Source organism: Delphinus delphis, chromosome 13 (assembly GCF_949987515.2).
Source record: "Delphinus delphis chromosome 13, mDelDel1.2, whole genome shotgun sequence".
In the NCBI taxonomy this organism is placed as follows: domain Eukaryota; kingdom Metazoa; phylum Chordata; class Mammalia; order Artiodactyla; family Delphinidae; genus Delphinus; species Delphinus delphis.
This window is the reverse complement of record NC_082695.1, coordinates 29,635,945-29,780,123: the sequence shown is the minus strand read 5'-3', so window position 1 is coordinate 29,780,123 and position 144,179 is coordinate 29,635,945. Positions and strand designations below refer to the sequence as shown.

Sequence of the window (144,179 nt, the reverse complement as noted above, 5' to 3'; positions counted from 1 at the left end):
AATGAAATATACTGAGCTCAGTCTACCAGTTCGTATGCTGACTTCTTAGGTGAAATCTCCTTTTCGTAGGACTAAGAGGTCCTCCGTTTAAAAGGAATTAGTTAGAAACAGTTACAGTCATTGCCTCTGGGGAATGGGGCTTGACTGGAGGGGGACAGGGAAGCATCATGTCAGATCTTCCGGACTTTGCTTTCTACCTTCTGAATTTTGTGTTTTCTGTTTATACCAGTGGTTCTTTACAATAGTCACATAAGTAGTTACTGATGAAGTGACTCTGTATTCGGGACTTGCAGGGTGGGGGGGATGAAATGGGACCAGCCATGTATGGAGAACTATTGGGTGGGTGATGGCTACTCGGGGAGTTCCTTATACTGTTCTCTCTACCTTTGGGTATGTTTGAAATGCCCCGTAATGAAAATTTTAAATAGTAAACATTTCAATTTGTTGAAAAGCACACTAATGTCATAAACTGCAAGATTTTGCATTATTTCACCTTTTCCTTGAAAATTTTGTTATTGTAATAAAAACACACAAAAAATTCCTTGTAATGAATCAGTTAAATTATTCCATGAGGAATTAGAGTGACAAACCAGGGATGAGACTAGAGTCAGAGGCCAGCCCCCACTGTAGATGAAATTTTGCATCCCCCCCAAATATATATGTTGAAATCCTAACCCCCGACTTGATGGTGCTGGAGGGAGTGCTTTGGGAGCTGATTAGGTCATGAGGGTGGGGCCCTCATGAATGGGGTTAGTGCCCTTGTAAAAGAGGCCCCAGAGAGCTCCCCCACCCTGACCACCATGTGGGGGACACAGCGAGAAGACAGCCATCTGTGAGCCAGGAGGCACCAAATCTGCAGTCACCTGGATCTTGGACTTCCAGCCTCCAGAACCATGAGAAATGAGTCTGTCGTTTATAGCCGCCTGCTCCGTATACTTTGTTGCAGCAGCCCCTAATCCCTGCTGAGTGGCAGAGCAGGTTAGACGGTCACTTTGGGACACGAGCTACCCTCCCGCAACCTGGTCTGTGCCAAGGTAGACACTGTGTCAGTCTGAGCATGTCCTCAGACACCAGGACCCCTGTGTTACTGACTGAGCAAAGCACCTTCGTTTGGGGGCACTTTTCCTGTCTCACTGACTCTTCCTTTAGGGAAACGTGGAAGAGGTCAGGCCACTGACCACACAAGGACAGTAAAGAGGGGTCAGACAAGCACCATGAAGGGTGTTCTCCTCTCTGAATTGAGAAAATGGCTTTTATAACCACACACCTGAGCAAAACCTTCTGTTTTCTGATTATCTGACAGTGAGTGAAGGAGTGTACATATAAACAAGGGTTTCTGGCATTGGGGGAACCACTGGAAAACCTGGGCTTCGATACCACTTGGAGCAGTTTTCCACTGCTGTTGTTAAAAATTACACCACAAACTCAGGGCTTAAAACGGCATAAATTTGTTCTTTTCCAGTTCTGAAGGTCAGAAGTTCAAAATCCATGTCAACGGGCCAAGGTCAAAGTACCAGCAGGGGAGGTTCCTTCTGGAGTCTGAGAATCCCTTTTCTTGCCTTTTTCAGTTTCCAGGGTCCGCCTGTGTTCCTGGGGGCTCACAGCCCCTTCCTCACCTTCAATGTGCCTCACTCCAGCCTCACAAGCTCAGATGGCTTATTTGAAAACAGTGGGTTTGACTCTAATATTGGTTTTCTTTTGGAAGACCATGTCCTTCAGGATTTGACACGTTTGAGAAAGAAGGAAATCCACATCCTGGGACTCCTCGTCCTCCTCTTTTCCCTCTCCTCTCCAGAAGCTTCAGCATCCCTTTGCTTCTCCCTGAAGCAGTGATCCTCAACCAGGGGAACGAGAGTTTCTTTCTGGAATGAGATCTGTCAGATTTATTTAGGAGAGAAATTTGTAAAAATGCAGATCAGGCTGTGACAGTATAAATCACAAATGGACACAAGCCTAGGCCAGTGGGGGCCACTCCCTACAGTGCACGATTGCCTGGGTGCATTTATTGTTTGCTGGTTATTTTTAATCTAACATGACTGATACCAATGTGTTGTGGATGACAAGAATCGAGCAGGGATGAGCTGCTTCCGTCCAGGTGGGTGGTCAAGGCTGAGTTTGCCTATCCACACTCAGGTGTTTCTGTGGCCCACACACAGTTGCGTGGTTTGGAATGCCAAGGCTTCCTTTGAATTCAATGAGTCTGAATTCAGTGCTTTGGGAAAATTTTACTCCCTCAAAAGGACTCCACATGTCTCCAGGCAGGACCTGTACTTTTTGTGTGTCAAATAAAAGACACACACGGAACAGTGACTCTGGTTATCATGGTACCAAAATATGGGAGGGTGGGAGGCAAATTGTTATGATCCAACACCACTCTCCAACCAGGGCAATGCTCTTGGGTCAAGCATCCTTTCAAACTGCGTATTTGTGAGGCAAAAAAAGGAAGCTCCATTCAACAGCTGGAAAATTACTGAAAACTTGAACATTGGCACATGGCAAACAAAAAAAAAGAGAGAAAGAAAAACTGTTTGAAGTAAGAGGACAAAACAAATTTTGACCAGCTTCCTTGATTAACAGCATGAGCCACCTCGGAATTTATGAGGTCCCCAAAACTAGGTTTGCATAATGAACAATCAGAGCATCTGTAAAGCAGCAAACACATGGAAATCAAGCAAAACCACATCTGCATAACAAATGCTGGAATATTGCTCTAAACAAAGGCTGGTCCCTGACACTTGATGAAAACCCAAGAATGCAGAACAGTGTGGGTGCTTAAAGCAAATGGGGCCAATGGCAAGATGGTGAACAACCCCAAGTAAGCAAGTCTTCCTTTTTAAATGCTTCTACCCCTAAATACGTTGTGCACATGTTGCATTCTTAGCCCAGGGAACTTGGCCATCCCTATGACAACCTCATGGACCACTGTGAGAAGCGTGAAGCCAGGGCTGTGCGGTTGATATATCTTGTTTGTTTGTTTTTTTTGCGGTACGCGGGCCTCTCACTGTTGTGGCCTCTCCCGTTGCGGAGCACAGGCTCCGGACGCGCAGGCTCAGCGGCCATGGCTCACTGGCCCAGCCGCTCCACGGCATGCGGGATCCTCCCGGACCAGGGGTGAACCCATGTACCCTGCATTGGTAGGCGGACTCCCAACCATTGCGCCACCAGGGAAGCCCCTGATACACCTTTAAAATGGCACATCGTGTCAGGTCTCTTTACTCTTAAATCTCTGCATGTAAGTGGCATATAATCAGACAGTCCTTTTTTTTTTTTTGTGCAACATCTGAACATCTGATACAATTCATGACAATATTAAACTGGCTACATTGTAAATCACTGATTCAGGCTCTTTTTTTTTTTTCTTTTACTAAATTTATTTTATTCACCGAGTGGGTTGTGGGCCCTTGCCACTGACCCTGAGTGGCTGGGCCACCTAGACCGAATTTGCCTAGAGGGTGAGCTGTCGGGTTCCTGCTTCCCCACCACAGTGCTCCAGCCTCCTCAGAGCTTCTCGCACTTTTGAGAAGAAACAGCTCCTATATCAGATGTCTTCAGGGTGAGTAACCTTGTGAAAATGCACCTGTGCCTAAATTGTCTAATAACCTTGTCAGGCTTGTAGAGTCCCACCCTGGAGAGATTATATAATAGGTCACAGCCACTGAGGTACTCAGAGGATCTGATTAGAGTCCCGAATCCTGGGTCAGAGTCCCGGGGTTTTGGGTTTCTGCGTTTGTCTATGTTTGCCTATGTCTGACTGTTTTATTGCTCGGATTGGCCAATAGGGGTTGGCTCTTGGATGACTTTAGCAAAACTTTATTAAACCTGACAGTAATGAGTCCCCTGACTCAGGAGATAAGACCTTGCTCCTGTCTAGAAACATTGCCTTATGGAGGTGTCGGGTTTTCACCTGTGCCTAATATGATTGTCTGGTGGTATTGATACAGGTGTGTATTATTAATGGAACCAGACCTGATTACCTTGTTGGGGTGAGCAGGTAAAGGAGAAATGGGAGCTAGGAGAAATCGTCTATTTCTGAGTGGGTGGTCAGCACGGATTAAAAAGCACAGCTGGGGCTTCCCTGGTGGCGCAGTGGTTGAGAGTCCGCCTGCCGATGCAGGGGACGCGGGTTCGTGCCCCGGTCCGGGAAGATCCCACATGCCGCGGAGCGGCTAGGCCCGTGAGCCATGGCTGCTGAGCCTGCGCATCTGGAGCCTGTGCTCCGCAATGGGAGAGGCCACAACAGTGAGAGGCCCACGTACCGCAAAAAAAAAAAAAAAAAAAAAAAAAAAAAGCACAGCTGTGTGTCTTTAGTGACTTAAGGAAAGGCAGAGATGAAAGAGAAACAAAACAGGTGGGGCAATGTTATTAGACATTTAAGGAAGGTTGAGATTGTAAAGGCAGTAACAAAACAAACAAGGATTTTATATAATTACTTTCAGTTTCAATAAAAAATACAGTAGTCATACTTGGCCTACATTTAGCCAAGTGTAAAACAAACAAGCAAAAAAATCTTCCAAACACAAACAAAACTTGTTAAGAAAAATTTTAGAGGGGTTGTTGAAAATAGCTTCTAAATGGTAAAGAGGTCTAGAGGGTGGCCTGAGAAGGCTGAAGTATCTTGAAGCTGGAGACAATGTTTCTAATGCAGGTAATGTCTAAGAAGCATGTGTGTATGGAACTCTATCAGCAAGTTCAGTGCTTTGCTCTGTTTGTACCTGTCCTTTCTGGTAACAATACGGTTCTTTTTGCTATGTGCTTTTATTCTGTAAATTTTAACATACTATGTTCTTGTTCTGTATGACCTCCTACTGTAGGTGGTATACTGGAGTTTTGAAAAAGAAAATTATTTTCTTTTGTAGTATTGCCTGGCCCCAATATCAGCTGGAGTCGGGGGAAAAAATGGCCCAAGAATGTGTCTTTGAATTATAATACTATTTTACAATTACACTTGTTTTGCAAAAGAGAGGAGAAATCAGGTGAAATCAGCTTTATCCCCATTTCTTACAAGGGACGAGCCTTTATACAATTGGACACATTTTGGGTTTTCCTGACTGAAAATTTTTTTTTTAATTTTATTAAAGTATAGTTGATTTACAATGTTGTTAATTTCTGCTATACCGCAAAATGACAGGTATATTATATATATATTCTTTTTCATGTTCTTTTCCATTATGGTTCATCACAGGACACTGAATATAGTTCCGTGTGCTGTACAGTAGGACCTTGTTTCTTATCTTCACTGACAATTTTAACATTCTTTTGTATGAGCCAAACTCATACAAAATTGAGGGAGTTAAAATTGAACTGCTTAAGTGTGTATATATATGCGTATGTTTAAAAGGAAAGTTTGCTGGGAAGAACAAACATTGGCAATGGTACCAGAGGCCAAGGGCTCAATGGAGACCTTGGGCTGAGTGTATTCTACCTGGAAATTGCCCAGATGTCTAGATTATCTTGTCTGTGATCTCTGCTGGGGAGGTAAACTATTTTGGTCATCTACCAGGAAGATTATACCCGTACATGCTCAGAAAGGAAGTGAGGGCTTGAGTATTTTACCCTGTATCTTCCTGAGTTCCTCCCTCAAGTTCAACTTTGGGTCTAAGAGAACCCCTCACTTTCTTCAGGGTGATACCGTCACCTCTCCCGCCCTCCTCACCGTCCAAGGTGGTGAGTGACGTGGAGCCTGGACTCCCCGAGGCTCCTCTGCAACAGGCAAGCCTGCACTCAGCACACGGGGGAACTATTAGGCTGTGACCATATCGGATGCAGTCCTGGAGCTGCCGGACAGACAGACCTCTAGGCCACAGCTCTGGACACTCTCCTCTAGGGGAAAGCTTTCCACTGTCCCCTCGGTGAGCCTCGTCAGAGCTGCTCATCATTGGGACGACCGTTCCCCAGTCTCTTGTCCCGGGAATTCTCACGGCCAAGCTGTGGATAGATACCACCACAGTTGCCTGCTTCTTTCCAGAAACCAAAGTAGGAGACAGAATTGGTTCCTAAATCCTAAGGTTCTTGTTTCCCCTCTGCTTTTGTGGGGAGTGAGGGAAGGCCATTTTCCAGAGATTTGCAGTCCACAGACTGTTTGAAACCGGGGTATCGATGAAGCCTTAACCTAGGGGCTGCTTGCTTGCTCGCTCTCTCTCTCTCGCTCTCCCTCTCTCTCTCTCTAAATGGCCATCCTTGGAGGGGCTCGCTCAGCCCTCAGAACCAGCGCTGAGGGTAGAGGGGTGGAGGGGCAGGCCCGGGTGTGCCCAGGTGCTCCCCCACAAGGAGCAAAGCGTGCTCTGAGCCGCAGATGGGCAAACCTGGTGCTTCCCTCCGTCTCCCATGAACACAAGGGTTTCCCAGGTGCAGCCAATGCTGCAGCATCACGCAGACCTGGAGTTTCTGATGAGACTCTGGTCAACGTCGGGCGCAATCCACAGAGGCCGGGCAGAGGCGGCAGGTGTTTGTTAAAGACGGTTGTTCCAGGCTCTTCTGTGGTTTTGCTGCCCAGAAGTAAATTGTATCGAGCACCACAGTGGAGGAACCCAGTGGGCCTTCAGAGGATGGACTCCCCGGTGGAGACCACGGGGCTATCCTACCATCGATGGTCAACTCCCCTCGGATCAAGTGTAACAGGTACAAGTCCTGGGCTCCTGACATTTGACCTCAACTGGTTTTTCTAGGTTATTCTGTACATTTTTCATCAGCGGCGGAGGGAAGACCCTCAGAAAAAGCCTGTCTTGCCTGAGCCAGAGCCTAATGACCTCGACTTACTACATCTGGCTCCTCCTCTCGCGCCTCCTGCAGCCCCCACACTGTGAGAAGGGGGATCCCTGCCCGCGGAGTCCAGGCTTCCACCAAAAGTCCTCCGGGGGTCTCAGGTCCTGCCCCAGCCCTGCACCTTCCTTACCAGACAGTCAAGGGGATCGGTCTCCCCTCCCTGAACCCACCAGGGTATTCAATTCGACCCAGGGGTCCTCTGCTTCAGGCAGGGCCATATCCGTGGAGACGAGTTCCTGCAGGTCCAGAGGATCAAGGTCAACAATCTGGACTTCTGCTGCACTTAACAGATGCCTTTTACTACAGACCCCTAAGTCCCGAATTCCTGTAACTATTTGCCTTTGAATGGGACGATACAGACACTAATATAAAAGAACAAAATTGTTGAATGGGCCTCCCACAAGGATGGAAGCAGGCCCCCACCATCTTCAGGGAAGCCTTAGCCCAGGACTTAAGGGATCTCCAATTATATGAGGGAGTCTTATTCTAATATGTGGATGATATACTCATTGCTAGTAAAACTAAGGCAGTTTCAGACCAAATACAATCCTTACTTTAAACTTTCTGGCAGACTGGAGATGGAAAGTCTCCAAGGGACAAGCACAAATGTCTCCACCAACTGTAAAATATCTAGGATTTGAGTTGTCAAGAGGACAAAGAGACTTATTGCCAGACCGAAGGGAAGCATGGGCTAGGGTGGCTGTACCCACCACCAGAAGGCAACCAGGAGGATGCTGGGAATGGCTGGGTTTTGTCATACTTGGATTCCTAACTTTGGACTCATGGCCAAATCCCTATATGAAGCTCTTAAAGGAAATGACAGTGAGTCATTCAGCTGGACTGAGGAAAGCTCTAAGGCATTCCCTACCATACAGATAATTGAAGTGTGTTCTAACAGAGCTGACCTGACTGATCAGATTAGAAAATTCAGATGTGGAAACGGTTACAGATGGAGCAGCTTCATGGACGGGGCTGTGCAATCGTAGCTCATCAGGAAGGCCTAGGAGCAGAACCCCCTCCAGGTACATCTGCCCAGAAGGCCGAGCTCAGAGGCCCCCACAGAGCCCTGCAGCTTGGAGCAAAGAAAAAGGTTTTTATACTGATTCTAAGTTTGCATTCTCTGTCGTGCATGCACATGGGGCCAGATGGAAAGAGAGGTCTACTAACATCAGGAAGGAAAGAAACTAAACACACAGAGGGGATACTGGCCTTACTAGACTCTGTTACAGTGTGGGAAGAATAGCCACAGGACATTGCCGGGGCCACCAAAAGACTGAACAGCCAAATTATTTCCTTTACTATGTAACTATCAGGCCGCAAAACAGGCGGCCAGAACCCAAAACCCAGATCCTCAGGCCCTAGCACTCATCTCAGGTGTGGACCTCTCCCTGTTTAAGGCTTAGCATCCAGAGAGAGCAGACGCAGGGGGGTTTCATGCTGACTCTAACTTCATGAGATTTAGATGGTCATCAGTACCGAACAACCACAGAGGCCCAAGCATTTAAGGGAAAGAATTACTAGGGGTCTGCATCAAGGAACCCAACATGGGAGGAATGCAACCGCTCATGAGCTGTGCAAGTTTATTATTGCTCCACAAATGCAAAGGACCATCCAAAAGGTAACACAAAATTGCCTGATCTGCACCAGAAACAATCTTAAAACCGGGCCACCCCTGATGATAAAAGAGGTGCAAACCTGAGAGACAGAACCAGGAGACGATTGGTAAATAGACTTCACTGTTATACCAGGGGCCGGGGGACATTGTAGATATTTGCTGGTGTTTGTGATACCTTCACAGGATGGGGTGAAGCTTCTCCACGCAGGACAGAGAAACCTTCCTAGGGAACAAAGGCCTTACTCAGAGAAATGACCCCTTGTTTTGGGTTGCCTCTTTCAATTCAAAGTGACAGCAGAGGAGCTTTCAAAGCCAAGGTGACTCAAGGCGTGTCTCGGGCCCTCGGAAATCAGTGGAAGCTCATGCTTCCTGGAGACCTCAGTCTACAGGAAAGACTGCAGCAATGGATCATACCTTGAAAAAGATAGTCACCAAAGTGGACCAAGAAACCAACATAACTTGGGATACGGACTGACCAGCTGCTCTGCTGAGGGTCAGATCAGCCCCTTAAAAGCAAGCTCCGATTGAGCCCTTGTTTGATGTTCTATGGGAAACCCTTCCTTAAGACCAAGTATCACTGCAGTCTTGAAAATGCTCAAGTGGTGACAGAATTAGATTTGATAAAATGTGTACAGTCTCTCGGTGCTACCTAAAACTTAAAAGTTTTTTCCTCAAACTTGGAAAAATCAATGCCTGAGGATCAGCAGGGCACACTGTCGAGGACAGGCTGAACCTCTGTTTCATCTTTTTTTTTTTTTTTTTTCTGGTATGCAGGCCTCTCACTGTTGTGGCCTCTTCCATTGCGGAGCACAGGCTCCGGACGCGCAGGCTCAGCGGCCATGGCTCACGGGCCCAGCCGCTCCGCGGCATGTGGGATCTTCCCGGACCGGGGCACGAACCCGTATCCCCTGCATCGGCAGGTGGACTCTCAACCACTGCGCCACCAGGGAAGCCCCTCTGTTTCATCTTTGTAATTACGCAAGTGAAACATGAATTCATGTTCGTTGTTTAAAAAAAAAAGCAACAATATGGAAACACACGGAGTGAAAAGTTAAAGCCCTTCGCACGCTCTTACCCCCTCCCACTCCCTCCCTTACATCCCGAGTCTCTCAGAGTATTTGTACATTTGACAGACAGGACCCCCCAGTACCCCCTCCACTCCTAGGAAGACTGGTCCTGCCTTCCCCCTCCTCACTCACCAAGATCACAAAACCCAAAAGAATTTGATTCTGGAGCACTTCCCAGAGTGGAGAAGGAGGTGCGATTTTACAAAGGAAAGGGGTCCGGTAGACCCTCAGGAAGAGAAGGGGGACCTCAGCCCTGCCGAGCAGTGGAGGGGCAGTTCAGAGAAGGCAGGCAATGGGGATGCGGTTCTAGTGGAGGGGCCGGAAGATGGAAACTTTGGGGCAGGTGAGGAGCATCTGAGGGGTGTCCCCTTAGACGAAGTTGGGGGCACCTATGGTCCTCCCAGAGAACAGCCCCCTCATTGGGATCAGCCTTTTCAAATTCAGGGGAATTTGTGTCTAACTTCCTCCTCTGATCGTGTCCGTCCTACACCCCCCATGGGTGGTGGGCTGGGGAGATCCCCAGGGGCCCCCCTCACTGGGCCTGCAGGCGGCTCCATGGCAGCCCCAGGGCAGCCTTGGGGGCTCAGGGAGGACCTCACAGAGTGGAGGGCAGCATGGGGCCTGAGCTCCCCTGGATGGAGGGAGGGAGGAAGGCACCCTCCACGAAGTCCTCTGTGGATTTGGTTAAAAACCAAAGTGCATCTGAGTAAATTTGAAAGATCTGTTGGCTTTATTCAACGATTCCTGAATCTAGCAGATACAAAGGAGTTCCGAGGAGCTGTAAAAAATGAGAGACTTTTCGAGGCAGAAGGGAGCAGGACAAGGAGGTTATCCATGGTGCGAAAGTGGGTTGATCACTTTCCCTTAGGTGACAGATGGCAGGGGTCTACAAGGCAGGTCACCCACCTACCTAAGCCATTCCTGATTTTTTTAAAAATAAATTTATTTATTTATTTTTATTTTTATTGGAGTATAGTTGATTAATAATGTTGTGTTAGTTTCAGGTTACAGCAAAGTGAATCAGTTATACATATACATATATCCACTCTTTTTCAGATTCTTTTCCCATATAGGTCATTATTATTATTATTTTTTTAACATCTACATTGGAGCACAGTTGCCCTACAATGGTGTGTTAGTCTCTGCTCCACAACAAAGTGAATCAGCCATACATATACATACGCTCCCATATCTCTTCCCTCTTGCGTCTCCCTCCCTCCCACCCTCCCTATCCCACCCCTCTAGGTGGTCACAAAGCACCGAGCTAATCTCCCTGTGCTATGCGGCTGCTTCCCACTAGCTATCTATTTATTTATTTATTTTTGGCTGTGTTGGGTCTTTGTTGCTGCGCGCGGGCTTTCTCTAGCTGCAGCGAGCAGGGGCTACTCTTCGTTGCAGTGCACTGGCTTCTCATTGTGGTGGCTTCTGGTTGCGGAGCACGGGCTCTCGAGCGCAGGCTAAGTAGTTCTGACGCACGGGCTTAGTTGCTCCATGGCTTGTGGGATCTTCCTGGACCAGGGCTTGAACCTGTGTCCACTGCATTGGCAGGCGGATTCTTAACCACTGCGCCACCAGGGAAGTCCCCTGATTTTTTTTTTTTTTTTTTTTTTTTTTTTTTGCGGTACGTGGGCCTCTCACTGTTGTGGCCTCTCCCGTTGCGGAGCACAGGCTCCGGACGCGCAGGCTCAGCGGCCATGGCTCACGGGCCCAGCCGCTCCGCGGCATGTGGGATCTTCCCGGACCAGGGCATGAACCCGTATCCCCTGCATCGGCAGGCGGACTCTCAACCACTGCGCCACCAGGGAAGCCCCCCTGATTTTTTAAAATCATTTTTATTCACTTTTTCTTTTTGAAAATAGGAGTAAACATGCAATGTATAGTGTCTATTTATATATTAAGATTCCATTCCTGGGAGAGTCAATCCTTTAATTAAGTTATGTCTTGGTTTGGTGACATGGGGCTTAGCATAAGTGACTCCATTTGGGGCCTGTTGTTTTTATCAGCTGACATTTGTGTGTGTGAGATTCCATTTATTTTTTTTAAACCATGCATATACACACACATCTTTTTTAAAAAAAGAATGGACTCATATTGAATTTACTTCTCTGTGGCTTGCTTTTTGCACTGAATACATTACAGTATTCCATGTCAGCATATGTAGAGCTGTCTCACTCTTTTTAACAAACATACTTTTATTTATTTTTATAAATTTATTTTATTTATTTATTTTTGGCTGAGTTGGGTCTTCATTGCTGCGTGCGGGCTTTCTCTAGTTGCAGTGAATGGGGGCTACTCTCGTGTTGCGTGGGATTCTCGTGGTGGCTTCTCTTGTTGCGGAGCATGGGCTCTAGGCGCATGGGCTTCAGTAGTTGTGGCACGCAGGCTCAGTAGTTGTGGCTCATGGGTTCTACAGCGCAGTCTCCATAGTCGTAGCTCACGGGCTTAGTTGCTCCACGGCATGTGGGATCTTCCCGGACCAGGGATCAAACCAATGTCCACTGCATTGGCAGGTGGATTCTCAACCACTGTGCCACCAGGGAAGCCCAACAAACATACTTTTAAAATTAGAAGGTGGCTGTTTGTGCTCTTTCTGTTGCTGCTGCTGCTGCTGATTTAGATGATGGTGATGATCTAAATGGTGATGATTTAGAATTAGGAGGCAGGTGATGAAAATGATCTGCAGAGAGACTGGTGGGGCCTCCTACCTGGACTGGATGTGTGGTGACCTGTCCAGAAGGAGCATTGCTATTAACCAGGCTGTGTCCTGGGGTTGGACGGGGTCCCCTAATATCACTTGGCCTCAGCTTCTACATCTCTGCAAAGGAGGTGGGGAAAGTTATGGAAAATCCCCAAATTCATCCTTTTGAAACTACTTCCGTTTTGTTTTAGGTTTTCCATAGCACAAGCCTGTCAAACCTTTGACGACGTTTTAATGATGTTAAATGGCCTTCCCTTCCCTTTTATTCCTTATTCTCTTTTCTGAAAGAATCAAAGACAGACTTAGAATGTTTAGAATGTCAGTTTTACCCAGTTCAATGCTTTTACAAGTGTTGCCAAGAAAGAAATTCCCAGATGCAAACATGTCAAAATGATCTTTGTGAAAGGGGGAGCAAAAGCATATTTCAAATGTTGGTGATCAGCAATATTCTTGAAATATAATTATAGCCTTTGAAATCACGTGTCTTAAAATTAATTGTCCCAAGATCACAGTTGGGCTTTTCTTTCACAGAACTTTCAAACAACCTCAAATGTAATGCTAACTGGTGGTTTGTTTTTCATAAGAACGGCACAGAATCTCCTTCCTAGTTAGCTGGTGTAAGTTACTAAAATGGACAACACGACAAATGTGGGTGGGGTCAGGCAGGGCCGGAGCGGATGTGCATCTGAGGTCCTGCCTCTGGCTTGGAGCTTCTCCAGGGCAGCTCTGCCCGCTCCCCCTGTCCCCCCATCCCCCCACCCCCGCACCTCAGCTTTCATCGCTCTAACAACTGCTGAGACACCAGGGGAGACCCATGAGCCGGAAATGCGGACTCGAGGTCTGATTCTTCCTCAAGTTAGTGCAGAAGGGATTTCACCAAGTGTAGTTCGATTGACAAAAAATACCGATGTCATTTTTAAATTGTAAAATTGTATTTCCAGATTCTCACCCACGTGGGGGTAACAAAGGACCCACGTGAATGGCTCAGCCCATGGAGTCTGAGATGGAGGAACTGACTGGAGGAAGAGGGAGATCTGAAAATTCTAGAGCACCTCCCACTCCTGGCTGAGTCCTGGATGACGTCACAGCAGCGACTTAACAAACCAGATTCATTGCCGCAGGGCCGCGCTTCCCAACTGAGGGTTGCAGGGATTCAGTCTGTTAGAAGATAGTTGCAGTGAGCGGGGTCTACTCTTAGTTGCGGTGCTTGAGCTTCTCATTGCGGTGGCTTCTCTTGTTGCGGAGCACAAGCTCTAGGCATGCGGGCTTCAGTAGTTGTGGTGCGCAGGCTCAGTAGTTGTGGCTCGCAGGCTCTAGAGCACAGGCTCAGTAGTTGTGGTGCACAAGCTTAGTTGCTCCGTGGCATGTGGGATCTTCCTGGACCAGGGCTTGAATCCGTGTCACCTGCATTGGCAGGCGGATTCTTAACCACTGCGCCACCAGGGAAGTCCCAGTATTTGACCTTCTGATTTACTTAGTATGATAATCTCTAAGTCCATTCATGTAGCTGTAAATGGCATTATTTCATTCTTTTTTATGGCTGAGTAGTATTCCACTGTATATATACACCACATCTTCTTTATCCATTCATCTGTTGATGGACATTTAGGTTGTTTCCATGTCTTGGCTATTGTAAATAGTGCTGCTGTGAAATAGGGGTGCATGTATCTTTTTGAATTATAGTTTTGTCTAGATGTATGCCCAGGAGTGGGATTGGTAGATCATATGGCAACTCTACTTTTAGTTTTTTAAGGAACCTCCATACTGTTTTCTATAGTGGCTGCACCAATTTACATTCCCACCAATGGTGTAGGAGGGTTCCCTTTTCTCCACACCCTCTCCAGCATTTACTGTTTGTAGATTTTTTGATGATGGCCATTCTGACTGGTGTGAGGTGATACCTCATTGTAGTTTTGACTTGCATTTCTCTAATGATTAGTGCTGTTGAGCATCTTTTCATGTGTTTGTTGGCAACCTGTATATCTTCTTTGGAGAAATGTCTGTTTAGGTCTTCTGCCCATTTTTGGATTGGGTTGCTTGTTTCTTTAACATTGAGGCTCAGTAGTTGTGGCACATGGGCTTAGTTGCTCTGCAGCATGTGGGATCTTCCTGGAGCAAGGCTCAAACCTGTGTACCCTGCACTGGCAGGTGGATTCTTAACCCCTGTGCCACCAGGAAAGTCCCTCTCTTTTCTTTTTTTTTAACTCATTGATTTCTATTCTGATCGTCACTATTTCCTTACTTCTACTTAATTTAGGTTTGATTCACTCCTCTTTTGCTACTTTCTTGAGCAAGCTTTTGTGGGAATGTAAGTTGGAAGTTTAGATTGTCTTCCTTCTAGTGTAAGTTTTTAAAATGACATTAATTTCCTTCTAAGCACGGCTTTAGCTGCCTCCCTTAAATCTGACATTTTTCTTTTCATTCAGTTTTAGATATTTTCTAATTTTCCCTGTGATTTCTTCTTTGGCCCATCGGTTATTTAAAAATGTGTTAATTTCCAAATATTTGGGAATTTCTCAGATTTCTTTCTGTCGTTGATGTCTAATTTAATTCCATTGTAGGAGACATATTTTGTATGTTCTCAATCCTTTTAAAATTTTCAGACACTTGTTTTGTGGCCTACCATATGATCTATTCTGGACAATGTTTCATTTGTGCTTGAAAAGAATGTGTATTCTGATGTTGTTGGATGGTTTTCTATAGTTGTCAAATATTTCAAGTTGGTTGCTAGTGTAATTCAGGTTTTCTATACCCTTGTTGACTTTGTCTTGTTCTATCAATTGCTAAGAGGAATTTTAAATCTCCAATTGCAACTGTCATTTTCTCCTTTCTATTCTCATGATTTGTTTTACATGTGTTAGAAATTCTTTCTTTTAAAAGGCTATATAATATTCCATTGTATGTATATAGTACGTTTTATTTACCCAATCATCCATCAATGGATACTTGGGTTGCTTCCACCTTTAGGCTATTGCAAATAATGCTGCTATAAACATGGATGTACAAATATCTCTGAGTCTCTGATTTCAGTTGAGTATATACTCAGAAGGGGAATTGCTGGAGCAAATGGTAATTCTGTGTTTAATATTTTGAGGAACCACCATGCTGTCTTCCATAGCAGATGCACTATTATAATATTCCCTTCAGCTGTCAAAGCCATGGTGTTTGACCTCCCACCACAAATCAAGTCCACCCCCTCCAGCAGCAAAGCTACTCGTTTTCTTGGCTAGCCCCACCTACACTAGTTAAAACTACACTAGTAAAACTATAGTTCTGGGGCAACAGGGCAGGAAAGAAGCAGCCTCAGGCGAGAAGTTCACAGACATCTACAGTTCCTACTAGAATTTTTAGCAGTTTTCAAGAATAGATGTTTCTCAAATTGTGTTTGACTTCCAATGCCCTGAAACAATCGGTTGTGTTTGACAATTTTGTCCAATTTTATTTATACTATCTTTGTGTGCAGAGGAATTGTTGACTGTGTCATATAACCAGCGCTGAAAGTCTTTTCCACAGTTTCTCTTTAAGTAGGAACCTGTATTAGTCAGGACCTTTCAACATTTAGTAAAAGAAATCCAACTGAATTAGTTATGACTTTTAGAATTTTGAGATACAGAAAACCCCCCAATAAAACTTATTTAAACAATACAGGAAATTTATGGCTCACAATTCTAAACAGTCTATAGGATCGTCTACAGGACAGGTCAGACAGGTGAGGTTTGACAGTGCAGCTCTAATGATGCAACAAACGCAAGGTTCTTCTTCTTAGTGCACATTTGACAGTACTGACTTCGTCTTCAGCCTCTTTTGGTGCCTTTCTCCTAAACCCTGTCTGTTCAGGCTTTCTTCTTGTAGGAGCAAAACAGTTGCCACCTTTCCAGACCTCATAAATTTACACCATACCAGAAGAGCAAGGATGCTGCAGTTTACTAGAAGGCCCAACCCAAGTCTCGGTGGGTCTCATTGGTTCTGATTGGGTTACAGGACCATCCCGGAAAGGCTCAGCCACCAGAGGGAACGATTATGCTGCATAGCTTAAATGGGAGGAATGAACCTCAGGAGGCAACCAACAAATTTGTGTTAGGCAACACAAATTAGCCCTAAATAATAAATAATTGCATTGGCTTACCCAGCTAGGTTCACATCCTCAAAGCACTTTAAAAGAGCTATACAAACCATGGCCTCTGAGGCTGAAGCCAGTCTTCATGCTGCCAACTCCCGGATTCTCTCCCCCTCCTTTCCCCAACCCCACACTCCCGTTTTGGCCTCATTCATTGCTGCTGCAGAAAGCCCTCTTTACGTTGTGAATAACATGGCCATCAGCAGTTACCACAGTAAAACGCTATCTTCTCTCCCTTTTCTGTGTCCATGTAGCAATTTCCAGCAAGGGCTCAATAGTGCCCAACATGGGTCAGTGCCCATCCCTTGGCCCAATCATTGTTGCCAGAGGCAGAGTATTGTACCTAGCAAGGTAACATGCCCATCCCAGTGGTCAGAGGACACCATTCTGTTGCCAGAGGGGCAATAAGAAAACTTTTCAAAAAGTCAGAAAACAATGGCTACCACACACAGACCATCTTGGTATCTAATTATGGGCTCTTCTTGAATGTCAGGCGGAGGGGGCTGAACTTGACCGAGTAAGAAATGCAGGGTACAAGAGAGAGATCTATTGTCAGACTGGAGGCAGGCTGCTTTGGGAGGAACTGGGCAGGATGGAGTAGAGGTCAGTCTAAACATGTAATGAAGTTGTAAAGAGAGTATCGCACGCAGGAATGGAAGTGATTGGGAAGGCCCATCCATCCCCAGTCTTATCATCCCCCTAATAAAACTGCCAAACTTTATGAGACGAGACACGTAAAAAGATCCCTGATTTCCAGCCATGCATTAGCAGGACAATTCTTGAAGCCTTTGTGAAGGATTTCCGGAGGAAATGCGGTCATTTCCATCTTCCTCTAGATCCAATTCTGTCTGCAAGCTAACCGTGCAGAGGGCGGCTCTGATTCAGGACCTCCTCGGTACATGGTGGGGACCCCGCTGCGCCGCAAGGACCAAGGGAGGTCCTCGTCGACACCCATTTTAGGAACGCTGAGGCCAGTCCCGATACAGAGTTCTAGACAAGTTTCTCCTCGGAAGCCCACGGCGCTTCCTGCATCCAAGCCCCCAGCAAAAGTCCCCACCCCAAGCCAGACTCCCCTCCCAGCCCGGGCCACGGAGAGCCCCACCCAGCGGCGGCTGGGCCGGCCTCCGGGCCAGTTTAACTGGTTAGGGCAGAAGCCCGCGGTGCAGAAGGTCTGCGCCTCCGTAGCTGGGGAACAGGCTGCCCGAAGCGTGGACAGGACTACGTCTGCCCTTCTCCGGACCTCTACCGGCTCTGCCCCCAACGGTCCTCGAGGAGCTCGCGCGGGTAAGCGCGCGCCCTGCCGGCCCCCAGAAACTGCGCAGGCGCCGGCGGAGCTCTGGCGCGGCGCGTTCTCTCGCGCGCTCCCGGGTCTCCCCAGTTGGCCCCTCGGCCGGGCAGGCGCCATGCTTCCTGGGTGTTGTAGTGCGGCTCCCGGCGGAGGGCCGCCTGCGGACTGGGCGCTGGGTTTCCGAGGACTACCCATCCCAGCATGCCCCGCGCGGGGGCACAGGGCGCCGGCCCTGGACGGCCCCGGCCGTCAGCGCCGAGAGGAGGACCCGGGAAGCAGGGTGCAGCGGGAGGAGGGAGTGCGCGTGCGCTCTGGGCCGGCTCGCCCGGTTCTGTCCCAATCATTGTAAACAGGCGGAGGCTGGGGCGGGGTGGGAATGGGGCGCCCGAGGCCGGCCGGGGGCGCAGCGCAGAAGGCGGCCGCGGCGGCGGGCGGTCGCGAGGCGGCGGCGCAGGTCAGTGGCGGGCGGCGGGGCGGGTGGGGGTCGCGGCGGGGCCCCGCTGTCCGAAGCCGTCCGCGCGCCTTCTCGTGGCGTCTGTCAGGCGGTTGCGGGGCCGGGCTCTCGCGGGGCGGCTGGGCGGGGGCGTGGCTGCCGGGGGCGGCTGGTTCTGGCGGCTTGTCCGCGGCTCCGGCCCGCCCTGCCCGTTTCTCCCGCTCGCTGGTCGCGGCTCTTGGGTCTGGGCGGGGAGGGTGGGGAGCCGGGCCCTACCCGGGGCCCGGGCCTCGGACGGGGGAGAGGGACTCGGTCTTTTACATAATCGCGGCCGGGATGCTGACGGGTCTCCGGTGCGCGCCCGGTGAGGAGGGAGGGCTCGTGGAAGCGGGGCTCCTGGGTGCTGCGAGGGCATCGGCAGAGCCGAGTTGGGAATTCTTTTCACAACTCCTTGTCAAGCGGGCTGGCGCCCAAAGGCTCTTATGGAGGTCAGCTGGGTGCGTGTGTGTGTGTGTTTATCGTTGTGAGAGTGAAACAGGTTTCGCCAGATATCCCACACCTCAGCCTTACCTGAAGTCCTTATGCTGCTTCAGGTTTGGGGATTCATGACTCCAGAGCCTCCGTCTTGAGCAAGCAGAGCATCTTTCCTCTAAGGCCTGATCGAATGCTTGAAAATAATTAAAATGTTAACTCGAGTTTTGAACGTGCAGGTGCAAATACCGTCGTTTGGATGCTGAGTTAACACACCGACGAGCCTCATTAGGAGAGCTTTCACTCAACGTTCTGTTGGGTGGAGCGGGCTTGTCCCCGCGCTGCAGTACTTTGGGTGGCAGTCCATCATGCTGGGCGGTAGTTCACAGAATATTCAAGTAGCGATGATGAGGAACAGGCCCACCTGTGGTTTGCTGGCCACGGAGGCAGCGCTTCTAAATGAATAAGTGGGTCTGGGAATGAGAAAGGTAACTTCACTTTCTGCCTTCCGAATTATCTTGGTGACTTGATAATTCCTTTCTGAGTATCTTCCTGAGAATGAGTGATTGCTGTAAACTGTATTGGCAAGTAGTAGAGGTAGGAAGGAAGTTAGTAGAAGGGTTTCCACTTTTCAAAGTGACCCATAGATGTAAGCGAGGTGGGCTAGTTTAACAGTGACCGTTGGGAAATAATTCTTTTAAACAGAGTATCTTGAAGCTATGCGACATAATTTACTGTCTCTTTAAAATAGTATTTCTCATTTTAGATCTTCCAGGGACCATTTCTCCCCTACTTTAGAAAAAACAGAAGTGGTATCAGAAAGTGCATATTAACTTTAATTTGTACAGGTGTTTGCTTGGCAAGGAGAGGTTGGGCCCAGAATGTAACGCAAAAGTATGTTCTTTCTTTTTTGAACGAAAATGTCTGATAGGAACTTAGGTTAGTATATGTAGAGGGAAAAAGGGAAAATGCAGGTCATTTAGTGTAATTTCTGTGCAGCAGGTACTGTGGAGACTTACAGATGCATGAGGCAGTGCCCCTGCCTTCAGGGTGGTAAGACTTTCTCACTTACTTGAACTTCCGCAAGTACAATATGTTTTTAAGGTTGCTTTGAGCGGAGGAAGGACGGAGAGTGCAGTGGGTGTTCAAAGGAGGCAGTGGTCTGTGTCTTGAGGGAAGAGGAGGAGAGACTGAGCAAGGGGCAGTGGTCAGGAAAAGCGTATGGGAGAGGATGAGAGCAGTGAGTATACAGGCTTAGAAAGGATGGGCATTTAGGCGGGAGGAGCAGTGTGAGAAGAGCGCGGGAGTCCGAACAGAGTGAGTTGTAGGATCTGCAGGTGCGGCTGATGAGGGCCGAGGGTGGTGGCAAGATGTGAAACTGGGGACGTAGGCAGAGACCAAATTAGGAGTAGTCTTGTAGACAGGTGATGTAAGTCAGCCTAACCTCGAAGCAGACAAGAGTCACTGAGACAGGATGAAGAAGAGGTCTAAGCCTCTCAACCCATCGTAACTCCTTGCTGTGTGTCAAGCATTGTATTAGGTGCTTTATACTTTATGTCCTTGAACCCGAAGAAGGTTTAGGCATGACTGAGGCAGAAATCTTGGGAAAGGAAAGGAAGGCCAAGGGAAAGTTGGACAGGAGGAGAGAGAGCATCGCAAGAACGGGAAGTTGTTCTCTGCAGCTGTAGGATTGGGCTTACAGGGTAAGTAGCATACGATAAGGGTGCACAGATCAGTCCTCAAGTACTTTGTGCTATTCTGAGGATTCTCGAGGGCTTTTCCTTTAGATAATAAGAGAGCTTATGGATTTTCACCAGGAAAGAGTCATGATAAGGTTTTCATTTTAGAAAGACCATGCTGGTTATTGTAGAGTATAGATTTCAGAAGGGATGGAGGGACAACAAGGAGGATGCAGGAAGACTGGTGAGGAGTTTTTGTAATAATTGAGGTGACAGGTAAGGGCCTAAACTAAGGTAGAATCAGTGGAGATGCAGAGGAATAAGTTAATAGCACAAATATTTAGGAGGCCGAATTAATAGAGTTCAGTGACACTTGGATTTGGGGAGTGAGAGAGAAATAGTAGGATAAGATGACTTGGATTTTAACTTAGGTGATTGAATAGACAACAAACGGTAAAGTATGCTGAGACAGGGAATTCAGGAAGAGGAGCAAATCTGGGGAGGAACAGTATTTTAGCTTTTGGATACACTGCATAGGAGTTATCTGTAAAACATCCAGGTAGAAGTGCTTGTGTGTGGGTTTGGAGCACAAGAGAAAGGTCTTGATAGGAGAGTCATCAAGCTATCTTATAGGTGGTTCCTGAAGCCTTTGATTTAGGTAACACGGCATAGGAAGAGTTTACTGATGGAGAATGGTCCTGGAAATAGGCGATGGAGGGCAATAGCATTTGAAGCCAGAGAGAAGAAGAACTGGAAAGGGAAATTCCTATGTGTTGAGAAACGCTGAGAAATCATGAGGAGATGTTGTAGAAGCCCAAATGGGATCATTTCAAAAGGAAGCTATACTTCACAACTGCCTCTCCAGAAAAAATAAGAATAAAGGAAGCTGTATTTCAAATGCTTTGAGAACTCGAGTGAAACATGGATTTTTAGGAGTCTGTTGAATTTGATAACTAAGTGAGAGCAGTTTCTTAGCATTCTACTTAATGCTACCATTTGGGGAGGGAGCTAAGTTTGAGTTGAGTTAATGGGAGGTCAGAGAGTGGAGAAAGCAAATGTAGGTTATTTCAAGAATAAACAAATCTTAGCTGTGAAGGGAAGAATAGAAAGAAGTGTTAGCAGAGGGTAATAAAGGGTTAAGAAGGGAGTTTTAACTTGGCAAAGACTTGAGCCTGCTTTTCTTATAACAGCTTTATTGAGATATTCATATAACATAAAATTGATCCTTTTAAAGTGCACAACAATTCAGTGGTTTTTCGTGTGTTCAGAGTTGTGCAACCACCTCTACGATCAGTTTTAGAACCTTTTCATTACCCCTCTTCTTCATTGTCAGCCATTCACCATTCCCCCTGCTTCCACTCACTAGCAACCAGTTATCTACTTTCTGTTTCTGTGGTTTTGCCTATTCTGGACATTTCATGTACATGGAATCATGTATGTAATCATTTGTGACCGACTTTCTTTACTCAGCATCATGTTTTCAAGGTCCGTCTATATTGTAGCAGGTGTCAGTACTCCATGCCTTTTTATTGCTGAGTAATATTCCACTGTCTTGGTCATACCACATTTTGTTTATCTGTTCATCCATTGATGAACATTTAAGTTGTTATTTACTTTGTGGCTATTATGAATATTCCTAGTGTGAATGTGCAAGTTTTCGTGTAGAAATATGTTTTCATTGTTCCTGGGTATATACCTAGGAGTAGAATTGCCGGGTCATGTGGTGACTTTTATATTGAACAGTATGAGGAACTGCCAAACTGTTTCCCAAAGCAGCTGCACCATTTCACTGTCCAGAGTAAGGACTCTGATTTCTCCATATCCTCACCAACACTTGTTATTTTCTGGTTTTTAAAATTTTAGCTATACTGGTAGGTGTGAATTGGTATCTCATTGTGGGTTTGATCTGAGTTTCCCTGGTGGCTGATGGTGTTGAATATCTTTTCATGTGCTTATTGGCCATTTGTATATCTTCTTTGGAGAAATAGTTATTCAAGTCCTTTGCCTATTTTAACATTTGTTGTTCATCTTCTTGTTGTTGAGTTGTAAATGTTCCTTTACATATCCTGGATGCTGGACCCTTATCAGTATATATGATATGCAAATACTTTCTTTCATTCTCTGGGTAGTCTTTTTACTTTCTTGTTAATGCCCAAGGCAAAGGTTTTAAATTTTGATGAAGTACAATTTATTTTTTTTGTTACTCATGATTTTGTTATCATATCTAAGAATCCATTGCCAGATCCAAGGGCTTGCAGATTTACACTATGCTTTCTTCTAGGAGTTTTATTCTTATATTTAGTTCTTAGTTCTAAAACCTTAGTTTAGGTTTTAGTTCTTATATTTCGATGTTGATTCATTTTGAGTGAATTTTTGTATATGGTCTGAGATTGGGTCCATTTTTTGTGTGTGGAAATGTAATTATCCCATTCCCATCTGTTGAAGTGACCATTCTTTCCCCATTGAATAGTCTTGACACCCTTGTTGAAAATCAATGGACCGTAGATGTTTGGGTTTATTTCTAGACTCTTCAGATCGACTGTATAGGTCAATATATTTATCCTAATGCCAGTACCACGTTGCTTTGGTTATGCTAGTTTTGTAGTACCTTTTGAAATCAGGAAGTATGAGTCTTCTAACTTTGTTCTCCTTCGTTATTTTTTTGTGGCTATTCAGGGCCTGTTGCAATTCCATATTAAACTGAGGATCAGATTTCCATTTCTGCAAAAAAGGCTGTTGAAATTTTGCCGTGAATCTATAGATCACTTTGAGTTACAGCAATACATTGTTGTCTTAATGATACTGAATCTTTCAATCTGTTAAAAAGGGGTTTATTTAGGTCTACTTTAATTTCTCTCAGCAGTGTTTTGTAGTTAGCAGTGTATGCCTCTTTCACCTCCTTCGTTACATTTATTCCTGTTTTATTCTTTTGGCAGCTAATGACCAGTCATTAGCTGACCAGTAAGCTAACAGAACAGAGGCTTCAGCTAATGATTGGACAGAGATTTCCTTAAACATTTAGTACCAAAAACATCTCCCGATATTTTCAGAGGGGTGCTGTGCATCTCTTGGGGGTGTACCTTCAGTACTCAACCACGTTACAACTCTGTCTTAGCTTTCATTTCCTGTTTGTACAGAGGTCAAGGTCATCCAGAGGTGAGGGTGGAGGGCTTTCTCAGGTAGGATAAACTCAGTGAGATCCACCGGAGACACATCAACTAGTTTAAGGACAAAGACAAGGAGAGAATTTTCAAAGTAGCAAGAGAGAAATGACTCATCACATACAGGGGATTCTCAATATCATTATCAGCTGCCCTCTCATGAGAAACGGTAGAAGCCAGAAGGCAGTGGGATAACATAGTCAAGGTATTGAAAGGAAAAAACTGCTAACCAAGAATTCTTCGTCTGGCAAAACTCCTGAGCATGTACATAGCCCTGCGCGCACACGTTTCTCCTAGATTTCCAGGAATTTGTTGAAGCTTTTCAAGGTCCTTGTTCCCCAAAACACCTCTCAAGGTTTTGGTCCTAGTGTTTGCCCCAGCTGTTACCTGATGCTTCAGGTGGTAGCAGCTAAAACCTCTGCCAGCCCCCTAGTGGCCTTACCCCGGGGGGGGGGGGGTGGTGGTGGTGGTGGTGGTGGTTCTGAGTTAGCAGCATTTAGGTGAGATAAAGCAAGCCTTTTCAGCAGGTAGGTCTTCCAGGGAGCCTGGAATAATAATTTCAGTTTGTTTGCAAATGAGGTTTGTTCTGCTGAACCAGTGCTGGGAATGTGGGCTGTTAGTTTCAAGGGTGCCACTGATCTGGGAAGCCCAGGATAGGACTAGAGAAAGTTAAATACCACAAAGTTCTATGTTCTTAAGGAAGATTCAGCTGTTTTTCTTGAATAAGTGCTCCCTGGATTGCTGCAAGCTTTTGCTTAGTTTCCAGTGTTGTGAAAAAGTTGATTCTGACCAAGTTTAGGTGCTTTTATGGAGGGGTGAACTTTTGGAGTTCTTAAGCTGTCGTTTTACATCACTCCATCTGTTTATTTAGTACTCCATTTATTTTTAGGCTGCCTCTGTCACTATAGTTCAAGTGAATTTTTTGTAGACAGCATATAGTTGGGTTAGTATTTTCTCTTTCTGTGTTCTTTGCTTTTTTCCTAAGGACTTTGAGGTGCTTGTAGAGATGTAACGTAATAAAGGTTTTTTGGCTATCATAATCAGTGCTTTGCTTACTTTTGTGTATTTGGGGGCTAAGGTTTTTTTAAAAAATTTTATTTATTTATTTATTTTTGGCTGTGTTGGGTCTTCGTTTCTGTGTGAGGGCTTTCTTTAGTTGCGGCGAGCGGGGGCCACTCTTCATCGCGGTGCGCCGGCCTCTCACTGTCGCGGCCTCTCTTGTTGCGGAGCACAGGCTCAGTAGTTGTGGCTCACGGGCCCAGTTGCTCTGCAGCATGTGGCATCCTCCCAGACCAGGGCTCGAACCTGTGTCCCCTGCACTGGCAGGCAGACTCTCAACCACTGCGCCACCAGGGAAGGGGAGCTAAGGTTTTAACAGTGAATTGCTAGGTCAGAATATTAATTTTTGGTAGGTGTTGCTAAATTGTCCTTCTAAATGTAACAGTTTACACTTTTACCAGTAGCGTGTGAACGTGTCTCTTTCTTCACACCCTCGCATTGTTGGGTATCAAACTTGTTCATCTTTAGAAAATTGGTGGGTAAAAAAGAGCATCTTTTAAATTCCCTGTTTTTTCATTTTAAAAGTATTTGTGTGCTTCATGTTCAAATCCTCAACCGTTTTTCTTTTTTAAAAATTAATTTTGAAAAGTATTTGTCATGTCTAGTGCCAGTATTTTTTCTCTAAGTTTCTTCTTGGCTTCTTACATTTGTTTATGGTGTTTTTTAAAATGTGCTTACGATTTTGCGAAGGTCTTTTAAAATGGGGGTCAAGGAAGGAAAAAGCAGTAAAACTCTTCCTTTTTCACACTTTTATGGGGTGGGGGAGGATATAGTTTATAAAATCTCAAGTTTTGTCCAGATATTTTTATAATGTTTTGTATAGTTAATAGCAAAGTTAAATATTGATTAATAATTATTATTGCTACTTACTGAGTACCAGGAATACCATTTTGTTTAGTCTTGGCAGTGCCATGCCAGGTAGATGTCAGTATTTACAGATAAGGAAGCCCAGCTTATGAAGGGTGATGGTACTTACTCAAGCCTACGACTGTGCTGTATTACTTCCTGTTTACTGTATTCTCTCTCCATCAGGGTATCTCCCAGTTTCTTTACTGAGGAATGGGGGCCTGGGTGAGATGGAAATAATATGATTGTGTTTTCCTCAGCCATTAAAGATACCACTGAAGAGACCACACCTTAATATTTTCTTGTATATTCTTCCAGAGGTGTTTTATACACATACAGGCAAAGAATGTGTAAACATGTATACATTCTCTTCTAAACAGTCATGATGTAAATTGTGGAACAAGGCATTTATTTGTTGAGTGCTTACTATCTACCAGGCACTAGGCCTGTTTCTTTACATTTGATCAGTTTGAGTGAAGCCCTTCAAACTTCAAACTGATCACCTTGAAACGTTGTACAGATATTTAAATATGAAGCTTTTGCCTAAAAGGTAACTAAAAACAAAAATGCTAGTAGAACTCATTTGGAATTGCTTCAGAGCTGATACCTTGATGTAATGAAGCATGACCCTTCATTCTCAATTGAAGGTTAAATTAATTCAAAAGCACTACAAATTGAAAGCCAGATATTGTGACAGGTTGAGAATAAAAGTGCATGCCATTGCCATTGTTTAAAAATGAGGTATGTTTTTCAGTTATAAAAACAGTGTTTTTGTGTGATTGGGACTTTCTCCTTAATCTTTTTATGAATAAGCTCTTTCGCCAACCTGCCAGTGATAGGTGCCTTTAGATAAATATATTTGGATAAGTAACTACTCTTGAGAAAAAGGAGGGAGAGGGAGATGAGGGAAGAAAGCTCCCCTCCCCCCCCCCGCCCACTGGGAAGAAAGCTTTTAAAGGAAAACTCATAAATTGAAGCTGTAATTTTAAGATGTTAGCAATTTTCAGTTGTTCCTTCCAAAGTAGAAATAGCGAATCAAGAACTTTGACTTTCTAGGGAGTTTCCTGGTGGCCTAGTGGTTAGGATTCCAGGCTCTCACTGCCATGGCCCGGGTTCAGTCCCTGGTGGGGGAACTGAGACTCGCAAGCCGCGTGGCATGGCCAAAAAAAAAAAAAAAGAACTTTGACTTTCTGTGGAAAACTATGGGAGAAGAAAGTGTGAATATAAAAATGAAGAAAAAGCTCACTGAAGTCCATTTTGTTATCCCCCTAGAATGGTAACAAGCAATTAAAAAGCAGCAGATACCATGCTACATTTTTCAACTAAACTTAGCATTTTAAGAAAATGAGCATATTATGACATCAGATTTTGCTTCCTCAGGTTACTTTTTTTTTAAATTCAGACTTTATTTTTTTAGAGCAGTTTTGGGGTCACAGCAAAATTAAGAGGAAGGTACAGAGATTTCCCATATGCCCCCAGCCTCACACGTGCACAGCCTCTCCCGTTATCAGCATCCCCCACCAGATGGGACGTTTGTTACAAGTGAGGACCTGACATTGACATGCATTGCCACCCAAAGGCCATAGTTTACATTACAGTTCACTCTTGGTGTACACTCTATGGGTTTGGACAGATTTATAACAACATGTATCCATCACTGTGGTATCATACAGTATTTTCACTGCCCTAAAAATCTTCTGTGCTCTGCCTGTTCATCCTTCTCTCCCCCTCCTCCCCCACCCCTTAGCAACCATTGATGTTTTTGTTCTCTCCATAGTTTTGCTTTTTCCAGAATGTCATGCAATTGGAATCATCTGTTATGGAGTCTTTTCAGACTGGCTTCTTTTACTTAGTGATAGGCATTTAAGTTTCCTCCATGTCTTTTCATGGCTCGAGAGCTCATTTCTTTTTAGTGCGGAATAATATTCCATTGTTTGGCTTCTAGCACAGTTTTATTTATTTATCCATTTACCTACCAAAGGACATCTCGGTTGCTTCCAAGTTTTGGCAGTTATGAATAAACATACTTCTGTAAGTTAGCTGCTGTCAACATCCATGTGCAGGTTTTTGTAAGGACATAAGTTCTCAACTCCTTGGGCAAATACCAAGGACATGATTGCTGAATTGTATGGAAGGAGTATATTTAGTTTTGTAAGAAACTGCCAAACTGTCTTCCTAAGTGACTGCACCGTTCTGCATTCCCACCAGCACTGATAAGAGTTCCTGTTGCGCCACATCCTCGCCAGTGCTTGCTGTTGTCAGCGTTTTGAATTTTGGCCATTCCAGTAGATCTATAGTGGTATCTTATTTCTTTCTTAAGGTCATTTTTTAAAAAATTTGAGGTATAATTGACATGTAACATTATATTAGTTTCAGGTGTGCAACATAATTATTTGATATTTGTATATATTGTGAAATGATCACCACAATAAGCCTAGTTAACATCTGTCACCACACATAGTTACAAAAAAAATTTTTTTAACAATTTTTTAAAAATCTAGATTTATTTTAGTCACGTTCATTGTTGTTTTAGTTTGTAATTCCCCAGTGATATATGATATGGAGCATCTTTTCATATGTGTATTTGTCATTTGTATATCTTTTTTTGGTGAGGTGTCTTCAATTAGCTTGTTTTCTTATTGTTGAGTTATAAGAGTTCTTTGTGCATTTTGGGTAATAGTCCTATATCAGGTATATCTTTTACAAATATTTTCTCACAGTCTGTGGCTTGTCTTCTCATTTTTGGTCTTAAGTCTCTTAATTTTTAAGTTCATCCCCCCACTCTTCCTCCTTCCCCTCTCTTTTTCTTTGGTATTAACTAAAGAAACTAAATTGCATATCCCCAGATTTTGAGGCTTAATCAGATTAAGTTTTCATTAGTTTATTTTTGCGAGGCTGGTGTGATTTTCTCTCTTTTTTGTCTGTGTTATTAGCAGTCATTGATCATTGCCAGTATCTATTTTTAAATTGCTTATTAAGTGGTGACAGTCTTTTATTTCTTTCTTTATTAGATGGAAGATTTTGATAGAAAGAAACTTCACTGAACAACACTTTGTATAGCAGATTCAGGATAAAATAAATGCTTCCCCCCCCATTTACCAGTTATTCCAAATAATTACATGGTTCTCTAGCATCCTCCAAAGTGACCAATGAATTTTATTTTATTTTATTTTAGTATTTTTTTTTTGTGGTAAGTGGGCCTCTCACTGTTGTGGCATCTCCCGTTGCGGAGCACAGGCTCCGGACGCGCAGGCTCAGCGGCCATGGCTCACAGGCCCAGCCGCTCCGCAGCATGTGGGATCTTCCCAGACTGGGGCACGAACCCGTGTCCCCTGCATCGGCAGGCGGACTCTCAACCACTGTGCCACCAGGGAAGCCTGAATTTTATTTTTGAGTATCATTATGAACTCATGGATTTAAATATACTTGATACTTTATTTCATGGCAGTTATTAATTTTATTGGCACTAATATAGTCCCATCTTTGGCCAGTGGAAGCTTCTTCTAGTTGACTTCTGAGTCCTTTTGTCTTGATTCCAAGCATCTTTCATAACGTCTTTCTTTTGTGACACGATATTTCAGCCTCATCTTATACATATCTTGTTCTTAGACCTGGTGTCAGCCTAATGGAAATGCTTAATAGTATGCTGAATTATGTTGTTAGGCCCACACAACTAAATTCGTATTTATGGCTTGGCAATTTAGTAACCATTTGAAAAAATAGTACACGATAGCTGAAAGAGAAAATAAATTATTTCACTCTTAAATAACTAAAATTAGTGGTCTGTGTGTGCCTATTGGACACCACACAGCTTATAATACTTTGCAATCAGATTGGACAGCACCACCCCTTATTTCTTGTTCCATGTTGATTTTTTTAAAAAATAAATTTATTTATTTATTTTTGGCTGCATTGTGTCTTCGTTGCTGTATGTGGGCTTTCTCTAGTTGTGGTAAGCGGGGGCTACTCTTTGTTGTGGTGCGTGGGCTTCTCATTGCGGTGGCTTCTCGTTGCAGAGCACAGGCTCTAGGCGCGTGGGCTTCAGTAATTGTGGCACACGGGCTCAGTAGTTGTGGCCCTTGGGCTTTAGAGTGCAGGCTCAGTAGTTGTGGTGCACGGGCTTAGTTGCTTTGTGGCATGTGGGGATCTTCCCAGACCAGGGCTCGAACCCGTGGATTCTTAACCACTGCGCCACCAAGGAAGTCCCCCATTTTTTTTTCTTTAAATCATAGCTACCCCAGAAAACCCAGCTTCACAGAGGTATGCTGTTGAAAGGAATGTGCACAGTCTAATGTTGAAACTAAACTTCTTTTAGCTGGTAGTTTGTACAGTGTCTGGCAGATGTTGAATACCGCTCTGTTTCCTTCAAATGTAAGCTCCCCGTGGCCGGGATGAGTTTGCTTACAGTGCTCTGGGTGCCTCCGCACACTGGGAACCATGGACTAGATACTTTTACCCAGTTTCTGTTGTAACCAATGGTGTGCATTTTAAAAATTATTAAATAACGTTTGTTGGTCTCCCCCGGCCCCAAGTTAACTTCTAATTTACTATTTACTTGAGAATAGATTTTGTGATTATGAAATGTGGCAGGAAAGACACCACCCTCCCCCCCAGCCAAAGGATATATCATTACTTTAAAAATGTGCTGTTTTACTGATAATACCAAATGATATTTATTGTTTTTTTTATAAGAAAACTTTTTTTTTGTCCTCTGAATTAGAGTGACTGCTGATGATAGCACCTTTGATTTTGTGTAAAGGCAATGTGGACTTTTCTCCCCATACTTAATACATATACATACTCTTTGATTTGGAGAGCTGTATGTAGAACTGGATTGTGTCCTCTGCAGCCTTTCATCCCAGGCAGAAGGTGGGATTATTTCTGGCTGCTAGATCCTGTATGTTTTGGCTGCTCATTTTCCAGCACCTGGCATTCTGATCCTCAGAGTTTGAACGTTCACTTAAATAATGGACATAATCTGTGCCCTTTAGATTTCTGTTTCATCTGGACATTGATTTTTACATTTTACATTATATCAGTGTCCTAAAATAACTTGTGAATTTTTCTGTTTTCTTATCAGTCATGTAAAAGTTATTGTCAGCCTTAAAAAGACATTCATACGTTCGTATTCATTATGATGAACTTCGGAATTTCACATCTTTTAAACTGATTTTACACACATATCTTATCTCAGGCATATTGTTTTAATCAGTGACACTGAGAATGTTGAGTGGAAAACATTAAATCACTATGTCATTCAGTGAATTTCTGTGAGCGGCATGTGAGGTGCTAATTGAAAGTTTATTTGTTTGGATAAGCCCCTGGGGGTAGGGGAGAAACTAAAATAAAGATTAAATTTGATGATCTATAAGGAGAGTACAGAAAAGAAACAGTAACCCAAGAGTAAAATCTCTACTGAAGTATAGACCTAAGCAAATGCTGGAAGATTTGAAAGGACTAATTATGTAACAGCCTAATGGGCTGACAGTTGGTCTGTGGGAGTGTGCATGAGAAATTACTCAGTCCTGTAACTGTGTATACTGGTCTGCATCACGGGGCACACGCCATAAACCTCGCACATATTTGCATGGCGAGGATTTCACCGTGAATGATAGGAAACCCTCTAAACCTTATCTGCCTCGTCTGAAGGATTATTTGTCTCACCTCAGTTTATAAACTTAACATTTTTTTCTTGGACAGTAATATTCATGTTTTAAGAAAAATCCCTTGATGGGGATTTCTCTTTGTATACCTGTTCCCTAGAGCATATAAAACTGTCTCTAAATGAGAAGAGCAGCTTACTGGGCCTCAGTGGTTTGTAAAACAGTGTGGTTTACGCGGAACACCTGCCGTCTTTCTGGCAGTCTGGGATTTCGGTACCCGTCCGGCGGAGAACACCAGTGTGACCGGGCTCCACGGGGACCTCGGGCTGTGAGTGAGGAGCTGCCCAGCACACGGTGCTTCACACGTGTCCCTGTGACTCCACTGCCCGGGGACTCCCGGGAGCGTGTGCCTGGTTCCTTGTGCCTTTTCCTTTGTTTTTTTGCTTTGTGTTCTTTCTCTGTAATAAATCGCAGCCGTGAGCAGGACTGTGTGCTGACTTATGTGAGTCCATCTAGAGAATTGCCGACCCTGCGGGTGGTCTTGGGGACCCCCAGCCCAGTTTAAAGACTTGCACTATTCCCCGCCTCGCTCCTGCACCCCTCTCGGTCTTAGTTTTTTCCTTTCAGCTATTTTTTTTTGGTGTTTATTTCCTTTATCTAAATAATATCCTTAAGCTGCTGTTTTTGAAGATAGCAGTTTTGGATGTCTTGTGTTAACCTAGGTGTTAGGGTAGATGAGGATTTGGGTGTCTCAGACCTTCGCCGGGCCCCCTGCCCCCAGCCCCCCAGCATCATCCTGCCCTGCACGGTGTTTGATTCTGTCAGCACCCATCGTTTTCATGGTGATGATCACACAAATACTGTGTAACCCTGAGCCAGGCAGTAGACTACAATTTCATTTTCTCATCTACCTTTTCCTTTTTCTTAGAGTTAATGGTTATCTCTTATTTTTTTTTTTTTAATTAATTGATTAATTTATTTTTTGGCTGTGTTGGGTCTTCGTTTCTGTGTGAGGGCTTTCTCTAGTTGCGGCAAGCGGGAGCCACTCTTCATCACGGTGCGCGGGCCCCTCACTATCGCGGCCTCTCTTGTTGCGGAGCACAGGCTCCAGACGCACAGGCTCAGTAGTTGTGGCTCACGGGCCTAGCTGCTCCGTGGCATGTGGGATCTTCCCAGACCAGGGCTCGAACCCGTGTCCCCTGCATTGACAGGCAGATTCTCAACCACTGTGCCACCAGGGAAGCCCCTATCTCTTATTTTTATTTGCTTTTTACTCTGTTCTCATGACAGATATATTCCAAAAGCTCCAGCGGTTCTTTACCAGGTCTTACTCTTCTTTTCCGCAGTCAGATGTCTGTGACTCCCTTTGTCCTTGGAGCCCTTCTTCCCCTGGGTCACAGGGACTGTGTCACTAGCTGATCACAGGCCTGCTTTTCATGGGGTTCCTTGCTGCCCATCAGGGTCTCATTTCAGGGCATCAGGATTCTTGAACAAGTGTACGGGGGTAGTACAGTCCTTGCCACTGTGTGTCTGGAACGTCTTTATTCTACCTGTGCACTTGAATGGTCCTTGGAACTAGCTGTCTTGTCAGAGGTTTGAAGATATTCCTTTATTGTCTTTAAGTTTCCAGTGTTCTTGTTGACAAGTTGATCGTGATCCTTTGTATGTAAGTTGCTTGCCCTCTTCCCAGCCTGCAGGAGTCTTTCAGGATCATCCTTCTGTCCTCTGTACCCCAAAACCTCATGATGTGCTTTGGCGTGGGTCTCTTCATGTATGGTGTGGGGCGGTCCCTTGTGATCTGGACACTCTTGTCCTTTAATTCTGAGAAAATTTGAAGAATAAGAACGTACTGGGCGTGCAAATACTGCTTACAAAGTTGGACATTCCCAGATGGTAGGTTAATGCTGGTTAGTGTTCAGTATGTGAGGTACTAATGAATCAGTGTTTGGATTCCCTTGTAGAGATTTGGGTTAGAGACTTAATTTACAGATTATTTTTAAAAACCGTAAAAATGAGGAAAAGCTGCTTCCAGTGACTTACAGCCTGGTATTTAATAAAGAAAGTTTATAAATACTGGATTTGCTTAACTTGTGAGCTAGTTAAGCAAGCTATGGGTTTTCTGGACGAGGCCTTTTTCTGTGTTGAATTATCAAGTTTAATAAATCATTGGAGTTATTCTCAAAAGCTCATTTCAGGAGACTTTAATTTAGCAATCTGTCTTTCCTACTTATATTGTTTTGTCCCTTTGCATGGGTGAATGATTATTATTATGTGTGCTGATTAATAGTGGTGCATGAGCAGAAAAGACTATTTTAAGAACAATGCATATCCTAGTTCTTTGGAGGAGTGGATGTTTTTAAGCAATTATTAAGTTTGAGTCTAGTTTTATGACACTTTTTTTTTTGGCTTTACCTCAGTTATAACTGTCATAACTGTTCTTTTTATGTGAAAAATTTCATTTCAACGTTATAATTTTGGGGGGTTCTACAGTAAAATTCCAGATGTATGGTTTTTGCTGTATACTTTTAATAGTTTTTGTTAGATATTGCAGAAGTAACCTTTTATATCTTCAGTTTTCTCTGGAGAGAGATTTCGTACAGGTGCCAGCCACAGGCTTTCAGTTGAGAAAGACTGGAAGTAGACATTCCTGTTGTAGTGATTTTGGGTGTGGGGGGAGGTGGGATGCTGAAGGTAAAGGTGGGAGTAGCAACGTTTGAGAAGGAGAGTTCATATTTTTTAATGGCTCATGATCATCTCTATATAGCTTCCATAGCTTTTTTTCCCCCCATCTGAGGGATTTTATTGATGTTATTAATTTATTTTCAGTGATATGCACAGTTTAATGTTTTTTTGTGACGGCTTGGGTGGATCTAGAGGGCATTATGCTAAGTGAAATAAGTCAGACAGAGAAAGATACCGTATGATCTCACTTGTATGTGGAATCTAAAAAACAAGACAAGCAAAACAAAATGAAAATAGACTCATAGATACAGAGAACAAATGGGTGGTTGCCAGAAGGGAGGGAGGTGGAGGGTTGAAATAGGTGAAAGGGATATTAAGAGGTACAAACCCCCTGTTATTAAAAAAAAAAAACAAAAACCTCCAGGGATGTAACATGCAGCATAAGGAATATGGTCAATAGTATTGAAATGACTTTGGGGACAGGTGGTCACGAGACTTACCAGGGTCCTCATTTCCAAACGGATGTAAATGTCTAAGCCCTGGTACACCTGAAGCTAATGTAAGAGTGGTGTTTCAATAGAAGAAGTTTCAACAGATGTATACGTGTATGTAGCCCACATGCCTGTCAAGAGACAGAACGTAGCCATCAAACCAGAAAGTTCTCTCGTGCTCCTTCGTGCTCAGTCCCTGCCTCTCCCCCACATCCCCACAACCACATGCCTCGATTCTTTTGACAGAGGTGAGTTTGCCCGTTCCAGAACTTCCTATAAATAGTCGCACCTTATGTAATCTAGCGTGTCTGGTGTGCTGTCTTTTGAAGTTCATATGTTCTCTTCTATGTATGAGTAGTTTGTTCATTTTAAAAAACGCTAATATCCCATTGTGTGAACATATTACAGTTTGTTTATCCAGTGTTACTGGAAATGCAGGTGTTTCTAGTTTTTATCTGGTATGAATAAAGTTACTTGGATCATGTCTGTGCATGAACATATGTTTCCATTTCTCTTGGGTAAATGCTTAGGAGTGGAATTGCTGGGTCATATGGTAGGGGTTCAACTGTAAAAGATGCTGCCAAATATTGATGCTTTTCCAAAGTGGTTAAATGGTACATTCCCACCAGCAATATATTTAACTTTCCAGTGCCCCACATCCTCACCAATGTTAGGAATTGTAGTTCTGTTTGAATCTTAGCCCTTCTAGATGGTGTCTGTTGATAGCTCATTGTGGTTTTAATTTCCATTTCTTTGATGTTTAGTGATGTGGAGCTTTTTTGTGGGCTTATTGACCAGTCATATATTTTCCTTTGTAAATTGTTTGCTCAACTCTTTTGCCCATTTTTGTTTTGGATTGTCTGTTTATTGTTGAATTGTAGGAGTTCTTTATATATTCTGGGTGTAAGTCTTTCGTGAGGCGCGTACACACAGACGGACACACACATACACGCAGTAAATTGTTCTCAACGTCTTTGCCTTGACTATTCATTTTCTTCATAGTGTTTTTTTTTTTTTTTTGCGGTACGCGGGCCTCTCACTGTTGTGGCCTCTCCCGTTGTGGAGCACAGGCTCCGGACGCGCAGGCCCAGCGGCCATGACTCACGGGCCCAGCCGCTCCGCAGTATGCGGGGTCCTCCCAGACCGGGGCACGAACCCGTGTCCCCTGCATTGGCAGGCGGACTCTCAACCACTGCGCCACCAGGGAAGCCCCATAGTGTCTTTTGATGAGCAGAAGTGTTTGCTTCTGTTAAAAAGTCTACTTTGTCAATTTTTAACTTTATAGTTAATGCTTTCTGGTCCTGTCTGGGATATTCTTCTCCCAAGGTCTCAAAAATATGTTTTATTTTAGAAGTTTTACAGTTTTTAGCAGTTAAGTTCTCGTGTCTGTGATTTATCATGAATTACACTTTGTGGGTGATGTGATGGAGGAGCTCACCACCTCTCTTCCCCACATGGTTATCCATGCCACTTGTTGAAGACTTTCCTTTCTCCCCGAATTCCTTTAGAACCTTTGTTGACAACCAGTTGACTGTGTACATGTGAGTCCCTGTGAATTTTCTGTTTTGTTCTTCTAACCTGTCTGTCTGTCCTTGCTCCAGTGCCATGCTGTCCTGATTACTTTTCTGTGGTGTTTGGCTGGAGTAGACCACTATTATCTGAAAGTTTTCTGTCTGGCAGAGCTGTCCCTTTCTGGTCGTTCAGCTGGAGAGGGCAGGCTTCTGTTGTTGTTTTTATCTGAGCCCGCCCGTCTGTCTGGCTTCTTTTGCTCTAAGTCTGAGACGTAGAGACAAAAAGAAAACTCAGGGACCAGTGTTGGTCCTCGGATCCCGAGGTCCCTAGCCTGTCTGCCTTCTTGCTCTACCTGTCAGTCTGTTGTCTTCTCTTAGCTGTGTTCACCAGGAGGAATAGGGATACGTATTCTTTCTTAAATGTTTACAAATTTACATCATTTCTCCTTTTGCCTCAGGAGTAGGAATTCCTAATGTTTTAATTTGTTTTATTTTCTTTCCTTTGGCTATTTATGCTGAAATTTACTGTGGACCATTCGAGGCCTCCCTCTTCTGCCCTCTTATTCAGTGAGGTTCAGGCTTGCTGTGGCTCTCCAGTGCTCAGAACAGTCCCAGCGCCAGTGTGTTCTTTCCTCTGAAATCGCCCTCTATTCGGGCCTCACTCCTTCCTGTGTGCAGATAGCCGCTCCCCTTCTGTTCCTCCCAACTGTGGCTGAGTCAGGTCAACAGCTATTTCTCTGGAGTAGTTTTTGCAAGATAATCTGTTCAGTGCGTCATGAACAAAACTCTCTTCTTTGTCAGTTCAGTGTGGAGACTGAACTGTAAGTCACCAGCTGCTGTAGCAGCACAGAGCAGGGAATGGTCCAAACCCGCCTGGCATTCTGTTGTTCGCGGTCCTGCCCTCATTCCTCTTAGCCCCAGTGTTGTCACTTCCTGGCCTTGGACTTGGTGATGACCCATGTGTGGTGCCTGAGCCCCTCTGCTTGGCTCCAGTTGGCTCTCAGTTCAGAGCCACCTTGTCTTTCAGTGTCTTTTGTGTTGCTTCTTCGTGAAACTGCTCCCGTCCAACTTATCTTCTTGCCGTTCTCATAACAAGCCCCACATTTCTGCTTGTGTCTGTAATGCCCTGCTCCTCCTGGCATGTGTGCCCTCTTGTGTGTGTGTGTGTAGAGGGCAGGTTACTGGAAAGAATGTGTGTTTCGAGTCAAGCAGATCCCAGTTTTATCTCTTGCTGTGTGGCATAGGGTAAGTTACTTCACTTCTCTGAGCCTTAGTTCTGCAGTTTGTAAACATGGAAAAACAGTTTTCTCACAGGACATAATAAGGTTAGTTAATGTATATGAAAGTTCCTGAAGCCACAGGAACTCAAATAAAATGTGGGTTTCCTTTCTTTATTTCTGTAATTAAAAGTTGAGGCTAAGGGCTGGTTCATTTCTTCTCATCTTTGTGTCATTAGCCGACACAGCCAGTTGAGAACATAGAAGAGACTAATTAGATTGTTAAGTAAACAAACATCTGACTACTTCCTGTGCAGCCTGTGCTGTGTGAAATGCTAGGACTCGCGAATTATTGGGCAAGACGGCCCTGTGCTCACAGGTCATTAAAGCCCAGCAAGGCATGTGCAGCGCTGGAGGTGTGCTCCGCGCATTCTGCGGGCACAGGAAGGGGGCATGGCTTAGACTGGGTGGGGTGGGCATGAGGGGGGATTCCTGGAGAAAGTGTGGCTGGTACTTGATCCTTTTTTTAAAACATTTTTTTTAGGTATAATTTACATACCATAAGATTCACCCACTTAAAATGTCAATTTACGGTTTGTAACCATCACCACAGTCAAATCTAGACCGTTTTCATCACTCCAGAAAGATTCCTTGTGCCCATCTGCAGGCTTAATGTTAAAAGATGAGTATGAATTGGCCCTACAAAGATCCTGGAAGGAGGGCTGGGGTCCAGGGCGTGAGGAAGACAGCATGCAGGGAGGCGTATGACATGGGTCCGTGGGGACAGGATGCCCGTCAGTGGTCTGTCTGTGTCGAGCTATGCTCCTTCCCCGCACCTGTGCTTTGGCTTCCCGGGTCTTTGGACCTCAGTTTCCTCACCTGTGATGTGTAACTGATAGGCTGGTGGGATCTTGGCTCTCTTTAAACTCTCAAACCTGGGCTGGTCAAAACCATCCCTTCAATTAAGGGAAGAATAGAATGTACTTTTGAAAAATAATAGGACTTCCCTGGTGGCGCAGTGGTTGGGAGTCCGCCTGCCGATGCAGGGGACACGGGTTCGTGCCCCGGTCCGGGAGGATCCCACGTGCCGTGGAGCGGCTGGGCCCGTGAACCATGGCCGCTGAGCCTGCGCGTCTGGAGCCTGTGCTCCGCAACGGGAGAGGCCACAACAGTGAGAGGCCCGCGTACTGCAAAAAAAAAAAAAAAAAAAAGCCAGTCAGGGCCTATGAAGAAAACCTAAAAAATTACAGTGATGCTTACAGCTCCTTTGATGGAATTTTTCCTGTTTAATGTTTTTCCTGACTAGACAAGCAGTAATGTATACTGGGTATAAAACTTATGAAATGCAGAAGAGTAAAAAGATCACTTATAATCTTATAATTCACAGATAATTATTTTTAAAGTTCCCTTGTTCTTACAGTTTTTTGCATATGTTTATTTAAAAATTGATATTGTGCTATAAATAAAATTGCTTTCCCCACACTATTAAATATTGTCAAAAACACAATTTTTATGAGACTAAAAAAAGTGGCCTGTTCGTTTAAAAAAAACCCCAATAATAGTAATACAAGTAATAGATGGGCATGGTAAGGCTCAAAATATGTAGAAAGGATAAAATAAAGAAATCTTTCTCTCCCCCCCCTTTTACAACTTCCAAGAGTTAACAGTTTTTAACTATTTCAGAAGTTGCATGTTGTGTGAGTTTATATTCCATTATTTGGATCAATCATAATTTAACTGATCTTCCATTGATAGCCATTTAGATTATGTTGTTTGTGCTGTCACAGTGCTAAAATGCGTATTTTCATGTACACATCTTTGAATTCTTGTAAAAGTATATCTGAAGGATAGGTTCCTAAAAAGAGGAATTCTTGGATCAAAGAGAACACATTTAAAATTTTGATAGGGACTTCCGTGGTGGCGCAGTGGTTAAGAATCCACCTGCCAATTCAGGGGACACGGGTTCGAGCCCTGGTCTGGGAAGATCCCACATGCCGCGGAGCAACTAAGCCCGTGCGCCACAACACTCTAGAGCCCACGAGCCACAACGACTGAGCCCACGCACGTAGAGCCCATGCTCTGCAACAAGAGAAGCCACCGCAATGAGAAACCCACACACCACAACAAAGAGTAGCCCCCACTCGCCACAACTAGAGAAAGCCCGCACGCAGCAACGAAGACCCAGCACAGCCAAAAATAAATAAATAAATATATTAAAAAATAAAATTTTGATAGATATTGCCAAATTGGTTTTCAAAAAAGATGGTGCTGGTTTACACTTCAGCCATCAGTGGATATTCTCCCAAATGTTTGATCACATCCTTACCAACACTTGGTATTAATCACCTTTTTTGTTCTTTGCCAGTCTGCTGTTAGAAAAATGGTAACTTATTTTGTTTTTAAAATTGTAATTGTACTTGAACATTATTTTCATGTGGATATTAGTCATTTTTCTATAAACTGCTTCACATTCTTTGTGTAGGTGTCTTGATTTGTTGAGATTTTCATTGATTTGTGAGAACTCTTTGCTTTTTAGAGAAATTAGCTCTCATAATTTACACATCTTTTTACACATTTGTTTGTCTTTGTTTATGGTCAGAAATAGCAGTCTTATCACATGTGTTTGTGGATTTTTAAAATTGCAAAATCACCTTAGAAGTGAGTGCAAAGAGAAACAAGTGATTCTAATAGTTTTACAAATTAATATCATGAAGGCATTAAAGAGGAATAAGAACTAATCCAAGTAACTTTTAAACACAGTACTGTGTACCATCTGTCTAATGAAGAAAAAAATGCAAACAAATCTTGAACTTTTCTTACATTTGTCCTTTGGGTTTTTTCTTTTTTTAAATTTATTTTTTATTGAAGTGTAGTTGATTTACAATGTTGTGTTAATTTCTGCTGTAGAGCAAAGTGACTCAGTTATACATATATATACATTCTTTTTCGTATGCTTTTCCATTATGGTTTATCGCAGGATGTTGAATACAGTTTCCTGCGCTGTACAGTAGGACCTTGTTGTTTATCCGCATTTCTTTGTAGTGTCCATTCTAGCGAAACTAGTGTGTGTGTATTTTAGGACTGAGCAAATGAGGGTTCCATTGTTTCTTTCAACATAATTCCAGTCCAAGATAAAATAGCTGTTATCCACATGTGAATTGTCCAGTGCAGTATAGAGCTATGGCTAATGATCTGTATATATAACTTTAATTGGTTTATAAATTTTGATACTGAACTATTCATGTGTAGTTATATTAACAGTCTTCTTAATTTATTATTCATGGTTGTTTGGCCATAACTTAAAAAAAATTAGGATTTTATGTTGGATAGCAATCCAAAATGAAGCCCATTACAATGGTGGGTTCTTTTTTAGAGGAAACTCTGTGTCCTACTTTGAGAACCCACTTTCATTTGGTTCATTTTTTTCACACTTGAAGATCCAGTGCTTTCAACCAACTCTTTGAGAACCGAAATGTGTGGTGCGCGAATGTAACTTGAGATGGCAAAATGAACAACTATTTTTAAAGGGGGGTTGTGAAGAAAAATATTTTTGATTTGTAAATGCAAGATTAGTTGCTGTTTTGTGTGTGTGTCTGGCGCCCTTATGTCTTGGTGGTCGTTGGGTGACTGTGATGTGCTCTCTCCCTCTGCAGGGGTGATGGGCAGGTAACAGACGCCCTCCTCACTGTCGTCAAGGAGGCAGCATGACCGAGTGCTTCCTGCCCCCCACCAGCAGCCCGGGTGAGCACCGCAGGGTGGAGCATGGCAGTGGGCTCACCCGCACCCCCAGCTCTGAGGAGATCAGCCCCACTAAGTTTCCTGGATTGTACCGCACGGGCGAGCCCTCGCCTCCCCATGACAGCCTCCATGAGCCTCCCGATATAGTGTCTGATGATGAGAAGGACCATGGGAAGAAAAAAGGAAAATTTAAGAAAAAGGAAAAAAGGAGTAAGTGCCATTTTCTCTGTGCTGTAGCTAAAGTTTAGATAAATTTCTACTCTAATTATGTGTACCTGCTATCTTGTAGAAATATATCCAAAGACTCTTGTTTTATATTTTCTTTATTTTTCTGCATCTCAGTTTTTGTATTTTAGGGTGTTATTCTCACAAATAAAAATACTGAATTTCCAGAAATGGTGAAGTTTTCTGGTGGAGGTTTCTTAAATTTTAAATAAAAGTATGAAAAGTAAATATTGAAATTTTGTCCTTATACAGTCTTACTCTCTTGGCGAGGTTGTGTAGGCCAGTTGGGGTACATGGTGAAAAAAGTATGTATTTGGTTTCTTAAGCAAATGCCACCATGCGTTCCATTTATGATTCCTGTTCTGTAAGGATGAATCATTTAGACATAGCTTTTTAGCATGTTAAAAGCAAATCAGGTGAGTTATTTTAAGTAAGTGTGATTTTAGTTTCACGGTATTTTTAAGTTAATTTGTATTTGAAGCATAACATTTGGATAGAATGCACAAATTGTGTACAACTTGATGAATTATCACAAACGGATACACCTGTGCTAATTACAAGGCTCTGGAAATAGAGCATCATCAGCATCCTAGAAATTGCCTGTTGCCCCTTCAGGGGGGACGCCCAGCACATCTGGACACTGCCTGATTTTGGACTTTTGTACATGCAAGTAGATTTCCTTTTGTGGGTAGTTTCTTTTGCCCAGTGTTATGTTTGTTAGATTCATCTGTGTTATTCCATATGGCAGTAATTTGTTCATTTCTATTGCTGGATTTTGCACTAATATACTAGAATTTATTTTTCCATTCTACTGTTATTGGTCATTTGAGTTGTCTTCAGTGTGTGTTATGAATCGTGCTTCTCTGAACCTCATTGTCCAAGTTTATGCATTTCTGTTGTGTGTGTGCCTGGGAGTGGAATTGCTCACAGGCCATGCTCATTTCAGTATCTGTAGATCCTGCAAAACAATTTCCAGAGTGCTTGTACCAGTTGACATTCCCACCAGTGGTGTCTGAGAACTCCAGTTGCTTTCTGTCATGGTATTATGCCCTTAAGACTTCTGCCATTCTGGTTGGTGTGGGGTTTGTGGTATTGGTACTTTAATTAGAGGGAAATGTATGCAATACCTTTAATTTTTGTTATAAAATAGCTTGTGAGGTAGTTGGCTAAAGAAAAGGAGAGTTTTAGATGTTAAAATAAAAAAGAACAGTGAAACGAAACTAGGATAACTCTAATATTGATACTAAGCAGTTATCAGTGTGAAACCAGGGCTTCTGACGCAGGGAAGTGGCCACCATCCCGAGATTAGGGAGTTTCCTGGTTCTGTTCTCCCCAGATGAGGCTTCAGTCCCAGCTGCCATCTGCAGAAAGAACTTAACAGCTGGAGACAGGAGAGCAAAGTGTGATGGGGATGACGGGAGCGTCTGAACAGTAGTGCATTTCGTGTCATGATTGGAGATTGCTTCACATTGTAGGAACCAAATATGAAGAAACCTAAGCTAAGTAGAGTGTAAGTTAGAGGGCCTTATTCAGCTGATGAGAGAATGCTGTGCATTATATAGGGATTCTCTCCATTAGCCCTCTGTGTAGATAATACATAAATTAAGATAATAAATTATTATTTATAATAATTTGGTTTGCAGAAATTCCAATTGCACGTGTGTATAAAATAAAACCAGTTTCAAGGGTAACTGGCTCTCTGCTCGTCGCCCTCTTGTGGTCAGGAGACGTCACGGCAACGCCTCATTTTAGCTGGGAAGCCATTGAATGAATTGCTGAGAGTACCAGGAGGGCTTGGCCATGGGGTGAAAAGCTAGGTAGCTAGGGCCAGGTGGCACTTCTTTGTCTTGTTTTCAGACATTGAAAATGGACAGTTTGACATTCAGCAGACATCTGACTCATGCTCCCTGCATTTCTTTGGCAGCTGAAGGCTATGCCGCCTTTCAGGAAGATAGCTCTGGAGATGAAGCCGAAAGTCCTTCCAAAATGAAGAGGTCCAAGGGGATCCATGTTTTCAAGAAGCCCAGCTTTTCTAAAAAGAAAGAGAAGGATTTTAAAATAAAAGAGAAACCCAAAGAGGAAAAACATAAAGAAGAAAAACACAAAGAGGAAAAACATAAAGAGAAAAAGTCAAAAGACTTGACAGCAGCTGACGTGGTTAAACAGTGGAAGGAAAAGAAGAAAAAGAAGAAGCCAATTCAGGAGCCAGAGGTGCCTCAGATAGATGTCCCGAATCTCAAACCCATCTTTGGGATTCCTCTGGCTGATGCAGTGGAGAGGACCATGATGTACGATGGCGTTCGGCTGCCGGCCGTCTTCCGGGAGTGTGTGGATTATGTGGAGAAGCATGGCATGAAGTGTGAAGGCATCTACAGAGTGTCAGGTATGGGGCTCGCGCCACATGTACTGGTTTTTAAAGGTTAGCTTCACTTCTACTTTTCAAAGGAAGGGAACAAATACTCACTTGTGAGGAAAATTGTGACACGGGTCCTAAACCTCATTCATTTCCTTGATCCTTCCAGTTGAACAAAGACCCTCACACTGTGTGTGTGTGTGTGTGTGTGTGTGTGTGTGTGTGGTGCCCCTCACCTGGGTGCCTCCGTGAGGCTGGGCGTTGGAGGGTGGTCAGCAGGGAGGAAGGACATCTGGGTTCAGGACGCTTCTTGGCCACAAGACACAGTTACTGACAGTCGTTTAAGTATTTCCTGAGTTCAGCTGAGGGATGCACAGTGTTCTTGCTAAATGTTTAGGTTCTTACTAAAATGTTTAGATGTGGATACCTCTGTGTCCAGGCGCGGCTCTTATGTGCATTAGTGAAGTTGAGGTTCCATTTCTCTACATTCCGTGTGTATGAAAACTTACATTTCATACTGGCAGGAAAGTAATTCATATTGGGTGTCTAAAATCAAGGAAAATGCATGCTGTCTAAAGTAGAAGACTCTATTTCTTACAGAGCAGGGTGGCTTTGTGTTGGTGTAGGATGCAAGTCCTGACCTGTGTGGCATCCGTGCTGTTGTCATCACGTTCCTGTGGTTCAGTGTCTTGGTCCTGGACCTTGAGGCTATAATATTCACTGTTGCTCATGCGTATTTCATGATGAGTTAAATCATACACATTTAGAATAAAGAGACTAGATTTACTTTTTCCATTTAATTGGTTCATGCACATTTCCAGAGGGTGGATTTGATATTTAAGCTTTGTTAAGAAAAGGCCAGCATGTTTGATAACTGGGGAGACCTTTTACATAATCCCACAGATAACATGTTATCATTTAAGAGTGTTTTGGCTAAAATGCTACTATTTTATAGAAAATAAGATAAATGAATTAGGCACTGAATTTGAATTTATAAGTCCTTAGTTACATAAAAATAAACACATTTAAATGAATTTGAAACTTGCCTTTTAAGAAAAATTTATGATGGATTTTTAAAGATCTACACAGTACTAACATAGTTGCTTCTCTCACGTGATTTTGATAGGTGTGAAGAAATTTTGTTTTAGGTGAAAGTTTCTCTGAAGAGTTCCTACAGCTTTGTTCAAAGGATTCTTTTGTCTTTGACCTATTTTTGATGTTTGCATTCTTTTGGAGTCGGAGGTGTGGGACTCCTTCTCTGAATTCACGTGTCAGAGTGTTCAAACTGAGCTGCTCCCCTGGTTGTTGGCTCCTTGGAGGCCAAGCTTCTGCTTTGATCAATTTTTTTTTTTTTTTTTTTTGCGGTATGCGGCCCTCTCACTGTTGTGGCCTCTCCTGTTGTGGAGCACAGGCTCCGGACGCACAGGCTCAGCGGCCATGGCTCACGGGCCCAGCCGCTTCGCGGCATGTGGGATCCTCCCAGACTGGGGCACGAACCCGTGTCCCCCGCATTGGCAGGCAGACTCTCAACCACTGCGCCACCAGGGAAGCCCCTGTATTTATTTTTGAAGCTCTGGCAGAATGCTGCATTCAGCACTCTGGACTACAGAGTTTATGGCTGTGACTTTTCTTTTTGAATGCTAACAGTATTATTTTCTGGTGGAGAACTCTTGATTCTCACTTATCCATATATAAGTTCCAGTTTTAAAGCTAATCTATGATTTTGCATATGCTCTTTCTGTACCTGGAAATTTGTGCACTTTTCACTTGTGCAATTTTCTGGGCAGGCACTGTTGGGGGAAAATTACAAATCTATAAAATGTATGTGAGAGAGAGAGGAGGTTTTGGTCAAGAATTTCAATGAAAATTATCACACACCATGTTTTACTCAGTAAAAAAAAAAAAAAAGGAATTATTTTCTAACTTTTCTGCCTCAAAATAAAGATTACACAAAAATAAGATTCATATTATTATTTTCCTGTTTGGAGTTGTTGATTTCATTTTGTCAGTGCTAGATTAAGTTACTGATTTATTGTGATGGCATTAAGTGGTTTTCACATAAGGAATGTCAGAGCCCAGATGTAAGCACTATTGATTGTAAAATGCTGCTCAGACTAGGTGACTCTCGAGTGTTTGTGTTTACCGTTACAATCTGTCAGCCTTAGTTTGTGGCTTGTTTCCAGTAATTGGCCTAAAGTTTTTTTTAAATTGAAGTATAGTTGATGTACAAAATTATATAACTTTCAGGGATACAACATAGTGATTCAATATTTTTAAAGGTTATACTCCATTTATAGTTGTAAAATATTGGCTATATTCCCTGTGCTGTACAATATATCCTTGTAGCTTATTTATTTTATACATGGTAGTTTGTACCTCTTAATCCCCTACCCCTCACTTGCCCCTCACCCCTCCCCTTTCCCCTCTGGTAACCACTAGTTTGTCCTCTATATCTGTGAGTCTGTTTCTTTTTTGTTATATTCAAAGTATAGTTTGTTTTACTTGTTTAGATTCCACATATGAAGTATTTTGTCTTTTTCTGACTTATTTCACGTAGCGTAACACCCTCTAGGTCCATCCATGCTATTGCAAATGGCAGAATTTCATTCTTTTTTATAGCTGAATAGTATTCTGTTGTGTATAGTACCACATCTTGGCCTAAAGTTTTAAGTATCGAAAACAACAGAAAGCTACCTTGTGTTCTCATGAGCAATCAGTGTCACTGAATTATGTCACTGAAATGCACATTGGACTAAAAATCTAAAATACTTAGTGTCTGAAAAACATTTGTGTGTGTTTCTGTCCAGTAAGAAAAGCAAAACAATTCGATTTTAGTAACCCAAAATTTCACTTTTCTTTTATTGTAACCCTGTTTCAGATTAAGAAAACATGTAAAGAACTTAAACTTAGAAATTAGATGGGTATTATGTAATGAATAATTTTCAAAGAGTTTGTTTAGATAGTGAACTCACCTTTTGCATTTATGATACAATTTTTACTTATAAAAGAGTAGTCACCCACAACTTTTTGCAACGTGCTTGTATGTACTGAGTTGTATTTTATGTTGTCAGTCTTGTGACTAGTTAGGAAAAGCAGTTGGCCGCTCATGTAGAACAAGGCATATGCTTAGATTGTAGTTTAATTTTTGCCTGAATTTTTACCTACCTATCTTGAAATAAAAAAGTTTTTTTCCCTGAATCGATTGGCATATTTGCTTGATGTTTCTGTGGTTACTATGACTTTTGTTTTGAGTATTGAGTTTGTCCATTATCATTTAGCTTTTGGTTATTCGTCCTCTAAGTGTAGTCTTTTATCTGCTTTAATGGAGGAATTGTATGAACCGTGTGCAGATTAACACTTCATATGGTCAGGATGGCCCTTCTCTGATCTCCCCCAGGGGTAGGCACAGTGGGGAAGAAAGCTGTGTGTTGGATTTTTTTTTTTTTTCTTGATACTTTCTTTCTCTTTTGAATTCGAATGTTCTAAGGAATTAAATCCAAGGTGGATGAACTGAAAGCAGCCTATGACAGAGAGGAGTCTCCAAACTTGGAAGAGTATGAGCCTAACACTGTGGCCAGTTTGCTGAAGCAATACCTGCGGGACCTGCCCGAGAACCTGCTGACCAAGGAGCTGCTGCCCCGCTTTGAAGAGGCTTGTGGGCGGAGCTCAGAGGGCGAGAAGGTGCAGGAGTTCCAGCGCCTGCTGGAGGAGCTGCCCGAGTGTAACCGTCTGCTGATCTCCTGGCTGATCATGCACATGGACCACGTTATTGCCAAGGAGCTGGAAACAAAAATGAACATCCAGAACATTTCTATAGTGCTCAGCCCGACTGTCCAGGTACACGGCCGGCCCTGGGGATGTAGGGAGGGTTTCCTGTTGCTGAGTCACATACCAAGCAGTGAACCAGGGACGGTGGGTAAGGGGTTAGCCTGAATGTTGGCCTTTTTATTTCACAGTGTGGACAGTGTTGGCATGTAAGGTAATGAGCATGTCGGCCTTTTAGCTGCAGCTGTGAAATTTGAATATTGTCCAGTCTTTGGTGTGGTTTGTAAGCAGTTCCTGATGACAGTGATCTGTCCTTAGTGGAAGAGGAGCCCGAGGTACCTGCAGTTAGAGTTCATCTGCAGTGTTTTAAGGATTTCAGTTACTTCCTCAAATAGCATTACTGCTTAGTCATATCACACACACATACAGACTCAGGCTCAAGGGGCCCTAACGTTATTCATTTGGTCAGGGATTTGACCTGAGGACTTCATGAAGAGGTGTATATAGAGTATTTTACAGAATCTTAATCTGAGGAGGCATTTCAGAGAGGTGGGTGGTGTGTTAGTTGGTGTCTCTTTACAACATAAATTCCTGGCCTTCGTTTTCTGCTGCTCACTTGGTGCTTGCGTAGAGCATGTGTTTTCCTTTAATTGGAGTTACTGATATTTCAGTCAGGCCAAGAACAAAGGGCAAAACATGAGATGGGGTTATAGTTTTTATTTTAAGCTTTTTAGCCAATATACCAGGTTATTATTGGTCACTGTTATAACACACTGTTACATGTAAGAGTGTATTTTCTTTCACTGAAGATTCCTTCATTGCTCGTTGATTATATTTTGGAAGCAACATGTTTCTCAAATTTCATATTAGTCAAGTTTTCAGAATTTGGTAAATATTACATTGTTACTTAATATAACTGTAGTAGGGATGTTGGTGTCACAGAAGATTCAGGTGTGTTGTCAGAATAAGTTTTAGGTAGGAAATAATTTCTTGTATTAACTTTTTAGCCAGCGTAACGTCCTGGTCTCTTAGCATTGGAGCATCTATTTAAACACGGGCTCTGGAGTCTGCCCAGAAGCATTCGTCTCTGGAGCAGGGGCTACCACACTCAGCCCAGCTCTGCAGCTGCAGGCTCCTTTGTTCCTTAGTAGATCCAGTTGCATGTGTTAAAATGTATCACAGTAACTTGAAAATAAAGAACATAAGATTTAAAAAATCAGTTAATGTTATGGTGCTAAAACAGAACAGATTGATGATCATCGGCCTCTGCATCCATTTCTTGGCTTTTTCCCCACAATTCCTCATAGTGCTGAGTCCATGACTTAACTCATACTTTCTCATTCTCTTCTTTAAATTGGCCACTAATTAGCAAAACATGTCTAGTCACTACTGAGGATGCACTTAGGCAACAGACACAAATGAAATGAAATGATAATTTTAATATTTTTCTTGCAAATCTTTTCTTTTGTTTTTAGATTAGCAATCGTGTCCTATATGTGTTTTTCACACACGTGCAAGAGCTCTTCGGAAATGTGACACTGAAGCAAGTGACGAAACCTCTGCGATGGTCTAACATGGCCACGATGCCCACACTGCCCGAGACCCAGGAGAGCATCAAGGAGGAGATCAGAAGACAGGTGTGTGCAGCCCCCCTCCCAGCCTCCAGAGCCAGCCCTCGCTCTGACCCCATGGGAGACTGCAGTGCTGAGAACGATGGCCTCCTGTTCCATGAACACTTCCTGTGTGTCTGGAGCTGTGTCAGGCGCACTCTTCATGGCACACTGAAGCCAGAACTTCCCATCTGGCACTATTTCATGCCAGTTAAGGCAGAACATCATAGTGGACAGAGCACATGTTTGGAAATCAAAAGACCTGGCTTTAAATTCTTGCTCTGCTCCTAATTAGGCATGTTGCTTAACCTCCTTAAGCCTTGGGGATTGCATTTAAAAATGAGTCCTCTCCTAGGTTTGATGTGAAGATTACCTTAAATGAAATAATGCGTTAAAGATGTTCACCATGGTGCCAGGTATGTTGTAAGCAGTCCAAAAATGTTAGCTTATCTGGACAAGGCTGCTTTATTGGCCTTATTTTACAGATAAGAATAATGAAATTTGGAGAAGTTAAATAACTTATGCTATGTCACCTGGTTACTAAGCTGAAGAGCCAGGATTTGACCCCAAATCCTTTGTTTTCCCACTGTGCTACTGAAACAGTGCCATTTGGTTGTGTGTGTTTGGCAAGCTCAGTAAGAAATTCAAGGCTAAGGCGTTTACTTATATTTGATAATTATTACATCTTTTGTTTGCATACAAGTTATCAAATCCCTGCTTGCCTTTCTTCCCTTTTGTCTGCTCTGAGCTCCCATTTCTTAGTAGTTGATGTGTTGGGGAAAGGGATGTGAATTGACTACTGGGAACCATTGTAAATTGATGGATTAGAACCCAATGCTCAGGCAGAAAAAATAAAGATGATTTTTCAGTCATAACCTTGAAAAAACAATTCATGCATTATGTCATTTTTTTAATGATAATTGAAAAGTAGATTCTGCATTTTTAGAAATTGCATGTGGTTTTATTTTAAAATGACAAAACATGGAATCCTATACAGTGTGTGGTGTGTTACTTTCTAGGAGTTTCTTTTGAACTGTTTACATCGAGATCTGCAGGGTGGGATAAAGGATTTATCTAAAGAGGAAAGATTATGGGAAGTACAAAGAATTTTGACAGCCCTCAAAAGAAAACTGAGAGAAGCTAAAAGACAAGTGAGTAAATTTATTATTTTGGCACATCATGTTTATAATGAAATGTAAAAAGAGTGCACTGGAATCTTTTATATACCATTTTAAGTTATTTTTTTAAAGTACAACCCAATTTATATTGGGTTGGCTGAAAAGTTCGTTCGGGTTTTTGTTTAAAAAAAAAAGCTGAACGACCTTTTTGGCCAACCCAGTGTAAATACCTTTTGAGGGGAAGTTCCCTGATGGGAGATTTGTTCACATGTTTCTAGTTCTGGATTATTGATCCTTCAGCTTGGTATGAGGGAAATGCTTCATTTAATTTAGAAAGTTGAGTTTTTTAATTAGACTATTTGGCGAAAAGATGTTTTGTCATTTCCTGCTTGGTTGTACCTGTAAACAGTTTTCCAGGCGTGAGAAGCAGTCAGATGGTGATATGTTTCAAAGACTGCAGGGGAGTTTGAGGGCTTTGAGTCAGAAACACATGGAGGTACCGAAGATCAAGAGGGGCGTTCTTTACCTGGTAACAGGCAGGGAGGCGTGTGCCTCATGATGAGCTTGGGGTTCGTGAGCCAGACTGTTGGTCTCCCTCTAGTTTAGTGTGTGTTGCTTGGCGCTGGGACTCTGAGTTTCCGGCCACGCCAAGGCTGAGGTCCCAAATCTCTGGACCCTCTTACAACCCACGTGCAGATTCAATGCCAGGGTCCAAAGACCACTTCCAAGGAACATGAGTTAGCATTTGTCCGAGTGGGACAGCATGGTCCATGGTGGGTCGCAGTTGTGGTTTTGCTAAAAGACAAGACAACCCATGTTGCTTCGAGGGCAGCAGTTTGCACTTACGTGGGGATAGCTTTGTCAGGAAGGAAGCTGTGATGGAGTTTCTACACCTGCACTCTAGGACTAGCAGACACCCTCTGTGTATTTTTCTTCCTTTTTCCCCACTTGCCAGATTATCTATCTTTTGCTTCCAGTGCCTGTTTTTGATTAATTATTCCCTTCATGATTCGGCCTGGAATCAGGTTTTAGTGACAGACCAACCAGTCCTCCTGTGGTCACTGTCCACCATGTGGCATTGCCCATCAGCCTTTAATGAAGGGTCTCTGACCCAGGACAGGGAGGGTCACGTGGGCTCGGCTTCCTTTCTCTTGTTCCTGCATCTCTCTTGGATAAAGGAATTGTGACATAGCAAACCAGAGCCAATATAGAAAGGGATGGATTACCTCTACTTTGCCAGTTTCTTGATGCTGTCTTTTCGTGTCTGCTTATTAATTCACAAAGTGCTCCAAAGGTTCCATCAAGTTGATTTCAACTTTGAGGAATAAATGACTTTTAAAGATAGAAGTAATATAACTCATTATATTAACAGACTAAAAATAAGAAAGCAGGGCTTCCCTGGTGGCGCAGTGGTTGGGAGTCCGCCTGCCGATGCAGGGAACACGGGTTCGTGCCCCGGTCCGGGGGGATCCCACGTGCCGCGGAGCGGCTGTGCCCGTGGGCCATGGCCGCTGGGCCTGCGCGTCCGGAGCCTGTTGCTCTGCGACGGGAGAGGCCGCAGTGGTGAGAGGCCCGCATACCACAAAAAAAAAAAAAAAAAAAAAGAAAAAGAAAGCACAATATCATGTCAGTAGATGCAGAGAAAGCATTTGGCAGAATTTGACACTTAACTCATGACAGAAACTCGCAGTCACTGCCTTTCAGCCCGATAAAGGGCACTTAACAGAAAAAACCTCTGATTTACATTGTGCTTAATGGTGAAAGTCTGAATGCTTTCCTCTAAGATTGGGTATACAAGCAAGGCTTTCTGCTTTTACCACTTCTATTCAGCATTGTACTGGAGGTCGTTCTAGCCAGTGCACTAAAACAAGAAAAAAAGGCATATGGATTGGAGAGAAATCAGTCTTTATTATACGTAGATGATGTGATTGTCTCTATATAAAATCCTAAGGAGTCTGTACAAAATCGAATGACTTTAGCGACATTGTAGCATACAGGATCAGATGTACAAGTCTGTTGTATTTCTGTATATTCGCAATGAACTATTGGATAGTGAACCTAAAAAAAATAGACATAAATTAAAAATATATTTATATTTCAATATTGTTAAGATGTTAGGTTTTTACAGATTGATCTGTGGGTTCAATTCCAATCAAAATCTAAACAGGTGATTTTGGTAGAAATTAACAAGCTCTTCTAAAATCTGTGTGGAAATACAGATGACCTAGAATAGCCTAAACAGTTTTGAAAAAGGACAACATTGGAGGGCTCACACTACCTGATACTAAGACTGTAAAGCTATAGTAATCAAGACAGTCTGTATTGGATAAGGATAGATACATAGAAAAGAAAGTCCAGAAATAGACCAATACATGTATGGGCAGTTAATTTTCAACAAAGATGCTAAGACAATTGACTAGGGAAGTTTTTTCTTTTCAACAAATGGTGCTGGAACAATTGGATATTTATATGCAAAAAAAAAAGAAGCAGCTGACTTTTTCCTTCTTTCCACACAACATATACAAAAATTAGCTCCAAATGAATCATACACTAAGACCTAAAAAAACTTCCAGAAGTAAACAGAGGAGAAGAATCTTACTGACTTTGGCTTAGGCAGTGATTTTTTTTTTTTTTAATTTTATTGCAGTATGGTTGATTTACAGTGTTATGTTAATTTCTGCTGTACAGCAAAGTACCTCAGTTATAAGTATATATATTCTTTTTCATATTCTTTTCCATATGGTTTTTCACAGGATATTGAATATAGTTCCCTGTGCTATACAGTAGGACCCTGTTGTTTATCCATCCTATATATATACTAGTTTGCATCGGCTAATCCCAAACTCCTAATCCATCATCCCTCTCCTACCCCTCTCCCCCTTGGCAACCACAAGTCTGTTCTTTATGTCTGTGAGTCTGTTTCAGTTTCGTAGATAAGTTTGAGTCATGTTTTAGATTCCACATCTAAGTGATATATATGGTATTTGTCTTTCTCTTTCTAGTTTACTTCACTTAGTATGATAATCTCTAGGTCTATCCATGTAGCTGCAAATGGCTTTTTTTATGGCTGAGTAATATTCCTTTATATATATACCACATCATCTTTATCCATCTGTTGATGGACATTTAGGTAGTTTCCATGTCTTGGCTATTGTGCATAGTGCTGCTGTGAACATAGTGGTGTATCTTTTCGAATTATAGTTTTATCTGGATATATGCCCAGGAGTGGGATTACTGGATCATTATGGCAGCTCTATTTTTCAGTGTTTTGAGGAACCTGCACCAATTTACATTCCCACCAACAGTGTAGGGGGGTTCCCTTCTCTCTACACCTTCTCCAACATTTATTATTTGTAAGATTTTTAATGATGGCCATTCTGACCAGCGTGAGGTGGTACCTCATTGTAGTTTTAATTTGCATTTCTCTAATAATTAGTGATGATGATTTCATCTTTTCATGTGCCTGTTGGCCATCTGTATTTTTTCCTTGGAGAAATGTCTATTTAGGTTTTCTGCCCATTATTTTTTCTTTTGCGGTACGCGGGCCTCTCACTGTTGTGGCCTCTCCCGTTGCAGAGCACAGGCTCCGGACGCACAGGCTCAGCGGCCATGGCTCACGGGCCTAGCCGCTCCGCAGCATGTGGAATCTTCCCGGACCGGGGCACGAACCCATGTTCCCTGCATCGGCAGGCGGACTCTCAACCACTGCGCCACCAGTGAAGCCCTTCTGCCCATTTTTGATTGGGTTTTTTGTTTTTTTGTTACTGAGTTGTATGAGCTGTTTGAGTGATTTCTTAAATAGGACACAAGGTCCTTGAACTATGAAATAAAAATTTGGTAAATTACATTTCATCAAAACATGCTCTTCAAAAGATACTAAGAAGATGAATATGCAAGCCAGAGACTGACAGAATAGTTGCAAAAAACACACTTGATAAAGGACTTGAACTAGTATGTATAAAAAACTCTCAAGACAAACCAATTTTTTTTAAACTTTATTTTTTTAGAACAGTTTTAGGTTCATAGCAGAATTGAGGGAAAGGTACAGAGAATTCCCATATACCCCTTCCCCCCTCATGCTTAGCCTCCCTCATTATCAGCATCTCCTGCCAGAGTGGTACATTTGTTACAATAACAAGTCAATTCTAAAAAGGCAAAAATTTGAACAGGCACTTTACTGAAGATTATATATGGATGGTAAATAAGCACATGTGAAGATGCTGAACATCATTAGTCATTAAGGAAATACAACTTAAAATCACGAGATACTACTACACACCAACCAGAATGACTAAAATTAAAAATACCAAGTGTTGACAAGAATGTGGAGCAGCTGGAACTCTCCTGTATTGCTCTTGGTTCAATCATTTTGGAAAACAGTTGGAATTTTCTTTTAAAGTTAAGCATGAGGTTACCATCTGACCCAGCAATCCCACTTCTAGGTATTTATCTAACAGAAGAAGGCATATACCCACACAAAGCAAATACACAGTGTTCATAACAGGTCTTGTTAAAATTGCTCAAAACTAGAAAGGACTGAAATGTCCATCAGCTGGTGAATGGATGAACAAATTGGGGTACATTCACATCATGGAATATTACTCAGTAAACTACTGATACAAACGACAAAATAGACGAATCAAAATTAGCAATGTGCCAGATAAAAAAGACTACTTACTGATTAATTCAGTTTATATGAAACATAAGAAAAGACAAAACCAGAGCAGTGGAAAGCAGGTTAGTGGTTGCCAGGGGCAGCATATGGTGGAAGAGCCCAAGGGCACTTGGTGGTGATGGAGATGTTCAGTGTCGTGATTGTGACGGTGGTTACTTGACTGTATACAGTCGTCAAAACCAGTTGAACTGTATGCTTAAAATCAACCCCCTCCAAAGAAAAGAAAGTATTACAGAAGGTAATTTATGTGGGAGCGTTCTGGAAATGGTGAGCACATTAAAATTGAACATTTTTCTTCCAGTGCAGCCACAAACTGAGATCCACACATTATTTTCAAAGCCCAGTTAGCAGATGCCCATATGTCCAGATGGTTCAGCTGACTGTGTCACTCTTATTTTTTCAGTTCTAGGAGGTGAGAAGGAAACTTCTGGACTGGTGATGGTGTGAATTTGTTGAATGTGTTAACAGTAGGCTGACCAGTGCTTTTCATTTCTCTCACTTGACAGGAGTGTGAAACCAAGATTGCACAAGAGATAGCCAGTCTTTCAAAAGAGGATGTTTCCAAAGAAGAAATGAATGAAAATGAGGAAGTCATAAATATTCTTCTTGCCCAGGTAAGCTAAACTTTTTATTTTGTAAGATTCTTTTTTTAAAAATAAAAATTGTGTATATTTAAGGTGTACAACATGATGATTTGATACACCTCTACATAGTGAAATGATTACTGCAATCAAGCTAATTAACATTATCCTTTCACACAGTTACCTTTCTTTTGTGATGAGAGCACCTGAAGTCTGCTCTCGTAGTATATTTCCAGTATTCAGTACAGTATCATTAACTATCATCATCATTATTAGATCTCTAGACTTAGTCATTCAACATTAAGTGCAACTTGGTATTTTTTGACCAATACCTCCCTATTTTCCCCACCCTCCAGCCCCTGGTAACCACTGTTCGACTCTCTGCTTCTATGAACTCAACTTTTTCTTAGATTCCACAAATGAGTGAGATCGTACAGTATTTGTCTTTTTCTGTCTGGCTTATTTCACTTAGCCTAATGTCCTCCAGGTTGATCTATGCTGTATTAAATGGCAGGATTGCCTTCTTATGTCTGATTAATATTCATGGTGTGTGTATATGTGTTTACGTGTTTTATTTTTTAAATATTTATTTGTTTTTTTGGCTGTGTCGGGTCTTAGTTGTGGCACGCGGGATTTTTCATTGCGGCACTTGGGCTCTTCGCTTCGTTGCAGTGCGTGCACGGGCTTCTCTCTAGTTATGGCGCGTGGGCTTAGTTGCCCTGTGGCATGTGGGATCTTAATTCCCCAACCAGGGATCGAACTGGCATCCCCAACATTACGAGATGGATTCTTAACCACTGGACCACCAGGGAAGTCCCTATGTTTTTTATATATGTTTATATATATATATGTGTGTGTGTGTGTATACATGTGTATTATAAATATATATATATATATCACATCTTTATTCATTGATCCATTGACCATTTGGTAGTTTTCATATTTTGACTATTGTGAATAATGCAGTGAACATGGGGGTGCAGATATTTCTTCAATATCCTGTTTTCATTTACTTTGGGTATATATCCAGAAGTGGGATTGCTAGATCATGTGATAGTTCTATTTTGTAATTTTGGAGGAACCTCCATACTGTTTTCCATAGTGGCTGCATCAATTTACCTTCCCACTAAAACAGCACAAGGGTTTCCTTGCTCCACATCCTCGCCAGCACTTGTTATCTTTTGTTTTTTGATAAAAGCCATTCTGACAGGTGGAAGGTGTTATCTCATTGTGGTTTTGATTTGCTTTTCCCTGATGATCAGTGACACTGGGCATTTTTTCATATATCTGGCCATTTGTATGTCTTCTTTTGAGAAATGTTTATTTAGGTCCTTTGCCCATTTTTTAATTGGGTTGTTTGTTTTCTTACTATTGAGTTGTTTGAGTTCTTTATATATATGTAAACTCCTTATCAGATGTAGGGTTTGCAAATATTTTCTCTCATTCCATAGGTTGTCTCTTCACTCCTTTGTTGCCTTTGCTATGTGGAAGCTTTTCAGTTTGATGCAGTCCCATTTGTCTATTGTATATTTGTGCTTTTGGGGTCATATCTAAAAAATTATTGCTCAGACTCAATGCCAAGAAACTTTCTCCCTATGTTTTCTTCTAATAGTTTTATGGTTTCAGGTCTTATATTTAAGTCTTTACTCCATTTTGAGGTGATTACTGTGTATGGAGTGAGATAAGGTAAGGATTCGTTTTCACTCTTTTGCATGCGGAAAACCAGTTTCTCAACACCATTTATTAAAGAGCCTGTCCTTTCTCCATTGTGTAGTAGCATCGTTGTCAAAGATCAATTGACCACAAATGTGTGGATTTATTTCTGGACTCGGTTCTGCTCCATTGGTGTATACGTCTGTTTTTTTATGCCAGTACCACACTGTTTTGATTGTAGAATGATGCCTCCAACTTTGTTCATCTCGTTTAATTGCTTTGGCAAAAAAAAAGGGAGAGAGAGAGAGAGATTGCTCTGGCTATTTATTACAGTCTTTTGTGGTTCTGTATGAATTATAGGATTGTTTTTTCTATTTCTGTGAGAAACTCCATTGGAATTTTGATAGAGATTCCAATGAATCTGTAGATCACTTTGGTAGTACGGAAATTTTAACATTATTTCCTCCAATCCATGAACGTGGGATATCTAAATTTATTGCCTTTTTTTAATGCTATTGTAAATGGAATTGTTTTCTTAATTTCTTTTTGAGATGGTTGTTAGCATATAGAAATGCAACTGATATTTGTATGTTGATTTTGTATTCTGCAACTTTATTAAATTTATTAGTTCTGACACTTATTTGGTGGAATCTTTATGGTTTTCTGTGTATAAGATCATGTCATCTGCAGACAGTCAATTTTAATTCTTTACAGTTTGGATACCTTTTATGTCTTGTTTAATTACTCTGGCTAAGACTTCAGTACTATATTGAACAGAATGGGCATCTTGTCTTTTTTCTGATCTTAGAAGAAATGCTTTCAGCCTTTCACTGGGGTATAATGTTATCTGTGGGCCTGTCATATGAGCATATCATGTCACTGTGTATGTTCCTTCTGTACTCACTTTGTTGAGTTTTTATTATGAAAGGCTGTTGAATCTTGTCAAATGCTTTTTTGAATCTTTTGTGACAATACTATTTTTATCCCTCATTTTGTTAATGTGGTATATCACATTATTGGTTTGTGTTATGTTGAACCATCCTTGTATCCCAGAGATAAATCCCACCTGATCGTGGTGTATGATCTTTTAAATGTATTGTTGAATTTGGTTTGTTAGCATGTTTTTTGAGGACTTTTGCATGTGTGTGCATCAGGGATAGTGGCCTCTTTCTTTTCTTGTGGTGTAATCTGGCTCTGGCACGAGGGTGATGCTGGCCTCGTAAAATGTGTTTGGGAATGTTCCTGCCTCTTCAATTGTCCAGAAGAGCTTGAGAAGGATTGGTGTTAATTCTTCTTTAAATGTTTGGTAGAATTCACCCATGAAGCTATCTGGTTCTGCTCTTTTCTTGGTTGGGAGGTTTTTGACTACTGGGTCAATCTTTTTACTCGTTATTGGTCTGTTCAGATTTTCTATTTCTTCATGATTCAGTCTTGGTGGGTTTTAATGCCTCTAAGAACTTACCCAGGAAGAAATGGCAAATAGAGGGACTCAAAACAACAACAACAACAAAAAAAACTTACCCATTTTTTCTAGGTTATCTAGTTTGTTGGCATCATAGTAGTATCTTATAATTCTTTGTATTTCTGTGGTATCAGCTGTAATGTTTTCCCTTTCATTTATAATTTTATTTAAGTCCCCTCTAAATCTAGGTAAAGGTTTGTCAATTTTGCTTATCTTTTAAAAAACCAATTCTTCATTTCATTGACCTTTGGTATTGCTTTTCTCGTCTCCATTTCATTTATTTTTGCTCTGATTTTAGTATTTTCTTCTTTTTGCTAATTTTAGGTTTAGTTTGTTCTTTCTCTAGTTCCTTGAGGTATACACTGTTTGAAATCTTTTTTCTTAGTGTAGGCATTTGGCACTATAAACTTCCCTCTTCAAACTGCTTTTTCTGCATCCCTTAAGTTTTGGTATGTTGTGCTTCCATTTGCATTTGTCTCAAGATAATACTTGATTTCTTCGTTGACCCATTGGTTGTTCAGGAGTGTGTTGCCAGACTGCTGATGGTCATTTTATATTATAATTTGAGAAGCTCAACTACAGAGGTATGAATCTTTTAACCAAACTTATGAGAAGATTTAGAGGTTTTAGAGGGGCTTACTTGTTGTATTTATTTGGCCCTACCTTTATGTAGTGTTTGCGTAAATGTTCAGCTGGAGGAAGAAACTACCTTTTGTACTGAGCGATTGCTTCTTACTGGAGACTGTTCTAGCTGTTTTATTTCATCTCATTTCACTCACACACAGGTCTTGAGTTATAGGTATTTCCTCTAATTTACAAATTAGTCTAGTTGTTCCATATTAATGAGATTGGACTTCAGTATTTTAAATTTGTTCTTCCTGATGTCACAAAGTTTGAGATCCTTGAAATGTAACAGATTTTAGCTGATAGTCGTTGCTAGTAACACCTTTTAGATATTTTATTCTTTGCCGGTGAAAGTCAGTTGTTGGAGATGAATTATTCGATTATTCATTAATCAATTTGGCAAAGAGCTCTTGAGTTTCTACTGTATTTCCAGGCAGAGAGCTAAAGATGAGCTCTTTTCTTTCTGAATTTCTCACTCAACCTTATTCTGTTCTGGAAATTCCCAGAGTTTAACCAGAAAGGAATGAAGTTTTAGGCTCTGACAGCATAGTCAGTGCTCCCAGAAACTCACGTATGTGGGATACCTAAAGCCCTACAAGTTTCAATCCTTTTTTGTCACTTCTGAAAATACATTGTTTTGCCTACCAGGGACGTATAACTCTTCTCCCCTGAAGAGAGAATCAAGTCCCAAATATGTCTTTATTTCAGAGTTTTCAGTCTGGTATTTCTTGGAACAGTAGCTTTCCTAAGTGCACTGAGGTAAAGGATGAGCCTCTCTGCATTTGGAAACACCTGGGGAATATGGATATCACATCTCCGAGAGAGAGTCTTTATGCACATGGGAGGCTTTGGGTAGTTGACTTTAGAATTTGACCCTAGCGTCTTTCACATTTGATCACAGGTTCTTATCCTCTCGCTACCTGTTAGTTTGGGAAAAAATGCTGTAGACCTTTGCTGCCTCCAGCTAATTTCTGTAGCTTTCCATCTCTGTTACCTCCTAAGTTTTGTCTGCTTTGGTTCTTTTCAGTAGGTTGAAAGGGCTAGCTAGATCTTGGGCAGATAGGGATTTATATCCCCTTAGGTGAGCTAATCAGTTTTAGAAATGCGTATTCTGTTAAAGGAGAATATTTACTGTTTTTTAAATATTATCTCTGGGGATGTGGGTTGAGGAAGATGGTGGCTTGTGGTGAGGAAAAATTCCTTCTGTGAACATCTTTCCATCACTAGATCTACTTTCAGGTGATGCTGATACCAGCTTCTCATCTCCTGGGTCCTTCTTTCCTAGTGACACTGTCAAAGCCCACTGTGGCCCTAAAATAGATTTCTCAGTGGAAAGGCATTCAGAAAGGACTGGGAAGCAAAAACACACGGAGTCACTTGAACTTTGCTTTGTGCCCAGTGTGCTGGCAGCATGCAGAGCCTTTGCAAAAGAAGGATTCCTAAGTGGCGTTTTATGTCTTGAGAAAAATCTAGTCATTCCTCCCAAACAACTTAGTCTACCTTTTCTCAAAGAAGCCTTTTCTTGACATTAGGGAAATGGGGTATTTTTTGGGTGTGCAGTACAACAAGCTTTCCCATAACTTGTGTGTTAGTGTATGGGGTGAAACAATTCAGGGTGACAGGAGACCCCAAAAGAGTGACATTTCCTAGACTCAGACTCTTCAAGGTGTTCACCAGTGGTCATTATTTAGGAGAATGAGATCCTGACTGAACAGGAGGAGCTCCTGGCCATGGAGCAGTTCCTGCGCCGACAGATCGCCTCGGAGAAAGAAGAGATGGAACGCCTCCGAGCGGAGATCGCCGAGATCCAGAGGTGAGGGAGAGCCGCGGGCTGGTTTCCAGGGATGCCGACTGCGGCGCGAGCACAGGTGGCCAGCGCTCAGCCTTCCGTGTGGAGGCGTCAGAGTGACCCTTCAGTTTCTTCTTTATTAAGTCTTAAGGACGGTGCAGTATCGAGTGCAGCCATGGAAAGCTGGTCAGTCTAGAGGCAGACGACGGGCCTGTCTCTGCTGGCCGGTAACGCGCTTCCCGCCCTGTCCCCGCCCCCGCGCAGCCGCCAGCAGCACGGCCGCAGCGAGACCGAGGAGTACTCATCAGAGAGCGAGAGCGAGAGCGAGGACGAGGACGAGCTGCAGCTCATCCTGCAGGACCTGCAGCGGCAGAACGAGGAGCTGGAGGTGGGCGCGGGGGACCCGAGGCTGCACTGAAGTCATGGCAAGCGCGGGGCTCCCGGCAGACGTGTTCTGCTTGCCGTCGGTAACCGACGGGCAGGCCGAGGAGGGGGACTTTGGGGGGCGTCCCACCGGGAGCGTGCAGGGCATACACAGTGTGGGGAGCCGGCAGCACGCTGACCAGTCTCCCTTCTCGCCCTCCCCTCCTCACAGAGGAGACCGAGGGCTGTGGGCGGCTTCCCCTCCCTCAGGCAGGTGCCAGGACAGACCTGCACGCCGGATCCCAGCTCGGGAGTCCTCTCCCCAGAGCCGCGGGCCGAGGCCAGGGGGCCGTGGGAGACGGGCCAGCTGGCAGCACCTCGTCCTGCTCAGCATTTTACAGAGCATACGAACATGCTGAGTAGGAAAACGGTCCTCCAGAACTTCAGCGCTTGGGCTGTAGGTCAGGCTGCTGCAATGAAGGGAACAGCCCCCTGGTCTGAACAAGGGCCCCCACCCCATCTGGCCGCCCACCAGGTCGGCACAGGGCCGTTCGGAGTGGGCAGGAAAGGAAGGGATGGGACCCGGGAAGGGCGCCGAGCGAGCAGGGCTGAGCAGCCGCCCCTGCTGGAGGAGGGAGGTCTGTGGGGCAGGGCGTCACCTGGACTTCACGGACTGAGGGCGGGTAGCTCCGGTGTGGCACCAGGTTTCTGTGGTCAGCGGGAGTTGTTGTCCGCAGCCTTCTTGCTGATGTGAGCACTGTTGTCCCTGTCCCTCAAGATCAAGAACAACCACCTGAACCAGGCGATTCACGAGGAGCGTGAGGCCATCATCGAGCTGCGGGTGCAGCTCCGCCTGCTCCAGCTGCAGCGCACCCGGCCTGAGCCCCAGGCTGAGCCCGAGCCCATCGCCAGGGAGCCGCCCCCGAGCGGCAAAGAGCAGCCTCGGCCTTCGCCCGGCAGGGACAGGAAGGAAACGCCCATCTGAGCGCCACCCGCCCGTCCGGAGCAGTGGCCTGGAGCCCCGTCAGCGCCGCCTCCACTGTCCCCACTGTAAAGATGCCTCCTCCACGCGGGCGGTGCTCACCGCAGGTGACACGAGGACAGAGCGGCACGCGGTGCGGGCTTGTCGGGCACAGATGAGTTTCCAGCTAGTGTCAGCTTCTTTGAAGATTAATTTCCTTTGTTAAAATAACTATTTTAACCCTTGAGTGGCTTCTTTTTAAACCAAAAATCGTCTTTCTTTCCTTTTTATTACGGCAGAATCAGGATTTTTCTCTCGTTCAAGGGGGAACCAAACAAGGCAGCCTCACTCCTGCCCGCGCCGTGTCCCCTTCCAGGGTCTCTGCTGCCCGCCATTCTCGCCTGTGCCTTCACGCCTCCGTGGTGCAGATTCTGTCCTGGGAGCTGCCTCACATTTCCCGACTGGCCTGAGTGGCTCTCACGGGGGTGACCTTCCCTGCCCCACACCCCGGGCCCAAGTCACCACAGCAGCCTGTGCAGCTGCAGACACAGCTGCTCCGGAGCCGCCTGCCGGCCAGGGTCACCACAGCCACCCGGCTCCTGCTGCCTGGGATCCGCAGATGCTTGTCGCTGGGTCGTGGGAGCGGCTGCCTGGACCCGGGGCATCCACACAGAGGATTTGTTTCTCCAACCTGCCACTAGAACAGAACGTCGTGGGTTGCTGCTTGGGCTAGAATGTAAGCATCTCTTTGCCTGAAAAAGCCATATGGATGGGTAGCTATGCTCTTACACAAGATTTCAGATGTCAGTGTCCACAGGGGCCGGGTGAACTGCTGCTGGGTGCCCAGTTGACCAGGCTGAGCGATAGGAAATGGCTTTCCTCTGGAGTCAGCCGTAGTCCTGACCCCACCACGTCTCTGGCAACCCGAGGTGTCTGGGAGGCCGGCTCGTAGGCACTCGGTCCAGTCCTGCTGTGTCCGAATACGTGGCTCCACGAGGTTGTCAGCTCTCACGGCTGTGAAGACAAACCCCACACACTCAAGGTGATGGAAACACCCCCTGCCCCCGAGGGCTCTGTCCTCTCCTCCTGGTTAGTATTTATTTTCAGCACCTGTTTAATGCTGTTTTTTATTCTCTACCTATTGCACTGTTGTGACTTGTTGGCCATTATTTGATTTTTGTACGAAAAAAGCTTTGTTATAGAAATCAGCATACTATTTTTTTAAATCTGGAGAGAAGATATTACGGTGACTGAAAATACGGTCAGGTGTCAAATATAAGTGTATAAAAGCCTTCTTGCCGTCCTGTCGGTCATGTTACATTCATTTTATATTTGCTGGCAATACTGAAGGGATTCTTTTGTGTTTAAACTCTAATTTCTATCACAGTGTCATGAATTTTTAAAATTAGTATTTCATCACAGTTGTCTCAGTGTTGGTTAACTAATTTTTGCCAGGACCATTATTGATCAAGCAAATAAATTCAACAGCCATTTGAGGAAAAAAAATTCCGTTTTTCGTAGCTGTTCTTTCTTTGAAATAACTGAGTGCCCTGTAGCTGGCAAGGAGTTGGTTTGATTTCATTCAAGGTCCAGGAGCGCAGAGAACCTTGTGTGTCAACTCACATTGCATCCCTCACCTCAGCAGAGTCAACGCCCACTTGCTGGTCAGCAGGCTTTGCCGCCATCAGGACGACTCCTCCTCCTCCACACTGGCTCGTGCTGAGCTGGCCTGGATCTGCAGCTGCTTCTGTGAGCAATGCCCTGGTTCCGGTGGGAGGTGAGCTCCGTCCTTCCAGCCGATGCACAGGTCAGCTGGCCTGATTTGGCAGAAAGGTTGGTCACGGCCAGGTCACTTTCCTGTAGGGGACTGCAGGGGTCAGGCAGATCACTGTCCTGGTGCTGATCACGCGCCTCCCGGTTGACAGTTTCAGGTTCCAGTTCTGGGGAAGTGAAAAGTATGATTTAGTCCCAGTTTGGTGACGTGGGGGCTTCGTTTAGGGCAGGGGTCCCCAACCCCGGGCCATAGACCTAGGAACTGGGATGCACAGCAGGAGATGAGCGGTGGACAAGCGAAGCTTCATCTGTATTTACAGCCACTCCCTATCACTCGCATTACCTCCTGAGCTCCACCTTCTGTCAGATCAGCAGTGGCATTAGATTCTCATAGGAGCGTGAACCCTACCGTGAACTGCACATGCGAGGGATCTAGGGTGCGGCTCCTTATGAGAATCTAATGCCTGATGATCTGAGGTAGAGCTGAGGCAGTGATGCTAGGTCTGGGGAGCAGCTGCAAATATAGATTATCATTAGCAGAGAGGTTTGACTGCACAGAGAGCATAATCAATTGCTTGCAGACTCATATTGAAACCCTATCAGTGAGTGGCAAGTGAAAACAAGCTCAGGGCTCCCACTGATTCTGCATTATGGTGAGTTGTATAATTAATTATTTCATTATATTTTACAATGTAATAATAGAAATGTAATGTTTTTGAATCATCCCCAAACTGCTGCCCCCCCACCCCCATGGAAGAATTGTCTTCCATGAAACTGGTCCCTGGTGCCACAAACGTTGGGGGCTGTTGGTTTAGGGGACTCCATTTTGGGCCCACTGTTTTGTCTTTTAACAATTATCCCCTTTTAATCAGACTCTCAGCCTGAGAATTGTGATCAAGATTTCAGGCATTGGCCCTGCTCCCAGCTACTGCTCTGGAGCTCTCACAGCTTTTGCTGAGTCCGTGTGGGCTCACATTCTTTAAGCTGGTTGTTCTTTTCGTTCTTTTCTGATGTTCCAGTCTTAGGGAGATCATTTGCTCGGTGGTTAGCGGCTGCAAACATGCATTGAACGCTTTTGAGAGAATCCAGTGCACCAGGGTGCCTACTATGATTATCCAAGCAGGATCGTCCCATGTCTGGGGTCGCCAAGGCCCTAAGCAGTCAAAGTCAAGTAAGTCAAAGAAAGAGCCTATTGAAGGAATCATTCTCTTAAGCCATGTGGCTTGTGCAGTGATCTTACGGAGCTGAATTTCCACGTCCCCAGAAGTGTCAATCCAGGTGCAGCAGGTGGTGTTGGCCACAGCACAGATAACCTCATTGCTCAGCTAAAACGTGACCACGAGCTATCCTATTATCAAGAACAACTTTGGCCAGAGAGTCTGGGGATTTTTTGCTGGGCAGCTCTTGCTTTAGCAGCAGATTCTGCAGTATCCTGGAGAGTTAAGGAGAGGTCCCTGATCATAGCCTCACTTGCACTTTCTCCTAGCCAGGAAAGCGGAGATTTGCTGAGGGAAGTGAATTTTGAATCATGAATGCCTTCTGGTAATTTTGGCTTGAGTCTGTGGCTCAGGAGTGGAAAGGTGACAGCCAGGGAGGCCAGTAAAATTTCAGGATCTGCAGGCTGCACAGGTGGTTTTCTTCTGGTTACCCTTGTCTCGTGTCCCTTCTTTAGCCTGGATGCAATATTCTCTGGGTTTGGGGTTGCTAACCAGAGGTGGGGAAGTGGACCCAGGGTCCTGATATGATAGAGAGAAGGCTGAGTTTCTTCCATAGAAACTGTCACTTTGGGAATCAGGGCGAAGTTTGTGATGGACAGAACTACCTGATCATCAGCCTCTTGTCAAGTCCAGCAGTTACTTGGAGGTCTTACCACCCACCTTGGCGATGGCCTGAGACAATGGCATTCTCTTTCCAGGCCAGAGCAAAGCAAAAGGTGAACAAAAGAATCAGAAAGGCCTTCATGGGGTAGGAGTTAGGAAAAGGATGGCCAGGGAGGGAAGGAGGAATGGAAAGAAATGTGGAAAGAAAGGTTCTCAATCCTCTTGATCTGACATCTTGGGAAGAAGCATCCTACCTTGATGTCAGCTGCTCCTCTTCCCGGTCGGTTTGATTTGAGGTCTCCAGCGTTTGCAGGGGCCCAGATGCCCGGCAGAGTCTTTTTCAGCTGTGAAATGCTCAAGGTTCAACACCTTGTAATTTGGCAGCAGTGTAAGTGGTCAAGAGTCCTCGATAGGGTCCTTTCTGTGAGTCTCAATTTTGCAAAAGCGTCTGAGTAAAACAGTAACTGTCTGTAAATGACGGAAGACTTAAAAATGTAATCTAATATCTATGTTTCACAAGGTGAGAGGCAAATCCTTTGAGATTTTCCAGGAGCCCTCTGGGAAACCTCAAAGTTTACTATGAGGTCAAAAAGACTCTTATTTAGTAATTTGATTTTAAGAGAATGTCAAAGTATCAAACATTTGATTAAATAGGATCACAAATCATTATGATATAATAATGCATCAAAGTGACAGTACCAGATATTAAATGCAAATAGAGAAGGTAAACAAAAGCTAGTGCTCCTTATGTTGAGAAGACTGGGTTTTGTTAAGTAAGAAAAGACCTGATAAAGACAACATGAAGCAGAGTCAGTTATTTTGGTAACGCACAAAATTTTTGCTGTCCAGGCAGGTTAATTAAAAGGTAAAACAAACAACAGGGCTTCCCTGGTGGCGCAGTGGTTGAGAGTCCGCCTGCCGATGCAGGGGACGTGGGTTCGTGCCCCGGTCTGGGAGGATCCCACATGCCGCCAAGCAGCTGGGCCCGTGAGCCATGGCCGCTGAGCCTGCGCGTCCGGAGCCTGTGCTCCGCAACGGGAGGGGCCGCAGTGGTGAGAGGCCCGCGTACCGCAAAAAAAAACACAAAAAACAACTAGTTCTTTAAAGAGCACACCAATAATCGAAGACAACTTTGTCTTTTTAACAGAGGGAAAAATCAAATTCTAATTTTGCACCTGTGTAGCTTGATGATAAAACTTATTTTTTAAAAAACACAGCCAAATCCTGCAGCCTATGGGGAAGAAAACACATTCACAGAAAGATAGACAAGATGAAAAGGCAGAGGGCTATGTACCAGATGAAGGAACAAGATAAAACCCCAGAAAAACAACTAAATGAAGTGGAGATAGGCTGCCTTCCAGAAAAAGAATTCAGAATAATGACAGTGAAATGATCCAGGACCTCGGAAAAAGACTGGAGGCAAAGATTGAGAAGATGCAAGAAATGTTTAACAAAGACCTAGAAGAATTAAAGAACAAACAAACAGATGAACAATACAATAACTGAAATGAAAACTACACTAGAAGGAATCAATAGCAGAACAACTGAGGCAGAAGAACAGATAAGTGACCTGCAAGACAGAATGGTGGAATTGACTGCTGTGGAACAGAATAAAGAAAAAAGAATGAAAAGAAATGAAGACAGCCTAAGAGACCTCTGGGACAACATTAAATGCAGTAACACTCACATTACAGGGGTCCGAGAAGGACAAGAGAGAGAGAAAGGACCAGAGAAAGTATTTGAAGAGATTATAGTCAAAAACTTCTCTAACATGGGAAAGGAAATAGCCACCCAAGTCCAGGAAGCGCAGTGTGTCCCATACAGGATAAACCCAAGGAGAAACACGCCGAGACACATAGTAATCAAATTGGCAAAAATTAAAGACAAAAATTACTGAAAGCAGCAAGGGAAAAATGAAAAGTAACATACAAGGAAACTCCCATAAGGTTAACAGCTGATTTCTCAGCAGAAACTCTACAAGCCAGAAGGGAGTGGCATGATATACTTAAAGTGATGAAAGGGAAGAAGCTACAACCAAACCAAGATTACTCTACCCAGCAAGGATCTCATTCAGATTTGACAGAGAAATCAAAAGCTTTACAGACAAGCAAAAGCTAAGAGAATTCAGCACCACCAAACCAGCTCTACAACAAACGCTAAAGGAACTTCTCTAAGTGGGAAACACAAGAGAAGAAAAGGACGTACAAAAACAAACCCAAAACAATTAAGAAAGTGGTCACAGGAAGATATGTATCGATAATTACCTTAAACGTGAATGGATTAAATGCTCCAACCAAAAGACACAGGCTTGCTGAATAGATATAAAAACAAGACCCATATATATGCTGTCTACAAGAGACCCACTTCAGACCTAGGGACACATACAGAATGAAAGGGAGGGGATGGAAAAAGATATTCCATGCAAATGGAAATCAAAAGAAAGCTGCAGTAGCAATACTCATATCAGATAGAATAGACTTTAAAATAAAGAATGGGGCCTCCCTGGTGGCACAGTGGTTGAGAGTCTGCCTGCTAATGCAGGGGAGATGGGTTTTTGGCCCCGTCCGGGAAGATCCCACATGCTGCAGAGCGGCTGGGCCCGTGAGCCATGGCTGCTGAGCCTGCGTGTCCGGAGCCTGTGCTCCGCAACGGGAGAGGCCAATGGCGGTGAGAGGCCTGCATACCACAAAATAAATAAATAAGTAAATAAGTAAATAAAATAATGTTACAAGAGACAAGGAAGGACACTACATAATGATCAAGGAATCAATCCAAGAAGAAGATTTAACAATTATATATATGCAACCAACATAGGAACACCTCAATAAATAAGGCAACTGCTAACAGCTATAAAAGAGGAAATTGACAGTAACACAGTAATAGTGGGGGACTTTAACACCTCACTTAACACCAATGGACAGATCACCCAAAATGAAAATAAATAAGGAAACAGAAGATTTAAATGACACAATAGACCAGATAGATTTAATTGATATTTATAGGACATTCCATCCAAAAACAGCAGATTACACTTTCTTCTCAAGTGCACATGGAACATTCTTCAGGACAGATCACATCTTGGGTCACAAATCAAGCCTCAGTAAATTTAAGAAAATCGAAATCATATCAAACATCTTTTCTGACCACAACACTGTGAGAATAGAAATGAATTACAGGGAAAAAAACATAAAAAACACAAACACATGGAGGCTAAACAATACGTTACTAAATAACCAAGAGATCACTGAAGAAGTCAAAGAGGAAATCGAAAAATACCTAGAGACAAATGACAACAAAAACATGACTATCCAAAACCTATGGGATGCAGCAAAAGCAGTTCTAAGAGGGAAATTTATAGCTATACAAGCCTACCTCAAGAAACAAGAAAAATATCAATCTAACCTTACACCTAAAGGAACTAGACAAAGAAGAACAAACAAAACCCAAAGTTAGCAGAAGGAAAGAAATCATAAAGACCAGAGAAGAAATAAATGAAATAGAAACAAAGAAAACAATTGCAAAGATCAATAAAACTAAAAGCTGGTTCTCTGAGAAGATAAACAAAATTGATAAACCATTAGCCAGACTCATCAAGAAAAGGAGGAAGAGGACTCAAATCAATAAAATTACAAATGAAAAAGGAGAAATTACAACAGACACCACAGAAACACAAAGCATCCTAAGAGACGACTACAACCAACTCTATGCCAATAAAATGAACAACCTGGAAGAAATGGACAAATTCTTAGAAAGGTATAACCTTCCAAGACTGAACCAGGAAGAAACAGAAAATATGAACAGACCAATCACAAGTAATGTAATTGAAACTGTGATTAAAAATCTTCCAACAAACAAAAGCCCAGGACCTGATGGCTTCGCAGGTGAATTCTATCAAACATTTAGAGAAGATCTAACACCATCCTTCTCAAACTCTTCCACAAAATTGTGGAGGAAGGAACACTCCCAAACTCATTCTATGAGGCCACCATCACCCTGATACCAAAACCAGACAAAGATACTACAAAAAAAGAAAATTACAAAGATACTACAAAAAAAGAAAATTCATCACTGATGAATATAGATGCAAAAATCCTCAACAAAATACTAGCAGACAGAATCCAACAACACATTAAAAGGATCATACACCATGATCAAGTGGGATTTATCCCAGGGATGCAAGGATTCTTCACTATACCCAAATCAATCAATGTGATACACCATATTAACAAACTGAAGAATAAAAACCATATGATCATCTCAAAAGATGCAGAAAAAGCTTTTGACAAAATTCAGCATCCATTTATGATAAAAACTCTCTAGAAAGTGGGCATAGAGGAAACATACCTAAACATAATAAAGGCCATATAAGACAAACCCATAGCAAACATCATTCTCAGTGGTGAAAAACTGAAAGCATTTCCTCTAAGATCAGCAACGAGACAAGGATGTCTGCTCTCACCACTATTATTCAACATAGTTTTGGAAGTCCTAGCCACGGCAATCAGAGAAGAAAAAGAAATAAAAGGAATACAAATTGGAAAAGAAGTAAAACTGTCACTGTTTGCAGATGACATCATACTATACATAGAAAATCCTAAAAATGCCACCAGAAAACTACTAGAGCTAATCAATGAATTTGGTAAAGTAGCAGGACACAAAATTAATGCACAGAAATATTTTGCATTCCTATACACTAATGATTAAAAATCTGAAAGAGAAATTAAGGAAACACTCACATTTACCATTGCAACAGAAAGAATAAAATACCTAGGAAAAAACCTACCTAGGGAGACAAAAGACCTGTATGCAGAAAACTATAAGACACTGATGAAAGAAATTAAAGATGATACCAACAGATGGAGAGATAAACCATGTTCTTCGATTGGAAGAATCAATATTGTGAAAATGACTATACTACCCAAAGCAATCTACAGATTCAATGCAATCCCTATCAAATTACCAATGGCATTCTTTACAGAACTAGAACAAAAAATCTTAGAATTTGTATGGAGACACAAAAGACCCCGAATAGCCAAAGCAGTCTTGAAGGAAAAAAACAGAGCTGGAGGAATCAGACTTCCTGACTTCAGACGATACTACAAAGCTACAGTAATCAAGACAATATGGTACTGGCACAAAAACAGAAACATAGATCAGTGGAACAAGATAGAAAGCCCAGAGATAAACCCACGCACATATGGTCATCTTATCTTTGATAAAGGAAGGAAGAGTATACAATAGAGAAAAGACAGCCTCTACAGTAAGTGGTTCTGGGAAAACTGGACAGCTACATGTAAAAGAATGAAATTAGAACACTCCCTAACACCATACACAAAAATAAACTCAAAATGGATTAGAGACGTTAAGTGTTAAGACCAGACACTATAAAACTCTTAGAGGAAAACAAAGGGAGAACACTCTTTGACATAAATCACAGCAAGATCTTTTTTGACCCACCTCCTAGGGTAATGGAAATAAAAACAAAAGTAAACAAATGGGACCTAATGAAACTTAGAAGCTTTTGCACAGCAAAGGAAACCATAAACAAGACAAAAAGACAACCCTCAGAATGGGAGAAAACATTTGCAAACGAATCAATGGACAAAGGATTAATCTCCAAAATATATAAACAGCTCATGCAGCTCAATATTAAAGAAACAGACAACCCAATCCAAAAATGGGCAGAAGAGCTAAACAGACACTTCTCCAAAGAAGACATACAGATGGCCAAGAAGCACATGAAAACCTGCTCAACATAACTAATTATTAGAGAAATGCAAATCAAAACTACAACGAGGTATCACCTCACACCAGTTAGAATGGGCATCATCAGAAAATCTACAAACAACAAATGCTGGAGAGGGTGTGGAGAAAAGGGAACCCTCTTGCACTGTTGGTGGGAATGTAAATTGATACAGCCACTGTGGAGAACAGTATGGAGGTTCCTTAAAAAACTAAAACTAGAATTACCATATGATCCAGCAATCCCACTACTGGGCATATACCCAGAGAAAACCATTAATTCAAAAAGACACATGCACCCCAATGTTCATTGCAACACTATTTACAATAGCCAGGTCATGGAAGCAACCTAAATGCCCATCGACAGACAAATGGATAAAGAAATTGTGGTACATATATACAATGGAATATTACTCATCCATAAAAAGGAACAAAGTTGAGTCATTTGTTGAGACACGGATGGATCTAAAGACTGTCATACAGAGTGAAGTAAGTCAGAAAGAGAAAAACAAATATTGTATATTAATGCATGTATGTGGAACCTAGAAAAATGGTACAGATGAACCGGTTTGCAGGGCAGAAGTTGAGACCCAGATGTAGAGGACAAACGTATGGACACCAAAGGGGGGAAAACCGCGGTGGGGTGGGGATGGTGGTGTGCTGAATTGGGCGATTGGGATTGACATGTATACACTGATGGGTATAAAACTGATGACTAATAAGGACCTGCAGTTTAAAAAAACAAAACAACTAATACTAAACTTTCTTTGGGTTATTTGTATGGAAATATGTTAATATAAATGTTTCAGACATTACATGAAATTTCTAAAAATCTTATATGTTCTGGTATAATGTTGTAAGTCATAATTCTAGTTATTACTTTAAAATGTATATCTCAGAAATAACAATTTCCTTGTCAATTGCATTATTATGAACTTTCATCAAATCTTCAACCGTGGTCATTTTTCAAGTCTTTTGTCATTTACAGACAGTTCTGGGTGTACTCTGATGCTTTTGCAAAAATGTTCCTATAAAAGGGTTTCATCTTCAAGGAATTCATGGAAAAGACTCTGACAAATACAGGTTTCTGGTAACTGACTATACTGCTGAACTGAATGAATAAGCATTTTCAGAACTCTAATGGAAAACTGATGAATTCATAAAAGTGCCAACAAAAGATCAAGATGAAAAAAGAAATTACATGGGACTGAGTGTACTGATGAGGATGATTATAATTTTTGTGACTTTTTGTTTGAATAAAAAAAAAATCCAAAACAAACCCCCAAAACAAAAAGACATTAAGAAAAAAACTGAAAAAAACACATAGCCAGCTTGATGACATCTAAAATTCCTTTCCCAAGATGCCTTTCCCACAAACATTCTACAGCTTTCTGCTCTCCATTCAGGCTTTGTCCTAGGATTTTTTCCTTTCTCATTCTGAAGTAATCATTTTACTTGCCTTACTACGTTTCATACAGTTTCCTTTCACCCATATTATTTCTGAGTAGTTTTAATGACTTATAGTGATTAGAATTCTTAACCCTTAGAATCCTTAATTCCTAGTGAACACTAAGAAGTAAGTAGTTGTGGACTGTTACATTACCATTCTGTTGATTGGCAAGTTTATAAATATATTTTCTAATTTCTAGAAGCACATATCCTCATTAAATTTCCCAACGTGGCACAAAACTTGTTTGCTAATAGACCCAAATATCTTTAGTTCCTCTATAAAAAGGAAGCCAAAAGTAGATCAACATTTGTTCAGTAATTAATGTTTCAGTATTTTATCTTATTTGGAAATGACCTAGATATTCAATGAATATCCATCATTTATACAGAGATAAGTTAACTTTAAGGTTTCAAGTTACAAAAAAGATTTTGGAAACTATTTTTAAGTGGATATACCATAAAGTAAAGTATAATTATTATTGAAAAGTTTATAAATTTTTATATTACATCTATTTAATTCACTTGTTCTTAACATTAATGTTTAGTCATGAAAATTTCATGAGACATTAAACAGCTAATCATCTTAAGTTATCCTTCTTGCTGACAAATTCTGTAACAGAGATAACATAAGCTTATTTGATTTTTCATAAACCTAGGTAGAGTAAAAGTATTAATATTATAGTTCATGCCGATAACTCTAAAGACATGCCTGTTTTAATTAAACCAACAAACTTAAAACTAGCTTTTATTTACTGAAGACTATCCTACATCAGGTGAACCTGAAAAACATTTGGGTTAGTTTCCATATTTCTGAGACTATACATGATTTATATAACACTTGTTTGTCTTTAAGCCAATTAAGTAGAACTCTGTACAAATTAACTTTGGTAATACCATTTGGAGGTAGAAAAAACTGACACATATACACACAGACATAAACATAAAGACAGACACAGACAGATGTCCTGTAGTGTTTATTTTTAAATTTTAGCCTTGATTAAAGACTTAAACAAAAGACATGACACCGTGAAACTCCTGGAAGAGAATATAGGCAAACATTCTCCGACTTAAATTGTACCAATGTTTTCTTAGGTCAGTCTCCCAAGGGAATAGAAATAAAAACAAAAATTAACAAATGGGACCTAATCAAACTTACAAGCTTTTGCACAGCAAAGGAAACCATAAACAAAATGAAAAGACAACCTACAGAATGGGAGAAAATATTTGCAAATGACGCAACCAACAAAGGCTTAATTTCCTAAATATACAAACAGCTCATATAATTCAGCAACAACAAAAAACAACCCTATCCAGGTTGTTTAGGTCCAGAAGACCTAAATAGACATTTCTCCAAAGAAATAAAAATGGCCAATAGGCACATGAAAAATATTCAACTTTGCTAATTATCAGAGAAATGCAAATCAAAACTACAATGAGGTACCACCATACACCAGTAAAATAGCCATCATTAAAAAAAAGTCTACAAATAACAAATGCTGGAGAGGGTGTGGAGAAAAGGGAACCCTCCTGTACTGTTGGTGGGAATGTAAATTGGTGCAGCCACTATGGAAAACAGTATGCAGGTTCCTCAGAAAACTAAAAATAGAATTGCCATTTGCCATATGACCCAGCAATCCCACTCCTGGCATATATCTGGGCAAAACTATAATTCAGAAAGATACATGCACCCCTATGTCCACAGCAGCACTGTTCACAACAGCCAAAACATGGAAACAACCTAAGTGTCCACTGACGGATGAATGGATAAAGAAGACGTGGTATGTATATGTATATACATGCGTGTACACACACACACACACACACGCAAATGGAATGTTACTCAGCCATAAAAAAGAATGACACAATGCCATTTGCAGCAACATGGATGCAACTAGAGATGATCTTACTAAGCGAAGTCAGTCAGAAAGAGAGACAAATATCCACACTTACATGTGGAATCTGAAATATGACACAAATGAACCTATCTATGAAACAATCACAGACACAGAGAACAGACTAGTGGTTGCCAAGGGGGAGGGGGTTGGGAGAGGGATGGAGTGGGAGGTAGGATGGATAAACCACCAGGTCCTACTGTACAGCACAGGGAACTATATTCAATATCCTGTGATAAACCATAATGGAAAAGAATATTTTAAAAAAGTGTATCTATATATGTGTAACGGAATCACTTTGCTGTACAGCAGTATTTAACACAAAATTGTAAATCAACTATATTTCAATTAAATAAATAAAATTTTAGCCACAAGACAGGTATAATAATGCAAAACTCACTAGTTTAAAAGAGAACAGTTAGATCCAAATTGCGTTTCTGGCAGATGGAATAAGTTTACTGGCTCAGATGGCTTCAACTTTTCACTAATATCTGGTGACAGTTTTAAAGATTTTTCATAGCCCCCGTTTTCAGTAGCCTCTCCTTTTTCCCTGATGAGAATTGCATAGAGAAGGCCGGGGAGAGTACTTACCCCTCACAAGGCACAGAGGAAGAATGTTCCACCAAGAAGGACTTTTGCTCCCTAAATCCAGATCTTTTATGACACCTACAAGCCTTCTGAGATGAACAGGGGAAGTTCAAGGATTGGTAAAAAGCATAGATGAGCTTTGGATTGTTTCTAGAACCGCATTACTGTTCTTGTAAAGACTCGGTTTGTAAGACAAGTTCAGTTTTTAATTCTTCAAGGAATTGGGTGGGAACCTGAATGGTACCAAGGGGCTGCCCACCTAGCCAACTACATTTGCTTCTTCATATCAGGGAGAAGGTCAACTAAGATGGAAATCAGAAGATCCCTATGTTCTAGATTTAGAGCTGTGTGTCTTTGCAGAAGGACTTACTAAAACATTCCAAAGGCTTCAGAATGTTTTTCTTTCCCTCTGGGTATATAGTTTCATTCCAGCTTTGGACAGAAGGCCTAAAAGAAGTTCCTGTCAGGCTCTGAATATCAGCTTCCAATTTGGCCAACTTCTGACCACAGAGCTATTTTTCAAAAAAAAAAAAAAAAAAAAAAAATCCTTTCAAATATCTTGTCAGGTTTCAGCCAGGACAAACTGTGAATATTATCGGCAGTAGTGAACAACCCCATGAATGCAAGTGGCATTCCCAATGAGGGTGCAAAAGATACCCAAGATGGAGAGCCACGCGTAAAGAAAGTAAGCTTTAGACAATCCCCCGAGAGCTGGCAACAGTCTATAGGACCCTGGCCGCAAATGGGGTGCAGCCCATACTTCTGCCTGGCCATATTTTGGGGGCCTCCAACCTGACGGTAACTAAGCCAAGTTCTCAGGACACAACAAGAAGGCAATAGGTGTCCCTGGGAGAGAAAGGATCAGCAACCACTGGGTACCTGAAAGCACAGTCACGTGTCACCATCAATACTTAATTCTAACAAGTATTTTTTGCCTGCTAGTCTGAATTTGGAAAGTGACTGACAACATGACATTTTACCTTCCTCTCAACCAGGCACAGCAGTGGAGACCTGGCAGAACTGACTTTGGTAGAATTCTTACCCTTCACCGGCTTCTCCAGTTTTCCCAGGATCCCGTCTGCAGGCGCTGGGGTGAGCTGGGTGTCCCAGGGGGTGTCTTCCTGGTCACCAGACACTGCAGAGGAGGAGAGAGAAATTTCCCTCACCCTTTACAGTGAGTGCCTGGCTGAGGCCCCTTTTTCTCTAGGACACCTCATAAATGGATAAACTTATCTAGATTAAAAGTTCTCCTCTGTAGCCACTGTAATTCAAGATTATCTTTGGTAAGGTTAACCTGCTTGTTCAGTCTTAAACTTTTATTCACCCGAGGCCTCATGGACCCAGCACAGCTGAAGTCAGACCCAGTTCAACTGCAGACACAGTCTGGTTTACAAGTCAGATCCAGTTGAACCCAGACTCAGTCCAGTTTCTAAATTCCACCTAGTCTGACTCCAGCCAATTTCCAGACCCAGTCCAGAAAAAGAAATGTTCAATTAAAGTCTGAAAGCTCATGACGCAAAAACTGCAGAACTAGGATTTGAGAAGGGCCTCAAGACCTCCAGAGGCGCCCTGAGAAGGCAGCAAGCCCCAAGGGCCCAGCGGGTGCCTATGCCTGGTTGCTCCTTGCTCCTAGGGCCATCAGGGTTCTCCTTCAGATCCCACTTCTGACACGAGAACTGTTAAAAGATAAACTGAGGCATATTAAAAAATTTAACAGTTTATTTGAGCAAAAATTGAATCAGGCAGCATCCAATCTGGCAGATAAAAGGAGTTCCAAGAAGCTGTACAAAGAAAGGCAAAAGGGAGCAGGAACAAGGAAGTTATCTTAGGCCAAAAAGTGGGTTAGTTATTGCAAAGTTACAGAACTCAGACGTTGTGGGTTTGGTTCCGGACCACCGCAACAAAGCGAATATTGCAATAAAACAAGTAACACAAATTTTTTGGTTTCCTAGTGCTTATAAAAGTTATGTTTCCATTATACTGTAGTCCATTAAGTGTGTGATAGCGTTTTGTGTAAAACAATATACATACCTTAATTAAAAAATAATTGCTGTTTGGAAAATGGCACCATCGATAGACTTGCTTGACTCAAGGTTGCCAGAAACCTTCAATTTGTTTAAAAAAAAAAAAAAAACGCAGTCTCTGCAAAGCACAATAAAATGAGGTGTGCCTGTATTTGCCTTTAGGAGATGTCAGGGGTCTATCAGTCAGATGACCAGCTAGTGCGGAGCAGGCGATTCCCGATTGACTGGTTTAAGATTCCATTTCTGGGAGAGCTGAAATGGTAATTTAATTCAGTAGTCTAGGTGTGGTAACGTGGGGCTCCACTTGGGGCCTGAGTCTAGACTGAGGCTTAAAGCCCCTGGGTGTGGCTGCCTGCACCATCACCGCACAGCCTCGAGACTGAGAGGGAATGCAGCGGCGCCTGCAGGACACCTGGGCCCAAACTTCCGATGGGGTCAAAACAGATGAATTTGGGGGGCGGGGGGAGAAACAGGCATGATGCTCATCTGAACCGAGGGTCCCAGGTCCATCAAAAGGCAAGAAGCTGCTGCACATCCCAGTTACAACTGGAGAAAGGAAGAGCTGCTCTTGGGGCTGGGGGGAGGGGTGTCTGTAGCCTTCTGAAGGAGGGCCCACCCCAAATTGTTGCGTTTCTCACAAGGGGATAAAAAAATATATCATTTACTGCTAATAAGGTTGTCTCAGTGCCATCTGCTGTTGGCCTTCAAACCGGGCGCAGTAGGACAGAAGGAATGGTGAGTTCTCTGGATGAAGCGTTAGCTTGGCCGTCAGGTGGGGCTGCCCACGGCACACGCTACCTCAGGGCGACCCTGCTGGGGACAGTGTCTCCTGAGAGGTGTTGCTCCTGGGCTTCAGTCTGTTGACTTAGGTTGGCCTTACTGGGAGGTTGCCATGTAAAACGCAGATGCCCTGTTACAGCTGAATTTCAGATCAACAGTGACTAATATTTGAGTATAAGGTTGTCTAATACTTAATTGGGTGTCCCGTTTTGTTTTGTTTTTTTCTTCCTGAGCCCTTTTGCCTAAAGCAGTGACCTCAATAACATACTCTTTTCCTGGCTTTTCTCTCCTTTTCTGTATGTTTATTTTCAGTCTGGCCACCCTACCTTAGCATCTCAACTAACGACTGGGCTGATGACGCCTAGTACAAAAGATCAAAGTGGTCCCAAGTGCTGCACAGGTCAGAGCTATTGTTCCTTGAGAGAGATGGGAGGTGACCCAATGTGGTAAACGTAGGACACAGTGCACGACCCACAGACAGTACATGTAGGCGACCTGGGGTGGACCTGGGGGCGGATGGATTAGACCTGACCAGGTTTGGCTCTTGGCCTTGACTGTCAAATCGTGGGGACACTCGCTAAGCAAATGCACACAGGCTGCTGCTGATACCTGTGGGCTGAACTTGGGCACCAAGGGAAGCACCTCTACGAGATGTCGAACCAAACGGAGCAGGGGGGCCGCCACCTGATCCTGCCACCCTGTGCCTGCCGGGCCTCTCGGCCGCGGGGCCCCTGCAGGAGAGCAGCCCTGGGAACCCTGCGCTCTGGGCTCGCCCACCACTCAGCACCATGCTGCCAGCACAGCTGCTGTGGTCGTGACCTCCTGTCCCCATGTGGGCATGGACTCCGAACGCATCAAAGCACTGACTTGCAACTGAGAAAATAGAGTACAAATACTGAATGCCAGACAACCTTTTTGATTCTGTGCTGTTGGAATTAGTGTATCAAATTTATGGAAAGAGTGTTAATCTGGAAAAGGTAAGATCCCACACCCACAGGGTCTTTCAAGGCCTTGTTATCAACAATGTCCCCCTGCTCCTGTTAGGAGCACAGGCCTCAGGCCCCACCCTGGACCTGCTGGGTCATAACGTGCATTTTAACGGGATCCACGGTGACTGAACACACAGCAACATTGCAGCGGCCCTGTCCTAAGTCACCAGCACTTTACTAGAGATACTTGAAAACCAAAACACACCAAAACCCCAGAAAAATCTCAGAAGAGGACCATCCTAGACAGGTGCACACAAACACACACACACTCCACTGTTCCTGTTCTCGTTCTGCCTGAGGCCCTGGGAATGTCCTCTGGGCCCGGCCCCGCCTGCACTGAGACTGTCCCAGTGTCCCTGTGAGAGGTCCCCCGCCTCATCCTGCTCTCCCTCCCCTGGGCGTCTGCCTGGGGAACGGTCCCTACAACGTCCTTTGCTCCAGCATTTTTGAAAGTGGAGGCCCGCCTGCTCCTGGCTGGGACACCTCTCGGGTTCAGTGCAGCGACATCCACGGGGCCGCAGGCCACCCAGCTCAGGGGCCTCCAGGAGCTGCTCACAGCTTCCTCATGGAACATCTAACGACACTACCCAGTAGATGTTCGCATCCAATTAATAACCACCATCAGCTCATGAACACTAAACACAGCTGATCAGGGTACTGACTAAAAACTCTGCATCAAATCTTGCCAAATTTAAATCAGCCAAATATACCCTCCGCAAGACTCGTCAGACATCAAACTGTCACAGTGCTATAAAACGTCCCAGGGGGCTTCCCTGGTGGCGCAGTGGTTGAGAGTCCGCCTGCCGATGCAGGGGATGCAGGTTTGTGCCCCGGTCCGGGAAGATCCCACACGCCGCAGAGCGGCTGGGCCTGTGAGCTGTGGCCGCTGAGCCTGCGCGTCCAGAGCCTGTGCTCCGCAATGGGAGAGGCCACAACAGTGAGAGGCCCGCGACCCGCAAAAAACAAATAAACAAACAAAAAAAACGTCCCAGGGACTAAAATCTGATCACTTGCTAAGTTTCTAGGAAAAGAATTTTTAAGGAAAATAACTTCTGTCAGATGAGACTAAAACTAGGCCATTAGTTCCCATGAGAATGGTCCAGGAATGAACTTGGGTTAGTGGAGTTCACAGCAGAAAAGGACTACAACGAAATGAATCACAGTTGGTATTTTGCGTTTACAAATAGTCAAGATGTTCTCAAGGTCAGACCTCCACTAGGGCAAAACACTCGTATTCAAGGGGTCACAAAACGCCCAGTTTGGGAGTTTCTGGTGGAGGATTTGAGAGTCCAGCTTCTGGTGGGGAGGAGACACATGAGCCCAGGGCTGTGCCCCAGGCAGGTCACCTGGGAACACCCCTCAGCGGGGCCCCGTCGTCCCTCTCCATGCACCCTGCTCATCTTGATGCGTTTATAAAGGTGAACGCGGGAAACCTCGAGGTCCTGCTTACTCACATCTATTCCCAGGCTCACCTTCTGTAACTGGTTTCACTCAGAGGATCGTCACCTTCCAAGAGGCATGGGCTCGGCTCTGAGCTGCTGGGAGCCTCCACCTTTTCTTCCCTGTCGCTCACTGCTTCCAGCTCCTGGAATCCTGCACAGAAAACGTTACCGCACAAGGAAAGCAGCACGGGTGTCCGGGGCCCGGGGCGCAGCGCTTTTCCTGTCGGGGGTCAATTTAACATCGGCTGCTCCCACCTCCTGGGGGCATCCCCGACACACCGGGCCCACCCTCTGGGCCCCGGCACCCACTCCCTGGGACCTAGTGCTGCCAGGAGGAGGCCCACCTGGCGCCGGGCAGGGGTGCAAGCGTCCCGCACGGGCTGAGTTGCCAGGCCGGCTTTGTGACAGCTCCGAGGGCCTCAGCCCTTGCCAATTCAGGGTTCTAGAGGGTTCTAGACAAACTGCACGGGTCTGCCATCAGACGTATCTCCAGGGCTTAAGGACAAAGCTCACAGGCAAAAAGGTGACCCCCAAGCCACTAAGAGTCAAAGAGGAGGGCTGGTGGCCTCGGGGTGGCAGATTCAGGGCAGGACACTCACGTACTCGCAAGAGCTCGCAGGCGCTTCCTCCCGGGCAGGGATGCGGGGACCGGGGACCAGGCCCAGCCAGAGGAGGCAGACGAGGAAGGGGCTGCAGGAGGCGGTGGAAGAGAAACACCAGCCATGGCCAAGGACATGGGCTGAGCAGGAAGCTCCAATTTCGGGGAAAAAAAACGTTTCCTCTTCACCCTGGTCACTCAGAAGTCCCACATCATCACAGAATTTCTCCTGAGATTAGCTACCCAACATCAATTACCTATGAGGACATACCATTATTCATTTTTCTACTGTGAAATTAAAAGATTTGGTTACTAACTGGTTTGCAGGCTGTTTTTGCCTCTGGGGGCATCTGGAAGAACTGTGGAGTCGTCAGTGTCCCGCTGCCTCCAGGAGCCGGTTTCCTTCCGTCCTCTGGGCTTGGCGGCCATGACTCCATCCGCACCTGCGGGAGGACCCGGGGCCACGGCGGGAGGGCTGCACTGTCGCCACTAAACAGCGAGCTGAAATCAGGAGCCGATGGTCCAGCCTTGTCGTCTTTGAGCGCCGTCAGTGATGGTTCAAACCGGGGCGGCCTCGGCCATTAAACGATGCTGGTGGCCTTCCTCGTCCACCGCCGCGGAGGGACCTGGCATCACGGCTCTTCGGGATCCGAGGGTGACATGGGCCCGCGTGACGCCACACGGAAAGAGCTGGCCTAAATTCAAGTTCTTTACCCCAAAATGGACTATTATTATTACCTCTGTTTTAAAAGACTGCAGCTATTAGTGTAGAATTCTTATTTATAGAACTGAAGTTTGGGGGAGGGGCAAAGTATATTATTATAGCTTAATAGCAGAGAACGTGCACCTCAAAAATTAGGCTAAATGACATCAAAAGAGATCTCACCCTCCTTCAACCTCTGCTCTGAGGCTGATTGACAGATGCCTTCCCCAGCCGCCACCACCTACCACCTTCCACTCCACAGCCCCGCCCTTATTACCTGTGCCCCACCTTACCTGTGTTTACTGATTCATTTGTCTCAGTGGAATCTGGTCACACATTATTCCCAGTGCACAAATAGCCAGCTTATAATGCAAGAGTAAGAGACCGAAGGCTCATCTGTAATGACATATACAGGAAGCAGCCTGTGTATCCCCAGATCTACCCGCCAAGGCTCAAGGCCCTACTCGGCTTAACTACAAACCTGGGGAGTCCCCACTAGTTGAGGAGACAAAACCAAAATCACAGAAGCATCGCGGCCGCTCAGAGGCCAAGGGTCTTCCAACCTGGGCTCAAAAAAGCAACGAGCATCTCTCCACAGCCCTTCATAAAAGCACATTCACGCAGCATCTCACCTGATGCAGACACGCGTGGGCAGGCAGGCTCCACCACCGCCCCTTGCATGGGCAGACCTGGGCTCAGAGGCCTCTCCTGGGAGTGAAGACCCCAGGGTGAGCCCCAGGTGCACACCTGCCCTCGGTGGGGGGCTGCCCAGGAGGCCCCGCTGCCAGCCAAGAGCAGAACTGGCCCGGGGGTGTGCGCAGATTTCAAAGAAATTACCCAACTAGTTAAAAGACATATTTTAATCTAGTTTTCCCGTTTTATACTAAAATCATTAATACAGATCACAAATTGCATTTATTCGCAGATATCTAGAAAACAGTCAAAAGTGTATCTATCTCTCTGTATAGATCTTAGTAATAAATTTTATTTGAACAAGAGAACTTGTGCACAAGAGTTGAACAGCATGATTACAGACTGCGGCCCTCCCCGGGGGAGGCACAGGTATGTACAGTATGTGAGACAAAGTTGCACCTCAGAGCTGATCATGATCAAGTCAAAAACGCCTGACATACAGTATACGTGCTAATAAATTTCCTTCAGGTCATGACCAGCATGAAAAAAAATCAGGACACAGATACTCAGCAAAGGCTCTGTAAATGTGCACAGCAATATGCTGCATTTAAGAGTTAAAATCAGACTCTACTTAGTGTTAGCATCAAGCCCTCAGGAGAAATCCAAAAAATATCTCCTTTCCCGTTCACACACTTGGGGCTGGACTGGGCAGCTGGCCGCAGACCCCACGAGGGCCTTGCCCGTGTGGACACAGCGAGGGTTAATACTGGAGGTCTCTTCCCCATCCCGGCTCGCGGCCGCCTTCTGGCTGCACTTCCACCTCTCAGTCATTAAATTAAACCAGCAGAAAGCAACGCAGGCCTCTGGGAGTCCCATCCCTTCCACAAGGAGAATGCTAGGCCAATTCAAGTTTCGTTCAGTCAGGAAGACAGAAGGATTTAAGGCTTCGGTGACGATTATAATCCTCTGAGAAATTATTTTCCCTTCAAGTCAAGATAATAATGTTTACTGTACTTTCTCTTGACTCTGAAAATCCCTGGTATCGGTGTAGGTAACTTGCACCTGCAATCAAGTCTGCAAGGGAGGAAGGTCCCCCACAGCTGTCCCAGGCCACGTGTGGTCACGAGCCAAACCTCAGCTCCCCAGAAGTGGGGAGACCCCGGTACACGCCGTCTAGTAGGTGGAGGAGGCCGTGCTCATGGCATCTTCAGAGATCTTGGTGCTGGCCGGGTGGATGCTTGCGAAGTACTTGACGTCACTGTCACGGTCCATCTGAAGAGCCATGATGGTCTGCTCCACGGCCTCCTGGTGACAGCTGGCAGAGGTTAGGAAATACTCTGGAAACAGGAAGAGCAAATCACAAATGAAATTAGCTTTGTTGGATTATAAACAGTAACCCAAATTGATTTGTGTTCTATGAAAAACATCCCCAAATGTAGGAGAATTAGAAGATTTATCTTGTTTTCTTGTTTTTTTTTTTTTTTGGCTGTGTTGGGTCTTTGTTGCTGTGCATGGGCTCTCTCTAGTTGCAGTGAGCGGGGGCTACTCTTCATTGCGGTGCATGGGCTTCTCACTGCGGTGGCTTCTCTTGCTGCAGAGTACGGGCTCTAGGCGCACGGGTTTCAGTAATTGTGGCACGTGGGCTCCGTAGTTGTGGCTCGCGGGGTCTAGAGTGCAGGCTCAGTAGCTATGGCGCACGGGCTTAGCTGCTCTGCAGCATGTGGGATCTTCCCGGCCCAGGGCTTGAACCCGTGTCCCCTGCACTGGCAGGCGGATTCTTAACCACTGTGCCACCAGGGAAGCCTCTATCTTGTTTTAATAACAGTCTAAATCTCATGATGTTTAATGGCAGCAATGTTAGTAAATATGTTAAAACTTGTACTTGTTACAGCTATTACTTAGCTCAGTAAAAGGAAAAACATTTCCAAGTACAAACCACACACACAAAACCAGAGTCCTCCCTGTCTGTTCAATATGATAAATTCCAAAGGAGAAAAAAGAAGCAACGTTAATTTGCCCATATTCTTTGAAGTCTATTACAAACTTCTTTCTGTGCTTTGTTCGTGAATTCACACATTCAAATGATATTTATTAGGCATTTCTGGGGGATTACAATAAGTGAAACAACCTGAATCTTAAGGTGCTCATGATTTGCAGCAAAGCAAACGCTAAGGGGCACGTCTTCCGCCTAATGAATGAAACGCAGGAGGAAACTCAAACACGCCTCCCACCCCAATGGCAGCGACAGACGTTCACGTGGGGCGAACCAAAGGCAGTATTCGTCACACAGTCCTCACTGAACTTCCAACTTTTCAAACTACTAAGTTTTAAATTATAAAGAAAAATTCATCTAGAACAGAACAGTGAAAATTCAACATCGCTCTCCTCACCCCTTAATCGTCTTTGTGTCCTTTCTCGACACAAACCACCACTACCAAGTCGCAGCACATTCTCGGACCAGACTATTCCTCTGACCCCAACCCTTCCGCTCGGGCGCCCACCTGCCCCGTGTCCCCACCACCTACCCTGCTCCTCGCGGGTCGCCCGCCTACCTTTTTCTAGCAGAGTTTGTCGCAGCGTCTTCGCGAGGAGCACGCGGACATTCGGAACCCTGTCGTTTGCCAAGGTGAGCAGGTGTGGCATCAGATGCACAGCGAACTGGTCCATGGGCAGGCATTCATCTTCAATGACGGTCTGGGGACAGAAAGACCTGCTTCAATCTGCCGGCTCAGTCGACCAGGCCATAAGTAATACCAGCTCGCAAAACCTTTTAGAAACAACTTAAGTGCCTCAGGTTTCAGTTACAGCTTTTAAAAACAATATTCCAGGCACTCAGGAGCTCAAAACAAAATGATACAGTTAAGTCCCCGCAGAGACGCACAGCTGTGACCTGCCCCACGGAGGCCTGGCATCACAGTCATGTTCACAGCCGCAGACCCGCAAGCTCCGTGGACCAGGACGACGGCCAGGGCAGCACCGCTTTCGGGAGCTCGGGGGACGGAGCGGGGAAGGGTGAGCCAGATGGCGAAGCTCTGCCCTCAAGGATGAGAGCGAGGGTGTGGAGGGGGGCAAGGGGCCCAAGGAGACAGGCAGCCAGTGTGGCCGCACTCACCTGGCAGACAAAGACGAAGGCCTGCCGCCCGGACCACCGGGGACAGCGGCCGAAGTTCTCCACCAGCTCGCGGATGAGGTCCACCCCGAAGGTGGGCGGCGCGGCCCGGTGCAGCTTACGCACCATCTCGCCAACCTAGTGGGGCATGCACTGGTGAGCCACACCTCTGCCCAGCGTTCTCACCAAACGTGTGCTGGGCTAAGGCTGTAAGAACTTGAACACGTACCAACTTGTAGGAAATCCAACGAACAGAAGAAACTTTATCTGCGCACAGATTCAGGGCAATGGGGCGTAGATAATCATAAATGTCTCTGGGGCTGTATAACTCTAGAAGTAAGATCAGCTGTCTACAAAGTGAATTATAAAAATACAATTACAACTCAACAGTAAACACGACAAATGAAAATAGGTTGCTCGTCTGAAGCGTGAGTCACCAAGGTCGTGTCTGTGAGAGGAACACATGCAGAGACCAGCGATTGGCCTGGACGCTGTGTGTCTGGATCTGCATCTAAACAACACACACGTTCAGGACACAAACACTGCAGAACTGTATCCACGGCGACGGACACAGCAAAGCACGTCCCGGCTGGCTCCATGGGGACACGGGACACGGTCCCGCGGTGACTGCTGAGGACCTGCTGGGAAACTCCCGTCCACACAGCAGCCGTCTAGTGAGAAGGCGCCAGCAGCCTCAGGCAGCCTTCTGTGTACCAGTCAGGCTCCGGGCAGCTTCTCAGGGAGGCTCCGGTACCAGGGGTGGGGGACACGGGGAGGCCCCTCCTGCGCCTACTCCCACCAAGTCACCGAGAACCGGGGACCAGGGCGTCCCCCATCGGCCTGAGTGGAGGAGGCAACGACACCCTCCCAGGAGGACCGCAGACACGCTGAGACTCCCACCTCCCGGGCTGTGTCTGTGGCGGGTTACGTGTGCCACCGGCAGGAGGCGGACGACACAGACAACCAGCGCAGCGATGAACCGCCCCGCCCGAGGGCACGCGGATCCCCCGGGAGGCGCCCCGCAGACCCCCTCCCAGCCTGGGGCGCACAGGGAGGCCTCGCTCTCAAGGAGCAAAAGCCTCCTGTGGCCGGCGGAGGGTCAGCGAAGCCTGTCCGCGCCCCCGCCCGGGCAAGGCCAGGCTGCAGCCGGAGACAGGGGATAGGAAAAGCCCGTTCCCGGCGTGGAGCCGCCGAGCCTCAGAGCCAAGCGCAAGTCTCGTCCTGCTGCGGAGGCGCAGGAAGCACTGCCCTGACCGAGCACGGGTCCAGGGCAGAGACACGAGCCCCGGGGCGGGTGGAGGCTCTGGGGAGCCCAGTACACAGGCCTCCCCAAGACCGAGGCCGAACCAAGGGGCAGAGGGCCTCCCCTCGCCCAGCACCCGGCGGCCTCCACCACGGGGCAACCGCAGCCCAGGGCTGGGAGGGTGGAGGGGCACAAGGAAGGAGGGGCACGTGCACGGGGGTGGGGGGGGGGTGGAGGGGGCCAGAGGAGTAAAGGGATGCCGAAGCGCAGGGCCGGAGGAGAGCGGGTAACGCGGAGTCGAAGAGCCGAAGTGATACAGCGGCGGAGGGATACAGGGGCAGAGGGTGCGCAGAGAACGGGACGAAGAGGCCCCCAGCCCCAGCTCCCATCATCAGCAAAAGGCAGCGGCAGCCCACGGCTGGACGAAATGAAGTGCAGAGGGCATCGAAGGTCATATGGAGACACCACCACCCAACCCAGCGCCTGCTGCCTGGACGGGCTCTGCCGTCCACACCAGCTGCAGAGGAGGCCAGGCAAGACAGAACTCAGGGCAGTTATCCTGTCACGCACCGAAAGAAACTCAGCCCTAAACTCCGTACCCAGCAAAGATACCTTTTGAAAATACAGGTGAGGTCCAGAATCCAGAATATTTAATAAAGAACTCTTACAATTCAGCAACCCAATTTAAGACAAACAGCCCGATTAAAAAATATGCAATGGACTTGAATAGACATTTCTCCAGAGAATATATACAAATGGCCAACAGCACATGAAATGGTGCTAAACATCACTAAACATTAAAGAAATGCACATCAAGACCAAAGTGAGACGCTACTTTACACACACTGGCTGCAATTAGAAAGAAAAAAAAGGAAAACAGCAAGAGCCAGGGAGGATGTGGGGAAATGGGAGCCCTCATCCACTGCTGGTGGGAATGTAACCCGCTGCAGCCATTGTGCACACGGTCATGCAGCACCTGAACAAGTTAAACGCAGAATTACTGGATGACCCAGCAAATCCACCTCACAAACCTTGTATGAGTACATCGATGCTCACAGCAGCACTACTCACCATCAGCCGGAAACAACCCAGATGAATGGCTTAAAAGGTCGTATGTTCACTCAGAGCATTATTCACGGCTGCCACGTGGATGGACCCCGACAACACTGTGCTGAGTGAGGGAGCCGTGCACAGAGGCCGGGGGTTATGCGGCGCATCTGGACCAAACGCTCAGAAAAGCAAACACGCACGGAGACAGCAGACTGATGTCTGCGGGGCCGCTGCTTATGGGCGTGGGGTGTCCTTTGGGGAGGACGAAATGTTCTACAACTAGATGGGGGGACACTGCACCAGCAGCACAAGTGGTTATGTGTATTTTACCACAATTAAAAAAAAGTGAAGGTGACACGGTCTTATAAAAAAAAAAGCTGAGAAAATTCACTGCCAGCAAGACCTGTGTTACAGGCAGTGTTAAAGGAACAGGATACCAGGCAGAAACTCGGACCCACACAAAGTGATGAAGAAATCCAGGAAAGGTAAAGATGAAGCAACACACCCCCCCCAAAACAGTCTGATCAAGTATGAGAACTTACTCAGCCAGTTCAGCTCGAAAGCGCCAGTTTCTACTATTGTCTGTCACCAAAAACTCCTGAAGTTGATACAGATATTCTCTTCTTTTGTCAATATGAAGAAGCTGAAGAGACAAATAAAAATATTCACTAGGACACGGCAGAGACATTATTTCCTTTACCACACTGCTTAAAAAACCTCTAAATCACATGGTTAGTTCTTCTGAAGGAGAACAGATGTAGTAGGTACATTTGTTTTAAAAATTGGTATTAAGTCCATTTTCCCTGATAATCCCATTTATCTTCAAGAGTCATTCTCCCCTTTTGAAATATTTGCTTCTTGAGCCAGTGAGTGGCCTCTACTGTCCACTGTCCCCGGGCAAAGCTTTACCAGAACACTCCTGTGACATCCTTATTGTCACACACCCTCTGAAGACAGGGATTATGCTCCTACTCATAGTGTGAGCCCAGTGGACAGCACTGTGATGCCACATTGTAGGTGCTCAATAAATATCTGAGTGAAAAAAATAAGTTTATCCCAATAACCGTTCTATAAATATTTAAGAGTAGGTTTATAGTTAACAAGGGGGAAAACCCTAAAAGTTGATATAAACAGAAGCAAATAAATTTAACTGTACATCAAACAGATAAGAGTCACACAGAAAAAGTCTAAGTTTAAACTCAGTATTGTGACCATATATCTTCATGGAACATGTTCCAATGACAGAAAGTGCTGAAGGAAATCTTGACCATTACCTGGTTAATCTGATGTTGGAATAGTTCTAAAACGTCGAATTGAGCAAATGACTAAATAATTTAACATTTTTGAAAACAAGAGTTTTTACCACAATAGAAAAGAAAAAAAATGTGAAAAAAGGAGAGGAAATGGTACTGGACTGGAAGATGCAATATGAACTAAATAATTTTTTAAACCCCCCAAACCAAAAAACCCCCTCCTATCCCCTGAAAAAGCCTAAAAGAAATGACGTCCGGGAGCAATGAGTACATCTAGTTCCTGGATCTTGGCTTCTAAATCCCAGCTCTCCACCAGAAAAGACCTGGGCTCCTCGGGGAGATCCTGACTCCCAGCTGGAGAGAAAGGAGAAGGTAGGCCTGGAAGTAAGACGTGCCTGGCAGTGAGGGGGCCGATCGAAAGGACACAGGAGTGGCTTTAAGGGGCTCTTATTCGCCAGATTTGATGGTCAAAACAAATGACAGGAGGAGCTTCAAGACGGCGGAAGAGTAAGACGCGGAGATCACCTTCCTCCCCACAGATACATCAGAAATCCATCTACATGTGGAACACCTCCTACAGAACACCTACTGAATGCTGGCAGAAGACCTCAGACCTCCCAAAAGGCAAGAAACTCCCCACGTACCTGGGTAGGGCAAAAGAAAAAAGAATAAACAGAGACAAAAGAATAGGGACGGGACCTGCACCGGTGGGAGGGAGCTGTGAAGGAGGAAAAGTTTCCACACACTAGGAAGCCCCTTCGCGGGCGGAGACTGTGGGTGGCGGAGCCACGGAGGAGAGCGCAGCAACAGAGGTGTAGAGGGCAAAGCGGAGAGATTCCCGCACAGAGGACCGGGGCCGACCAGCACTCACCAGCCCGAGAGGCTTGTCTGCTCACCCGCCGGGGCGGGCGGGGCTGGGAGCTGAGGCTCGGGCTTTGGTCAGAGCGCCGGGAGAGGACTGGGGTTGGCTGCGTGAACACAGCCTAAAGGGAGCTAGTGCACCACGGCTAGCCGGGAGGGATTCCGGGGAAAAGTCTGGAGATGCCAAAGAGGCAAGAGACTTTTTCTTCCCTCTTTGTTTCCTGGTGCGCAAGGAGAGGGGATTAAGAGCGCTGCTTAAAGGAGCTCCAGAGACGGGCGCGAGCCGCGGCTATTAGCACGGACCCCAGAGACGGGCACGAGACGCTAAGGCTGCTGCTGCCGCCACCAAGAAGCCTGTGTGCGAGCACAGGCCACTATCCACACCCCCCTTCCGGAGAGCCTGTGCAGCCCGCCACTGCCAGGGTCCCGTGACCCAGGGACAACTTCCTTGGGAGAATGCACGGCGTGCCTTAGGCTGGTGCAACGTCACGCTGGATTCTGTCGCCACCACAGGCTCGCCCCCGCATTCCGTACCCTTCCCTCCCCCCGGCCTGAGTGAGCCAGAGCCCCCAAATTAGCTGTTCATTTAACCCCGTCCTGTCTGAGCAAAGAACAGACACCCTCCGGCAACCTACACGCACAGGCGGGGCCAAATCCAAAGCTGAGCCCCTGGGAGCTGTGAGAACAAAGAAGAGAAAGGGAAATCTCTCCCAGCAGCCTCAGAAGCAGCGGATTAAAGCTCCACAATCAACTTGATGTACCTGCATCTGTGGAATACATGAATAGACAACGCATCATCCCAAATTGAGGAGGTGGATTTTGAGAGCAAGATTTATGGTTTTTTCCCCCTCTTCCTCTTTTTGTGAGTGTGTATGTGTATGCTTCTGTGTGAGATTTTGTCTGTATAGCTTTGCTTCCACCAGTTGTCCTAGGGTTCTGTCTGTCCTTTTTTTTTTATTACTTAAAATTTTTTTCTTATTTTTTATTTTAATCACTTTATCTTCTTCCTTCCTTCTTCTCTCTCTTTCTCACTCTCCCTCCCTCCCCCTCTCTCTCTCCTTCTTTCTTTCTTTCCCCCCTTTTATTCTGAGCCGTGTGGAGGACAGGCTCTTAGTGCTCCAGCCAGGCGTCAGTGCTGTGCCTCTGAGGTGGGAGAGCCAAGTTCAGGACACTTGTCCACAAGAGACCTCCCAGCTCCACATAATATCAAACGGCGAAAATCTCCCAGAGATCTCCATCTCAACACCAGCACCCAGCTCCACTCAACGACCAGCAAGTTACAGTGCTGGACACCCAATGCCAAACAACTAGCAAGACAGGAACACAACCCCACCCATTAGCAGAGAGGCTGCCTAAAATCATAATAAGTCCACAGACACCCCAAAACACACCACCAGACGTGAACCTGCCCACCAGAGAGACAAGATCCAGCCTCATCCACCAGAACACAGGCACTAGTCCCCCTCCACCAGGAAGGCTACACAACCCACTGACCCAACCTTAGCCACTGGGGACAGACACCAAAAACAACGGTAACTACTAACCTGCAGCCTGCAAAAAGGAGACCCCAAACACAGTAAGATAAGCAAAATGAAAAGACAGAAAAACACAAAGCAGATGAAGGAACAAGGTAAACACCCACCAGACCAAACAAATGAAGAGGAAATAGGCAGTCTACCTGAAAAAGAATTCAGAATAATGACAGTAAAGATGATCCAAAATCTTGGAAATAGAATAGACTAAATGCAAGAAACATTTAACAAGGACCTAGAAGAACTAAAGAGCAAACAAACAGAGATGAACAACACAATAAACGAAATAAAAATTCTCTAGAAGGGATCAATAGCAGAATAACTGAGGCAGAAGAACGCATAAGTGACCTGGAAGATAAAATAGTGGAAATAACTACTGCAGAGCAGAATAAAGAAAAAAGAATGAAAAGCATTGAGGACAGCCTCAGAGACCTCTGGGACAACATTAAAGACACCAACATTCGAATTCTAGGGGTCCCAGAAGAAGAAGAGAAAAAGAAAGGGACTGAGAAAATATTTGAGAAGATTATAGTTGAAAACTTCCCTAACATGAGAAAGGAAATAGTTAATCAAGTCCAGGAAACAAAGAGAGTCCCATACAGGATAAATCCAAGGAGAAACACACCAAGACACATATTAATCAAACTATCAAAAATTAAATACAAAGAACAAATATTAAAAGCAGCAAGGGAAAAACAACAAATAACACACAAGGGAATTCCCATAAGGTTAACAGCTGATCTTTCAGCAGAAACTCTGCCAGCCAGAAGGGACTGGCAGGACATATTTCAAGTGATGAAAGAGAAAAGTCTACAACCAAGATTACTCTACCCAGCAAGGATCTCATTCAGATTTGATGGAGAAATTAAAAGCTCTACAGACAAGCAAAAGCTAAGAGAATTCAGTACCACCAAACCAGCTCTACAACAAATGCTAAAGGAACTTCTCTAGGCAGGAAACAAAAGAGAAGGAAAAGACCTACAATAATAAAACCAAAACAATTAAGAAAATGGTAATAGGAACATACATATAGATAATTACCTTAAATGTAAATGGATTAAATGCTCCAAACAAAAGACACAAGCTCACTGAATGGATACAAAAACAAGACCCATATATATGCTGTCTACAAGAGACCCTCTTCAGACCTACGGATACATGCAGACTGAAAGTGAGGGGATGAAAAAAGATATTCCATGCAAATGGAAATCAAAAGAAAGCTGGAGTAGCAATTCTCATATCAGGCAAAATAGACTTTAAAACAAAGACTATTATTACAAGAGACAAAGAAGGACACTACCTAATGATCAAGGGATCAATCCAAGAAGAAGATATAACAATTGTAAATATTTATGCACCCAACATCGGAGCACCTCAATACATAAGGCAAATACTAACAGCCATAAAAGGGGAAATTGACAGTAACACAATCAAAGTAGGGGACTTTAACACCCCACTTTCACCAATGGACAGATCATCCAAAATGAAAGTACATAAGGAAACACAAGCTTTAAATGATACATTAAACAAGATGGACTTAATTAATATTTATAGGACACTCCATCCAAAAACAACAGAATACACATTCTTCTCAAGTGCTCATGGAACATTCTCCAGGAATAGATCGTATCTTGGGTCACAAATCAAGCCTTGGTAAATTTAAGAAAATTGAAATCGTATCAACTATATTTTCCAACTGCAATGCTATGAGACTAGATATCAATTACAGGAAAAAATCTGTAAGAAATGCAAACACATGGGGGCTAAACAACACACTACTTAATAACCAAGAGATCACTGAAGAAATCAAAGAGGAAATCAAAAAATACCTAGAAACAGGGCTTCCCTGGTGGCGCAGTGGTTGAGAGTCCGCCTGCCGATGCAGGGGACATGGGTTCGTGCCCCGGTCTGGGAAGATCCCACATGCCACGGAGCGGCTAGGCCCATGAGCCATGGCCACTGAGCCTGCGCGTGCGGAGCCTGTGCTCCGCAAAGGGAGAGGCCCGCGTATGGCAAAAAAAAAAAAAAAAAAAAAAAAAACAAAAACCTAGAAACAAATGACAATGAAAACACAATGACCCAAAACCTATGGGATGCAGCAAAAGCAGTTCTAAGAGGGAAGTTTATAGCTATACAAGCCTACCTTAAGAAACAAGAAACATCTCAAATAAACAACCTAACGTTACACCTAAAGCAATTAGAGAAAGAAGAACAAAAAAACCCCAAAGTTAGCAGAAGGAAAGAAATCATAAAAATCAGATGAGAAGTAAATGAAAAAGAAATGAAGGAAAGGATAGCAAAGATCAATAAAAGTAAAAGCTGGTTGAGAAGATAAACAAAATTGATAAACCATTAGCCAGACATAACAAGAAAAAAAGGGAGAAGACTCAAATCAATAGAATTAGAAATGAAAAAGGAGAAGTAACAACTGACATTGCAGAAATACAAAAGATCATGAGAGATTACTACAAGCAACTCTATGCCAATAAAATGGACAACCTGGAAGAAATGGACAAATTCTTAGAAATGCACAACTTTCCGAGACTGAACCTGGAAGAAATAGAAAATATGAACAGACCAATCAAAAGCACTGAAATTGAAACTGTGATTAAAAATCTTCCAACAAACGAAAGCCCAGGACCAGACGGCTTCACAGGCAAATTCTATCAAACATTTAGAGAAGAGCTAACACCTATCCTTCTCAAACTCTTCCAAAATACAGCAGAGGAAGGAACACTCCCAAACTCATTCTACGATGCCACCATCACCCTGACACCAAAACCAGACAAAGATGTCATAAAGAAAGATAACTACAGGCCAATATCACTGATGAACGTAGATGCAAAAATCCTCAACAAAATACAAGCAAACAGAATCCAACAGCACATAAAAGAATCATACACCATGATCAAGTGGGGTTTATTCCAGGAATGCAAGGATCCTTCAATATACGCAAATCAATCAATGTGATACACCATATTAACAAATTGAAGGAGAAAAACCATATGATCATCTCGATAGATGCAGAGAAAGCTTTTGACAAAATTCAACACCGATTTATAATAAAAACCCTCCAGAAAGTAGGCATAGAGGGAACTTTCCTCAAGATAATAAAGGCCATATATGACCAACCCACAGCCAACTTCATCCTCAAAGGTGAAAAACTGAAACCATTTCCACTAAGATCAGGAACAAGACAAGGTTGCCCACTCTCACCACTATTATTCAACATAGTTGTGGAAGTTTTAGCCACAGCAAGCAGAGAAGAAAAAGAAATAAAAGGAATCCAAATCGGAAAAGAAGAAGTAAAGCTGTCACCGTTTGCAGATGACATGATACTATACATAGAGAATCCTAAAGATGCTACCAGAAAACTACTAGGGCTAATCAGTGAATTTGGTAGAGTAGCAGGATACAAAATTAATGCACAGAAATCTCTTGCATTCCTATACACTAACAACGAAAAATCTGAAAGCGAAATTAAGGAAACACTCCCATTTACCACTGCAACAAAAAGAATAAAATACCTAGGAATAAACCTACCTAAGGAGACAAAAGACCTGTATGCAGAAAACTATAAGACACTGATGAAAGAAATTGAAGATGATACAAATAGATGGAGAGATATACCATGTTCTTGGACTGGAAGAATCAACACTGTGAAAATGACTCTACTACCCAAAGCAATCTACAGATTCAATGCAATCCCTATCAAACTACCACTGGCATTTTTCACAGAACTAGAAAAAAAAATTTCACAATTGGTATGGAAACACAAGAGACTCCGAATAGCCAACGCAATCTTGAGAAAGAAAGACGGAGCTCGAGGAATCAGGCTCGCTGACTTCAGACTATACTACAAAGCTACAGTAATCAAGACAGTATGGTACTGGCACAAAAACAAAAATATAGATCAATGGAACAGGATAGAAAGCCCAGAGATAGACCCACGCACATATGGTCACCTTGTCTTTGATAAAGGAGGCAAGAATATACAGTGGAGAAAAGACAGCCTCTACAGTAAGTGGTTCTGGGAAAACTGGACAGTTACATGTGAAAGAATGAAATTAGAACACTCCCTAACACCATACACAAAAATAAACTCAAAATGGATTAAAGACCTAAATGTACGGCCAGACACCATCAAACTCTTAGAGGAAAACATAGGCAGAACACTCTATGACATAAATCACAGCAAGATCCTTTTTGACCCACCTCCTAGAGAAATGGAAATAAAAACAAAAATAAACAAATGGGACCTAATGAAACTTAAAAGCTTTTGCACAGCAAAGGAAACCATAAACAAGGCGAAAAGACAACCCTCAGAATGGGAGAAAATATTTGCAAATGAAGCAACTGACAAAGGATTAATCTCCAAAACATACAAGCAACTCATGCAGCTCAATATCAAAAAAACAAACAACCCAATCCAAAAATGGGCAGAAGACCTAAATAGACATTTCTCCAAAGAAGATACACAGATTGCCAACAAACACATGAAAGAACGCTCAACATCATTAACCACTAGAGAAATGCAAATCAAAACTACAATGAGATATCATCTCACACCGGTCAGAATGGCCACCATCAAAAAATCTACAAACAATAAATGCTGGAGAGGATGTGGAGAAAAGGGAACCCTCTTGCACTGTTGGTGGGAATGTAAATTGATACAGCCACTATGGAGAACAGTATGGAGGTTCCTTAAAAAACTAAAAATAGAACTACCATATGACCCAGCAATCCCACTACTGGGCATATACCCTGAGAAAACCATAATTCAAAAAGAGTCATGTGTCAAAATGTTCATTGCAGCTCTTTTTACAATAGCCAGGAGATGGAAACAACCTAAGTGTCCAGCAACAGATGAATGGATAAAGAAGATGTGGCACATATATACAATGGACTACTACTCAGCCATAAAAAGGAACGAAACTGAGTTATGTGTAGTGAGGTGGATGGACCCAGAGATTGTCATACAGAGTGAAGTAAGTCAGAAAGAGAAAGACAAATACCGTATGCTAACATATATATATGGAATCTAAAAAAAAAAAAAAAAAAAAAAAGGATCAGAAGAACCCAGGGCCAAGACGGGAATAAAGATGCAGACCTACTAGAGAATGGCCTTGAGGATACGGGGAGGGGGAAGGGTAAGCTGGGACAAAGTGAGACAGTGGCATGGACATATATACACTACCAAACGTAAAACAGATAGTGGGAAGCAGCCGCATAGCACAGGGAGATCAGCTGGGTGCTTTGTGACCACCTAGAGGGGTGGGATAGGGAGGGTGGGAGGGAGGGAGATGCAAGAGGGAAGAGATATGGGGACATAATGTATATGTATAACTGATTCACTTTGTTATAAAGCAGAAACTAACACACCATTGTAAAGCAATTATACTCCAATAAAGATGTTAAAAAACAAACAAAAAAACCCGACAGAAATAGATTACATTACACGGAAGGAATAAAAAAGTAATTCTAGAGTCCACACTGATATTAAAAAAAATTTGCAAAAAGGCAGAGGAAGAGAAGGGAAAGGTTATCTTTACAGGAGATACTAACTAGTAAACACAGAAGGAATTACAAAGAACAGAAAATTAGTATTTTACAACTCACACAGTAACAAGTGATTCAGGCAAGAATCAGGTACAGATACAGAAATGCAAAAGCACTGTGTGAAGGACTCAGGGAAAGAGCTGTTCAGAGTTTGAAAGAATCGCCCACCGAGGAGTCAAATAACCTCGATGGAAAAGTGAGCTGACCCATGGCCACGGGACCGGACTCAGCATCACCAGGGACCCAAGAGCCAACATCGTGTTACCCCTGACGCAACCCATTCAGAAAAACACCCAGGGACCTAGGTAGAGAGGTAATAGTCTTGGCAGACAACACCTGTTTAACCTGAATCTAACTGCGTGACAGCGCTCAGGCAAGTTCAAATTGGGGGGCATTCTCCAAAACCACTGGCTTGGCCCCCTCAAAAAGGTCCATGACATTACAGGTGAAAAGTCAGGGAAACTGTCCTAGATTTAAGACGGCTAAAGAGACGTGATATTTAAATTCTATGTGCAATTCCCCACTGGATTCTGAGTTGAGGGAACATTATCGGGACAATTAGAGCAATTTCAATTATGATACTTCTGCACCTCAAACTTTACGACTACAATAGTTCTCCAGGATTAAACAATTTGTAAAGTCAGCGCTGCTCCTGTCAGAGACCAGAGATCCACATCAGAGGGGTGAGGACACACCACAGAAGGCTTAATGTCCATGTAATTTCCTACATGTTAGTTCAGTAATTATGAGAAAAAAGGCACAAATGTTTGTAACCATGATCTAATGTCATTTAAAAATGAAATTTAGCGTAATTTTTAAATTAAACACTGAAGTGACACTAGCAAAATTGATCAGAATGGGACTGTTTTTTAACCACATGGTACCATCAAAGTCATGGCTACATTTGTTACACAGAACATACAGAAACCTATCTTGATGGCAGCATAAAGTCAAAACTTTAACTCTACAGTAGAATTTTAGTGTGTTTTTATAAAAAAGAACTTAAAAATTACCTTCAGAAAATCATGCAAGTGTTTAAGGACACCTATCCTGACTTCATCGAGGTCTTTTAAAAATCCATTAAAAATTGGAACCAGATCTGCAGCTGTCAACTGATCTCCAAGGATGACTGCAAGTTCGTGGATGGAGAAGGCTAAGGTCCTTCGAACTTTCCACTGCAGGAATAAAGACAACTGCGTGAGTAAGCTGATCACAAAGTCTTGGTACTTTAACTTTTGCACAATGTATGAAGGTTAATTTATTATATCTGAATGTTATTAATCTCAAGTTAAATCAGAATAAAATAGTAATAATAGATACCAAGTTTTAAATGCCTACTTTCTATCAAAAACTGGCAGAAAAATGCAAAATCCCTGCACAGTATATGTTATCCCCCTTTCACTTAGGAAGGAAAAAAGTGCTTGGAGATCACTGGTGGTGAAGCCTGTGCAGCTCTCGGAGCACTGGATGCCCAATTTCCTGGCGTCCCACATGGATCGAAGGCTGGCTGGTGTGCCTCTCCCTGCACTGGCCCTCCCGACTCTGCACAGACTACCCTGGATTAAAAACAACCACAAAACTCGTTTTAAAGAACTGGCAATTAAAGAGATACAAGATTGGAAAAATCTCTTGCGGGCAGCCCTGGAAAAGAACACCGGAACAGAAATGTGCTCCATTTACAGGAGACTTTATACGTCAAAAACAGCTTTTTCTTCATGTGGCCTTAATTTAAAAAAGTTTACTTTCTTATTTAGTTTAAAACTTTACCTGCTGAGAAGCTGTTTAGAACAAAGGCTTTATCCCCGCCCCCAAACACAAGAACCTGTTCTTGAGATAATATGCTGTACCCATGTTCAATGTATCAAATGGGAGAAGGCAGGATGTTGGGATAAGCCCTACCCATCCAGAGCCGTCCCTGTCACCAGCAGCTCCGAGAGTCCACAGAATAAAGGTGGAAAGCCGCTCACACAGAGGGTGGAACACTCGTTGGTCTTGGCCATGTGTCCCACGCCCAGTTCCACCCCTGAGGGCTGAGCAGGGATCAGCTTCTCCAGAGGTCGGAGGAGGGACTTAAACTATGTTCCCAAGGGGACTCTTGACTTCCAACTTGCCAAGTCAACTGAGACACCGAGGGATAACCATTCACAACTCAGTATAAATTAGTCTCAGCAGATGCCTTCGAATAACTGAGAGATGAAGGTCGCTGAAGAAAAGGGACTTGGGTGTATAGAAGACAGACCCAAGGGTGGGTGGTGAAGTCGGCAAAGCCTGGGGAAACAGCCACAAAGAGCCACAAACAACCAAGGGTCAATGTTTCCCATTTCTTGTTTCTCAAACGGGTGGTGGTGGTGAGCACATGTGTGCACAAACGGGCACGCACACACCCATCAACCTTCTCCCACCCACACTGCGCTGCCCGCTGGGCCCAGACCTTGGCAGCCCTAACACGACTGCAGTTCTGCTAAGGTTGAAAAATACCAGGGAGGAAGCATTTATAACACTGTTTCTGGGGTAAAATGAAACCCTATATTCTCAAGAATTAATCTGCACGTAAACTTTAGACAACAGCACCTTTGAGTTAGGAACCTCAGCAGGTCAAACGGGAAGCTAATTCTAGCACTTCAGACAAAAAAGAAGAGAGGCTGCTCAGGTGGAGGGAGGAGCCTGGACCCACGGGGGAGTGCTCTGGTGTCACTGGCAAGCTCTCTGCACGCGAGGGAGCGTGGACAGGGGCCCCGCACCTGCATGTCGGAGGCCAGCGTCTCGTAGGTCTCGCGCAGGCAGTGCCAGTTCTGCCGGCCCAGCGTCAGTGCCACGCCCGGCAGGCTGTACGCGCAGTGCTTGGCGATCTCCGTGTCCACTGTCTGCGCCCGGGAGGGGTCGGTCATGGAGAGATACTGATCCAGCAGGGCCTGGGGCACAACGTCCTAACCAAGAGAGAGTGCAGACTTTGTAAATTAGGCACACTTGCACCTCATATAGTCGTGAAAAACCAATCTCCAAGTTTCAGGATTCCAGTAACTGAAAAGAGATAAGAAAACACGCTAAGGGAGATACATGTGTAAATGAATAAAAGCAGCTTCAAGGAGGAAAACAACAAACAAGATCTTAAAACAGAAAACAGCTTAGAGGATGATGAGAGCTGCTTACTAAATTTAAGAGATACATTAAGAATAAGATCAGCGCCTTTCAGTGCTGGCAGAGATTACAGCGTCTGGGGTAACCTACCGAATGAGGCTAACCTAGTGGATGAGGCTAACCTAGCAGATGAGGCTCAGCAGGCCCTCTTCTGCACTGTCACCAACAAGGACCTTAAAACGACAACAACAACCGCCTTTAGATGGAAATTTAGCAATTACCTACAGAAACTTAAAGTGTACATACCTCTAACCACTGTATAAATGCGAGGACAAGAAGAACATATCTAGAAGAACATATCTACGATCTTGCTTATGTATGCGAAATATAGCTTTGGAAGGAGCTACAAAATAGAGATAAAACTGGCCGCTTTAGGGGAAAAGCAAAGTGGGTGCTGGAGGAGAAAAGCTAAGAAGGAAGCTGAATTCTGAACTTTGTAAACATATTATCTATTTTTAAAAAATAAAATGGAAATTCATTAAAGGAATGAGACAATCTGTATGCACTGGCTTGAAAAAGCATGTTTTAAAACACTATGAATACCAACTCCATTTTTAATAAATAGAACAAACAAAAACAAAGGACTCGCCCCCTTTGACCCAGGCAATCTACTTATACTAATGCAGAGACAGTCGCAGGAGCAAAGCACAGGCATGATCACGATGAACATGGCTTTACTTGTAATATCACAGCACACCTACACGTGGACACCCGTCCCAGCCCTGCTCACGCGGGGCCGCGTGGGTGCTGTGCTGGGGGGGCGACGGGGGGGGGGGGGAGTCTGTGCTCCTGTGCAAAGAGCTCCAAGACACGACTCTTTAAAAAAGAAAAGAAAAAAGAAAGACAGGCGTCACCACATTCCAACGACCCCACATGTAAAGCCTCCGATTCGAGTCACCCTGCCAGCCGACAGCACTTTACAGCGGCTCTGGGCCGTACTCCCACGTTCTCCTCTCTGAAGTCAAGCTCTACCTTACAATCCTTGGCAACTCAGGCATGAAGACCCAGGCGTGATGGCTATGTGTCTTTGAAAGAGAAAGGTGCACGCCGACGCGCGGGCGCGTCCGCCTAGGCGCGCTGAGGAAATACAAGAGGACCCATGGTCGCGGTCACCCTGGAGGGGAAGGGGTCACAGGTGTGAGAAGAGGAAGATTTCTGCTTATATTTTACTCGACCACTTGAATTTTCTTATCAGAAGTATGATATATCAGCCCTCATTTTCAAAACATTATCAGAAGGGCCAAATTTGGTGAGAAATGGGTTTAAAAGTGGACTTAACAACACCCACACAAAGTAAAGAGTTTTGGGTCACCTACCTGCACTTTAGCTCTCCTTTCCTCATCGGGGCTAAAACCACCACTGGTGCCCGAGTCTGAATCATCATGAATATAGCGAAGGGCGGACTCCATATTCTGCTGGGAGAGAACAGTCACTTAAAGAACTGTCCTGTCTGTGAGTTCCCTTCATTTAAACCATCTTACTAAGTTACTCACCTTTCAAGGCCACCAAAAGATAAGAATACGTACAAATTCTTCATACTTTTAAACATTTATAAACAGACCTAAGACCTCATAAGAATTCCCCTGCCTTAAATCAAACTTTCAGAATAGGTTGCTAAAGGTATGAAAATAAATTCCAGAACAAATGTAATTAAAAAGTAAATTTAGAAGTAAATTTGAAAAGGTCCCAATATCTAAAATTAGCTATCAATAAAACAGTATTTAGAGGTTGCTTTAGGCAACTGTTGTATGGTATGTCATACACAGTTTTTCTTCTACTATTTCTATTCCTGGCTATTTCTAATTTCACAAATATATTGGGCTGGCCCAAAAATTCATTTGGAATTGTCATGTGATGTTACAGGAAAACCCAAACCAACTTTCTGGCCGACCCAATACTTTTTTAACAGCCCCTGCCAACCCCAAAATGAAAACAAAACACCTTCTAAAACTCAGACGAAGCACTAAAATCTCCGATGATGCTCAGTGGTCAGGGCTGCATTCTGGAGCCCTGGTTTTACGCAAGATTTCTAGCTATACTGGGTGTCATCTAACAGAAAACAAGTCAGGAATCCACCGGGGCCCTGGGACCCCCGTGCCCCCATGCGTATGAGGCCCCCCTCCCTGAGCTCAGCGTCCAGGCCGCTCTGACCCGAGACCACCTGCCTCTGGCCACAAGCATGTGTTCCTTCTCCCGCCAACACACACAAGGGATGAGAACTACTGACACCGCGTGGTGCTGGCTTGGTGGGGGGTCGGGGGGTTCGGGAAGGACGGTGCAGGACATAGGCAGGCGGGCTGGTCACAGTACCCACCCGCACACTCCAGGGTCCAGATAATCCCGCAACACGGCCTCAAGTCCCGATCTTCCGCTCAGAATACTGTGCTGCTCGCTGCAGTGAAATGGTCCCATCAGAAACAAAGCACCCCTCCAAAAAGAAAAGGGAAGAGTTAATTACTCTTGATAAAGGGCTTTGTCTCCAGTCAGATTATTTCACTGCAGTGAGCCACACCCACACTGAAGCTGCGGAGTGGTCATGTAGACAGTCCCGGGCTGACTATTAACTCCAAGCTCTGGACATGACACTCATGTCACAGAGACAGGACGTGGTGACGATGACTTTTACTTTATGCAGAAGGGAGACGGAGAAAACCAGCGACAGACAGGACGTGGTAACTGGGCCGTGACGAGCACCACGGCCGCCCCGCGAACGGCACCGGGGCCACCCAGCTCACCGTGCACGCCCTGCGGAGCCCTCACCTCGACTGTCTCGCTCGTCAAAGGCCCGGCGGTGCCATGGTCAAGTCTGCAGCCAAGGAGCTCATCCTGTGGGGCCCTCCGGGCAGCCTCGCTGGCCTCGTCGCAGGTGTCCAGGCTGGAGGCGCGCAGGGCGGCGGCCAGCACGTCCACCTGCGCTGTGGGTGGAAGGACAGGCCTGTGAGCATGGGGCCGCGGGTGCCCGGGCTCTCCCTGCGCAAGGTTATGGGATCAATGAGACGCAGTGCTTTTGGGACACTGCCATCGAAAAGCTGGAAAAAACCTCTACTGTGGTCAATCATTAGTTCTCCGAGGGAAGAAGTAGAAAGCTAATATGCTTTCATGAGATTAAAAACGTTTACCCACTACTGTACATTATTCTGCGTTAGTATGAAAAGAGAGATGCTATCTAGTCAATTTCAGGGTCAGTGAACTATGTTTTGGGAACGCATGAGCGGGACTGGCGAGGCTTACTTACTAAGCTATCTTAGCAGGAGAGCAGTCACACAGACCCTGCCAACATAAAACAAGGGGAATTACAAAGATTTCTGTGGCTGTTACATTTAAACATCTCATATCTCATTCCGGTTTATTTTACTTTTCTCTAATTCTTTTTGAAAGTGAAATGAGTGACTTGTCCCAAACCCAGGGATCCCAGACAAGCCCTGCCTCGCTCGCAGGAAACCAAAACGGCAGATAACCAAGCAGCAGCCCTGAAGTGTGGCAAATGGCATCGCCTACGTTTTGAGTGACATCTTCTTTATGTAAGTCATTCAAAGTGAAGTTAAAGCATTCTTCCTTCCCCCCAACATAAATGAGGAATTCAGCAAAAAGAAACTGTGTAGCATTACTTCAAGTAACAATCCGCCTGGATGCTCAAAATATAGGAATTTATAAAGTTTACCTGCAAGTTTATTTAGTACAAAGATTAGAAAGTGTGCTCCCACTCTACTTAAAGATTACTAAAAAGCAATCAGTATTTTATTAAGATAACCTATTACTATGCTATAGCATTTATAAAATTCTAAAGTATACAAGGTACCCAGCAAGAGAGACACAAGAAACATACAGGATGATGACCTAACTGAACAGATTAAACTGAAGGTGTCTAATCATGAAAAGTTACTCAAGGAAAGCATCCTCATTCTTTTGGGGATTTCAGCTGCAATTTGTACTAATCTAATCCTTTACTCACTTCAGCTCCCCTTTTAGAATCCTCCAAATTTCCACAATGAAATCACAACAGAACTAAAGGAGGCTGACGGCCTGGAACATGCTTTTTGCCCCCGTAGACGCAGGCGGGGGGTGTGAGGGTGGGCTCCCTCATGCATCGCGACCTGTTCCTGGGAAGCCTTTCACAGAACACGCCTCACACAGGCCACCAACCTGAGTAAACGACAGCCTCCTCCTTGTCTATGTTATTCTGTACCTTTAGGTTTGTACGTTCACAAAAGTTTCAGTGAGTCACACTGAGGTTACCTCCTTCAAAAGACTGGTACAGAGGTCACGAGGACGACCTCATGCCCGCTCACGGAGAGCCCGTGGCCCCGGAGAACCCAGGCTTGCCTGAGACTCAGCGGATGGCTCACCACGACCAGCGGAAGGAAACTGAAGCACAGGCCTTCACCACGTCTGCGTTTTCCTCACGATGCGGGCGGAAACCCCAGGGTCAGAGCCCACGCGGTCCCTGGTGACTTGCGCTCAGAATCGGAGACAGCCTGGAACCTGGAATTTCCTGCCCCCCCTTAAGCGCTGGTCTGGCTGAGCTCACCTTTTCCATCTCCGACTCTCGCACACCGTCCTGGAGGTTAGTCACAAGTTCCTAACAATTTCTTGCTTACAATCAATGAACAATACGATTTTTCGGACCACAACTGCCCAGTGGACCCAGTTATTCCACTGGCCCTAACGAAACTGGAGAGAGCTCTGTACTTGCTGGCCTGGCCAGCTTCCCCTCTGCAGTCTGTGAACTGGCCACAGCCTATCAAACCGGCACCGGTCACTATTCAGCCGTGGCTCAATCCTGAATCAGCCTGGTGATGCCACACGCCAGGGAGTTTGGAAAAGGGGCTCTCTTTCACCTTCTTCCCATTTTACTACCTCCCTTTCTGTCCTTCCACATAGGATCTACTTCTGTTCCACAGCTGAGAAAGGGCCTTCTTTTTCTGACAGGAACATCTCATTCTAGTTCCTGGAAACACTTAAGTTTTTTGATTAGAGACCCACAAAGAAAAAAAAAATTAATCTATCAATGCTTCAAAGAAGGTAAGAGTTAAATCGGTAAGACTGTGAAGCAAAGGCTGCCTTAGAGGAAGAAAAAACCCAACGCTTGCTCTTGTTTCCCATGACATTCCCACCAAACAGCATGGAAAAGAACAAGGGACCCAGTGGCTCGTGAAAGCAGAAACTCGACTCTGAGGGTCCACCTCACCCTGACGTTCCCCTGCCCCCAGTCAAGAATACACACACGCAACGTAACTAGTTGGGTCCCTGGCCAGAACTTAGCTTCCAATTTGGGGTTAATTCTGCCTTTCAAACAGGTAGACATTCTCTGACAGACTGCTCACAACCACAGATTAGAAAAGAAAAAGCACCCACAGTTAAGGTACACCCTTCAAAAACCCAAAACACCTTCTAATAGTATGAGAAGTCAGAAATAGTTACTACAATTAACACGGGTTCAACATGCCCTCAGATGCTCAGGAATTCTGCAGCCGAAGCCCTCCCGCCCCCAACCCTGCCCACCGATGTTTTGCTGCAGAACATCTGACACAGGCAGTTTACACACTAAGTGTCTCACCCTCTGTGCTCTCTGAGGCTGGGATTTCTGTCTGGTCTGCTGCTGGTATATATTCACTGCCTGGAAGAGTAGCTGGCACAGAATAGGTGCTCGATAAGTGATGCTGGATGAATCCGTCTATCAATGAATATGTTACAGAAGTTTCAACATTATGGACAGAAAGAACAACAGGACAAATTTAAACTGTAACAGGTGTAAGAGCTGAATTAGAAAGAGAACTGATTAAATCATAATATAGTATTACTACTAAAATCTCAATTGCAGCCCATAAAGTTTAAGTCAAACAGTGTTAGTCACCTTCTGAAACACCAAGTCATATCCTGAAACTCATATGTGTCCACGTAGGGCTTTTAAAAAAGCAAACTATGTATATTACTTTCAGCTTATTTGTTAAAAAAAAGAATTTAAAGTAGCTTATTCAGTATTTCCATTAACATTTAGCAGGTGTCTACTATGTGTCAGAGAACCGACTAGCAGGGGTGTACAGGGAGAGCCCCCAGAACGGGCCAAAGGCCAGTTAGGAATCTTTCTTCCATAAAGCTAAGGAGCGTACAAAAAAACAAGACGTGAGAGTTACTGAAGTCTGATCAACTGAACAAAACTTAAGTTGACAAATAATAAAATTTATTTCAACAAAAAGCAGAAACCTGTAAAGACAACATTTATCAAGAGCTGACCACCCCAAGATGTGCACATCTGAGGTGTAATTCTGTCTCCGTCCTCCTCATCTGGGGTGGAAGGGAGATGGCAAAGGCAAGATTCTGATGAAGATTCTAATTTGTCAAACAAAACCAAGCCTCAGTATTTGCTGCATCACCAGGTTGTCATAAAATGCAGAATTCTGGGCTCAAGGTGGTAAAAATCAAGGGCAGGAGCCACAATGAGGAACTAGCGAGAGCAGTGAAGCTGTGAGGTTTTCAGAGAAAATAATCCACCGCGAGGGATAGAAAGTAGGACATTCTACGGAAAACACTCATAAGGAGGAGGAATGAACTACTGGTCCACGAATGGCAAGGATAAATTGCAGACACAGACTCAAAAGAGGCTCACGGCGCCCGATACTATTCACAGCATTCTGGAAAAGGTGACTGTCTGCCAGTTAAATTAAAATAACTTTCAACCATCAAGGATATGAATTTGCCTTTAATCAAACAAATCATTTAGTTTTTCTCCAAGCATAAAATTACCATAGGAAATCTTTAAAAATCATGATACGTTAAAGCCAAATAAAGATAACTGCTAATATCACCTCCACTGATGAAATTTTCCAAGTTTAAACACAGCAAGGTTTTGCGTGTTTTAGAAGGACACTGAAGGTTTCGCTTTGTCTGCTTTAAAAATAGGTATTTTGCTAACATTGAGCAAACTGACAGTTTAGAAATTTTAGCTTCTAGAATGAACAAGGACAAAAAAAAATCCACAAAGTGATAAAGGATCTGAAGACTTGCAGTTTGGGGATTTTTCAAAATTGTTTTTTGTTTTACGGTAACATTTCAGATTTCACTGGTTACTGTGCTCAGTAGGAGCTCTGATGTCGCTGGCATCAGGTTCCTACCCCCAGACCATAAACCACCCCCTGGCCCCGGCAGGCAGAGTGGGGTGGCCCGGGACTTCGTTCCCACACTCCTATTCCACTGAGTGAGAGTAACTTGTTATTTTCACACACAACAACCTTCAAGGCTGCCGTTCACAATGGCAGAATCTAGGTGACACAAGTGTAACCCAATGGAACAAGGTCCAACTGAGAAACAAAGACACCAGCAGGACCCTCGCAAACGCCCACAGCTCTTAAAGCACCACGTTCCATAGGAAGATACGTATCTTTGTCCACTGCTAACAGACTACAGTCTTTCCGTAAAACACAGCACTGCATCTGCCGTTTATAAAAAGGTTTATGAGATCCAGAGCAGAAGAGTTAAGGCAGGACTCAAGGGTTAAAATTGTAAAAACAGTGAGTGAGTGTGAACAAGTCAGAGAGTGATTTGTGAACCAACACATCTGTACATGCTACACTTAGGAACACAGTGACGGCCTCATCTGAAATTTATTTCCTAAAATTCAGACTAATCACATTTATCCGGACAAGAATACATGATGACAATGGTCACAATAGATTTTTAAAAGGCAATTTTTCTGGGGGAAAAAGTCAGAAAATAACATTTTTTATCAGAATAAAGAACCGACTCCCATACCTTTCACGTCGGGGTCGTCAATGTGCGGCTCCAGATTTTCTATCATCTCTTCCAGTTCCTTTCTGGTGGCCGTGGTGATGTTTGCAGAAGCCGGGGCGGTGGCTTCCGGCGTTCCCTCCAGCCCCTCGGGGCCGAGTTCGTTCCCAGAGCCCTGCTCCAGCTCCACATCTAGATCTATTTCGGGAAGAGGAGTCCTCCAGAAGTGGAAGGAGTTGTACAACTCCTGATCCAGGGGAGCTGAGTCCTGCGCACTGGCGCCCACCTCCAACTGAGAGGCAGACCTGCAGGTGCCAGGCTTTTTATCATCCTCATTACTAGCTGCCTCCTGATGAGGCTCTGAGGACAAAGGACAAGGTAATGAGCTGTCCCCTGGAGGCTTCCTAGGGCTTTCAGCACCGATGTCCGGGTCCAGCGCACCTTCCAGTTTGACACTGGAATTAAAAACAGTGGGGTCTGTAGGAACATCCTCTAGCCTGATCTGTGCATCCTCTGGGACTTCTTCATCTCTGGTCCTTTTATTGTGTTATTTGGGAAAAAGAAAGTGAAAGTATAAAAATAATTACTGAAAAAAAACAATGAAAGATACTACATAAAGCATTTAGACAAGTATTAAAAATTACAAATTATCCATACAAATTCAGTAGTTTATTTATATTACTGATAATGCTTCTTTTTCCATCAGTTGTTCTGTGCTCAGAGATGTAAACATCTGTTAAGACTAGATATTAAAGTATTATGTAATAGTTGGAGGAGATAACATTTAAGAACCCCAGGATTCTATAATACCATGCTAATTTCAATAATAAAAAAAACTAAAAAGAAATAGTAAGAAGATAAATTCTCACAATGCATTTTAAGCTAAATACATAGTAAAAATTATCTGATTTTTAGGATTATGGTATTGCCACTGTGCTCCAATGACCTATCAAAAAGCTGAGAACTAAAACCTCCTTGCCTACACAGAAAAAAAAAACCTCTACACAGCATTAGAAAAGATCCTTATTTACTATCTTGCAAAATACATTAAAGTCCACTTAAGTGTAAATAGCTATTTTTATTCCTTCCACACTTTCAGCTCTACTCCCAAAAGTTTTCCCCCCTGCAGCCATGACTTAATTGACAGAGAGGTAGGTGGTACAAGCCCCGGGACCACAGCCCATGGGTCACCGCCATCCACCACCTACACAGAGGCTCTAACGGCCCCTCAGAGTTTATCTGACTCAATTACCCTTAACAAACACATGCTGAGCACCTACTAGGAGCCAGGGAGCGACACTGGTGGTGAGGGTTCCTATGTAAATGAGAGGCAGCTGCTGCTCCTGAGATTAGCATCAGAGGCAAATGCTTCCTGCAGAGTGGTAAGGAGGGAGCAAGGACACTGAGCTTGGAGGCAGATGCACCAGCTGCAAGGAAAGGCTTTCCAGGGAATGACAGGAGCCGTGGGTGGAGCAACCAACACGTGCTTAGGAGGCTAAGGGAAAACCCGCAGCATATGCAAAGGCAGGGGTGACAGGAGAGGTGCCACACCTTCAGGAAACGGCGATGAGTTTACGACGGCTCAGAGAGGGAACCGATGGAAAAGTGCAAAGTCGGCGGAGCCACTGCGCCCCACACTAAACACCTCCGGAACGTACCCTAGGGTACAGGAGACAAGGCAGGGGTGAAGAGAGTTACATTTTGAGATGCGTTCTTTCAGAAAGGCCACCCGGAAGCAGGACAGGAAGCGCGCTGGAGATGCGCCAGGCGGCAGGGAGTGCAGCAGAGCAGGTGAGGAGAGGCAGGGATGCCCTCCTGAACAGGGCAGCGTGTCGGGGCTACAGAAGATGGCAACACACTCAAATGACGCCAACGCCAACACGACTGCTCACTTCCCGCTCGCGGGGCATGAGAAGCAAAGGGAGGAACCTGTGAAGATTTCCAGATTTCTGGCCCGAGCGACTGAACAGGTGCTGGTGGCACCGACTGCAAGTGAAAAACACCAGGGCAGCTTGAGGAGGGGGTTTCCGTCTGGATGGGCTGAGTCGGGATCTACATGGAATTCCAGGTGGTGACGTCCCTGGGAAACTGGTCAAGAGCCCAGACAGACTGGAGGGCACCTCAGAAGGACTGGCCTGCGTATGTGTCATGACAGTCGTGCAGAGTGACAAAGAGCACGGCATTCCTCCTGTACAAGAGGATGCTTCAGACGAGCATTCTTCAGGCTCAGAGAAAAAGGTCAGAAGAGGTGAAGAACTGAAAACACAGGAGACTGATGGAATCACTGATAAAGCAATGTCTTTCTGAGAAGGAAGACTAGGGGCTCGAGAACACAGGGGGACAGATTAAATGGGTGAAGAGACAGCTCTTTCTAAGAAACATGAAAGGGAACTGAGGATGGATATGCAGGTAAATTTGTCAGGTGAGGGTGGGGTGCTCCCCTGAAACATGGGCCCTTAAATATACACAATGAAAGACATTAAACAGGAGGCTCACCCGGCCTCTGCCCTGGAGGTGACGTTACCACCGACATGATATCCCAGTTACAGAGCCACCATACGTGCTCTCAGGAGATCACCAACTTCCCTGATTGCACTTTATCTCATAGTAAAGTTCACACTGTTTTCAGAAACGAATTTTTTTAAAAACACGTGATTATTTAAAAAATATATTTTTTAGATACAGATAAAAATATTTAATACCTCATCTGAAAACATACCACACAGTGATAGCATTTAAAATTCTGGTGTTTCTCCACCATGCTTATAATCATAAAATACATAACATGCACACATAAACTGCGAGAACTCGAGTCTCACCCAGCACTGGCGCTGCAGATTCCACATTTGCTCCTTATTCATAAAATGAGGGACTGGCCTCGATGTCTGTAGCATCCTTTTCCTCCAAAACAGTCCCGAAGCAAGTGCTCTTATGCAAAACAAGTGTCTTCTATATGTGTATGAATTACATGATATTTTCCAATCATGCCTTTATTAAAGATATATTTTCTTTTGTTTTAAAAAACGAGTGGGATAATGGGTAAAATTTGAATAAAATCTCTAGATGACAGTATTGTATCTATGTTAATTTCTTAATTTTGGTAATTAGAGTCTGGTTATGTATTAGTATCTGTGTTTTGAGGAGTGAAATATTGAAGGAAGGTAAAAAGAATATCATGTCTAAAACTTATCTCAAAGAATTCAGAAAAAAATAATAATAAAGCAAGTATGGTAAAATGTTAACATTTGGAGAATCTGGAAGAAGTGTTTATGGGATTCTTTGGCTATTTTTACAGTTTTTCTGATATCATGCAAACTGTAATTTTAAAATTATAGTAGGGACTTCCCTGGTGGCACAGTGGTTAAGAATCTGCCTGCCAGTGCAGGGGACACGGGTTCGAGCCCTGGTCTGGGAAGATGCCACATGCCACGGACCAACTAAGCCCGTGCGCTACAACTGCTGAGCCTGCGCTCTCGAGCCCGCGAGCCACAACTACTGAGCCCGCGTGCCTAGAGCCTGCGCTCCGCATCAAGAGAAGCCACTGCAATGAGAAGCCCACACACCACAACGAAGAGTAGCCCCTGCTCGTTGCAACTAGAGAAAGCTCACGCGCAGCAATGAAGACCCAACGCAGCCAAAAATAAATAAATAAGTATTTTAAAATTAAAAAAAATAAGAATTATAGTAACACGACATTGTTTGGCGGTAGTGGGGAGCAAATGGCTGAAACTTAAGACTTCACTTGTTATCTGATGAATTTAAGAAACTTCCACTTAAAATTCACAAAAAGAACCCAATTAAAAGGCCATTTAGTATGGAAAACTATTCCAAGGGCCTGAAGTTCCTGGATCACAATCTCATCTTAGCATTAAAATTAAATTTTAATATTGTCAGCAGGAAAAACAAAGAGAATCACCGGCCAAGTCATTCTATTTGCCTTATGAAAAATTATTAGTTTGTCCCAAGTTCAAACTCCTCGTACGGTTTTAAAGAGACAAAAACATTTTCCCTCATATGAAATTCTGGGAAGTATTAAATTCTGTACAAATAAACCGTCTGCTTCAAAATAAACCGTCAAAAATATAAATTCTCTAAATACATTTTTTCCTGGAGCTGGGTAACAGTCAGTGCACAATCAAGTGAATTCTGACATTCCTAACGGTCGGTCTGGCAAACGCTATCATACAAGCAAACGCTATCCTGAGGAGAACGGAGACTGAGGGCTCGCATGAGGAGCGGAGTAGCCCAGTTCCTCGCAGGTGTAGGGAACAAGTGCGGCAGAGCGTCAGCCAGAAACGCATCTCCAAGAGAACCTACACCTCCTCGGTGCCTACGTAAGCTGAGAGTCAGTATCTTCAGAGACCTGGTGGCTCAAGACTGTGGCCTAGGAAAGTGCCCTGGGAACATCTGGTCCCAGACACTGCATCCTGAGATGAGAGCAGACACAGCCTCCAGGTGCTGTGACTTCATAATGGAGTCTCAACATCAGTGAAATACTTCCAGATTTGTACCAGTAACAATTTTACTTACACATAGTTAGCTTTAAGCTAAACTGACAAAAACTAGCAAGAGCAGTGCAGTTACTTAAGGCTTCTGAGATAAAATCTATTATTTTCTAACAATAACTCATTCAATGGACATTTATCGTGTGCCGAGCATGTGCCAGGCCTGGTGAAGGTGTCAGAACACACACAGATAACAACCAGGCTGCTACGCGGGGGGACCCGCAGCCCACTGGATGAATGTGTGCAAAATACACAACCAAGACCAGTGCTCGCGCACCAGTGCTATGAACAGCCAGGATGCAAAAGCTCTGAATTTCCTCCAAGATTCTTCGAGGTAGTTTGTCCAGACATTCTCTCTGTTAAATGAGGTGTGGATGAAACAGGATGGCGTCCCAGACAGAAAGAGGGAGAACCCAAAGAAGGCAATGTATTCGGAGAGCGGTGTAATAGCTGGTTTAACTAAACAGAAAAGAGGCTGCTCATTTCACATAACTTAAAAGTGCAAATCTGAATGCTTAACTCTGTTTCTGGAAGCACAGCTTTTATTAACACCTTCAAAGAAGTATGAACAGCCTGATCCAGGGTGAGTGAGAGATAAACCTGGTATTTTATAAAGTCAGAGGTTTATAATCAATAAATACTTCAAAGAGTATTAAGTGATATTAAATGTTTCCAGGATCAGATGCAACACTACAAAAGAAATAAACAGTAGCAGAAATATATTGCCAAAAACTTGCTTATTTTGTGAGATATTCGTTTGAGAAATCTGAATTCTAGGAAACTGAGAGGACCTCGAGAACGGGAACCAAGCCCTGGTTCATCTGTCTACAGTCACTGGTTCATAGTAGGTGCTCAATTAATTTTTGCATAATTAACCAATCAGTCAACCTTAGATAATGAAACTAGATTTAAGACAGCTCAAAACAAAAGCCAGTGCAGTATTTAAGAGAGGGCAAATTAGCTAATGGCTCTGAGATTAATAATACCTAGGACTACACAACAGCTTTTACAATATTTAACAGAACTCCTTTCTCAGCCAGGAACTGTCTCCTCCCTCCCTTACATCATTAACACAATTCAATAAAGTCTAATAATATACTGAGAATCCAATGCTACAAATAGTATTGACTTGACACTAAGACAGACCTCATAACAATGGAAGAGGAGTTAAAGTTTGTAGCTAAAAGATAACTAACTGTCTTTAAATAGCTCTTCCGATAATGTCCTATACCGGCAGTTAGCAAAACTACCGGCCATGGTAGCCACACCAACTGTCTTTGTCAATAAAGTTTTACTGGAACACAGCTGAGCCCATGCATCATGGACTGTCTACGGCTGCTCCCCCACTGCAGGAGTTCTGAAGGAGATCGAATATATTTACTGCGTGGTCTTTTACAGGAAGTTTGCTGACCCCGTCCTAATAATTCTCTGTAAATTTATATTTTCACTTCCTAGACTCTCTCCAGATACAAAAATAAATAAAAGCTATGCAACAGTCTTCGTACAATTAGTACCATTAGGGAAAAGGTCGCTGACTTTAAAACTGAAGAGCAGATAGCACCTCTCCCCTCCCCACTTCATCACTCTGTCACATTCCCTGCAGCAGCTGTTTTCAAAAGAACGGACATGGGCTTCCCTGGTGGCGCAGTGGTTGAGAGTCCGCCTGCCGATGCAGGAGACACAGGTTCGTGCCCCAGTCCAGGAAGATCCCACATGCCGCGGAGCGGCTGGGCCCGAGGGCCGTGGCCACTGGGCCTGCACGTCCGGAGCCTGTGCTCTGCAACGGGAGACGCCACAACAGTGAGAGGCCTGCGTACCGCAAAAAAAAAAAAAAAAAAAAAAAAAAAAGAACTGACAGACTTTGCTTGCTAGGAAGACAGGTTTAGAGTGATTTTTCTTCCTTTACAAAATACAGTACCTCAGGTTTGTTTGGCTATTCAGCAGGACGGTAGGAGAATGGGCAAAAAGGTAAAACAAGGCAGCAAAGAAAGGAAGAACTGCCAAATCAAAACACCAAGAAAACAAATATCACAGTATCAAGACCTACAGAAGAAAATGTCCATTAGCATCATGACAAGGGAGGACAAGGCACTCTGGTAACTCAGGCATTACACGCAGGGCTGTTTCAGAAACAGGCACTAACTGAGCTCAAGTGCACACCTGTCAAAGTCTGTGCATTATTTCCCATGCACTAACTTAGGTCTGAACCGTTTTTCCCCTAAGGATATACTAAAATAATTTTTTTTTTTTTTTTGCAGTACGTGGGCCTCTCACTGTTGTGGCCTCTCCCGTTGCGGAGCACAGGCTCCGGACGCGCAGGCTCAGCGGCCATGGCTCACGGGCCCAGCCGCTCCACGGCGTGTGGGATCTTCCCGGACTGGGGCACGAATCCGTGTTGGCGGACTCTCAACCACTGCGCCACCAGGGAAGCCCTACTAAAATAAATTTTAAAAACTAAAACTCAAGTAAAATTTTTTAATGCAAAAAAAATTAAAAATAAAAATCAGAGATGTCCTCTTTAAGCTTTATTTGAACATCTGGTTGCCTTATTAAATGCTCTTAAAAGTTGATATTCTAGTTAGTAAGTGCACTAATTTGGTGCTAATCATTAAAATACTTTCCCCCTCAATTGAGAGATTACAATCATTATTCTGTAGACAGAGAATCCAAGATCCACAAAATTAACTAAAAAGAAAAATAACAGTAAGAAACTGACTATGTAGTAACACATATTCCTAAATTAGGTTTTACTCCTTATAAAACCAAACCCTTTAAATTGTATAACCATTATTTTGTATATTCTAAATATTAACAGATGGTTTACTAGGTAAATTACTTATTAAATAAACTTACGCAAACATTATTATCAAATCTATCACTACAGCTTTCTATATGCCCAGCACCAAGCTAACTATGTTACGTGTGCCTTCATCTTCTCACTTAAATATGTAATTAACCAAAGAGATGTTTAACAAATGTATTTAAAATAAAACTCTATTAAAATATTTACCAATTTTTGTAATCAAGAGAAATAGTAAACTCTCCAAAAAGAACATTATAAAAATAGTGAAAATGAAAAAAATGCTCACAAGCAGTAAAACTGGAAAGCAAAGTTTTAAAAAATCATACCTAGTTTTGTCTTCTACTGATGTATCTTCTGAACTTTTGTTTTCTTCTTTAAAATACTGGCCTGAGCTAGATGGATTAGCAAAGGTAGATATGAAAGGTCCCAGAGACTGAAAAGCTGCTTGCCGAACCTAAGAAGAATAAAAGGACAGGAATAAAACATAAATCCTTCTCCAGCTAGGATTTACAGTTCCCCATCAATTATTTTCTCCTTTTTACTTTTAAATTTTTTATCTTGGCTTGAATATTTAAACCATGAGAATGTGAATATGAGACCCTATAAAACATTTGCATGGAACAGAAATTTCATCCAGTTAAAAAAAAAAAAAGTTAATATAGTAGTCTACTGTCTACTCCTAAAAGTATTAGCAATAACATACCTTAAATGATAGCAATAACATACCTTAAATTATAACATACCTTAAATAACATACCTTAAATTAGCAATAACATACCTTAGATGATAAATTATTTCTTAAATTATGAAATCAAAATCACATCTTCTGTAAAATGCATTCTTTTACAAAAATGATAATTAAACAAAACCTTACCCAACGTGAAGGATCACTGATCAAATTAATAAATAGTGCTGATAATTTAGTCCGTCGAATTTCTTGACATGTTGCACAAGAAACCGCCATGAAGCACTCAGCACAGGCCTTGCGGACTCCCCACACGTTATCGGAACAGAGCTGGAAAAACCTGGGCAGCTGTGCGACGAGGATGGTGTTTCGTTAGGCAGACACACAGCAGGCTTCAGGAGTTACTTTTATTTCATTTTCTGCTTTCACAGCATTTAAAACATTAGATCTTCTTAATGAAATTTAGAAGACCCATTTAATATTAATACTTAGCAGTTTTAAATAAATCACACCCAATTCATTCCACTACTGACTACGGAAAATCAAAAACGCTCCGAACACGTACAGCTTAAACGTTATCCAAGAGCTTGTACTTAAAGTCAACTATTCCGCATAACAGATGGTTTCAGAAACTCTTCAAGTACATTAACTTGTACATTAAGCATTTTTTATCCCAGGAACTAACCATTTAAAAATCACCTGCTGTAAATTTAATTTGTCATTAAAATACTTGAGGGTTGCAATAAAATTAAAGATTCATTTGAATAAATAAGAATTGATTTTATAGAAATGGGAGTTAAAAAGGGATCAATGGTTCTTAACACATCTGCATTTTTAACAAACCGTCCCTAACAAATACAATTCAAGTGCCCAGATTACAGAAATTTAAACTCTTAAAGTCATATTATCTTTCTGGTTTACATCCATGGAATTGTATTAGGTTGGCAAAAAGTTCATTCAGGTTTTTCTGTAATAGTACAGAAAACCCGAACGAACTTTTTGGCCAAGCCAATATTAATACACTTTGGGGGTAACTATATGTATTTCAAACTTCACGTGCTACTTTGCAATGCCACTGCTTTCTCCTTAGTTGTTGTTGTTTTTTTTTTTTTGGCCGCACTGCTCAGCATGCAGAACTTCCCTGACCAAGGATCAAACCCGCGCCCCCGGCGCTGGAAGCGTGGAGTCTTACACTGGACCACCGGGCGAGTCCAGTCTCCATAGTTAATTTCTGCAGTACTTACCAACATTTCCTCAGTAGCTTGCTGGCCAACTACGCTGCAAATATCTCCAAAATTGGCAGCACAGACCTGACAACAAAAGCATCACTGACATTTCAAAATATTACAGAGTTCTTTAAAAATAATCTTTTAAGTTTCACAGATCAATATGGTAACCACTAGAACCATGTATTCTTAAACAACAACAACAAAAATACCTTTCGAACATGAAACATTCTGCAATCACAGCACATCTCACAAAACCTAGGGAGGATAAGACGCTCTGTGATGTCCTTCCCAACCATGGGAGCCATTTTGCACATTATCTAAAATGAATAAGAACAAAACCACACTGAATATATCTTCAAACTAAGACTCTTCCAGTTCGCTAATTTATTAAAAGTATATAATTTAAGGGAGTATAAAATATGACATAATTATACCACATACGTCACAAAAAATTCATCTTATTTATCCAAGTTGAAGACAGAAAAACAGATGTTAACTACTACCATTAAAATCAACTGATAATTATTAAAGGTACAATAAACCCTGAGAAAATCCTAAAAATTGCATTTTTACCTAAAGTTTCAATCTTATCAATCATTTTGCCTAATAAATTTAAGATTAAAAAAACAACCTACACATTTTCCCGACAAGAGAATAAATGGTGAGTTTTCAGAAGATTATCCACAAGAAGGATCTGGATTTAGTGTATCTGCATTGCTAAGAAAGGACTATACAGAAGCAGTCCTCATCTTGCAAAGTACCGTTTTCTCTGAAACTCACGCATGTGGGGACCACGTCCTTACTCTGCAAAGCCTGGGTTCCAAGGGAGACAAGGACACAGATCTGATATGTGTCACACATGATTCAGATAACACAGTTTTGGGCAAAGTGAGGATGAACCTTTTGAAAACCAGCCCAACGCATTTAAATATCTGCCCCCACGCAGTTAGAATATAAAGAAATCTGACTGTCGTCATTTATCTATTACATCTACTCCTGGCCCATGCAAATATGACAAGAAGCAAAGGCATCTGGTTGGAAAGAAAAGAAAACTCTATTCATAAATGCATGACTGTCTACAGACCAAATCCCAAGGAATCTACAAAGAAGCCATTGGAACAAATAAGTGAGTTTAGGAAGTTTGCAGGACATATGACAGAATAAAAAAAACAAATGTACTTCTATAAATTAGCAACGAACAACTGAAAATGTTTAAAAACAGTATCATTCACAACAGTGTTAAAAAAACATGAAATCTAACAAAACACACACATGCTCTGTCTACTGAAAACAACCAAACATTGATGAAATGAAGAAAAGACCTACATAAACGGAGATCTGCCCATGCATTGTTAGGCTGGCACCATCCCTATCAGAGCCCTGGCCTCCTCAGAGTGGCAGGTGACACTGACATCCCCCAATCCCCAAAGCAGTGTTGTTTCTTGACTCCAGACTGTTTCTAGGCATCTCCAAGCCTGAGTTAACGATCCAAAGATACACAGTATCACTGATCTAGCATAATTAAATTGCTTAGAATGAATTATTCCCAAAACAAACAACTGGGAAGGGAGGGAATGCCAAACATAACAAAGTTAACACGACCAATTGTGAGAGAATGACAGGTTTCACACTAGCGCTGGATATAGCCTTTTATTATAATTATAATGTTTTACTATTCTTAAAACCCGTCAAAAATTATAAAAAAGCAAGTTAAACTCTGCTCAATATAAACCAACATTTATGCCAAAACTGATTTCCTTTTTAGAGAAGCTTGTGAAATTTAAAAAAAAAAATCAAGTTTTGGAACTTGACAGAGGTAGTGCTTTGTACAACATTATGAATGTACTAAATGTTACTTAATTGTAAACTTTAAAATGGTTAATTTTATATTATGTGAACTTCACTTCAATAAAAATGGTATTACTGAAAAATATCTAAATTTATTAACTGATACCTGAGTATCTAAAAATAAAATAATGGAATTTCCAACGGAAAGGAACTAGAGAGAAAATCTAATTCATCCTACGAACGATCCAGAAGCACTATAAAATTATTTTTAGTGTAACTTTTTTCATATCAACAAAAATGCAACTATATTAGGTTTAAATAGCAAACTCTCACTATCCAAATAGATCTGAATAAATTTTCAGATGGATTTATCACTTTTCTATTTTATTATAAGAATTCTTACTTTCTGAACTGAGGAACCATAGATGTGAATTATAACAGATATTACTATATGTAATTCATACCCTATTTATGATGGCTCTCAAATAATCAAACTATTTGCTAACCATGTCCAAAACACCAGAGAACTCACCATAATACTTGACTTTATTATGTGCATAATGACTTAATCTGTGTATTTTTCTACTAATCATAATTTATATCATATATTCCTTCCTGCAAAGACCACACTGTCAAGTACAGTAGCCAAGCAGCATCCCTCTTTTTCCTACTATGCTTACATGGTGCCTAGAAAAGTGCTCGACAGCAATTCAAGGAGCTCAAATGTTTCTATATTCAATACAGGGTTTTTAAAATTCCACTGGTTATTTTTGCCATCTTATTTTTCCATTTTGATAATGAATTTACAGTTAACTTATTATTTTCTTGCTGTGTATCTTGCTTTCTCAGAGCCCAGTGATAGAGCCATCGAATTCCCAAGTGCTTCTGCACAGCATGGGGCCCCAAGAAAAGACACCTTTTCCCTTGGAAGCCTATGTCCCTTTCTAGACCAGCATTACATTTCAAATGTAATGATTTGGGGCTACTCTGAGACCCAGTATGTGTCAACCCTACAACATGTAATGCAGCGTCATATTTAACAAGCGCCTCCTATCGGTCAAGCCAGTGACTAATTCTTGCTGAGCTCTGCTTACAGCCACAGCTTCTGTCTTCACGTCGTCATTGCTGTCGGGGGCGGTCAGCTCCACGAGGACGGGGCACACTTTGGTCTCCACATCAAACCGCTCAATTAACTCCTGCTCCAGCAGGGCCAGCAAGGCCGCCTGACTCGTTTTCCTGACCTAGGAAAAAACAGACACGTAAACCAAGTACACACACAGTGTAACAAAACTTAACACCTGAATTTCACAAATCTGAGGATTCCTCACCCAACTAGAGGGGGTTCACAACTGGCAAAACCTTGCCAATAAAAATCTGTGGTTATTCTGCAAAGACAGAACTTGGTTGGTTGCGCTGTAACAGATGAAGTGGAACAGAAAAGCCATTCTTGGAAAAGAGGTCTCCAAGCGCCAACCTTTCTGAGGGCCGCCTGGGAGGGCAGCGGGTGAGCAGCAGCCACTAGGTGCTGTCTGTTGCTGTGACCTCCCAGACTCTCCACAGCCTCATTTTGAAAAACAGAACAACAAAGTCAAAGAGGAAGGAACATCCCAATGTGACCACCCAGGAGGCCGCCGGGAGTGCCCCAGACTACACCCATTTCTGTAAGAACGTGGGCAGGGCCCTCCTACCTGGTTATTCTGATCTGCGAGATATCTAACCACAATGGGTAGCAAGTACTTGGAAAAAGCGTACGGGATCGCAGGCCGGTTTTCTTGACAAAACAAGGCGATGTGAGGCACCTGCTCCATCAGCTCTGCTCTCACAGTTGGTTCTGTGGAAATAACAGAAAGGTGAGCTGAAGCATCCTCCCCAGAACCAGATCCTTGCCGGGCGGGGGAGTCCTCAGGAAATCTCTGGACTCTTCACCTCGCATCACATCATGAGTGCTTAGAAAATGCTCTGCAGCCTGCGATCCTTTTCACAGTCATGGCGAGGTCGACCCCATCCCAGATTCTGTCCTCAGAGCCTGCAATACTTCCTGTGAGGACCGGATCTGTTCACCTGAACTCACATCGACTATAACATGGCATCATCTTCAAACTCTGCTAGTTCAGAACCTCCAGGACAAGCCGTAACGACTGGGTCCTAATCTAAATGCAGCCAGCCAGTGGAAGGTTTACAGTTAGACTTAACTAAGATGATAAAGGGTCAGTGAATGCTAAAGGAAACCAACAGATTTAAAAAAAAAAAAAAAATGTGAAAAGACCCAAGTACATACGGCAAATTTAAACGTGACAGATATGGCATTTCAAAAAGATCAACTGTTCCATAGGTAATGGTAGGAAAGTCAGCAGGTTATGTGAGAAAAAAAGGGTAAGATTCCTATACTGCTCTCTCTACATAAATTCAAGGTGAATCAAAGTTCCAAATGTTGGGCTTCCCTGGTGGCACAGTGGTTGAGAGTCTGCCTGCCGATGCAGGGGACACGAGTTCGTGCCTCGGTCCGGGAACATCCCATGTGCCACGGAGCGGCTGGGCCCGTGAGCCATGGCTGCTGAGCCTGCGTGTCTGGAGCCTGTGCTCCGCAACGGGAGAGGCCACAACAGTGAGAGGCCTGCGTACCGCAAAAAAAAAAAAAAAAAAAGTTCCAAATGTTGTTTTCTTTTTTAAGATCAAAAGCACTAAAAGACAGGCCTTCCCTGGTGGCGCAGTGGTTAAGAATCCGCCTGCCAATGCAGGGGACATGGGTTCGAGCCCTGGTCCGGAAAGATCCCACATGTCATGGAGCAACTAAGCCCGTATGCCACAACTACTGAGCCTGCTTGCCACAACGACTGAAGCCCATGTGCCTAGAGACCGTGCTCCACAACAAGGGAAGCCACCACAATGAGAAGTCCGAGCACCGCAACGAAGAGTAGCCCTTGCTCATCACAACTAGAGAAAGTCCGTGTGCAACAACAAAGACCTAACTCAGCCAAAAATTAAAAACAAATTTTTTTAAATGGCAAAGGATATGAATACTTAGTTCATTAAAAAAAAAAAATGCTCATCTTTAAAAAATAAAAAGCACTAAAAGACAACATTTAAAAAAATGTTTAGGGAATTCCCTGACAGTCTAGTGGTTAGGGCTCCGTGCTTCCACTGCAGAGGGGCACGGGTTCGATCCCTGGTTGGGGAACTAAGATCCTGCAAGCTGTGGGGTGCGGCCAAAAAAAAAGTTGAATCTTGAGGTGGGAAGCCCTTTCAAGGCAAACAAAACCCCAAAATTAATTAAGACCAGCTACTTTCACTTTATGAAGACTTCCTTATAGACAACAGATGTAGCTAACAGGAGTTCTGTATTTTGAACCATGTACAAAACATATACTCAAACAAAAACATATACTCAAACAAAAGTAAACTTAAAAATGAAAAAAAAGGGGCTTCCCTGGTGGCACAGTGGTTGGGAGTCCGCCTGCCGATGCAGGGGACGCGGGTTCGTGTCCCGGTCCTGGAGTATCCCACATGCTGCGGAGCGGCTGGGCCTGTGAGCCATGGCTGCTGGGCCTGTGCGTCCGGAGTGTGTGCTCCGTAGCGGGAGAGGCCATGGCGGTGAGAGGCCCGCATACCGCAAAAAAAAAAAAAAAAAAGTGAAAATAAAGGAGTTTGGGGTGGAGGAGAGGTAATATTAAAAATAGTAAAGACTGCAACTTTCCCATATCTGATGGAGAGACAAGAATCCTCAAATTCATGGAAGCTCCCATCACAGTGGCTCTGACACCCCTCCGGGCCCTTCCATTCCTCCCAAACTACTCCTAACAGTCAGAGGAATCTCCCAACCAGCCTTCCGTCACCCATCTTTTCCTCAAGTCAACCCACACTGCTGTGTTTCTGTTCTAAATCACAAACAAAGCAAACTCTCCAACTTGGCACAGTATAAATTTTTACAATCTGGCCCTCAACCACCTTATTTAAGTCTCATTCTTCTAAACCGTAGGCCCAGTAAACTCACTGTTGGCCAAACGGGCCGCTGTCCTGAGCTCCCCAAACCTCTACACCTGTCCTTTCCCCTCCCGAGCCCCCTCCTCCCCTCCCTCCCCATCAAACCCAACTCAAATGCCACCAACTGTCCAAAGCGGGTCCCAACCCTCCCTGGTATAATTTACTGTTAGTATGTCGGCTGCATTCGTTAAACTGTTAATTTGATGATGGATTCTTACTCATCTCAGTAAGGCTCCAGCATTTAATCTAGAACCTGGCATACAGTATGCACTGTTTTCACATTTACTGAATGAATTCAGAGTGTAAATGTCAAGAGAGATATTTATCAGGAACTCAACAACTTGAGATATATTTTGAAACACATGTAGAATATAATATATGTAAAGAACAGCACTGTAGTTGGTAAACAGGTGGAAGAAAACAAACACAAATTCCATCTTAAAGAATATCTACATCTCTATGAAAGGAATGAACACAATGGAATGCAATAGTGCCAAAATTTTAAGTTAAATTGTTTATCTCTGCTAAATCTAAAAATAAATTGTAAGTAAAAATCATAATTGATGAGACCCTCCTAAAACCATTCTGGAACAAGCATATACATGAGCAATTATGTACACAGAACATCATAATGAGATAGAAAATTAGGAAGCTTACTAATGTTTTTTTCTATAAGAAAATAAAAAATATTTAAGGCTTACATAAATAGTAAACATATTCCCATAAAGTGAGTTGCTTACCAAAAGATGAGCTCATCTGAAAATTAAAGGATGAGAATTGTTGCCATGCCAAAAGTTTGATAAATTGAAAAATAATACATTTTAATAAAGAGGTCGTGGATTTAAGAAAAAAATTTTTATTTGATTTTTGAATCATTTCTAAAATCAAATATAAAAATATGCTCAAAACAATATTAGGTAAAAATGGTAAATTTTATGTATGTTTTACCACCATAAAAAATATTTTTTAAAAACGTAATAAACCGTATTCTAAGCCTCAAAACAAGTTTACCTCTTTCTTAAGCAGACTCTCCTCCTCTTTTCACTTTAGAGACAAACAGCCTTAGTTTTACAAGGGGTGATAAACATTTTTTATAAGTAAAAATGCATTTTATATTTGCCAAAAAATTTACAGCCCACTCCATCCTTTTAATTTATTCAAAAAATTTTTTCAAAACAATTTATTAATTCTAAAATAGTATTAATGTACATGATGCAAAACAATGTTCTGAGTTTTTTCTTACAAGAAATTTTCAAAGTTAAACTAAATGGGCCTACTATAAAATGTTTGGATCTTAGTAACAGGTTTTTTTGTTTGTTTGTTTGTTTGTTTTTGCGGTAAGCGGGCCTCTCACTGTTGTGGCCTCTCCCGTTGCGGAGCACAGGCTCTGGACGCGCAGGCTCAGCGGCCATGGCTCACGGGCCCAGCCGCTCCGCGGCATGTGGGATCTTCCCGGACCGGGGCACGAACCCGTGTCCCCTGCATCGGCAGGCAGACTCTCAACTACTGCGCCACCAGGGAAGCCCAGTAACAGGTTTTTATTTTCTTGTTACTGATGGGTCTGATAATTTATTTAGGAAATATTTCAAAGAAATCTCGCATTACACTAAGTTTTTCATTAGTTTTTAGAAACATAATTTAGTAAAAGAAACCTTTCTCTGCATAAATATATACCTGAATCATCAGCTAATCTGCTTATTCTTTCCAAAACAGCAATACAATCTCTCTCATCATCGCAGACTTCCCTCAGTGTGTCCAGCAGACTCCGGGCCACCATTTGTCTACACAGAAAAAGAAAATTATATGATGTTCAGTGGCATTAATAGTATTTAGAACTTTAAAAGGCAGAATCCATATAGTTTAAAAGAAAATTTTTCTTAATACATTTTATAACATATATTAAGTCCCTAATTTCCTAAGTGACAAATGCCAGTATGGATTTTATTTTAACAAGATGAGACTGATTATTTACCAAAATATGTTCCACCTTTACCTGATCTGACAAACTTCTAAGGTCACTGAAAATTTGTTTCAAGTAGCTACCTTCAATTATCATAAATATGGGAAAGTACAATCATTCTTCATTATATAAAATGTTATCTTTACATATTTTACTCAGTGAGTTTTATACATCTATACTCAAACAATTTTATTAGCAAAGACTTTGAGATTTCCCCGAGAAGCCTGATACAGGTGGTCTGGGGGCCCTAGGTGGAGAAACAGTGCATGAGGGAGAGTGTGAGCTCTGGTCACTGCCATGTCCCTCGCCCCTTGGCTGCCAGTCACCTGGCCCACAGCAGGCACACACCACCACCTGCTGGAGGAGGAACTGACGCCTCAGCAGTCACTTTAATGAACATTAAAATTATGCCTAATAGCAAAGAAGCAGTTTGTTTGTTTGTTTTGTTTTTGCCAAAAAGTCAAGAAGGAGTGCTGCCTGCTCACAGGACGGAGGAGTAAACAGCTGTAAAGGCGGCCACGGCTGTGACCAGCAGTGAAGCTGGGTGACTCAGACCACGCAGTAATGACATCTACTTTCAACTGGATACTTCTGTTTATTGAAATTCATGCAATAAAAGCCACACTTGTGCTTCCACCTTAATGGAAAGCATACGCACATACCTGTTAAATACGTTCTCACTCGCAGCATACTTGTCCAGTCTCCCCAGGGGCGTCAACATGTCATCTTGTGAGACAAAGTCCAGGGCTGAAGGTACAACAATCACATCAGACTCTGAGCTGCAGTCATCCACACCAACTATCAGAGACATCAGAAACACTCCTTGTAACACTGTCGCGCTAAAAGGTACCCCTGCCTCTCCGAAGCAGCACAAGGAAAACTGCCCTGTATTGTTCTTGGAGTGGCACAAAAAGTCACGAGAGAATCTGAGAATCGGCTCAGAAGCCACGACTGACTGACGGATGCTTCTTCTCCTTTTCTACAGATATGTTCTAACTGCCCCTAGAAGCACAGGGGTCAGTAGAAACTCAGTCTGGGGTGATCAAGGAACGGAGTGATCAGAAAAGAGTGATCACACAGACCTGAGAACTTACACGTTCAACCAGAACACTAACAACTTGTAAATAAATGAACTGTCAAACACTGACAGTTAATTCTGCAAGGCAGTCAGAGAACAACTCACATTATATACAGAACAAAGACAAGAATGACAGCAGCCATCTCATCAGAGAGAATGCCATATGAGAAGCCAGAGACAGAAGAGCAACATCTTTAAAGGACTGAAAGAAAAAAAAAAAGTCAACCTACACCTCTATACCCAGTAAACAGAAATTGTTCAAACACAAAGGTGAAATAGAGACTTCTTCTGACATACAAAAGCTGACAAACGTCGCCAGCAGCAGACCCACACTACAAGAAATACTAAGAAAATTATAGCAGGTGGAGAGCTGGATCTTTACAAGGGAATGAAGACTAGCAGAAATGGTGAACAGGTGGGCAAACACAAAAGCCTCTTCTTATGTAAAAACATCTCTTTAAAAGATAATTAACTGTTTAAGGCAAAAGTATGTACTGTAAAATAAAGAAAAAATGTATTGTGGGGTTTATAACACGCGTAGAAGTAAAATATATTTACAATAGTACAAAGGCAGAATAACAGGGAGGTATATTGTCCTAAAGTTCTTTTATACATATTATGTGAAAGTAAACAGTAATAAGTCAAAGGCGCATACTAATTATAAACTCTACAGCAACTATTAAACACCAAAAAAACCCCACCCAAAACATATAGCTAGTAAGCCAATAAAGGCCCGAAAATGGAATCATAAAAAATACTGAACCCAAAAGAAGGCAGAAAAAGAGGATAAAAGGAAAAAGGAAAAGATGGGACAAACAGATGGGAAATAGCAAGAGAGAGGAAAACCAAACAATATCAATAATCACATTAAGCGCAAATGCTCTAAGTAGCCCCACTTAAAGGCAGAGATTGTCAAACTGGATTAAAAATAACACCTAACATGAAAATAATTCCTTACATAGTACAGAAAAGTTTTAACAGGTTATTCTGATCTACAATTCATAGCAAAGTACCTTATATATTATGAATCAGAGCCGTAAGAACCACCCAGATACTCTCATTTGACCTATTTCCTCCTCTAAGACTGTGGAGCTGGCATGACCTCGAAGGCACCTTTATGCAGGCTCTAGAATTCTATGACTCTGACCAAACTGTTTCATCAGTCACACGCTTGTTAATCTTGAAGATAAACATTAATAGTACTGATTCAGGTCCATAAAAAGTCAGGGGCTTTTGGGAACAGTCCTAGAGCAGGGACAGTCTAACACTGTCGTGTTTAAGACAAGCTTGGAGCACTTACCCTAAAATTCAGACCCCAGATCTCATATTCAGATCCTGACTGTGCAGGTCTGGAGTGAGGCCCAGGAGCAACCATTTATAATAAATACCCCCAACTAGCTCAAATGCAGATTGCTGAACAACTGTATTCAAGAAACATATGCTGAGAGGGTTACAAACCATATTTTGCTTCCACTTACGTTACCACTCTACCCATTATGGTTGACAATTATTTCTGTACAAAAGGGAGTGTTCCACTCCAGCAGAGGCACTGGGGACAAAGGTGCATTTCTATTTCCCAGAACTGCAGCCTCCTGCCAATAACTGTGGAGCCGCTTTATCCTGAAGCATCCTCTCCAAATTCAGGATTTCCTCATCAACTCTTGATTGGACTGGGACTTTCCTGGTGGTGCGGTGGTTAAGAATCCACCAGTCAATGAGGGGACACAGGTTTGAGCCCTGGTCCGGGAAGATCCCACATGCTGCGGAGCAGCTAAGCCCGTGTGCCACAACTACTGAGCCTGTGCTCTAGAGCCTGCAAGCCACAACTACTGAAGCCCACATGCCTAGAGCCCGTGTTCCACAACAAGAGAAGCCACTGCAATGAGGAGCCCTCGCACCGCAACGGAGAATAGCTCCCGCTCGCCGCAACTAGAGAAAGCCCGTGCGCAGCAGCAAAGACCCAACACGCCAAAAATAAATTAATTAAAAAAAATTCTTGATTGGACTAAATGGCTCTGCATTTCATATTTATGGAGGCAGCAAGGACGTGATAACCATGGCTACAGACTGCATACCTAAGTCTTACCCAGCCACCCTACAAATGCCTGCCACAGGTTACAAGAAGGAGAAACACAAAAATAATCCATAAAAACTATCACCACTAGGAAAGAAGAATCCTACAGCATAAATGATGGTACAGTCAATAACATCCTCAGATAGAAAAGACAAAACAGGGCTTCCCTGGTGGCGCAGTGGTTGAGAGTCTGCCTGCCAACGCAGGGGACGTGGGTTCGTGCCCCGGTCCGGGAGGATCCCACATGCCACAGAGCGGCTGGGCCCGCTGAGCCTGCATGTCTGGAGCCTGTGCTCCGCAAACGGGAGGGTCCACAATGGTGAGAGGCCCGCGTACAGCAAAAAAAAAAAAAAAAAAAAAAAAAAACCAAAAAAAAAAACAAGGGAGTAAACACAGCTATACTGCTGCAAGAATCATATAGCTTATGCAAAGTAGTACATTAATTTTAAATAGATTATGGTAAATTAAAGATGCAAATTACAACCCTTAGGAGTACTCTCTAAAACATGCAAGAAAGGATGGCTAGAAAGCCAACCGAGAGTTAAAATGGAATGCTAAAAAATACTGAGTTAACCCCAAAGAAAGTCACAAAAGGAGCAACAGAGAAAAAAAAAGACAAATAGAAATAAGCAACCAGATCAATAATTACATTACTTATAAATGGACTAAACATTTAGGTCAAAAGGTAGAGAATCCCAAACTAATAACAAGGTAACAACTATAGTTGTTACTCAGCTATAGTCTTGTCTACCAGAAACACATTTTTAAAGTCAAAATTTCAACCCATGGGTTGAAAGAAAAGGATTACAAAAAGGAGAGAGCTAAAACATGAAACAGTAAGCATGAGAAAGCCAGAGTGGCTATTTTATTACCAGACAAAACAGACGAAGACAAGGAGCATTACAGAAGATGAAGAGAGACCTTTCATCACCCGACCTGTGCCCCGGCGCCCCTCCTTTCTGGGTCACTAAGTTGATTCTGGATTCTTGGACGTTACAGCAGCAAGAGCCCCGTACAGAGTTCACAGCTTTAAAAATCCAATTTCCTACACTGATGAAGTGAAGAAATCATGTCAGCTTTTAGTGTTATTTGAAATTTCAAAATGACTTAAAAGCAATGAAAACAATGATCACTTGAAATGTTTTTTCAAATTATATCTACGCTCCCCAAATTCCAGTGCTCCCTCTTCCCCTGTAAATTTACTGTCTTGGGTAGCTGAAGGGGGACCAGGATGGAAAGGAAAAAGGAAGATGACCTAAAAGGTCAACATGAGACAGAATTCCTACACTTATGTAGGAAACCCTCAAAATTTTTTAAAACTTAATATTTAGTTATAAAAGCTTCCATGAAGAAGCTAAATGACAAAAGTGTCAATGAAATCTTGTGTTTTTTAGTGAATTCTAACAGAATTCCTAACTGGAATAGAAACCTGGGATACGAACTGAAGTCTTATACTGAAGGGTTAGCCCATCTTGTCTCAAATCAGACTCAATAGATCCTACCAGTTCCAAATCAGGACAAGAATCAAATGTGTTACAATGCAAATTAAAGAGAACATCCAGAAAAACAGGACAAGAGAAAGAAATGATAAAACAAGGACATTTATCTTTGTTACTTGTAAAACTGAATTCCCCCCCCTTCGCATGAAGGTAAGAGACCATGCAGCACAAGAGAGAGAATCACCCCTGCATTTCAGGAAGGGCTCCATCCACTTTCCACTCCCCACACCAGCACCAGCTCCAGCAGAAACCCAGAGCCATAGAAACCAACAACCCATTCTTTTAAATTTAAGGAAAACAGCATCTAAAATATAAAAATTTTAAAGTTGGACCCATTTGAAATTTTAAAGATGATTATCACTACACAGTTATAGCGACAGTGATGTGAAAAGGGCAGAGGCTTTTTAAAGTTAAGACAGATCTGGGTCCAAATCTCATGTTCTGCTCCTTGTGAACTATGCATGTGGACTTAATGCAAGTAATTAATTAGTTTGGCTCCACTTCCTCACATGTAAAATACCTGTTTGTTGTCAAGACTTTAAGACACGAAGACAAAGATAACGTCTATAATGCACCTAACACGGTGTCAGGCTAGTACATCCATGTCCCCTCGAACCGGCAATTCATTTGTTTCTCATACAGAGAATCTCATCGTAGTTTCCCTGTGTTTTTAAATGTTTTCATTCATTTCATTCAATAAGTAGGACGGCACATCTACTGTTTAAGTGCCAGGCACTCAACAGGGAACACAGATATAAAAACTAGACAGAAATTGTATGCGTGTATCTATGTACACACGTGTGTATATATGTGTGTGCAAAGACACAGACAAAAATATGCTACTAAGAAAGATGCACGGTGTAAGAGTACATACACAGAACGTGTGCCGTCCACTGTTACACTTCTAGGTCTGCCCTGGTGAGCAAGAGAAGGCTTCAAAGCCCAGCCAATTCTGGGAAGATACACTGAGGTTTGCCAAGCAGGACAGAGGGCGGAACAGGGCGTCCTAAGCCGAGAAGCCCAAAGACAGGGAGTCGAGGAAAACCAAGTCATGTCTAGAAAATGAGTAGTTGTTCAGGACACGTGGGGCACAGGGTTCACACAGAAGTGAGGCAGGAGGAGGAGGGGACAGTGACCAACCAAAACCAACTTAGCCTTCTAGTTTTCAACAGAGTAACATTATTACATTTTGCAAACTCCTCCCACCTGGCTGGAGAAATCGCACTGCCGCCCTGTAACTGGGACTGGCGCTTGAGATTTTCTAAGCAACAATGGAGTTAAATTCAAACATTATCTCCTTTGAGTGACAATTCCGGGCAGCGGAGATACTTATTCAACTATGTTATAATAAAATGTGATTTAAATGATCAATTATTAATTAAAACCATCTTTTTTTTTTTTTTTTTAATTAAGAAAGAAGCAAAGATCGTGGTGTCTCTCCCAAGCCGAGCCGCCTGCTGGTCAGCACATGGCATTCTGAGAGCACCACCGCCAGCCTTGCCTGGCTCCCCTAACCATCATGGAAGCCCTTGGCCCCGCCAGGAGCACAACTTCTCACCTGAGGGAGGCAATTCCAGCTCTGCCTGCATCAGCACCATGAGCCGCTGTCCTACTCCCCCCATCAACAAGGCTCAGGTATGCTCCACATTCGTGCTAATTTCATGCTCATTCAACAAGACTTCTGAGCCTACTCTTCTTAAAGCTTACACTTCTCTCAGACGTCCCAAACCTCTATTCCAAGTCCCCAGAACTACCTTCAAAAAATCACCTTCCATTCCTATCTTACTACCATACATGCATTTGATGCCAAGTCAGGAAAAAGAACGTGCCAGCAACCATGAGCACAGGAGCACGGGAAGAGCAGCGTTGAGGGGTCACCTGTCCGCATACCTGCTTGAGGGCAGCGGGAGGGGCGCAGAGGTGCTCAGCTGCTCTCACGCGCGCCTCAGAACAGCACCTCACCGCCCTGTCTAAACAGAGATTCTCCCACCACGGCCATAAACACCAAGCCCCTCACCGAGGACTCAACCACAGAAACGACGTTCCCACACGGAGGGAAAGGAAAGGCTGGCTGCTGGCCCTGTACATGTGGCCGGGACCACACTTTAGGGGCAACACAAGGTAATTAAGGGCCATTCTGACCACCTGGGCTTTTTCCTGAAACACTGAATCCAGAACTTAAGCCTGCTAGTCTCTAAAATGACTTTTCATCAGACTTCTTAAAGCTGTAGCTCATCTCCTCATCAAGACAAAAGCAATCTGTCCTATTTCTTTCACTCTTGTGACTCTTCTCAAAGATCGGCAATAATCCGCCAAAACTAGGGACAAGGCTGACTCCCCCATCCCAACACCCTCGTCTTAAATTCTCTTTTCTTGGATCTCTTGGAATATTTTCTACCTTTCTAGACTATTCTTGCTTCTCTCTAACCCTTTTGTGTAGGTAGTTTCTTTCCCCCCACTTTGTCCCCCTGTACACACACACACAACCCTCCTCCCCTCGATAAGCCACAGCTTCCACTACCATTCACAGTGCAGAGGACCCCAAAGTTCTCCTGCTCTGACCCCCACGGCCGGGTTTGCAGGTACTTCAGAGTCTGCACCTCCATGTCACACGTGTTCTGAAAACCAAACTGTCCAAACCAACCTTATAAAAAATCAGCTCTTCCTCATGACTTTCTGATTACCACCATTTTCCCCAGTAACCTGCAGTTCTCAAACTTGAGGCCTTCAGTTACTCTGTAAGGCACTTTTCTTGCCGCCACATCTGATCAGTCGCTATGAACTAGAAATTCTACTTCTATGAAGTACTCTGTATTCCCACACCTCTCAGTTTCCAATACCCTAATTCAGAGGCTCTGATATCGTCTGCTTAGAGCACACTGGGGTATTTGAACCCCATAAGGTACATGAAGCTTTCCCGAGGAATAAATCAAGCGGATAACTCCAAGGGCTACACCAGACCCCAACCTCCAGGAGTACTCCGTCACAAAAATGTGCCTGGGCTGTGGATCGAAGACTTTCCCTTCACAACCTCCCAGCTCCCGTGACCTCAAGGCTGCAGTGCTGCACTGCCCCCATGCAGAAAAGCCTCCACTGCAAAGCAAAGGGATCCTCTGCAACACTGATGAAGTGTTAAGAGTTCAACTCTCTAAAGGCTGTAATATATACTTTTACAAGTCAGGTATTCATTCTTCAACCCTTTGCTTTCAAAAAAATTGAAAGACCGATAGCTCATTAAAAGTAATTTAAAAATTTTTGACACATAGGTTGGAAGAAGTTCAAGGAAAGTAGTGGCATCGCTAGTAAAACCCTTTCCATCCACTTATCTATGTCAACAAGATTTCTCTGGGCTTATAGCTCTTAAAATAAAAAGTAGAAATTGATGCTAAATACTGTCTTATTCTAGCAATAAATTATATTCACCCATGAATACATGTTACTTTTTAAAAGCTCCATCCATTTTATTAACAGACACCTATTTAATAAAATTTTGTTTACCAAGTGTTTATCATAATTTGCAATACATTCTGGTTGATCAACTGAGTATTAATAAAGAAAACAAAGTTTTAAAGTTTTTTTATGGCCACAGGAAATTAAAAATTTCAATTTCTCCTTTTATCTTTGGTGCAAAGAAACGTGATAGGGTGATCAATAAAACTTGCAAGCATAAAAATATATTAAGGTAAAATTCTGTGTAGGAAATAGAAAGATCAGGAAGAAAAAAAGAACAATGTAAAATTCCCAATTTAAAGTTTATTCTTGAATATTTGAAAATGGATGATAATGTGAAGTGCTACATTTAGATTCCATTTTTAAAAGTGATTATGACAGTTTCATTTTGAAAATACCTTTAAACTTGAAAATGTCTGAGAGAAAATTTCCGAGATTAGTTTAGAAGGTATCCAGTCGTTAAGTTTGAAGACCACTGCTCTCGACTATCACAACGGTCAATCCACTTACTCCAGTCTCCTCATCCTAACCCGGTTTGCAAATCAGAACCACTTCCACCTTCCGACAGCCCTTCCTCCCTCCCCTCCCCCACCCGTCTGGATGAAGGTACCGCTCTCCCACCGTAATCCAAGGGCCCCCTGATCTGCCCCCACAAACCCCGCACACAGCCTGGGCGGGGGGCCGTTTTCTGCAGGTGCCTCACACTTTTCCACCTGCTCCATGTCTGCCCTCTTTACCATCTCAGCTTACACTCACCTACTTATAAATATCACCCAGGAAGTTATTTCCTACTCTTTCTGATGAAGAGCCCTTCCTCCTATGAACTCCCCACAGCCTTGGGGGCCTGCGCTTTACTCCACCAGCAATCGCAGCATTTTATTTTTTCTTCTTTATTTTTTTGTTCCCCCACCCCCACCCCGGCAACCGAAACACAGGTAAAGTCCCAGAAGACGAAGCCTGTCTTGCTAATTTTTATTACCTAAACAAACAAACAAACCCAAAAAATGGGGTCTGATGCTTCTCCAGAAGAATGCCTATTCATTAACATTTGTTAATGAGAAGGTAGTCCACAGAGACACCTGCGAAGACAAGGGTCTTTTAATAGCACTTTATCCTCCCCTAAGACACTCACAGACCATGAGCATATTAGCACCTTTGAGAAGTACTACACCCAAGAGAACTGATTAATTTGTACAACTTAACTTTCACCAAGCTTGATGAAAACATCCTTCTATTCTCCACACAGCCTCTAGGAATATCCACTAAAACAGAAAAAAGCTGATGGTCTGTCCTCCTTCAATCTTTCCCTTGATAATGCTAAGGCCACAATAAACTTGCCGAATTTTTGTTTGTTTCCCAAGTCCTTTACATCTTAGAAAATGAAAGATAACGAGACACACCATACAGATTTAATCATTTATAAGAGTTACCTTAACATTTGGGGCTTTAAATATTTTAACAAATAAACCAACAAACAGGAAAGGCAAGCTCTTCTGAAAAGCAGAAAGCCAGCAAGGAAATGTAACTGATTCAGGTAAGAATCATCTACACACACTAATACTAACGGGTGAATGTCTGGGAATGGGATATCCCCCAGCATCAAGTCACTTCTCTTACCAACTTTTGATACAGAAAAAAAAAAAAAGAGAGAATCTTTAAGTGGAGAAATCTGGTAGACATCACACCTTAACCAAGCTGTTAAAATCAAATTACCACCACCAATGATGGAGAACTGACATCAGGTGCCTTTTGAGATGAAGCACTGAGAAAATCACGGAATTACTTACATAGCATCTCTGCACACACACAAAGAGGGAGGGAGGGAGAAAGGAGCATAACCTAAATTAAATCACGAGGAAACAGATAAAACCAAGCTGACTCTTCAAAACTACCAACATCATGAAAGATAAAGGCTGAGAAATTGTTCCAAACTAAAGAGACATGACAACTAAATGCAATGGCAGGAGCCTGGATTGGCAAGATAGTTGCTATAAAGGACATTATTGGACAATCGCTGAAATCTGGGAATGAGCTACATATTACATAGCTGATTTGTATCAATGTTACGCTTTCTGAATTTGAGTGATTATGAGAGCCTGGCCTTGCTCTTAGGAGATACAGGCTAATGGTCAGGTCTGCAACTCCTTAAAAAGGTGCAACAAAGAAATTAAGATTAAGAATAACCTATACATTACACTGTGTATCTGTAATTATAATCGTATAGAGAAACAAAGAGCAAACTGCCAAAATGTTAACAATGTTGAATGGAGGTGAAGAGTTTGGGGAATTAACTATAACACCTGTGCAACCTTTGTGTAAGTCGGAAAATTCTCAAAGTAACAATTTAATTTGAAAACAAATCATTTCATTATTTTACCGCAAATTACAATACGTTTTATGGCCTTATTCACCTTGGCCAGAAAATCACAATTCATCTCAGCAACTATATACTGAAGGCCTACTGTGTGCTGGGCTCTCTGCTATGGGTAAAGTATAAAAATGTTCCAGATATATATCCTCAAGCAACAGGTATGTCAAGTTTCAATGTGTGATAATATGCTTATCAGAAATCCTTTCTTCAAATATATTGAAAGTTTACTAAATTCTTAGAAATGATTTTTACTAGTAAATAAGTATAAATTTGTCCTAGAGCATATTTAATTTCACAACTGAATTTAAGCAGGAATAATGTGCTAAAGCTTACTCTATGAATATTTCAAAAAACATTTCCCTAAAGTACATATGCACATGAAAGAGGAAGGGGCGTGTTTATCTACTTTCAAATTAGGTACCAAGATCACGTTTTCTATACAGCATTCTACTGGTCAGAGATGCAGCACATCAGAGCGTTTGCAGGTGTGGACTCCCATACATTATAGATGTGGTGTTTGTTTCTCCAGTGTGCAAACATTTTCCTTGCAGTCCTATTAACCCAATTGCTTTGGTTAGGAATCCTTTTTTCTGTACGTAATCCAAACATAAAACTTGAGCTAATCCAGGTCCAAATAATCACCAGTCCCCATAAATGAGGTACCTGAATTTATCTAAAGTCTTGAGGTTTTATTTCTACCAAAAACTAATTTGATAGATTTAAATGTGAAAATAATTTCTAACAAATCTGACTTTGAATACAACTCCAAAGCAGTATATAAATTTAAATATAAATTCAGCAATAAGATTTTGGACTGACCACTTCAGTAATCAGGTAGTGCCAGGATCAGACATGTCAGATCACGCCGATGTTCTTGCCCACTTTTGCTCCAATGACTGGCTCCCTTATGTATGAGTGTTTTAAAACACAAAGAAAAAGGGTATATTGTGCTTCCAACATTCCCATGGCAGGCACTACCTGGACAAAAATGATTTTACCCACCAAATACTTGGAACATGCTATGACCTTCACATCGCCCAGAACCTCTAGGAGGTTAGATAACTAAATAAGGGACAAATTAAGGGAGGTCAAAACTGGAAGGCAGGAAGAGTACAGTAATAAAGAGTAATAAAGTAATAAAGACTGTGTCAGCCAGGTCTAGATGTAACCCAACACTTGCAACGTAGGTGACTGAGCAAATTACTTAACTGTTCAGGTAAGCCTCATCAGGTGCCACTTCTGTAAATTTGTGGACCTACACACCTCATCGGGGAATAGTGTCAGCAAGATTATAGCACAACACGCAACACACAGTATGACAACACGTGGTAATTTTTTTTTTTTTTTTTTTTTTTGGCGGTATGCAGGCCTCTCACTGCTGCGGCCTCTCCTGTTGCGGAGCACAGGCTCCGGACGCCCGGGCTCAGCGGCCATGGCTCACGGGCCCAGCCACTCCGCGGCATGTAGGACCCTCCCGGACCGGGGCACGAACCCGTGTCCGCTGCATCGGCAGGCAAACTCTCAACCACTGTGCCACCAGGGAAGCCCAACACGTGGTAATTTTAAAAATGAACAAAATCCAGAAATTTCTCCCACTTCCCTTCTGCAGCAAGTTAAAGAACTATGTGAGAGGATATCTGAGGAAAAAACTTTAAAACCTACAAGGTCTGAATAGTATTCTACCCTCTGCCACCAAGCCGTGTGTGCAAGACCTTGGGCCCAAACTTTCTCATGCTTAAAATGAGAAGGATGAATATATAGTCTGTCCTCTAGCTCTTGATTTCTGTAATTCTGGAATCATTGGCTCACGACAGGCATAGCACAATTCAAATTTTTAAGTTTATGTGATTCTCTGGATGATACAGCAAACCAATTTAAAATATAAAATTCAACTTTTGTTTACCAATATTCTTTTGTTACCATTAAGGCTGACCCGAAATGGTGAAACGTGCTTATTAGCATGATAAAAAACAAGCAATATGTTGCTTCTTTTAATCTGGTGATCAATATTAAGATGAAAGTGAGTTTAGTGATTATACAGGTGGGCTTTGTTACAGTAGAACCAGCAAGGAAAATGTCTCAAGAATTTAATCATTTAAACTTTCATAAACTACCATACCTCACCATAATCTCAGATGCTCTTCCGTTCGCGGATTACAACATCACATTGCAGGTATATGCCTTGTGAGATATTTAGAGTTAAAATAAATGACACTGGGATGTCTTTAAAGTACTCTAGCTGCCTCCTCCCAACCCCCACCCACAAAAGTTCAGATGTTAAAGGAGAGTAAGTAAAAGGTGGGTATAGGATGGCTCATTTGCTTTTGTGTATTTTCGAAATTTCCCATTTAAAAAGTGAACAGGGCTTCCCTGGTGGCGCAGTTGTTGAGAGTCCGCCTGCTGATGCAGGGGACACGAGTTCGTGCCCCGGTCCAGGAAGATCCCACATGCCGCGGAGCGGCTGGGCCCGTGAATCATGGCCGCTGAGCCTGCGCGTCCGGAGCCTGTGCTCTGCAACGGGAGAGACCACAACAGTGAGAGGCCCGCGTACCGCAAAAAAAAAAAAGTGAACAGTATTTACCTTAAAAAATCAATGTAGTGCATAATATTAAAAAACTAAAAAAGAAAAATATCATGAATGCAGAAAAGCATTTGACAAAATCCAACATTCATTCCTAATTTCAAAAAAGGTCTCAGGAAACTCAGGGGACTTTTCTCAACCTGATAAAGGGCATCTGTGAAAAATAATAAATTGAACAGCGAAATTCAAACTTCCACGCTTCAAAATACACTGTTAGGACAATGAAAAGAAAGTCAAGGGATGGAAAATAATATTTGCAAATCCCATATCTGAGAAAGGACCTGAATTCGGAATATACAAAGAACTCTCAGAACATAGTAAGAAAACAACCCAATAAAAAAAGATTTGCACACTTCACCAAAGAAGATATACAGATGCTAAATGAGCACATAAAAAGATGAGCATTATCAGACTTTAAGGAAATGCAAATTCAAACTGCAAAGAAAAACACACTTAAGAGACTAAAGTGCCCGGCAAGGGTGTGGGGCACCTTGGACTCACACACGCTGGTCGGGGCGGGAAGCCGTACAGCCACTTTGGAAAACAGTCTGGCAGGTTATCTATCCGAGAGAAGGGAATGTTACATCCACACAGAGACTTGCACCTGAGAGAGCCGTGACGGCCAAGAACTGAAAGCAGTCCAAAAGCCTAGCAACATCTTAAAGACAGAACACCTGAGAGAAGTGATGTAAACTTGCTCAAGATGATACAGTGAATAAATGGCCTGAACCTGGCTCTAAGTTTATGAAGCCCAGCGCTCTTCCCCCTTCACTGAACTATACCGGGACATATTTCAGAAGCGCAGCACGATCAATGCTCAAATACTAACCAAACTGGTACCAATTAGGCCAGAAAAGGAGTCTGCTCCTAGGTCTGGGGAGAAAGGGAGCTAAGAAGACTGACTTGTAAGGAGAGAGTTGGGGACAGGCGTGGGGAGGTGGCCCTAGGGGGACCTGCAAGCTGGGAGACTGTGCAAAAGTCCCCTCCTACAAGTTCTAGGGAGCACTGGCCTCTTCACCACCTTCACCAAAGTTGCAGAGGTGTGTCACCCGCTCTTCTTCCCAAAACATTAAATCGTTTACTTTCAGATCCAAGTTAAAAGCAAAACAACACCCCAATTCGAGTGCAGAAACTGCCCACCCTCTCATGTAGCTGATGGCAAAAATTCTTTGTCATCAAGACAGAAAAATGAAAAATTCCAAAACATAAGGCAAACACAGGGGTGAAGTAACAGTAGTTTAATAAACAAATATAAAATATTTGTTTTGATGAGAGGAGGAAATGAGGCCAAAGGACCAGAAATATATAAACCAGTGATCAACACGTGGCAGACTAAGAACTCCACCCAGCAAGGGCGTGTTCTCTCTCACAGGTAGAAGAATAAAAACCTATGCATTTAGGTGTTGGGTCCCCCACGCCCCGGTCCTGCAGCTACAAGCCCAAGCGGCTGACACGCACGGTTACAGAGAACAAAGAGTACTCTCCCATTTTTTTCTTTTTTTTAGAAATTCTGTATGGGGAATTATGACCCAAGGCATCATTAACTGATTCTATATGCATGTGGGTACCACTAAAACCATTTTTAAGCACCTTTTCTAAGACACCAACCATATTATCTCTCAACAAAGACTTCTCCTGTCCAATCTTGCTGGTAGCAATCAAAACATGCTACAAGTCTCATGACTTGCTCTCCCAAATCCCTATTTAACAACACTTCTAAATATTATGATTTTCAAGGGCACCTTCTTCAGGTTTTCGACCGACTCCCTGGCCACCACAGGACACAGCCCCAACCTTTCACGCCTCGCTTCCCCAGGTGGCGAGACTCTAAAAAGCTTATCAAACCCAGTTTTCAGAAACAGTCGAGGGCCCAGAGGCTCTGGATGGAGTTTAGTCTAGGTAGTTACACCCAATTAGTTCTGGATCCATCGTTAATTCACTGTTTCAAACCTGAAAAACAGTATCATGTAGAAGGACTCCAAAACTTTAACAGGAAAAATTCTGTGCTGTGTCATATTCCAGAACACAGCTCCAAAAGCCCGTCCACAGCATGCTAGTCACAGCTGAGAGAGGTTAACATAAAGACTTACACCTGAGCCTCATTTGAATCCCCTCCCTCTAGGTTAAATTAAACCTCAGGCAGCATGCTAGATTCATCTTCAAGGGTATTTATTCTAAGCACAGGTTCAAACAAATCGCCTACGCAAGTTGGGGCAGCTCGATGGTGTAAATTGGGCAATCTAAGAAAAAACAGTGTTTAAAATACAATATTTAGAATCAGGAGGCCTGGCTTAAAATTCTGGTTGGTGCTTAGGAATTTTGTCCCCTGAGAGAATGATTTAGTCCCTCTGCATATCAGCTGACTTATTTATTAGTATCGGTACACCAGAGCCTACACGTCCCACGGCTACTGGGAAGAACCACCCGCATACAAAAGCTACTGCAAATCACTAAGCGTTACATCATCTTTCTTTTAAAATAATCTTCTTCAACATATTACTGACAGAAATTTAAATTTTAATCTAACTCCTGTGAAATTATTTTTACAAACGTTAACTCACCAAATCCTACTGTATCTTAAGTCCCATCTCACCTATCCTAGAAATCTAGCAACTTCAATGTACATCAAAATTGCATCTGTGAAGAACCGACAGTAGAAATTTAAAACTCTTTCTCTGAAAGTCTATCCAGAATTCTGCACTGACTCCCATCATTCCAGGCAAAGGAAGGGTTCACCCAACTCGGAAGTTGCTCTGCTTTCACTCTGAAATTCAAAGTGTGTTTCATTGGACAGTATTGGAAGTATCCCTTTTAACCAAAAACAAACTTAGTTTTTCAATGCATTATTCTCCTAAACTTAATTTTTTTCCTAAACAATTTTAATAGTACCTTAAGACGATGATATTTACTTATCTTTATGACCTTTTGAGATGTACATACAAGGCGCCATTTTTCACACATTAGGATTTTGTTTCTTTTTCTCCAAGGGTTACCAGTCAAGTCCATCTCTGACCAACCCTTTTCCAGTTCTACCCACTTTTCTACTGATTCTACACAGAGACTTGGGGGCTTAAAACGAAACAGATCAAATGAACGACCTGAGAGCCTCATCTCAGGGTCTGGCAATGCCCCCCTTTCAAGATCTGGACCCCACCCAGGGCCTCCCCCCCGCACCCCAGCTTCTCATCACTTGTAGAATAGTATTTACTCTCTCTTCCTTCTTAGTCTAGGTTCTGCATTTAGGAAAGGTGACCAAGACTATAGAGCTGGAGCAAAGAACAATGTCTTCCCCTCTCAAAGGCTGACTCAGCCCTGGCCTGGCTGAAGGGGCAGGTCTGGAGGCGGCCTCCACCAGCGCTGCCCAAGACAGAAGACCGGGCTCAGGAGACACAGCCCAGTTGTGCGGGCAGCCCAAGCCCCTCTCTAACGTCTCTGGTCCTCTCCCTTCTCCAGGATGTGCAGAGCCTCTCCATTCCCTGCCCGTCCATCTCGCCCTGGACCAAGGTCCCACCACCAGGTTCCCCTCTCACCCTTTCTCCCTTCAAAACAGATGCCGAGTGGTCCTTCAGCTGGCCATATGTTCCAAGATCCCTTGTTCCTGAATATTCTGGGTAAAGGTTATCACCTGTAGAAACTATAGCAACTAAGAAAATAAGCAATTATTCTAACAATGACTTCAACCAAATTATAAATATGCAAATAAACTGTGCCTTCAAAGGTCGAACATTTTATCCTAAATTAAAACACACTGGACAATACTGTAAATCAACTATACTTCAATAAAAAAAAAACCCACACTGGGAATGAACTGGACCTTAAAAAAAGTTAACTGCAAGCATTAGCAGCAACTGTAAATATGTAAATTCTGTGGTGTAATGGTCGACATCAGTATTTCCTTCCCTGAACTTTCCTTCCAGCTTCCCTCACTTTTTACTCATAATAACAACACATAATAGTCACTATTTCCCTGCTACTATTCTAAGTGCTTTACATGCATTAACTTATGTAAGGCTCTAAACAACTCTATAAAGCAGGTAATATTAATTACAGCTGTTTACAAATGACAACACTTAGACACAGAAAAGTTCAATTGAGCTGCAGGAATCCATCCAAAGTGACAACGCCAAGAACGGAACAAAGCAGTTCAGCTCCTGAGTCTTGTCTATTAACAACGGTGCTAGGATGCTTCTGACACCTTCATTGTCACACTTACATTAAAACTGCTTATAAACCACTAGAGGGCACGGATTGTGACCATCCTTCACACTGCTCTATCCTCAGTACCAAGCAGAAGTCTGGAGGGTCCTGAGAAATCACTGTTGAGCTCTGCACAGGTAGGCTGCCCCTTCTAGCCTGTGCCCCTTAAGGGTGAAGGGCCAAAGTACAGCTCATCCTTTAAGCTTTAAGTGTGCAATGGTACCTCAGTGACAATAAATGAATGACGGTCCGCGACACCTGCTGAAGGAAAGCGTCTTCTATCTGCAAAGCCTTGAACCTAAATACAAGCCTGAGAAGCCCCCGTCTGGAGACAGTCACCTCTCCAAACCTCTCCCATTCTAACTGCAGACAATCAAGCGCTGCCTTAACTAACATTTCAAACTTACTCGTAGGCAGCCCAGAGTCCTACGGTACAACGTTAAGGAAAGGTAAGTGCTGTCCTTCACTACATGTGCACTGCTGCCTTAAGAGAGAGTTTTACTGAAAAACATAAACCCAGACTTCGCAAAAGATAAGTTTACATATGGTTAATTCATTTTCGAAATACTTCTTTTTAGAGACTCCTAAAGAGTAAATTCCCCTCACTTCACTCAAAACACCCAGTAATTTAAAAATTAAGCTTAATGTGGGCACGAGAAACCACATTAGACATGCTAAGGATTAACTCCACGGCATTTACAAGAGCAATTTCAAAGCGCAGCTACCTCGGAATTCCCGACTTGGATGATATTTAGGGTCAGTGAGTCTCAGCACCGGGCGGGCTCTCCCCTAAGCCCCACACACGTCCCTCCCGGGTCACCACTTCAACTCGAAGGCAATTTCCAAATTATCTTCCGACCTCGGAAGAGCACATACGAGAGAGACACTTCCTTTCTGACACTCCTCCAGGAACAATGTCAAACTTTCTGCTTTCCTTGAATCAAAAGACCAAGCCCTGAAAACTTCACTGTCGCCGGGAAAGCCGAGATGAGAAGATGCAGGAAGGCCCGGCTGAGTCGCCAACATTTGCGCCGAAGAAAGACAGTAGGTGAAGCCGGACCATCCCGCCCAGGCCGCCCCTTCTGCCTCCGCGGCCACGGACCCCGGATCCCGGACCCCGGGACGGCGCGGCGCTGGGGCGGCCTCGGGAAGGCTCCGTGCGGCGGGCGGCGCCCCGACCCGCCCGCGGCCCCCGTCCCCGCCGAGGCGCCGGGAACCAACGGCCGCGCTCCCGCTTCCGCCGCCGGGGCTCCGCCCGAACGGCCGCCGGCCGCCCCCGAGCCCGCGCCGAGGCCTTGGGCGCCCGCCGCCCTTCCTCCCGCCCGGCCCGGGCCCGGCCGCTCACTCACATCCGTCCGCGTCCTCCGGCAGGTCCTCCTGCAGCAGCGTCAGGTCTGCGCCGAGGGAGACAAGAAAGGCCGTGAGCCCGCCGCCCGCCTCCCGCCGCCCCGCGCCCCCGCCTGCCGCCCGCCGCCCGCCGCGGGGCCCGTACCCGCCATCTTGCGGCGCCCCCTCCTCCGCCGTCGCCCGGGGACCCGGGGCTCCAGGGGCGGTGCGCGCGGCGGCCGGTGGACGCGCGCGGGGGGCGGCGCCGCGGGGACGCGCAGGGCGGGCCGAGGGCGGCGGGCCGGGGGTGGCTCCGGACGCCGGGCGGACCCGGCCCGCCCCGCCCGCCTGCGCGCCGCTCCGCCTCCCGCCTCGCTCGCTCCGCCCGCCGGCGCGCTCTCGGCTCAGCCCGGCCCAGTGGTGCGCGGAGTGTGGTGGCGCGGCGGCTGCCGTCGCCGGAGCCCCGCGCCGTGTGGCGGGCGGGGCGGGCGGGGCCTCCCGCGCGCTTTGTTGGGTCACCGGTGCCGCCCAACGGGCCGCGCGCACCGGGGGCCGCGGGGCCACCTCTGGGCGGGAAGCACCGCCTCCGCGCCGGCCGCCGGGCGCCGCGAACAAAGCCGCGGGGACGGCGGGGCATCCCCGCTGGTCCCCCGCGTCCCGGCGCCGGGCTCAGGTCCGCTGCGCCGCCCGCGCGGTGGGCGTGCGACCCGGGTGTAGGAGGACGGGCGACTCTCGCCCCCGGGATTGTCGGGATTAATGAAGAATGGCCGGAACCGAGCACCGTGTACTGGGCATCCCGCAGGTGCTGGGGGAACGGCGCCTAGCATTAGCTTTTTGTCTTTAAATAATTTTGGTAGCCCTTGAGGTGCTCAGCTGAAATGTGTAACACAGACACTATTATTCCACACGTGTTAAGTGATGAACGCAAGCTCCCAGTGCAAAGTGGGGGCCCAACCCAGGATTTCTGACCCACTTCCCACTGTCCTGTGTCCAGGAGTGCAGCCCACCTCCCCGTCTCCCCAAAGCCTCCAAGATGGTGATGCCCTCAAGGGAGACAACACAGGGACTTGTGTAAGTGATGCCACGTTGGGCTCTGGGGGAGGAGACGAAATTCTGAATAGTCTGCACGGTG

The 144,179-nt window shown here is 43.6% G+C and overlaps 2 protein-coding genes across 8 annotated transcripts; one reads left to right on the top strand and one right to left on the bottom strand.

The window, feature by feature from the left end:
- Positions 1–17,871: 17,871 nt before the first annotated feature.
- RALBP1 (ralA binding protein 1) lies at positions 17,872–63,123 on the top strand. 3 transcript variants are annotated; one of them, XM_069541324.1, is made up of 11 exons: positions 17,872–18,001; positions 40,354–40,648; positions 42,588–43,046; positions 46,504–46,853; positions 48,257–48,418; positions 49,411–49,542; positions 54,691–54,798; positions 60,196–60,317; positions 60,558–60,681; positions 60,889–61,191; positions 61,435–63,123. In XM_069541324.1, the coding sequence occupies exons 2-11, from the start codon at positions 40,405–40,407 to the stop codon at positions 61,639–61,641; spliced, it is 2,211 nt and encodes a 736-aa protein (XP_069397425.1). In that variant the 5' UTR covers positions 17,872–18,001; positions 40,354–40,404; the 3' UTR covers positions 61,642–63,123. The 3 variants fall into 3 exon arrangements, with proteins under 3 accessions (XP_069397425.1, XP_069397426.1, XP_059884657.1); XM_069541325.1 differs by lacking the exon at positions 60,889–61,191; XM_060028674.1 differs by lacking the exon at positions 61,435–63,123 and having other exon boundaries at positions 60,889–61,428.
- A 19,151-nt stretch (positions 63,124–82,274) lies between these two features.
- PPP4R1 (protein phosphatase 4 regulatory subunit 1) lies at positions 82,275–143,345 on the bottom strand. 5 transcript variants are annotated; one of them, XM_060028668.1, is made up of 21 exons: positions 143,214–143,345; positions 143,071–143,115; positions 125,134–125,269; positions 124,186–124,292; positions 120,219–120,361; positions 119,625–119,771; positions 116,952–117,059; positions 116,758–116,823; positions 115,703–115,861; positions 115,155–115,282; positions 107,545–108,056; positions 105,353–105,469; positions 102,556–102,710; positions 101,112–101,210; positions 99,399–99,584; positions 97,671–97,832; positions 87,995–88,095; positions 85,389–85,509; positions 85,163–85,297; positions 84,603–84,744; positions 82,275–83,387 (listed from the first exon to the last, which is right to left on the bottom strand). In XM_060028668.1, the coding sequence occupies exons 1-21, from the start codon at positions 143,218–143,220 to the stop codon at positions 83,224–83,226; spliced, it is 2,940 nt and encodes a 979-aa protein (XP_059884651.1). In that variant the 5' UTR covers positions 143,221–143,345; the 3' UTR covers positions 82,275–83,223. The 5 variants fall into 5 exon arrangements, with proteins under 5 accessions (XP_059884651.1, XP_059884653.1, XP_059884654.1 ...); XM_060028670.1 differs by having other exon boundaries at positions 101,112–101,207; XM_060028671.1 differs by lacking the exon at positions 105,353–105,469.
- Positions 143,346–144,179: the final 834 nt, after the last annotated feature.

Excerpts from the sequence above, each read along its gene's own strand:
- RALBP1 (XM_060028674.1), top strand. The coding sequence starts at position 40,405 with ATGACCGAGTGCTTCCTGCCCCCCACCAGCAGCCCGGGTGAGCACCGC. Across the intron at positions 40,649-42,587 it reads TAAGAAAAAGGAAAAAAGGA|CTGAAGGCTATGCCGCCTTT; the intron begins GTAAGTGCCATT and ends TTTCTTTGGCAG. Across the intron at positions 60,318-60,557 it reads GAGATCGCCGAGATCCAGAG|CCGCCAGCAGCACGGCCGCA; the intron begins GTGAGGGAGAGC and ends GCCCCCGCGCAG.
- PPP4R1 (XM_060028668.1), bottom strand. Across the intron at positions 116,824-116,951 it reads GAATGTTTCATGTTCGAAAG|GTCTGTGCTGCCAATTTTGG; the intron begins GTATTTTTGTTG and ends TTTTGTTGTCAG. Across the intron at positions 99,585-101,111 it reads AAAGGAGAGCTAAAGTGCAG|GACGTTGTGCCCCAGGCCCT; the intron begins GTAGGTGACCCA and ends TCTCTTGGTTAG.